At 50.9% G+C, this 141,201-nt stretch overlaps 3 protein-coding genes across 4 annotated transcripts; 2 read left to right on the top strand and 1 right to left on the bottom strand.

Moving 5' to 3' along the window:
* The first annotated feature begins 13,818 nt into the window (after positions 1 to 13,818).
* LOC122894691 (cytochrome c oxidase subunit NDUFA4-like) lies at positions 13,819 to 15,111 on the top strand. Its single transcript, XM_044232428.1, is given in 4 exon segments — positions 13,819 to 13,937; positions 14,641 to 14,786; positions 14,789 to 14,824; positions 15,035 to 15,111. Coding segments are annotated over 4 exon segments (378 nt in total).
* An 18,682-nt stretch (positions 15,112 to 33,793) lies between these two features.
* ZNF710 (zinc finger protein 710) lies at positions 33,794 to 99,306 on the top strand. Of its 2 annotated transcripts, none has more exons than XM_044229742.1 (5): positions 33,794 to 33,833; positions 87,525 to 89,016; positions 91,875 to 92,066; positions 92,575 to 92,749; positions 96,623 to 99,306. In XM_044229742.1, exons 2-5 carry the CDS (start codon positions 87,553 to 87,555, stop codon positions 96,787 to 96,789), a joined length of 1,998 nt encoding a protein of 665 aa, XP_044085677.1. In that variant the 5' UTR covers positions 33,794 to 33,833; positions 87,525 to 87,552; the 3' UTR covers positions 96,790 to 99,306. The 2 variants fall into 2 exon arrangements, with proteins under 2 accessions (XP_044085677.1, XP_044085680.1); XM_044229745.1 differs by lacking the exon at positions 33,794 to 33,833 and adding an exon at positions 63,299 to 63,407.
* A 1,274-nt stretch (positions 99,307 to 100,580) lies between these two features.
* Positions 100,581 to 118,776, bottom strand: IDH2 (isocitrate dehydrogenase (NADP(+)) 2). The gene is made up of 11 exons (XM_044230015.1): positions 118,596 to 118,776; positions 109,212 to 109,303; positions 107,988 to 108,153; positions 106,636 to 106,796; positions 106,396 to 106,539; positions 104,796 to 104,932; positions 104,460 to 104,611; positions 101,713 to 101,825; positions 101,463 to 101,560; positions 101,276 to 101,368; positions 100,581 to 100,897 (listed from the first exon to the last, which is right to left on the bottom strand). The coding sequence occupies exons 1-11, from the start codon at positions 118,708 to 118,710 to the stop codon at positions 100,813 to 100,815; spliced, it is 1,356 nt and encodes a 451-aa protein (XP_044085950.1). The 5' UTR covers positions 118,711 to 118,776; the 3' UTR covers positions 100,581 to 100,812.
* Between the last annotated feature and the right edge of the window lie 22,425 nt (positions 118,777 to 141,201).

Here is a 141,201-nt window from a genome sequence, read left to right on the forward strand (position 1 = left end):
AGTTGGAAGCACAAAAACAATAGAAAAAAAAAAGCGTGTGAAGTATGTCACCACATACCTAAAATGTAGAAGGGGCAGTGAGGAGTAAAAAATAGGTTCAAGCTTAAGTGACCATTAACTTAATAGAGACTCCTACATACAGAAGAGCTTATTTACAAATCTAACGATAACCACAAATCAAAAACTAGAAATAGATATGCAAAGAATAAAGAGAAAGGAATCCAAATATATCACTAAAGAAAGCCAGTAAACCATGAAAGAGCAAGAGAAGAAAGGATCAGAGAAAATCTACAAAAACAACCAAAAAGATAAGTAGGAAAATAGCAATAAAAACATATCTATCAATAATTGCTTTGAAGTAAATGGACTAAACATCCCAATCAAAAGACATAGAGAAATAAATAAATAAAATAAGACACAGGGTGACAGAGTGCATAAAAAAATAAGACCCAGCTATATACTGCCTACAAGAGACTTGTTTCAGACTGAAAGACACCTCCAGATTCAAAGTGAGGAGTTGGAGAAACATTTGTCATGCAAATAGATGTCAAAAGAAAGCTGGATTAGCAATACCAATGTAGAACAAAATAGACTTTAAAAGAAAGATTATAACAAGAGACAAGGAGGACACTGATAACAAAGAGGACAGTTCAACAAGAGAATATAGCAATTGTAAATACTTATGCACCCAACATGGGAGTACCCGAATACATGAACCCATTAATCACACACATAAAGGAACTAATTGATAGTATTATAATGATAGTAGGGGACTTTAACACCCCACTTATATCAAAGGACTAAATTCATCTAAACAGCAAATCAACAAGGAAACAGTGGCTTTGAAGGATACAGTGGACCAGATGGATTTAACAGATATATTCAGAACAGTCCATCTAAAATGGCAGAATACCCATTCTTTTCAAGTCCACGTGGTGCATTCTCTAGAACAGATCACATACTGGGCCACAAAACCAGTCTCAACAATTTCAAAAAATTGAAGTCATACTTTGTTTCTTTTCTGACCACAATGCTATGGAATTAGAAATCAACCACAACAAAACAAAACAAACAAACAAACAAATCCCTGGAGAGACCACAAATACAAGGAAGTTAAATAATATGCTATTAAATAATGAATGGGTCAATGGAGAAATCAAAAGTTACATAGAAACAAATAAAAATGAAAACAAAACTGTCCAGAAATCTTTGAGATATAGCAAGAGTGGTTCTAAAAGGGAATTTTTAAGAAGTAAGAAAAATCTCAAATAAACAACCTAACTATACACCTAAAGAAGCTTAAAAAAGAAGAACAAACAAAACACAACACCAGCAGAATGAAGGAAATAAAGATTAGAACAGAAGAAAATGATATAGAAAAGCCACTAGAAAAGATAAATGAACAAGAAGTTGGTTCTTTGAAAAGATCAACAAAATTGATAAATCTCTAGCCAGATTTATTGAGAGAGAGAGAGAGAGGACTCAAATGAATAAATTCAAAAATGAAAGAGGAGAAATAACCAACAGCACAGAAATAAAACAATTATAAAGGGATATTATTAAAATTATATGCAAACAAATTGGACAACCAAGTAGATATGGATAAATAAATCCCTAACTTTGTAAACTGGATCAAGAAGAAATAGAACATACAGTGGAAAAAAGACAGTCTCTTCAATAAATGGTGCTGGGAAAACTGGACAGCTATATGTAGAAGAATGAAACTCGACCATTCTCTTACACCATACACAAAGATAAACTCAAAATGGATAAAAGACCTCAACGTGAGACAGGAATCCATCAGAATCCTAGAGGAGAACATAGGCAGTAACCTCTTCGACATCAGCCACAGCAACTTCTTTCAAGATATGTCTCCAAAGGCAAAGGAAACAAAAGCGAAAATAAACTTTTGGGACTTCATCAAAACCAAAAGCTTCTGCACAGCAAAGGAAACAGTCAAAAAAACAAAGAGGCAACCCACGGAATGGGAGATGATATTTGCAAATGACAGTACAGAAAAAAGATTGAAATCCACGATCTATAATGAACTACTCAAACTCAACACACACGAAACAGGCAAACATATCAAAAAATGGGCAGAAGATATGAACAGACACTTCTCCAATGAAGACATACAAATGGCTATCAGACACATGAAAAAATGTTCATCATCATTAGCCCTCAGGAAGATTCAAATTAAAACCACATTGAGATATCACCTTACTCCAGTTAGAATGGCCAAAATTAACAAAACAGGAAACAACATGTGTTGGAGAGGATGTGGAGAAAGGGGAACCCTCTTCCACTGTTGGTGGGAATGCAAGTTGGTGCAGCCTCTTTGCAGAACAGTGTGGAGATTCCTCAAGAAATTAAAAATAGAGCTTCCCTATGACCCTGCAATCGCACTCCTGGATATTTACCCCAATGATACAGATGTCGTGAAAAGAAGGGCCGTCTGTACCCCAATGTTTATAGCAGCAATGGCTACGGTCACCAAACTGTGGAAAGAACCAAGATGCCCTTCAACGGACAAATGGATAAGGAAGTTGTGGTCCAGATACACTATGGAGTATGATGCCTCCATCAGAAAGGATGAATACCCAACTTTTGTAGCAACATGGACAGGACTGGAAGAGATTATGCTGAGTGAAATAAGTCAAGCAGAGAGAGTCAATGATCATATGGTTTCACTTATTTGTGGAGCATAACAAATATCATGGAGGACAAGGGGTGTTAGAGAGGAGAAGGGAGTTGGGGTAAATTGGAAGAGGAGGTGAATCACGAGAGACTATGGACTCTGAAAAACAATCTGAGGGGTTTGAAGTGGCAGGGGTGTGGGAGGTTGGGGTACCAGGTGGTGGATATTATAGAGGGCACGGATTGCATGGAACACTGGATGTGGTGAAAAAATAATGAATACGGTTTTTCTGAAAATAAATAAATTGAAAAAAATTTTTAAAAAAAGAAGAAGAAATAGAAAATTTCAATAGACTAACTATACCATCCATGATATTGAATCAGTACTCAAAAAACCCCAAAAAACAAAAGTCCAGGACCAAATGGATACACAAGCAAATTCTAACAAACATTTAAAGAGTTAATACCTGTTCTTCGCAAACTACTCCAAAAAATAAAAGAGGAAGGAAAGTTTTCAAATCTATTCTATGAGGCCAGCATTACCCTGACACCAGAATCAGATAAAGACATAACCAAAAAAGAGAACTACAGGCCAATATCTCTGATGAATATAGATGCAAAAATTCTCAACAATATATTAGCAAAACAAATCCAACAATTCACATAAAAAATCACTCACCACAAGAAGTAAGATTTAGGGGCGCCTGGGTGGCTCAGTGGGTTAAAGCCTCTGCCTTTGGCTCGGGTCGTGGTCCCAGGGTCCTGGGATCGAGCCCCGCGTTGGGCTCTCTGCTCAGCGGGGAACCTCCTTCCTCCTCTCTCTCTGCCTCTCTGCCTACTTGTGAGTTCTCTCTCTGTCAAATAAATAAATAAAATCTTTAAAAAAAAAAAAAAAGAAGTAAGATTTATTCCAAAGATGCAGGAGAGGTTCAACATTTGCAAATCAATCAACATAATACATCACATCAGCAAGAGAAAGGATATTTTTAAAAAAATGATCATTTCAGTAGATGCAGAAAAAGCATTTGACAAGATCCATTCCTGATAAAAACCCTCAACAAAATAGGTTTACAGGAAACATACCTCAACATAATAAAGGCTATATATGAAAAACCCACAACTAACATCACACTCATTGGTGAAAAACTGAAACTTTTCCCCTAAGTCAGGAAAAGACAAGAATGTCCACTCTCATCATGTTATTCAACCCAGTCCTGGAAGTTCTAGCAGTAGCAATCAGGCAAAAAAAGGGAATAAAAGGTCTCCAGACTGATAAGAAAGAAGTAAAACTTGTTATTTGTAGATGGTGTGATATTCTGTATAGAAAACCCTAAAGACTCCACCAAAAAAAAAACTGCACTAGAACTGATAAATGAATTCAGTAAGGTCACAAGATGCAAAATTAATATACAGAAATCTGTTGCATTTCTATGCACTAATAATGAAGTAGCAACAAGAGAAACTAAGAAAACAATCTCATTTACAACTGAACCCAAAATTATAAAATACCTAGGAATCAACTCAACTATGAAGGTGAAATACCTGTACTCCCAAACTATAAAACTTTGATGAACAAAATAAAAGAGGACACAAACGGGAAGATATTCTATGTTCATGGATTGGTAGAACCAATAATGTTAAAAATTTCTTTATTATCCAAAGCCCTTTACACATTTAATGTAATCCCCATCAAAATACCACCAGCCTTTTTCACAGAACTGGAACAAATAATCCTAAAACATGTAAGGAACCACAAAAGGCCCCAAATAGCTAAAATAATCTTGGAAAAGAAGAGCAAAACTGAAAGCATCACAATCCCAGATTTCAAGACACATTACAAAGCTGTAGTAATAAAAACAGTGTGGTACCTACAGGAAGATAGACACATAGATAAATAGAACATAATAGAGAGCCCAGAAATAAACCTACCCACGATTATATGGTTGATCAATCTTTGATAAAGAAGGCAAGAATATCCATTGAGAAAAAGACAGTCTCTTCAACAAATGGTGTTGGGAGGATGGACAGCTATAAGCAAAAGAATGAAAAAGGGCCACTTTCTTAGATCATTCACAAAAATAAACTCAAAAATTAATTAAAGCCCTATATATGAGACTTGGACCCATAAAAATCCTAGGAGATTGTACAGGCAGTAATTTCTCTGACAATAGCCATAGCAACATTTTTCTAGATATGTCTCCTAAGGCAACGGAACCATAAGCAAAAATAAACTATTGAGACTTCATCAAAATAAAAAGTTTCTGCACAGTTAAAGAAACAATCAACAGAACTAAAAGACAACCTACTGAATGGGAGGAGACATTTGCAACTGACATATCTAATAAGGGGTTAGTATACAAAATACATGAAGAATTTATATAACTCAACAGCAATAATAATAATAATGATAATCTGATTAAATAGGCAGAAGACGTGAGCAGACATTTCTCCAAAGAAGACATCCAGATGACCAACAGACACATGAAAAGATGCTCAATGTCACTCTTCATCAGGGAAATTCAAATCAAAACTGCAATGAGATATCATCTCACACCTCTCAGAATGGCTAAAATCAGCAACATGGGAAACAACAAATGTTGGCGAGGATGTTGAGAAAAAGGAGCCCTGTTGGTGGGAATGCAAACTGGTGGAGCCATTGTGGAAAACACTATGGAGATTCCTCAAAAAATTAAAAATAAAATTACCATATTATCCAGTAATTCCATCACTGGGTATTTACCCAAAGAATATGAAAACACTAATCTGAAAAAGATATATGCATCCTATGTTTGTTGTAGCATTTTTTTAAGATTTTATTTATTTATTTGACAGAGAGAGATCACAAGTAGGCAGAGAGGGAGGCAGAGAGAGAGAGGAGGAAGCAGGCTCCCTGCTGAGCAGAGAGCCTGATGCGGGACTCGATCCCACGACCCTGAGATCATGACCTGAGCCAAAGGCAGCGGCTTAACCCACTGAGCCACCCAGGCGCCCCTGTAGCATTTTTTATAATAGCCAAATAATGGAAGCAATCCAAGTGTCCATCAATAGATGAATGGATAAAGATGTGGTGTGTATAAGCAATGGAATATTATTCAGCCATAAAAATGAATGAAATCTTGCCATTTACAATGACATGGATGGATCTGGAGGGTATAACCCTCAGTGAAGTAAGTCAGAGAAAGACAAATAACATATTTCACTCGTAGGTGGAATTAAAGAAACAAAGAACAAAGGGAAAAGAGACAAACAAACAAACAGGCTGTTAAATACAAAGAATAAACTGGCCATCACCAGAGGGGAGGTGGGTGGGAGGGGTGGGTGAAACAGATGAAGGGGATTAAGAATACAGTTATGGAGAATGCAGAGTCAAGATGGCGAGGAGTAGCAGACTGAGACGACATCAGGTCGCAGTTCAGCTAGATAGTTATCAAACCATTCCGAACCTCTACAAACCCAACAGGAGATCAAAGAGAAGAAGAGCAGCAATTCCAGAAACAGAAAATTGACCACTTTCTGAAAGGTAGGACGTGTGGAGAAGTGAATCTGAAGCCAGGGGAAGATAGACTCTGCGGGGAGGGGCCGGTTCCCAGCAAGCGGCAGAGCAACAGAGTACAAAATCAGAACATTTAGAAGTCTGCTCCACTGATGGACGTGGCTCCAGAGGCTAAGTGGGGATGGAGCCCTCGCGGGGACAGCGTGGTCTCAGGTCCCGCGGGGTCACAGAAAGATGGGGGTGTCTGAGTGTGGCAGAGCTCGCAGGTATCAGAGCGGGGACACCAACTACAGAGACGGAGCTGAGGAGTGAACTCTCAGCTTGGGGTCACCTTAAACTGTGATCCGCGACACAGTTTTACCACTGCTCTTTGAGCAGGGACCCCACGAGATCCAGGGAGACTCACCTTCCTTCTCTGGGAGTCTGTGGCAGGAATCTGCTGGGTTTGGCGACTCCACACAGGGCCATGCTCCAGAGATAGGAACGCTCGGTCACAGGTCGGGTGAGCTCTGAGCACGGCCGGAGAGCAGGGAGATGGGAGGGATTGAGCGCTTTTCTCTGTGGCTGCACTGAGAAGTGGGGCCCCGGGCTCTCAGCTCCTCCAGGCGGAGATTGGGAGGCGCCATCTTTATTCCCGACCTCCGGAACTCTACGGAAAGCGCTCAGGGAACAAAAGCTCCAAAAGCGAACCAAGCACATGATTTAGCCCGGCCCCTGGCAAGGGCGGCTCAATTCGCCTCCGGCAAAGACATCTGAGAATCACGGCAACAGGTCCCTCTCCCAGAAGATCAGGAAGAAATCCAACCAAGACCAAGCTCACTGATCAAGGAGAGCAATTTTTTATTTTTTTTTTCTTATTCTAATTTTTTAAATTTTCCTCCTTCCCCCTTTAAGGTTTTTTAACTAGTTTATCTTAACAATACCTTTCTAAAAAAATTTTTTAAACCTTCATTATTATAGTCATATTTTATCCTTCATCATATCTAACTTTATTTTTTGTATACATACAGGGTTTTTTCTTCTAAAAATTTCTGGGATACAATTTCTTCTAATGGATTGAAATATACCTAAATCTAGCACATGGCTTTGTTCTAGTCTCCAGCCTGAGCACATTCTCTCCACTTTCTTTTTCTTTCTTTTTCCAACCAACTTATCTCATCAATTCCTTTTCTAGAAATTTTTAAAATTTTCATCTTTACAGTTGTATTCCATCCCTTCATTATGTTTACCCTTATATTTGTGTGTGTGTATATATATATTTTTTTTCTTTCTTTCTTTAAAATTTCAGGAGATTGTTTCTTCTAAGAGACCAAAATATACCCAAAATCAAGTGGGTGGTTCTGTTCTATTCACCAGTCTAATATATCTTTTCTGAAATTTTTTAAAATTTCTTTTTACCCCGTTATCTTCTTCCCCTGATTTGGGGTCTCTTCTGATTTGGTTAGCATACATTTTTCTGGGGTCTTTGCCACCATTTTAGTATTTTATTCTCTCCTTCACATTTTTTTATCTGGATAAAATGACAAGGTGGAAAAACTCACCACAAAAAAAAAAAAAAAAAAGAACAAGAGGCAGTACCAAAGGCTAGGGACCTAATCGATATGGAGATTGGTAATATGAAAGATCTAGAGTTCAGAATGATGATTCTCAAGGTGTTAGCTGAGCTTCAAAAAGGCATGGAAGATATTAGAGAAACCCTGTCTGGAGAAATAAAAGCTCTTTCTGGAGAAATAAAAGAACTAAAATCTAACCAAGTTGAAATTTAAAAAGCTATTAATGAGGTGCAATAAAAAATGAGGCGCTTCTGCTAGGATAAATGAGGCAGAAGAGAGAATTAGTGATATAGAAGACCAAACGACAGAGAATAAAGAAGCTGAGCAAAAGAGAGACAAGCAATTACTGGACCATGAGGGGAGAAATTGAGAGATAAGTGATACCATGAGATGAAACAATATTAGAATAATTGGGATTCCAGAAGAAGAAAAAGAGAGAGGAGGCAGAAGGTACATTGGAACTAATTATAGTAGAGAATTTCCCTAATATGGCAAAGGGAACAAGCACCAAAATCCAGGATGCACAGAGAACTTTCCTCAAAATCAATAAAAATAGGTCCACACCCCGTCATCTAATAGTAAAACTTACAAGTCTTAGTTACAAAGAGAAAATCCTGAAAGCAGCTCAGGACAAGAGCTATGTAACATACAATGGTATAAACGTTAGATTGGCAGCAGACCTATCCATAGAGACCTGGCAGGCCAGAAAGATACATGGCATGATATATTCAGAGCACTAAATGAGAAAAACATGTAGCCAAGAATACTATATCCAGCTAGACTATCATTGAAAATAGAATGAGAGATAGAAACCTTCCAGAACAAACAAAAACTAAAAGAATTTGTAAACACCAAACCAGCCCTATAGGAAATATTGAAAGGGATCCTCTAACCAAAGAGAGAGCCTAAAAGTAGTAGACCAGAAAGGAACAGAGACAATATACAGTAACAGTCACCCTACAGGCAATACAATGGCACTAAATTCATATCTTTCAATAGTTGCCCTGAGTGTAAATGGGCTAAAGGCCCCAATCAAAAGACACAGGATATCAGAATGGATTAAAAAAAAAGCAAAACCCATCAGTATTCTGTCCACAAGAAACTCATTTTGGACCCAAAGACACCTCCAGATTTCAAATGAGGAAGTGGAAAACAGTTTACCATGCTAATGGACATCAAAAGAAAGCTGGGGTGGTGATTCTTATGTCAGAAATTAGATCTTAAGCCAAAGACTATAATAAGAGATGAAGAAGGACACTAGATCATACTCAAAGGGTCGGTCCAACAAGAAGATCTAACAATTTTAAATATCTCTGCCCCTAACATGGGAGCAGTCAACTATATAAACCAATTAATAGCAAAATCAAAAAAACACATAGACAATAAAACAATAATAGTCGGAGACTTTAACACCCCCTCACTGAAATGGACAGATCATCCAAGCAAAACATCAACAAGGAAATAAAGGCCTTAAATGACACACCGGACCAGATAGACACCACAGATATATTCAGAACACAGATTCAGAACACTCCATCCCAAAGCAACAGAATACACCTTCTTCTCTAGTTCACATGGAACATCCTCCAGAATAGATCACATCCTGAGTCACAAATCAGGTCTCAACCTGTACCAAAAGATTGGAATAATTCCCTGCACACTGTCAGACCACAATACTCTGAAGCTAGAACTCAATCACAAGAGGAAAGTTGGAAAGAACTTAAATACATGAAGGCTAAGGAGCATCCTACTAAAGAATGAATGGGTCAACAAGGAAATTAAAGAAGAATTGCAAAAATTCATAGAAACGAATGGTAATGAAAACACAACTGTTCAAAATCTGTGGGACACAGCAAAGGCAGCCCTGAGAAGAAAGTATATAACAATACAAGCTTTTCTCAAGAAACAAGGAAGGTCTCAAGTATACAACCTAACTGTACCCCTACACCAAGGACCTGGAGAAGAATAGCCAAAAAAGCCTAAACCCAGCAGGAGAAGAGAAATAATAAAGATCAGAGCAGAAATCAATGAAATGGAAACCAAAAGAAGAGTAGAACAAATCAACAAAACTAGGAGCTGGTTCTTTGAAAGAATTCATAAGAGTGATAACCCCTGCCCAGACTTATCAAAAAGAAAAGAGAAAGGACTGAAATAAATAAAATCATGAATGAAAGAGGAGAGATCACAACCAACACCAAAGAAATACAATTATAAGAACATATTATGAGCAACTATATGCCAGCAAATTTGACAATCTGGATGAAATGGTTGCATTTCTACAGACATATAAGCTACCAAAACTGAACCAGGAAGAAACAGAAAACCTGAACAGACCCATAACCAGTAAGAAGATTGAAGCAGTCATCAAAAATCTCCAACAAACAAGAGCCCAGGGCCAGATGGTTTCCCAGGGAAATTCTACCAAACATTTAAAGAAGAATTAATATCTATTCTCCTGAAACTGTTCCAAAAAATAGAAATGGAAGGAAAACTTCCAAACTCATTTTATGAGGCCAGCATTAACTTGATCCCAAAACCAGACAAAGATTCCATCAAAAAGGAGAATTACAGACCAATATCCTTGATGAATACAGATGCAAAAATCCCCACCAAAATAATAGCCAATAGGATCCAACAGTACATTAAAAGGATTATTCACCACGACTAAGTGGGATTTATTCCAGAGCTGCAAGGTTGTTTCAACATCTGTAAATCAATCAATGTTATACAATACATTAATAAAAGAAAGAACAAGAACCATATGATACTCTCAATAGGTGCTGAAAAAGGATTTGACAAAGTGTAGCATCCTTTCTTGATCAAAACTCTTCAAAGTGTAGGGATAGAGGGTACATACCTCAATATCAACAAAGCCACCTATGAAAAACCCACAGTGAATATCATTTTCAATGAAGAAAAACTGAGAGCTTTTCTGCTAAGGTCAGGAACACAGCAGGGCTGTCCACTATCACCACTGCTATTCAACATAGTAGTAGAAGTCCTAGCCTTGGCAATCAGACAACAAAAAGAAATTAAAGGCATCCAAATTGGCAAAGAAGAAGTCAAACTATCACTCTTTGCAGATGATATGATACCCCTTTTGGGTCTGGGAAAACCCAAAAGACTCCACTCCAAATCTGCTAGAACTTGTACAGGAATTCAGTAAAGTGTCAGGATATGAAATCAATGCACAGAAATCAGTTGCACTCCTATACACCAATAAGAGAGAAGAAAGAGAAATTAAGGAGTTGATCCTATTTACAATTGCACCCAAAACCATAAGATACCTAGGAATAAATCTAACCAAAGAGGCAAAGAATCTGTACTCAGAAAACTATAAAGTACTCATGAAAGAGACTGAGGAAGACACAAAGAAATGGAAAAATGCTCCATGCTCATGGATTGGAAGAATAAATATTGTGAAAATGCCCATGCCACCTAAAGCAATCTACATGTGCTTTTTTTTTTAACCGTCCCCCCCACAATCTACAGGTTTAATGTAATCCCTATCAAAATACCATCAATTTTTTCAAAGAAATGGACAAATAATCCTAAAATTTATATAGAACCAGAAAAGACCCTGAAGAGCCAGAGGAATGCTGAAAAAGAAAATCATAGTTGGCCGCATCACAATTCCAGACTTCAAGCTCTATTACAAAGCTGTCATCATCAAGACAGTATGGTAGTGGTGCTAAAACAGATACATAGATCAATGGAACAGAATAGAGAACCCATAAATGGACCCTCAACTCTATGGTCAACTAATCTTCAACAAAGCAGGAAAGAATATCCAATGGAAAAAAAGACAGTCTCTTGAACAAGTGGTGCTGGGAAAATTGGATAGCCACATGCAGAAAGATGAAACTGGACCATTTCCTTACACCACACACAAAAATAGACTCAAAATGGATGCAAGACTTCAATGTGAGAAAGGAATCCACCAAAATCCTTGAGGAGAACACAGGCAGCAACCTCTTTGACCCCAGCCGCAGCAACTTCTTGCTAGACACGTCTCCAAAGGCAAGGGAAGCAAGAGGAAAAATGAACTATTGGGACTTCACCAAGATCAAAAGCTTTTGCACAGCAAAGGAAACAGTCATCAAAACCCAAAGACAACTGACAGAAGGGAGAAGATATTTGCAAATGACATATCAGATAAAGGGCTAATATCTAAAATCTATAAAGTACTTATCAAACTCAACACCCAAAGAACAAATAATCCAATCAAGAAATGGGCAGAAGACATGAACAGACATTTCTGCAAAGAAAGACATCCAGATGGCCAACAGACACATGAAAAAGTGCTCCACATCACTCAGCATCAGGGAAATACAAATCAAAACCACAATGAGATACCACCTCACACCAGTCAGAATGGCTAAAATTAACAAGTCAAGAAACGACGGCTGCTGGCAAGGATGTGGAGAAAGGGGAACCCTCCTACACATTGGAGGGAATGAAAGTTGGTGCAACCACTCTGGAAAACAGCATGGAGGTTCCTCAAAATGGAGCTACCCTATGATCCAGCAATCGCACTACTGGGTATTTACCCTAAAGATACAAACGTAGTGATCCAAAGGGGCACATGCACCCGAATGTTTGTAGCAGCAATGTCCACAATAGCCAAACTAGTGAAAGAACCTAGATGCTCATCAACAGATGAATGGATAAAGAATATGTGGTATATATACACAATGAAATACTATGAAGCCATCAGAAGAAATTAAATCTTGCCATTTGCAATGATGTGAATGGAACTAGAGGGTATTATGCTGAGCGAAATAAGTCAATCAGAGAAAGACAATTATCATATGCTCTCCCTGATATGAGGAATTTGAGAGACAAAGTGGGGGGGTTGGGGTAGGAAAGGAAAAGATGAAACAAGATGGGATCAGGAGGGAGACAAACCATAAGAGACTCTTAATCTCGCAAAACAAACTGAGGGTTGCCAGGAGGAGGGGGGTAGGGAGAGGGTGGTGGGGTTATGGACATTGGGGAGGGTATGTGCTACGGTGAGTGCTGTGAAGTGTGTAAGCCTGACGATTCACAGACCTGTACCCCTGGGGCAAATAATATATTATATGTTAATTTTTTAAAAATACAGTTATGGTGGGGCACCTGGGTGGCTCAGTCAGTTAGGCAGCAGACTCTCTGTTTCAGCTCAGGTCATGATCTCAGGGTCCTGGGATGGAGTCCCACATCAGGCTCCCTGCTGAGTGGGGAGCCTGGTTCTCCCTCTGCCCTTCCCCCTGTTCATGCTCTCTCTCTCTCTCTCTTGCTCTTTCTCAAATAAAGAGAGAAATTCTTTTTTAAAATGTGGTTCACAAATATGTATATGTATGTATGTATGTATATACACTATATGGTAGAACGTTATTCAGCCTTAATAAAGGAAGGAAATCCTGTCACATACTGAACACAGAAAAATCTTGAGGACATCATGCTAAGTGATAGAAGCCAGTCACAAAAAGACAAATAGTGCCTTATTCCACTTATACTGAGTATCTAAAGTAGTCAAATACATAGAGACAAAAGTTAACGAGTGCTTGCCAAGGGCTGAGGCAAACGGGAAATGGAGAGTTTTTGTTTAACATGTACAGTGCTGGTTTTGCAAGATAAAAAGGTTCAAAAGATGTGTTGCACAACAGTGTGAATATATTCAACACGACAGCACCGTTCCCTTAAAGATGGTTAAGGTGGTAAAGTTTATGTTATGTGCTTCTACCCCCAAAAGAAAACATTTTAAGCCATGTAAAAGAAAAACAGATTTTCTCGGGTGAGTCCCAGCTTTGCAAACTACTGGACCCAGGGGACCCTGCTCGGCTTCTGGAAAGAAGAGCAGCGTTCAACGGGGCTGTGAAAGACAGAGACGTCTTGACTGGGCAAAGCGGTGGGGGGGGGGGATGTTGTAAAGGAAGGAATTCCTTGAGACGCAGCATCACTATCGCCAAAAACATTCATCATGATGCCTACTGTGTGCTTACGTGTTCTCTCACCTAATCCACACACCAGCGACTCTATGCGGGACAGGGGGCACTACCAGACCCATTTTACAGAGAAGAAATCAGGTGGCAGTTTAGGGGGAGCGGGCGAGGGCACCAGTCTGCCTGCCCAAGGGGAATGGTGCACGGAGAGATGACGCAGAACGTCAGAGTTCTTGACTCCAGGCAGAGACATCACATGAAGCCGTGGACATGGGGAGTCATTGTAGGTCCTGGAGCGGAAGCACGCGATTCCAGCGGTGTCTTCAGCAGGTGAATCTGGAAGCAGTGTGTGGCTGTGCCTTGCGCTAGGTGGAAACTCAATCAGCGCCAAACGAGTGACAAATGCCTAACAAGCAGATGAGCACAGTTGGGGTGCAAAGTTGGGGGTCGCGTGCCCCAGTCTCTATCTCCCCCGCCCCCAACATTCCCGGGGCTTCTCCTCTGGAATGACTCATATCCCGTATCCCGGGGCGGTGCCTCTCCAGGTACCTGCTCTGCTCTGGCAGTGCGGGACCAGATGGGACCAGGCGTGGGGGCACCTCCCATCCCTGCGTGCGCCCTCTGCTGGAGGCGCCTGGCCTGGCACGTGTATGCCGGCCAATCTGGGCACGGAACCTCTCAGGCTTTCATTTTTTATTAGAATGATGGGATGTCTTTTGAAGCCTCGATGATATTAATGCCAGCCTAAGGTTTCAAAGAGGACAGTGTTCTTTGTCTCCTTGGCCTCTGGCCTCCAGACACTCCACCTTCACCTCCCCTGCGGAAAGGATTGAGTTCTCAAGCATTCTGGACTCCCTCCCCCATCTGTGCTCAGCACTGAGCCTCAGCACCCCAGCTCATGCTCAGGGGGGCCTAGCAGGCAGAACCCTGGAGCTCCTGGTGGGTGATGCTGGAGAATTCTAGAAATCGATCTAAAATTGAACACAAGGTGTAGGGACTTGCAGATTTGATCTGTTGTGCTTCTGGACGCAAGGCTCCTACCGTCACCATTGTTTCTCCAGATCCTTGGTCCAGCCAAGAAGCATCCAAGCTTGATCTCTCTCTTTGTATTTATTGGAGGGGAAGGTACTGGAGCAGTGTGCAGTGTCTTGCTCCTGGCCTTGTTCAATCCAGATGTCAGGATGAGAAAAATAACCCAGGACCCTAAAACACACTGGGTCCCCATGATCAATATGCTTTTCTTCTTAAGATTTTATTTATTTATTTGACAGAGAGAGAGAGAGATCACAAGTAGGCAGAGCAGCAGGTGTGGGGGGGCGGGGAGCAGGCTCCCTACTGAGCAGGGTGCCCAGAGTGGATCTCAGGATCCTGAGATCATGACCTGAGTCGAAGGCAGAGGTTTAACTCATTGAGCCAGTGCCACCCAGGTGCCCCTGATCAGTACAAGTTTTCCTTGGTGAATGTAGATTACAGCAAACTGCAGAAAGAAGGGCCAGACCTCTAAATGAAAGGTTTCACTCTATGGCTGCCTAGGAGGGAGGTCATGCCGAAGTCACCTGCATAATTTTCCTCTTTATCCAGGAAAGATTTCCTCTCTCAATACATGAAATCATGTTGGTGTATTGTGTCGGGGTTTACACTGCCAAAAAAAAAAAGCTCTGAAACTTGAAAAAACAAAAATAAAATTGGACACGGATGACCGTGATGGCAATAGACTCCTGCCGCAGCAGAGAGAGGTAATAACGTCTACGGCGATGGGACTCTTCTAGAAGGACCTCAGCCTCACGGAAGGAGCACTGTGATGGGCTCAAGCATGGGGCTGTGGGGTTTGCAAACCACCTTCAACAGCCGACTCCTGGAACCCTGCCTACTGGGCCTTCCTGGCATTCACGCAGCTCTCTGCAGATTCCTGAGGCCATGGCTCCAAGCCCTGGCTAATATCCCCTCTGACCGCGAGAGTCCCCGCTCTGCCATTCTAAGCCAATCAAGCAGTATTAAGTGAAGGAAGACAAGCACATTTGAAAATCAGACTCACCCTTGGAGGGTCGAGTGTTCATTTCCGAATTAACCCAGGCTGGATTCAGGGGTTTGGGAGTTTCTGATTTGTTTCTCCTCTTTGGGGGAATAAAACAAAACTCACAGAGATGGAAAAGGTGCCAGGAGCCATGCTAAGCACTTGACACACGTTTCTCTTTCTGTCTTCACAGTAACGCTGTCATGCCCATGAATAAAGGGAGACTGGAAAGTTCATAAAAAATCGGCCCAGTGTTTCCCAGCTGGAGGCCAGGTTTCAGGTTCGGGTCTGTCTGATGCCTAAGTACCGAGCCTTGCCTCCTGTGTAACCCCTCCGCCCACGCTGCGTTTAACAGCCACACCCACCCCAACCAATCCTCCAGCAAGAACCCAGCCCCAGCCAGATTCTGTGTTGCTGCCTTTCCCACCTGCTCCGGGTTTCCGGCCGGCTGCCAGAGGACAGCTAGCGTCTGCTGGAGCCTTGGGAACATATGTGACTTGCCTATTTGCAGGTACAGGTACAGGCACAAGCCCATCTTCCAGGGCATGAAACAGACATGGGAAACGTATGTTCGGGGCGCCTGGGTGGCTCAGTCTGTGAAGTGTTGGACTCTTGGATTTCGGATCAGGACATGATCTCAGAGTCGTATGTCGGGCTCAACACTGGGCATGGAGCCTGCTTAAGATTCTCTCCCTCTCTCTGTTTCTCCCCTGCTTAAAGAAAAAAAAAAAAGGAAGGAAGGAAGAAAAGAAAAAGGAAAAGCATGTTCAAAGTGTTGAATGTGCATTGGAAAATGGCACGCTCCAAACCATAGACTGTTTAGTCCATCTGGGCCCTTAAGAGGATTCTAGGGAATTTTAAAAGTGCATCCGCGTTCCGCATTTCAATCCCCACATCCATCCTGTGAAAGAGACAAGCGTCAATACCCTCATCTCACAGAGAGAGCATGAGGCTCAGAGAAGCTGTGACCCGTGCAAGGTCACACAGTTACGGAAGGCATCTCTGCCCGAGCCAAGGCGATGCGAGTTTCCGGAGGAGGACGCACAGGCTGGGCCCCAGCTCTCCAGCACCTGGGCCAGTGCTGCGGGCATCGGCTGGCAGGGAGCAGCAGTCTGCGGGAAGATCTCCAGACAGCGCCATCTCAGAGAGTTCTTCCTCCCTCACACGTGCTGTTTTTCTCATTATCCTTCCTCCTTTTGCTTCTCTTCCTTGTCTCTCACCGTAAATTACATCCCCTGTCTAAGGAATAATTAATTCCGCTTAAATAAAGATACCAGCGGCCTCGTTGCTGTGCTTACATAATTACGGACCATCACTGGGAGAGCCGGCCTCTGGACACACTGGAGCTGTACCCCGCTACTTACTGAGCTTTAAACAATGTGCCAGGCAGGTGCACGCCCTAGCTCATCGCCTCCTCACACGCTTCTGAGATAGGCTTCCACCTGCCCATTTGACAGATGGGGTAATGGAGGCTCAGAAAAGTCACTCATAGCTTATTCAAGGTCGTACAGCTCGTAAGTGATGGAGCCAGACTTGAACTTAAGCCATCCTTAAAGCTAAAGTTCATGTTCTTTGGCCCACGACTTCCGCTGAAGAGTAGCCAAGCCATAGCCACCGTCCACCTTCTCCATCTTTAAAACCTTCCCCATTAACAGCATGCTTCATTCAGCGAACTCAGGGGAGACCAGGCTTGGAGATACCTAATGATATTAAGAACCATGATATTAAGAACCCCTTCATCTATGGGCTGCTTACTGCAGGCGTGATGCTTTGCCCCACGAATGAGGTGGATACTGTTATCCCCATTTTACAGATGGGATAACTGAGGCTCAGTCACTTGCCGCAGCACACAGCTTGCAACCCGTGAGATGAGATTTTGGACCCAGATCTGGTTGATGCCTTTAACCGCATTTTTTCCCTCTTAACGGCCAGGTTTACTACTCTTCCAAAGATGGCATGAATTCTCTCTGCCTCCAGAGAAGCACAGGAGAGGCCAGTCTGGTCAGTTTGGATCAAGGGACTCAAAACACCCTGAGTTCACGTCTCCTTGGTTCTGCCTGCGGGCTGGCTGCCTTTCCCTGCAGGAGAACTGCTCCGGGCTTCCGGCCGGCTGCCAGAGGACAGCTAGTGTCTGCTGGAGCCCTGGGAACATATGTGACTTGCCTATTTGCAGGTACAGAGCAGACTGAAGCTCGGAATATTTAAAAACGGTTCCTTTTCTTGCAGCAAGACACGTCTGCACTGTTCATCCTGCAAAGAGAGGGAGAAGAGCGGTGTGCTGTGATCCACACTGGGGGATCGGGGAACCTGCCACGAGGGTCGCCAATGCAGAAGAGCTGACTGGACGTGAGAGAGCGAGGGAACCAATAAGGACCCTTTTGGTTACCAAGTGACCGAAAACCCAACCCCAACTGGTTTAAGCCAAGTGGATTTAGTGGTTTATAGGGCAAAAGCCCCCCGTGACAGTGGAGTTTCCCCTGAGCCTATCAGAGGACCAAAGACTTCTCAGCTCTGCTCTCCTCGATGTTGGCCCCACTTTCTGGTCATGGAAAGATGGCGGTCACAGCACTTACCCTCTCAGGGAAAGGGCAAGGCTAGTCCCACAAAACGAAGAGAGTTTCACTGGCTCTAGCGGGCCTGACTCAGCTCAGCACAGACACAGGGAAACGTGCTGTGTTGGTTGGCTGGGCCTGGGTAAAGATCACCTTTCGGTGAGGTCAACACCCACCCAGACTTGAACTTAGCGGAGGAGGGGTGGCGCCCTCCAAGCAGCATTGGGGAAAATCACAAGAAGCAGGAGGGAGGGGTGCGGGGAGGTTGCTGTTGGATGTCACAGAGAATGGCAGCGACAAAGAGGGTTGCTGGGAGGAAGGAAGGGAGGGAGGAAGAAAAGAAAGGAAAGCAAGGCTCCTTGGGGTGAGCAAATTCACAATCAGATCCACAATTTTGTGGTTCCAGAGATATGCCAAATAGCTTCCAGACAGATTATGCTCCAAAAAATCATTTGTAAATCAGTTTCGAACTCAGCACATTTTTACCCATGTGGGGAGAGGGGAGGGGGCATATTTTATTGTCAACTCCCCCAACTTGCCTAACACTGTAAAATACAGTCCACAATATAGTGGAAATGCTTGGCTATTTGCAATGAAAAATAGAAAGCAAAGCTTACAACAGTGGGTGATAAATAAAAAAGATTTTGGATCTGAAACCTTGTCATTATTTGCTGCGAGTGCTGATGCCTGAGAACAAGGACACTAATTAATGAGCGTGAGCTGGCAGATGGAGACTCCTGTAAGGATCTGAAGGGGGCTTCTCCACCTTCCAAGGACTCAGGAGGCTGGCAGCAGGGCTCCCTGTGAGGCTGAATTTCCCCTCACATGTTACGGTTTTCCTTTTTCTTGACGTAGGTACATCAAGGAGAACATTCGTCTGACATCTTTTTTAACAGGGATGTCTGGAAGATGCGGGTCTTTGCGATTGCACCATGATTTAGGCCATTTGGGGCCCAGGAGTGGAATCCAAAGGAAATGGTCCCATTACCTGTCCGGGTGGTGGTTCTGCAGCACCGGGGCAAGAGATGGTAAGGCGGGGGTGGGGGTGGGGTGCTGGGAGGGAGGAGACCTGGCTACAGGTGCTGGACCTGCAGAAGGATGACCCGGGCTTGTGGGAGGAAATAAACAAGAGAGGTGCTAGTCTTAGCCCCAGGGGCGTTCAAAGCCATGTGCCACGAGCCCTCAGGCTTTCCCCTCTCTGACCATCTAGAAGTATGGGGACAGCTCCCCAGCTGAGCCTACGCAGAGCACCATCCCACACCTGCCCATTGGCCCGGGAAGGTGATTCTCTGCTGCTTCCGTTTCCCCGAGAACAAGATTCCATCTCCTTTCCCATGTGCTCTCTCCACAGTGGCAACCATGTCACAGAATTTCTTTGCCTAAAATGCCAATCTGATCCCATCCTTTGCAACCCTCCAAAAACCTTTCAAGTTTGCCGGGGACCGACAGTAGCATTTCTTATAGCCTTCCGTGTGTGCCTTAGAGCCCTTATTCTTGGGTCAAATAAGTTTAAGAAACCCTGTATGGCATATACACGTAATGACAAAGTAAAGGCTCTGAGGAATCTTTCAGTAGAGGACCTGTTTTGATTTTTTCTCCATCAATCCTTTGCCCATTCTGGCACAGACAACCTCTTATGCATTGTCATTTAACAGACACACTTTGGAAATCATTGTCTTTTTTTTTTTTTAAAGATTTTATTTATTTATTTGACAGAGAGAGAGATCACAAGTAGGCAGAGAGGCAGGCAGAGGGGGTGGGGGAAGCAGGTTCCCCGCCAAGCAGAGAGCCCGATGTGGGGCTTGATCCCAGGACCCTGAGATCATGACCTGAGCCAAAGGCAGAGGCTTAACCCACTGAGTCACCCAGGCGCCCCCGGAAATCATTTTCTTAAAAGATAAAGCCCAGAAACCCTAACAAGGCATGGTGAGCAATGGGCAGGACACCTGGACGCTCCCTAAAGATCAGCACAGTGATGGCCATTCAGCCACCGGGAGCCCTTGGGTGAGTTTTCTAACTTCTCTGTTTCTCTTTCCTTATCTGCCACACAGCACATCTTCTCCAACACTTAGCTCAGTTTAATGAGCACATACTACATGCCGGGCATATTCTGAACAGTGTCTATGATAGAACTAGTTTGGTCCTCACAATAACCGAATGAGGTAAGGTTTTTATCTCCACTTAGCAGATGATGAAACTGACGCACTAAATGAACTTGTTGAAGGTGACCCAGCCAGCTGGAAGTGATGGTATCTACCTAACAGGGTTTCGAGAGCTGAAGGAAATAAATCACAGAGCATGGGATAGTGTAGCTGCTTAGTAAATAGGGCTTTTTATTTTGATTTATCTTAAGAGCAATAGAAGTCCATTAAAAGGGTTTAAGTTGGGCACCTGCCTGGCTCAGTCAGTTAAGCATCTGCCCTCAGCTCTGGTCATGATCCCAGGGTCCTGCTTCACCAGCTGAGCCACCCAGGTGCCCCTGGAGCTCTGTTCTTATCCTCAATGCACGGAAGTAAAAAAAGAGTTCAGGAAGGTTCACTTTCCTGGCATCAAGTAAGTGGTTGGTAGAGCTGGGATTTTGACCCAGGTTGTCCGGATCCAGAGGGATGAGCAGTCTGCAGTCGCACAGTGGACACACAGGGTCCACACATTGTCAGCAACACTAGGGAGCCAGACAGTGGAGCAGAAGGTCTCTGTGCCCAAGAGTTTTTCCACTCTGCTCCAAGAGTTTTAAGTAGGGAGCCCAACACACGGCTCCTTCAAGACACCAAAATCAAGACCTGAGCTTAGAACAAAAGTTGGATGCTTAACCGACTGAGCCACCCCGGGGTCCCCTGCTCTGTGAGCTTTAAAATCCCTTTGTTTTCATCTGTCCTGCCCACCTCATCTCCTGGTTTCCTCCCAGCTTCCTCCCTGGAAGCCCTAATGCCAACCTTTCCCCATGCTCTAGTGCTCAGGTGCCAGCAAAGGTCTCAGCTTTGTCTGAGCCTGGCCATCCTACTGGATCTCCTTCCGCCCACACTGGGTCCTGCCACAGAAAGGGCCGGAGGGCCCTGTCGGGGCAGGACAGGGCCACGCACTCCACAGGAGGGCAGCGCTGGCAAAATCTCCAGCTAGGAGCATTTAGGCAGGGACCCTCTTGGGCTTTGGGCTCCCCGAAGAGGGAGCCAGTCCTGGGGCCCAGAAGGGAAGTTGGAATCTGAACCCTCCGTGCCGGCTTCCACTTTGGATTTATTTAAATGACTGTGAGCACGAACATTTTCTTGTCGTTTTGTTTTCTGGTTATTTTCTCCTGAGTGACCTGACTTACGGTATCTTTTGATCATTTATCTGTTGGGATTTTACAGTTAAAAAGAAATCATTTATACCTGCTGTTTATATAATTTTTAAAGACAGCTTTTAAAATATTTAAAAATGTCTAACACTCTGCCTTTTTGTTTATGTCACCACTTTACCTTTTAAAATGGTGTAAGTGAACATGGGCATATTCTTGATGTAAAAAATGTAAAATCATACAATTCAAATAAAGCCTTAAACCCACTGAGCCACTGCCTTCGGCTCAGGTCATGATCTCAGGGTCTTAAGATGGAGCCCTGAGCTGGGCTCTGCGCTGGATATAGAGGCTGTTTACAAGCCTCTCTCTCCCTTGGTCCCTCCCTCCCCCCCAGCCTCGGCACACTCTCTCTCTCCTTTCTTTCCTAAAATAAACGACTAATTAATTAAAATAAGATGAAAAAAAAAAGGGACGCCTGGGTGGCTCAGTTGGTTGGACGACTGCCTTCGGCTCAGGGCGTGATCCTGGAGTCCCGGGATCGAGTCCCGCATCAGGCTCCCAGCTCCATGGGGAGTCTGCTTCGCTCTCTGACCTTCTCCTCGCTCATTCTCTCTCTCACTGTCTCTCTCTCTCAAATAAATAAAATAAAATCTTTAAAAAAAAAAATGAAAAAAATAAAATAACTGTATATCTTTGCCCTAATACGACACAATTTTAAATATTATCATTTTCTAGTATGTTTAAATATTATAATTTTGTAGTATGTTTTTTTTTTAAAGATTTTATTTATTTATTTGAGAGAGAGAGACAGTGAGAGAGAGCATGAGCGAGGAGAAGGTCAGAGAGCGAAGCAGACTCCCCATGGAGCTGGGAGCCTGATGTGGGACTCGATCCTGGGACTCCAGGATCACGCCCTGAGCCGAAGGCAGTCGTCCAACCAACTGAGCCACCCAGGCGTCCCTTTTTTTTTTTTTTTTTTTTTATAATTTTGTAGTATGTTTTATATATCAATCAGTTCCCTCTCTCCTTCCCCTTATTTTACGAAATTTTCTTTGAAATTGTTTATATTGCTAAATGAATTATATATATATATATATATATATATATATATATTTTTTTTTTGCAAAAGTCTGAAAAAGAGTCACATTTGGGTTTGCACTAAGCCATTAAATTCATTTCACCTTTCTACCTACACATTATTTAACCTTTACCCCAGGCATAGGATAGGTCACTCCTTATTCAAGTCTTCTGTTAGGGGGGAAAAAGGCAGTTTTCTTCTTTGAGAAAATGCTATATTTTGGTTTAGTTTCTAGAACATGGGGTTACTCATGCCCCATAACTTTCAAAGACGCCCCCCCCCAGTAAAACCCTCTGGACTGACAACTTTGCTCTCGATCTCTCCCTTAAATTCTTCCTCAATTCACTTATTCATTAAACCAGTATTTATTTCTAGAGTCCGCTGTGTGCCAGGTCTGTGCAGTAGGTATACAACAGCAAGCCAAGCGGTTTTCTTAGAATGATCTCAAAATAAAACATTTAATTAAAAAAACACAATTATGTCAAAACAAAAAGTTTAATTAAAAAAAAAAAACCAAATTTTCTCTTCTCAGGAAGCTCCTATTCCTGGGGGGAGAGAAGAAGGGAAACAAGGAAGCAATTAGACATATGTCATATCAGATGGTGTGAAGCGCTCCGGGGAAAATGGAAACACAGGGGGGTGGGAGTGTGGGGCTTTGGAAAGTTGGTTGGGGAAGTCTCTCTGTCCAGGGTGCTTTTGAGCAGAAACCGAAGGAGGCACTTTAGATTTTCTCCTTTTGATTCTGTCACACAGGGAAATTTTTCTATCTTCTTTTTCCCAGAAAATTGCCTTTTTCATGGGAGTTTTCAAAATTTGTCAGCAATGTCCCGTACTCGCTTTTCAGATTTTTATTTTAAAAGTCTCTCTGCTTCTGTTATTCCCACCATTTGGGCTTGTGTTTGTTTCTGCTTTCTTTTCTTCATTACGTTTGCTCATTGTATTATCTAGACCTTTGTTTTGCAAAAAGAACTGACTCAAAGGCACACGCATTAATTGGACTGTTTTCCATTGTCCTAATTTATTCTTTTCTGCTTTTTGCCTGATCTCTTCTTTCCTTATTATTATTTTTTTTAAGATTTTATTTATCTTTTGAGAGGGGAGAGTGTGCACGTACAAGCAGGCAGGGAGGGGCGGGGGAGAAGGAGAAGCAGGCTTCCCGCTGAGCAGGGAACTCCATGTAGGACTCGATCCCAGGATCCCAGGATCATGACTTGAGCAAAAGCAGATGCTTAACCCACGGAACCACGCAGGCATCCTTCCTTCCTTATCTTTATTTGGGGTTTTGTTTTCTGATATTTCTAAATTTATGTAGTGAATATTTTATTTAACTTCTTCTAGTTTTAATAGTAAAATCATCTTAAAAGCTAAACAAATTTTGGGGGCAACTGGGTGGCTCAGTCGGTTGAGGGTCTGACTCTTGATTTCGGTTCAGGTCATGATCTCAGGGTTGTGAGATGGAGCCCCTCATTGGGCTCTGTGCTCATGAGGCAGAGTCTGCTTGTCTCTCTCTCTCTGCTCCTCCCTCCACAAATCCCGTCAAATAAATAAATAAAGCTAAATAAATTTTTGAGTAGAGGGGCACCTGGGTGGCTCAGTGGGTTAAGCCTCTGCCATTGGCTCAGGTCGTGATCTCAGGGTCTTGGGAACGAGTCCCGCATGGAGCTCTCTGCTCAGCAGAAAGCCTGCTTCCCCCCTCTCTCTGCCTGCCTCTCTGCCTACTTATGATCTCTCTCTCTCTCTGTTAAATAAGTAAATAAAATCTTTCTTTTAATTTTTTTTATTTTTTTTAAGATTTTATTTATTTATTCAACAGGTAGAGATCACAGTAGGCAGAGAGGCAGGCAGAGAGAGAGAGGAGGAAGCAGGCTCCCCGCCGAGCAGAGAGCCCGATGTGGGGCTCCATCCCAGGACCCTGGGATCACGACCTGAGCCAAAGGCAGAGGCTTTAACCCACTGAGCCACCCAGGCGCCCCAGTAAATAAAATCTTTAAAAAAAATTTTTTTTTGAGTAGAACTTCTCACATACACCATTGATTTTCATAGATCTGGTTCATCTTTGGGTTATTTTCCAAATTAACTCTTTATCCTTTTCTCTTTTATCTAAAAGCAATTCTGGAGAATTTTGAAGAACCTATTGCCATTCATTTCTAGTTTCAGCATATTGTGAATGAGGGATGTGATCCATACGAGGTCTGTATTTCAAATTTACTGAGATTTTTCTTTATGGTCGAAAATTCCACTTTTAAAATTATTCTGTGGATCCTGGCAAATAGGTTGAGTCTAACTTACGGCCCCAGCCAACAGGCAAAATATCTTCAGGAGCCGGGGGGAAAGCGCAAAATGTGAGCAGGAAGTAAGCTTCAAAGGGGAAGTGATTTTGATAGCAAGAGGACAAAGAAGTGGCTTTTTTCTAGGTAACAACCGAAGGCCAGGCTCTGTGCAAGGCCCTTGGCATGTTATTGTCTCATTCAGCAGTGGGATAGGACAAGGCTTCGGACTGGGAAACTGCCGCATAAGGAACTTCCTAAAGTCTATTCCCCTGTTCAAAGCGTGTCCCCAGCTTGTTTCCCTGAGCTGATTCCCGCTTTTCTTTCAAGACTCATCTTAAACGTCACCACTTCTAAGAAAGTCTCCCCAAAGATAAGAGCTGGGTCTGCCTCTTCTGTTCTTCGTGTAAGTCATCACTAGTCCTACCCGTGTCACCCTTTGTTGCCTGGGAGACCCCTGAGGGCTGCGGGCACTTTGTGGGTTCTCAGTAAATGTTTGTTGATGAAGCAAAGATTAAAGGCAAAAGCAGGAGACCAAAAAGAGAATTCATGTTGACACAGCAAAGCCGGCACGCTATGGTCCCTACCCCTCCCCAGTCCCTGCCGAGCAGGTGATGCCTGGGGGGTTATAGGTAATCATACCGACATTAAAAGCTCGTCCCATTTGCCGAGTGCTTTGCTGTCTACACAGCATTCTGTTGCAGGCATAGTTATCTCGTCTGATCTCCAGGAACGCAGGTTGTCCTAAGCCCATTTTCTAGGCAGTGAAGCATTCCGAGACTGGGTCTGGCCAAGGTCACACAGCTGGCAAGCTGCCACAGCCAAGAGCTCCTCGACTCTATTTGTGGCCACGTTCAAACTTGAACTCGGGTCCCTCCTGACATTAAAGCCGACACACGCATACACACAAACACCCAGACACACACGCACACCTCGCTGCCTTGGTCAGGAGTATCAGTTCCTCCCCTGTCCTGCTCATCGTCAGGGCCTCACAATCGTGTCTTTCTTTTCCAGACAACGTGTTCAATTGATGCCTTAAAGGAAATGTGTGAGCGTGACCCCCGATGTTACATGCTGATTCTTTCATCCATTCTTATGGACAGTACACATTGGCTGAGGCCCTGTTAACGAACAGAGCGCCAAGCACTCGGCAGGCCTTGGACACTGTGACCCAGGTGTAGAACGAGGAGGACAACTTGGAAGGTCCTTCAGGGCAGCCCTGCCCACAGTCCACCCGCCACGTCCAGGCCTGCCTCCTCCTCCCCCAGCCTAGCAGTTTCCACCCCACGCCCTCTTTATCTCCCTTCATAAAAAGCCCCATTCTCCTTTTGCACAATACACTTTCACAACAGATAGTCTATTCAACCCAGAGCCCAAATCATCAGCAACCAAAACGCTGGTTCCTCTTTCCTCCTAGGTCCTCAAACATTTCCAAGGGAGGAGGTAGAATTACATTCTGCAGAATTCACTTGCTGTTTGCTTGACTGTTTTCTCCTACGGAGTAGAAGCTTCTTGAAGGCCTGGACTGGGTCTTTTTCGCCATTGACTATGGAGGGGGTAAGAAGCCTAGATCTTGCTCTCCAAATACCGGTCGTTGTTTAAAATAGTATCATCAACATAGAAAGTTGTCAAATACGCTAAGAGTCAAAGATGGAAATAAAAATCACCTATAATTCCCACAAACAGAAATAACTTTTTTAAAAGATTTTATTTATTTGCCAGAGAGAGAGAGAAAGAGAGGGCACAAGTCAGGGAGCAGCAGGCAGAGGTAGAGGAAGGTACTGGTACTGGGATCTGCTGAGCAAGGAGCCCAATGTGGGACTCGATCCCAGGACGTTGGGATCATGACCTGAGCCAAAGGCAGACACTTAACCCACTGAGCCGCTCAGGTGTCTCCAGGAATAACTCTTTTAAACTTGTATTTCCTTCCTAGTTTTTAATATGTGTTTTGGGGGATAAATAAATGTTATTTATTTACACATATTTATATTTATATTAAACTTATAATAACATTTATAATATTTAAATTTATATTGAATTTATATGTGTAAAACATATAAATATGTGTTTCGGGGGATAAATATGTATGCATACATAAAACTGTACTAAAATATAATTCTGACACAGATCCAATTTTGTATCTTGCTCCTGATGTTACAAACATTTCCCAGGTCATTAAATATTCTTCAAAAACATGGTTTTTAGAGGTGGCTCACCACGAGTCTTGGTTTCTGCTCAGGTCATGATCTCAGAGTCAAGGGATGGAGCCTGACATTGGGCTCCGTGCTTAGTGGGGAATCTGCTTGAGATTTTCTCCATCTCCCCCAACCCATGCTTTCTAAATTAATTAATTAATTAGTTAATCAATTAAACCTTTTTTAAAAAAACATGGTTTTAGCTATATAGTATTACATCAAATGTGCATGCCCTAACTTCTTTTAAAATTTCCTCATTGTTCAATATTTGGATTATTTCCTTCTCCTTTTTTTTGTTTGTAACTTTTGCCAACATGAGTAACGCTTTGATAAACATCCTTCACATGCATTTTTGTTCACCTTGCTGTCTATCAGACTTCTAGAATTGAAGTTGCTGAATCAGAGTAACTTTTTTTTTTTTTCAGAGTAACTTTTAAACTCTTGATCTCTAATATCAATCAATTTTCCAGGCTTCGTACTAATTAGCCCTCCCATAGCAATACCTGTCATCACTGTGGCTTTTACGTATTTTTTTTTTTAAGATTTTGTTTATTTATTTGACAGAGAGAAATCACAAGTAGACGGAGAGGTAGGCAGAGAGAGAAGGAAGCAGGCTTCCTGCCGAGCAGAGAGCCCGACGCGGGACTCGATCCCAGGACCCTGAGATCATGACCTGAGCCGAAGGCAGCAGCTCAACCCACTGAGCCACCCAGGCGCCCTACGTATTTGTTTTTAACTGTTTGGTGATCCTGGCAGTTTCCTGTTTATGGTCAGTGGCCGTGTTTCTTTGGGCATATTTTTATTCTTATATTTATGCAAATAAGGCCAGTTAAGTTACACGACGGGAATGAACTCATGCAAACATACACCCTGGGTCACAAGAAGGGGGTGGGGGGGCTGGATTATCTGATGTACCTGTCATTACTCCTGGAAAAAGAATCTGCAGATGTTAGACGTTCACCCCATCTAGCCATGCAGACTTTCGCTTTTCTTTGGGTTTGCTCTGGAAACCCTGGTTATTTCCAAATTGTGTTGCTATACTTCCGAGGATTTTGAGTCATTGCCCACCTTCTGTGGGACCCCGGTCCCCGCCCTAGTTCTCAGTGATTCTCTGCCATTTCTGGGTCTCCTGCCACTTAACCTGTCCTTCGGAGCCCCAGACATACCTCTGCTTTCCACGGCTCTTTTTAGTTCAACCCTGGGGTCTGACACCAGATTCCAGTAAGAGGTTAGATACTAAAAATCCAATATTAAATACTGCAAAGTGACCGGTCATACTTTTTAAAAAGTCAGTTTTAAAAGGTTTAGTTCTATCAATGAAAGAAACAGATTTTAGGGGCACCTGAGGGGTTCAGCTGGTTAAGCATCTGCCTTCGGTCCAGGTCATGATCTTGGGGTTCTGGGATTGAGCCCCAAATCAGGCTCCCTGCTCAGCTCATGCTCTCTCTTAAATAAGTAAATAACATCTTTTTATTCTTTTTTTAAATATTTTATTTATTTATTTGACAGAGATCACAAGTAGGCAGAGAGGCAGGCAGAGAGAGAGAGAGGAGGAGGAAGGCTCCCTGCTGAGCAGCGAGCCCAACACGGGGCTTGATCCCAGGACCCTGAGATCATGACCTGAGCTGAAGGCAGAGGCTTTAACCCACTGGGCCACCCAGGCGCCCCAGTAAATAACATCTTAAAAAAAAAACAAAAAAAACAAAAAAAAGACAAAGAAACAGATTTTAATATTCACCTGCTAATCTCCAAGCCGTTACTCTGGTGAACACATCCACTGAAACACTGGAAGAGCTGTGTTTCATCCCTTTTCTCAGTTTACAACATTCCTCAGATTTTCAGAGATGTTGATTACCAACGAACACTCTGGAAGGCCTGTGGCATGCGCATATCCTCCCTCAGGGAGACCGCAAGGGTGAGTACACCTCATAATAACAAACCTTCCTTCCCATTTTGGCTCTTTGGCGGGGAACCATGGCAGGCCCTGGAGATGCCGCCATTGGCTGCTTCTGCCTCACGACAGCAGCTTTCTCCCTCCCTAGTGTGAATCTGGAGGCTTCCTTCCTGGGCTGGGGCAGGTCAGGGGATTTGGCTCAATGGTACTGGTGTCTGACTGTGCGTCTAGGCCCTTGCTGGGAGCTCCTGACATTCACGGAGGTGTTACAATTTACGAAATGCAGCTTCATGAGGCCCCTGTCATACAAGACTGCTTTTACTCCTCCCAATTCCCCCCAGAAGGGGACACTCCTGAAGTGTAAAAGGTGTCAGAGAAGGATGTGGGTCACCTGTCCCGACCGTGGTCACAGGACCGGGGAGGTACATGGAGGGAACAGTTGCTCTAAAGAATAGGCAAAAACAGGGGCACCTGGGTGGCTCAGTGGGTTGAGCCTCTGCCTTTGGCTCAGGTTGTGATCTCGGGGTCCTGGGATCGAGTCCCGAGTTGGGCTCTCTGCTCAGCAGGGAGCCTATTTCTCCCTCTCTCTCTCTGCCTGCCTCTCTGCCTACTTGTGATCTCTCTCTCTCTCTGTGTCAAATAAATAAATAAATAGATCTTTTTATAAAAAAGGAATAGGAGAAAACGGACGTCCCGGAAAAGAATTCTCAAATGGGAACTCTGGCTTCCAAGTCTGGTTCAGCCACACCACAGCTGTGGCCTTGGAAGTTTGCTTTAACATCTCGGCGTGTCAGTGTCCTCCTATGTGAAATGACGACCAGAAGCCGACATCCAGCTGGCACTCGGGAGCCTGCACAAGTATGGTCATTGGAGCGGGTCCATGAAAGTGGAAAACTGGAAACATCCCACAATGCAACAATTCGTTTAAACAAATGAAGACACACGCACACCATGGAACGGTATCATCCGTGGGTGATGACGTGGATGTTCATACATCGGAAGGATATTTGTGGCCTATTACCAAGTAGAGAAGTTGTTGTAATTCAGTAGGCATAGCGCTATGTCATTTTTGTTAATTTTGTAAAAATAACATATTTACACGTATCATCATTCATCGCTTTAACAAGATTTACTGTGCACAGTTTCACTGGGATGTGCATTTACATGCGGGTATGTGGGTACAAATTGTCCAAGGATCTCCACCAAAATACAATGTCTCTACAGGGGGTTCTTTTTCTGTTGAGCTTAGCTGGTTTTTCAAATTCTTTCACAATGAACTTGTGTCATAAAGAAATAATAGAGATATAAAATGTTTACAATGCAGAAGCTGGAACACCAGGGTCTTCTTCCAACCAGGGGCATTTTGGTGGGGCCAAGTTCATCTGCTGGTTGCTTGGGGAATGAGGAACCCAAGCAAAGGCCTAAGAGGTTTGAAGGGATTTCATTTGAGCTCTGGAGGAGTCAATAATCTCTTTTTCTCCCTCTCTCCCCCTTGTTGTGAATGTCTTTGTCTACTTCTCTCCGCTGAGCAAACACACCCAGGTGCCTGCTCCAGGGCCCTCCTGGATTTTAGGATTCCTTATTTGTTCTTCGGGCAGGCCATATAAGTCCACTGATCAGGCAAGGCCTCTGGAACTCCGGTCTCTACATTCCAGTCATGTTCAGGAGATGATACCCTGGGCATCCTGATCAGACATAGGTGTTGCCCCAATCCCAGTCACCCACCGGGACAGGGGCCATCTTTGAAGGAACGCTTCTCCCCCAGGGAGCACATCACATTTCTGACACCGTGAGTCATTCTGGTTTCAACCCAGAATATAATGTCACTTCCAGGTTGTATGGGCACCTCCCTGTCAGTCATTCCCTGATTTATAATAACGAGTAAAAGTTACCATATATCGGCGTTTCTGTCCCAGATCCTGTGCTGGGCATGGGCTCGGGCAAGGCTCACAATAACTCTGTGAGGGGCTTTCATCCTCATTTTACAGATGAGAAAACTTGGGTCAACTTGCCCAGGGACACGCGGCAAGTAAGCCTGGGCCCTTCCAGGCCCAGTACAGGAGTGACCAAACTGAGTCTATCATTCACCGAGGCTGCTGTTACCCAAGTTCTTGAAGCTAGCAAGTGGAAGAAGTTAAAATGTGCTGTATCTCGCGCAGATACGGCCCCCCTCCCCGACTTACGCCCTAACACACTCCCCACTGGCCCCTCCCTGACTTGTGTGCCTGCCGGCCCTCACTCCCCACTCCCCCGTTCTACTCCACACTACAGCAAATACTTGTGGCAATTCCAAGAATCTGTAAGAATGTTCTCTTTTGCCCTGGGGCCTTTGGACAGGCTGTACCTTCCCACACATTTGCCTGGCACAGGCCTATTCATTGAGATGCCACCTCCTCCAGAAAGCCATCCCTGATCACCCCAGCCCGAGTACCCTTAGGGGCTTCCTTGGTTCATCCTGATGTATCACACAGCATCATGGTTGCCTGTCCTCTCGCCACTTTTCCTCCCCTGCAGGGCTGCGAAGCCTAAGGGAGGGCCACTCATGCCGATGGCGAGGTCCTCAGCAACCAGCACGGAGGTGGGCACAGAGGAGGGAGCCAGTAAGCATTTGTTAATTGAATGCTTGATTACCAGAGCTGTGTTCTGCTTTGTTTGGAGAACACAGCTTAGGTGCACTAAGTGGGATATAAAATGACAGCAATGTGGCTTCCTGTCTATCCTATTAAGAGGGCATAGTGGGCGAATGCTTTGGGGTCATCCTGGGCTCAGCACTCTGATGTGAAAACCACGGTGTCCTCCTTTGCTAAAGCAAAGAAGTCTCGGGCTCCTGTTTTCTCACTCCCAGGCAGAAACAAACCATGTTCTGAGTGACTGGAGTCACTGCTCACAACACCAGGAGCTGGTTTAGGGTGGGGCGAGGGGCAGTGGCCTTGGGGCTCCAGTCTCTAAAGGCCAGGGCCTCTGGGCTGGGGGGAGGGGTGAAGAGTAGCAGGTCCTGTCCCCGGGAGGCTGCAGTCACTGGGGGAGAGACAATGGGGCTCAGCATCTGCTCCTCGCTGGGAGAAGGGACCCTCCAGTGAAAAGCCAGGGAGAGCAGGGAAGTGTGGGAGGAATTGATGAGGAGAAGGGGTGGAGCCAAGGAGAAGCAGCCGGGAGGAAGGAAGGGAAGGGGAAGGAAGAGAGGAGGGAGGGGTGAGGATTCAGGCTTTCCTTCCTCTGGTTGACCTGGTCCTGGGCTGCAGCCGCTCTGGCATTGTTTCCTGCGGAAACCCTCGGGGCCCACGAAGACCTCATGTTTCTCCCCAGCCCCTGGCAGCAGCCCCCGTCCAAGGGTCAGGCATCCAGCAGGTGCTCAATACTTACTTGGGAAAATGAGAAACGTGGCCAAGTTTGCTCTGGGAACTTTTCCCTTGTCTTCTCCCCACTTCTCCGGAGAAGCTGAGGGCAGAGCAGGTCTTGGGAGCACGCCCAGGCGCCCCATGAATAATTGACCCTTCCTGGCGGCTGTACCCGGCTCAGTCCGAGGACTCGAGACCGGCCCAGCGTCTGAGTCAAGAAGCGGCTCCGAGTGGCGGGCGTGCCGGACGTTGGAGGCCGAGGGTCGGGCGCCTGCCCGGGAGCGGGGTCTGGGGGAGGCCAGGTTGTGCCAGAGGCCGCGGCCCCGCGGGGAGGCGCTGGGGCCTGACCCCCCCGCCCCCGCGCTGCGAACGGCCACGCCTCAGCGCCCCCCAGCCGTGCGCCCGGTCGGGGGTGGAGGGCCGAGGCCCAGGCCCAGGGATGGGAGAGCCCACGGGGGCCGATCCCTCCTCCGAGCGCCTCCTCGGAGCCCCTTCTCAGCCCGGTCCCGGCACTCGCAGCCCGCGCCGCTCCCTCGAGCCTGGCCGTCCAGGGCTCTGCAAACAGCTGTTTAAAGGCTCTTTTACAGTTCAGTGCTCTGCGGGGATGTTTGTTCCAAGCCCATCTGCCTACTTTAAAAATATATAAGTAAAGAACACACCCAGCTTTCCACCCCTGGCTGGGGAGGGGCGGACTCGGCGGCCCCCGCCCGCACTTCGGAAGGAACCGGCACCCAGCCGCCGCCGCTGCCCCCGCCCCCGCCCCCACCGACCCTCCTCTCGGGAGGACGCCCCGGGCTTCCCAGGGGGGAGGGGGCACGCAGCCCCCCGGCCCCCTTTGTGCGGGGCCGGGCCGGGCCCCCCATTTCCATGCGAGGTTCTGACGCTCCCCCTCTCCCCCGCTTCAGTTAATCTTTGTTCCCCTTTTCTGCTGAGAGGAGAAAAAAAAAAAAAGAGAGAAAGAAAGAAAAGGAGGAAAAAAGGCGTGACTTGATTTTCAAACGAAACTCCCACAGCAAACAAAACCCTTTTAGAGAAATAAGAAAGGAGGAAGAAGGAAGAAAAGAGGGAAGAAAAAAAAAAAGGAGAAAGAAAACCCTCCAGGCTTTCAATTTGAGTGGGAGAGTTGAACCGAAAGAAAGAGAAAGAAAGGAAGAAAAATCCTCTCTGCGGTAGAAAGAGAAAAGAAAACTTGGGCTGACAAGAGGGGGGTGCTGGGGGGGTGGAAGGAAGTGAGAAAACAAAAGAGAGATAAAAGGGCTGCTTTTCTGTCTCTCTTCCTCTGCGAGCTGGGTTAGGAGGAGCTGTTTTGCATCCCTTCACGTCAGCCCTGCCTCATTCCCTTCTTCCAGGGAGGGAGAGAGCGAGCAGGAGGGAGAGAGAGCGAGAGAGGAGAGGGAGAGAGAGGAGGGAGAGAGAGAGAGAGAGAGAGGGAGAGAGAGAGAAAGAGAGGAGCCGGAGGGAGGGCGGCAGGAGCAGGCGGCGGGCGCGCGTGGAGGCGGGCGGCGGGCGCGCAGCAGCAGCCCGGGCGGTGGGCAGCCAGGAGCCCCCGGCCCGGCCCCGGCCCCGGCCCCGGCCCGCCGAGGGCCCCAGCGCAGGAGCCGCGCCCGGAGCAGGGTGAGTGTCCCGCGCGGCCCCCCGGCCCCTGGCCCCGCAGCCCCGGGCGGCGCGCCGGCGGGGGCGCGGGGGGCGCGGGGGTGGGTCGAGGCGGCCGCGGCCGACCCGCCCCCCGCCTCTCCCCGGGGACGGCCGCGCGCAGGCCCGCGCCGCGCTGCAAACATGTCGTCTTTTCCTTTCACTTCCACATTCCCTCATGCCGGGGAGCTGGAGGGAGAGAGGGAGAGCCGGGGAAAGAGGGAGAGATGGCGTCTGGGGGGTGGGGGGGCGAGGAGGGGGAGGGGAGGGAGGGAGGGAGCGAGCGAAAGAGGGCGAGAGCGAGGAGAGCGCGCGAATGAGAGAGCGAGCGAGGAGAGAGAGAGGGAGAGAGAGAAGCAGAAATGAAAGGAAAGCGCCGCGGTGGCGGCGGCGGCGGCGGAGCGGGAGGCCGGGGAGGCGGCGGCGGCGGCTCCCGGGCCCGCACGTGGGTGTCCCGGCGCCCCGCGCGCTCCCCCCACACCCGGCCCGGGACTCAAAGTTTCACCCCCTCGCCGCGCCGCCCCGCCCCTGCGGCTGCCCACAAACTTTATTCTCCGGGTGGCGGGGGGGTGGGGTGGGGGGGCGGCTGCTGCGCGTCCCCGCCGTCCCGGGTGGGGGGCGGGGGAGGGCCGAGCGCGCCGCCGCGGAGGAGGTGGGGGATCCGGGGCGCCCCGGAGGGCAGCCGGCGGCCACACGCGGTGCGCTGCTGGAACCCGGCCGGGCCGGCGTCGGGGCGCCCCGGGCGGGGGACCTGTTGAAGGCGCTCGCCGGCTGGCGGGGTCCCCACGGCCTGCCCCTAGGCTCCCTAGTTTCACTTCCCCTTCCTCGTCGCCCCTCTCTGTCTCCTCGCGGTCATTTTCCTAATTGGACGGAGCTGTGGGGTGTGATCGGCGGCGTCAGATTAGGGGGCCGGGAGGCTGCGGGGTGGGCGCCGGGACCCGGGGACCGACGGGGCAGCCCCTGCAGGCGCGCGGATCCCACAGATCCGGCCGTGGTGCCACCGCCCCCCGAACTGCGGACTTGCTAACTAGTGCGTATCGGGTTTTTTTCCAACTTGCCTTTTAAGATGACTTTTATGGTCGCTGCAACTGCTTCCCTCCAGTCTGAGCTGTAGTTTGGGAAGATTTAAGAGCCCTGGGAGGTGCTGGCGTGGGTTTTAACTAACCCGAAACGGCCCTTAGTGTATCTCTAAGCTCAGCGTTGGTTGGGGCAAAGGCAGAGCCGTAGTCTGGGTGCGTTTTCACAGGGACACTGCGAGGTGCTCGTCCTTCCCTGTCTGAGCGGTCCGCGAATGACCATCCTGGTGGCCCACCTTTGAGCTGCAGGCTGAGCGCCCTAACTGTTAAGAACGCCCTGAGCGCCTTTATTTCTATGCAAAGTGGAAACTCCTAGCCGGTGTGGACCTGGAGAGGACGGAAACGGTTCCCGTGGGCGCCTGGGAAATTCACAAAAAATTCCCCCACAGGTGTGCAAAGCAGGACTTTGCACCCTTGGGGGTCACCCAGCCAACTTTGAAGCTACTCTTTGAGTTCTGCCTTCATACACGTGTAAGCAACAACAGTCAAAGTTCATTTCTCCCAAGTAGAAGGCCCTGGCCCTGCACCCCGATGTGCTTTTCTGGGTGAAGGGGGCCTTCAGAGTACCGGGTCTTATGGGAGAAGGGAAGAAAACCACCCCTAATTGTCATTAGACATAAAACATGTATTTTTAGTGTTTGTGATTAAGCCAGGGGCCTGTCCAGTTTTGGGGGGGGTGACCCAGTATGATCGTCCCTTTCTTGTTTATTTTATTTGTTTATTTATTTGACGGACAGAGATCACACGTAGGCAGAGAGGCAGGTGTGGGAGGGGGAAGCAGGCTCCCCCACCCAGCAGAGAGCCCAATGCGGGGCTCGATGCGGGGCTCGATCCCAGGACTCTGGGATCATGACCTGAGCCAAAGGTAGAGACTTTAACCCACTGAGCCACCCAGGCACCCCAGCTTTCTTGTTTATTTTAAAGGGAATATTGTTTTCTAGAATTTTCTTGATGCCTTTATCAACTGGCCCATGAGCCACATGTCACCCTGGGCCAGGCACCCGCCTGACCCTAATTGGTCACCTACAGCTCCAGCTGCATTCCCGTGCTCCAGACACCTGCAGGACCTGGCTTTCTCACTCGAGGGCAATGGGAGTAGAGCTGCTTTCTTTTGAGCTGGGGTTGGGGGGGGGGCATTTGGGTCACATTTCCTTTCCTGTGGTCTCTCCTGGTTGCCCACTTGTCTATGGAGGGAGATGCATTGAGTTGAAATGGGGATAGGCGCTCACTCTTCTCCAGGCAGATTCCTAGGTGAGTCCTTGTCCTGTGGTGTGTGGCCTGCAGGCCATTTGTTCCTTACTGGGGTCACTTCCATTCCAACCGGGCATTTCCTACCAGGGAGACTTATTTTAGGCTCGCCGTCTGGAGACAAGGAGACAGACAAGGTCTGGAGCCGTTCTCAAATTGAAGGAAGGGAGACTAATGGGACCACCGGAGATTTTGCATGACTTCTATTTTAGGTTTGCCTTGGGGCCCGGAGATATTTCTATCAGAGTCTGCTTAAAAAGTTCAAGTTTGAAGTTAGAAGGGAGTAAATAATGGAGAAGGCGGGTATGCCTCAGAGGGTCCTTGCTCACCACCGGGTCCCAGGCTTGTGTTGCTGAATAAAGGCATCTCTGCATCTGCTGAGTCTCCTGTTAATGATGATGGTTGATCTCAACCCTAAGACTTCAGAGCTGGGAGACACGTCAGAGATTTTCTAAGAGACACCAAGGCACAAGAAAAGCTCGATGCCCAGGGCCACACTCTGCGGGCAGAGTCAGCATTTGAATGTGAGCTTCTAGGGTCCCATGTCCAGTGCTCTTCAGCACAAGGCCATGGCCTCTCTTCCTGCGGGGTGTCCCGGATCAGGCTCTGTCCAAAGAGCATGGCTCTGAGAATAAGGAAACCATAGGTGTATGCTGCCTGCAGGGGACAGGTAGATGGAACGCCTTACTGTCCGGGTGTGTTGCCCATGTACCGTTCTGAAGGGTTTAACAGGCCAGCGGTGACTGCTGGGGGGAACTAGAAGCAAAGGCCCCCAGTTCCGTGGGGCAGCATTTCATCAACAGGATGTCTCCATGTCACAGTCAGCAGTTTGGGATCTGGCCTGCTTTCTTCATGCTTTGTACTCATGTACGATTTATTTAGGACTAATCTGCCGTGAAGAATGGGTGTAAGGAAGAATCAGAGGCCTGAACTGGTATCTGTTCATGGGTCAGATCTCCTCCTAGAACATCATCTCGTGAGGGTAGAAAGTCTGTGTTCATTGCTGAGTCCCTGTGCCCAGAGCAAAGCCTGGCACATGGTGGGCCCTCTGTAATACTTGGCGAATAAGTGTACTGGGCACTGGGAAAGAGACCTCCCTCCCAGAAGGAACCCACGAGTGACACACAGAGGCGGGGATGGGAAGGTGATTGATGGGACCTGCAGAGTTTTGCAGTGAGTCATGGCTTCAAACAAGCTCCAGACAGGTAAGGCAGGAGGAGCTGGGAAGAGTCGGTCCGGAATAGGTGGAGGCACTGGGTAGAGATTGTGCAAAACAACAGCGAGATCTCAAATTGCACTGCATAGACAGAAAACAGTAATAATCACGTATCTGAGGCCGGGCTTGTGCTCTGTGTGTATGTCATGTCCCTTCGTGTTCCCATTTGGCAGATGGGGAAACTAGAGCACAGAGGAGTTGAGTCACTTGTCCCAGGGCACAGAGCTGATAAACTTGAACCCCGGCTGTCTGGCTTCGGACTTTGCCTCCCTGGCAACGAGGTCAGGCATCTGTCCCCACACCAAGGAGCTGAGGCCTCAGAGCTTTGGGGTTCCTCAAAAGGGTGGCAGCAAGAGAACTCAAAAAGGAACATTTGGTCTGTAGAGTGAGGCTGGTCAGGGCGCGTGACCTCTGCTCCCACAGCCAGAGCCCACACTGTGCTCCAAGACCATTCACCCAAGGAAGACGCTAAGGGAATGCTTCTTTGAGAGGCCTAACTATCCCCCAAGCAGAATGGCTAGTACCAGATCCGGGACTGTTTTGCTCCTGATAAACATTTAGATGTTTTTCTTTTGAAGTATCCTTTTCAGCTTAAATTTTAGTTGGTATGTATTTAAAACTGCTGGGAATTCTAAAGCTAGAAGTATCATCTGTTGGCCTTTGAGGCCTCCAGAAGGTGTTTTCCATGGGTGTAAACTTTCCCTTTCTTTTTTTTTTTTTTTTAAGATTTTATTTATTTATTTGACAGAGAGAGTACAAGCAGGGTGAGGGACAGAGGGGAGAGGGAGAAGCAGGCTCCCCACTTAGCAGGGAGCCCAATGCGGGACTCAGTCCCAGGACCCTGGGATCATGACCTGAGCCAAAGGCAGTCGCTTAACCAACTGAGCCACCCAGGCGCCCCCAAACGTTCCCTTTCTACTCCAGGATTCTGGACCAGGGTCTCCTAGAGCACCAGGGCTCCCCTTTCATCGACAGTATGATTTACCAGTCTCTGTGCTGGGCCCGACCTCATGCAGCTTGTAGTCTCCCTGGGAGACAGACACTGAACTAATAATTATACAAATACTCTTTAATTACAGTTGTTATAAACGCTTCAAAGGGAAAATGGTACAGAGGCCGTGGGAGCCGATAATCAGGGAGGATGGAGGAGAAGGGAGCTTTCCTGAAGAAAGACCATTGAAACAGCCACGGGAAGGGTGGGCAAAGAGGCTTTTAGCCAGGGTGGGACAGTCCATTAACCTTGACATAAACCCTTTCTCCTCTAAGCATCAGCATCGCGGCCCAGGAGCCTGCCAGAAGTGCAGAAACTACATCTTTATGCAACTCACCTGCATGGTACAGTCTGAGACATGCCAAAGGAATCCAAGTACTGAGCCGGGAGCTTGTCAGCCGTGAATGAGTGGGGTGGCCACTGGGAAAGTTACTTCCCTGGTTAATGAGGGAATTAGATCATCTCATGAGTTCCTCCTGGCCTCTGTCATCTTTGGCTTTTGCTGGTTTGCACTCTTTCCAAGCTTATTAAGAACAAAGGCCCGGGTGTCTGTAGCTTCCACCTCTGCGGGGGCCTGGTGGGGGGTGGGAGGGCTCAGCAGGCACGGGTCCGAGCCATGGCCTGCCGTCAGTAGATGCTGCACAAGCGGCCCCACCATCGAGGGCTGTGGGGAAGGATCCGAATGATTCGCAGAGAGCATGTGCAGCTTTGTTGCACGCAGAGAGATGGTCTTAAGGTGACCCAGGGAGGATCTGGCCTGAATCGAGAGCAAAACGGGCAAGGGTCAGAAGGGCTTTGGGGAAGAAAGGTGTAACATTTCTGCTGAAAGCGGAACCTGAAACGGGGGAGTTGCTCAATAGCCCATTGCTTGTGAACATGAGACTTATAGCCTTGCCACAGAGTTTCGCGCCTGAGATCCCCACATCAGTGTAGAGAGGACCGGCGGGGGGAGAGGGGTGGCGAGGGGGTACTTGAGTTGCATGTGCACCTGTGCCGAGGGTAATGGGGGTGAGCGTGCGCTTTGCACCCAGAGCTCTCGCCAGCTTCCAAGGGGTCTGTGGCCTCCCCGAACTAGGGGCAAATGCCTTTCGTAACTCATCTCCCCAACTCTCTTAGGACACAGCACTTGCCAAGGACTGGGCCCCCTGGTAAGCACTTGCTGTATATCTGGTCATTTTAGGTTGAAGAGCTTTCAACCTAAATTGAGGTCAAGTGTCAGAAGCAGGCCTGGCACTGGACAGTCGGGCCCCAGCGCGTCCCTGCTCACAAAGCCTCTCGTCGTTAACGGGGCAGGTGGGACTAGGGGAGAACGCTTCTGGCTGAACAGAGGTGGAGGTTATGGAAGTCCCTACGGTTTCCGGTTAAGTGTCTCCCGGTTGCTCATGCGTAAAACAGAAAGGTTTTTCCCGAGGAAACAGGTTGCCTCGCACCAGGTTGCTGGGCTAGCCCGGGAGAGCCTGTGTCACTGTTGGGCCCAACTCATTTTTGTTTGCTCAGGAAAAAAAAGAAAGAAAGAAAGAAAGAAAAAGAAAGACAAATTCGAAAACAAGACGGCCAGGCTAAATTAAAGATTCTAGCTTTGGGCGGGAGGTGCTCGAAGACATGCACTGTCGAATAAGGGGTGAGTTGGTGGCAAGAGACTGGGGTAGATTGCAAAAGGGGGATTAAAAGATGTGAGAAGCCAAAGCAGGGCCAAAAACATATGTCGAATCAGCAGCTTCAAAAAGGTAAAATGACTGGTTCTTACTACTTACTAATGTAATGTGTGTAGCTCGAAGACCTGACCCTTCCCCCATCCCCAGCGCCTTACCCCCACGTACAGAAGCCTTTTGTTTTCTCTTTAATTCATTTCTGTGTTATGTGAATTTTTATCAGTGTGTATTATCTTTCTAATCTATATATTTATAAACGGAATAAAAGGACTAGTAGAAGTGGGTTGACCTGTGCGGGGGTTTTAATCCTGTCTTCTGCAACTGATATCGTAAAGGCGTTTCTGATATTAAATCTATACGCTCTATTGTGTGTATGTTTTGGAAGTACTGAGAAACGTGTTGGAAACGTGAGGATTTTCAGTGCCATCGGAAGCTGAGAGTAGGGGATCATGTTGTGGCCGGACTGCTTTCCCTTTCTTCCTTCCGGAGCCCCGGTGTGTAATACTTAAGGGGATCAAAATCAGGGAAGAATGATCACACAGAAAGCAGGAGTGGGTCCTCCTTCCAGATTTACACGGGAAGCTGTAACTTCTGTGATGACTCTTGGTGATGTGTGGTTTGTCTTCTGGGTCATGTTTGAACGCCATCCATGACCCCATCCCGTTTCCAGTGGGGCAGCGGTGGGATGGGCCTCCAGATAGGGAGGGCTCTCCCGTGTGCGTTCGGTAAAAAACAAGAGCCAAGCTTTGGTGGTGGTTTTGTGCACCATATCACAATGTCCTCACAAGGACCACATCCCCTCCGGCCTTCTGAAAAGCATCAGGTACCCTTTGGGGGCTGACGGGGCTGTTAGGCTAACACACACTCTCTGATGTTTGATCCTGGGGCCGCATCTCCCATCACCAGCCACAGACCACGAGTTCACTGTGGTCTTGCCATTACCTGAAAGCAGGTCAGCTCTGAAATTCAGAATTCTTCCCATCCCCTAACACCCCTGCCCACCCCTGCCCCAAGTTGGGACGTCAGTGCCTACCATCAGTCCCATCCCTACATCCCCTGTGTCCTGCCCCAGCTGCCTCCCTAGGCCTGTGCACCCCACATTCTCCTTTGGCCCTGCCTCTCTCCAATTCCCATATCACTCTCTCCCCCCAGGACTTCAGAGAAGAGTTCACCCTGTCTGTCCCTGCTTCCTCTCTCCCACTCTTCTCTCCAGCTCTGAAACAGGAGAGCATTTAACCCCCTACTCCTCCCTGCTCTTACAAAGGCCCCTGGCCCACCCCCCGGATCACACCTGGCAGCCTGTTTGAGGGCCTCTACTTACCTGACTTCTCTGTACCAGGTACTGTCATGGAGAGGGTTGGCTTATCACTCGGGGCTCTCTTCCTGCCTCTCTGATCCTACTGTTTTCTGCCATTCCCTCCTCTCCTGGCAACAGTTTGGTGCCTCTGCCATGGCTCTCTGCTGCTCGTTTGCCTTCCATGGCTGTGGTTTCAGACTCTTACCCTATGTCCCTGTCTTCTTGTGTCCTGTAAACAGTCCTGAGCTGGGTTAACATTGGTTTTAGTTTTAGATATGTATGAATTTCTTTCTGCCATCTTATTAGTTTGTGCTTTCTCTTTCTTCTGTTTCTGAGTCTTCATTCATTCTTTAACTTTTTAAAGACTTTATTTTTAAGTAATCACTACTTCCATCATGGGGCTCAAACCCACCACCCCAAGAACAAGCGTTGCACACCACTGACCGACTGAGCCAGCCAGGCGCCCCTGTTCATTTTTTCTAATTGATTAAAAGTTTTTTTTCTTTCTTTCTTCCCTTCACTTTGTTTTTTCCTCTCCTGTGTTGCAGGTTATACACTGTTTCTATTCTTTTAATGCATGCAGACTGTAGAAGGTATAAAATTAGTTGGTGTCTCTATCTTTTCTCAAATAATGCAACGACCTTGGAATGCTTTATGTAAAGTCACTGTTGTGACACATTCAGTTGTCACACAGGGGTTTAGATACATCTTGTTTCTCTCTTTTCAGTTCCACAAATGAGGCAATTACTTACTTTTTTGAAAGAGCGGGAGAGGGGAGGGCAGACGGAGGTGGAGAAGGAGACGGAGCAGACTCCACACCCACCCAGTGCAGAGCAGGACCTGGGGCTCAATCTCAAGACCCTGAGATCGTGACCGGAACTGAAATGAAGAGGGAGGCTTAACCGACTGAGCCACCCAGGCCCCCCGGGGAATTTATTTTTAATGTTCTGTGCAGTTAACCTTTGGTTTGATTTTCCACCTGTTTTCCATTTTGTTTACTTAGATTTCTCCTTGCATCTCAGACCTACTTTCTGAGATCAGAATCCCATGTGGTGAAGACCTTTAGTCATAAACTTTTCAGTTCCTGTTTGGCTAAAATCGTGTGTCATCCTTGTTGTTAACGCATTGTTTTAGTGGGTATAAAACATTAGCTTGGTAGCTATTTTCTCTGAGTATGTAAAGATAGTATTGCAGTCATGCCTGGGTGGTCCGCTCATGGGACTCGTGATTTTGGCTCTGGTCATCATTTCAGGGTCCTGAAATCTGGCTCCATGCTCAGTGCAGAGTCTGCTTGTCCCTCTCCCTCTCCCTCTGCTCTCCCCCTGCTTGTGCATGAGCACTCTCTCTCTCTAAAATAAATAAATAAAATCTTTTTAAAAATAAAGTAAATAAAGATAGTATTCCATTGTCTTCTGGCCGGTTGTTGATGTTAAGAAATTGGTAGCACAATTCTCAAGTATTATCTTCTGCCTGATTGTTGTTGATGGTGGTGGTGGGGTGTGTGTGTGTGTGTGTGTGTGCATGCGTGCATACACGTATGCACACTCATTTGTATGTTTTGTAGTTCATTATTATTTCCTTAGGAGTGGTTTTGAATCTCTTTGGCTAAGGATTCATTGGGTGAAACCAAAGATTGGTGACTTTTATCAGCTCTGAAGGATTTTTAGCAGTTACCTCTTGGAATGTTATCTTTCCATCATTAGCTCTCTCCGGTTTCTCTTTTGGGTACTCCAGTTAGATGTAAGGTAGATCTTACTCTGTCCTTTATGTTTCTTAACTTTCATTTCATTTTCAGTCTTTTGGATTTTTTGTAATGTTTTCTGGATAATATCTTACTTGTCTTTCAACTCACTAATTCTCTCTTTAGTTATCTCTAACCTTCTGGTTAACCCTTCCACAGAAGTATTGTTGGTATCAATATTGACTCACAAATTTTAATATATTTGCATGTTTCCATTGCAGTTACAATTTTTGATGCTCATCCTTTGAGTTTTTAATCTGGGTGATTATATTGTTTTATTTCTTTGTTTCTATTTTATCCTTTTCTGAGGACACGTGGTGGTTTGTGTTTTTTAATAATCTCTTACTCCTTACTTGTGTTAATTCCCCGTTTTATTAATCACATTAACTATACTTACTCTTGGATTCTGTATCCGATAATTCCAGTCCCTAAAATGTTTACAGGGACACTTCTGTCTTACGATGCTTCTGCTCATTCCCACTCTTGAGGGCTCGCTTCTTATGTGTTTCATGATTTTTGCTTTTGCTTTTAAGATTGATTTATTTATTTGAGTGAGAGAGAGAGCGAGCATGCATGAAGGAGGGAGAAGCTGAGGGAGAGGAAGGAGAATCCTCAAGCAGACTCCCCGCTGAGCACAGAGCCCAAGGCAGGCTCTGACCTGAGCCAAAATCAAGAGTCACATGCTTAACCAAGTGCTTAACAAGGTGTCCCTGTATGTTTCATGATTTTTTTTTAAAGATTTTATTCATTTACTTGAGAGAGAGAGACAGCACAAGTAGGGGAAATGTCAGGCAGAGGGAGAGGGAGAAGCAGGTTCCCTGTAGAGCAGAGAGCCTGTCGTGGGTCTCCATCCCAGGACCCTGGAATCGTGACCTGAGCCGAAGGCAGATGCTTAACCGACTGAGCCACCCAGGGGCCCCGTGGCTCATGATTTTTGACTGTGAGTTTATGTTTGTTGGAATTCTATCTGCGAGGATTATTTGAAATACGGAATGAGAGTTCTTTCTTCCACAGAGGATATGTGCTTTCTACCAGACACCTGAAGGCCCTTCAGATGGGTCCATTTATTTATAATTCTTAGTGTGCTGTCTCAAGGGCTTGGCAATGACCGCAGATCCTCAGAGGAACCTTTTTTTTTTTTGAAAGCCCACCCATAGCAACACGAAACCAGATTACTTCCTTCCTAATTATATATGACCAGACACCCTACTTTGTCTCATCGTTTCCCTATTGCCAAATAGTTTCTCTACATATTTGGACAAAGTCCTGGTCATGCCAGGCCCAATTAAAAACCATGTATCCTCGGAGCCATCCCTTGCAGAATCGACCTGCTCTCCCACTTCCGTTCGCCTCTGTTGCCTTACCCCTTAGTCTGTAGATGTGCGCGTTTAGACCCCATATTGGATTCTGAGTTTCTGGAAAGCTGGGAGCGGTGCCCTTTATTTCTGGAACCCCAGCACCTGGTGCACTGTTGGCCATCGTAGTTGCTTAATAGAGACCTATTCATTGAGCAGAATTTATGGCAAAATCAAGTCTTCTCTTCTTCTTGGATAGAATAAAAAAAAAAAAAATCCAAGCACAAACCTGCCCCGTAATCTTAGACGAGTCCAGTTTACTTTTTTGGATCTCTGTATCCTCAGCTGTAAAATGAAGGGATGCTTCTGAGATCTCCACTTGTTCTGAGATGCTGGGATTCAGCACAATTTGCATGATTGTCCGTCATGATAACATGGATCAAGTCTTGGCTCACAAATGGAATTGAGGGATGTGAGGGCCATGGAGAGAAGGAGCATGATTTGAAGCAGCTGGGCAGGATTTGAAGAGGAAAAAAGAGAAGGGACTCAGAGGCAAATTAAAGGTAATTTGATATGAATAAAGATGGCATTTTAAAATGTGTGACTTAAAATGACAATTTGATGGCTTTCTTTAAAAAATAAACAAACTAAGGGGCGCCTGGGTGGCTCAGTGGGTTAAGCCGCTGCCTTCGGCTCAGGTCATGATCCCAGGGTCCTGGGATCGAGTCCCGCATCGGGCTCTCTGCTGAGCGGAGAGCCTGCTTTCCTCTCTCTCTCTCTCTCTCTCTCTCTCTCTCTGCCTGCCTCTCTGCCTACTTGTGATCTCTGTCTGTCAAATAAATAAATAAAATATCTTTAAAAAATAAATAAATAAATAAAAAATAAACAAACTAAGGGCTCTGGGTAGCTCAGTGTGTTAAGCTTCTGCCTTCGGCTCAGGTTGTGATCTTAACGGTCCTGGGATCAAGCCCCGAATCGAGCTCTATGCTCAGCAGGGAGCCTGCTTCCCTCTCTCTCTCTCCCTACTTCTCTGCCTACTTGTGAGCTCTCTCTCTCTGTGTTAAATAAATAAATAAAATCTTCTTTTTTTTAAATGAACACACTATAACACAATAAATTTCAGATGGCTTAGAGATGGTAAATATAAAAAAATGAACCCAGGAGATACTATGGCTTAAAACCCAGAAGCCAGAAAAGAAAAGACTGACGTATTTGTACACAAGTAAGAAATTTCTGTGTGGCTAAAATCATCATAAATGGAATCAGAAGAGTCTCCTAGTTCTCAAAACTAGAGAACATTTTTGCAACAAAGGTCATAGAGTGGTTTCCTTAATATCTAAAGAGCTCCTACAAATCATTAGGAAAAAGAAGGTCAGCTCAACTTTTTTTTAATGTTTTATTTTATTTCATCTTTTTTTTTTTCAGGTAGCTCTAGGGTCAGCGTTGGGCTCGAACTCATGACCCAGAGATCCAGTCACATGCTCCACCAACAAAGCGAGGCGTCCCTCAACTCAATTTTTTTTTTAAAGATTTTATTTATTGGGGCGCCTGGGTGGCTCAGTGGGTTAAGGCCTCTGCCTTCAGCTCAGGTCATGATCCCAGGATCCTGGGATCAAGCCCCACATGAGGCTCTCTGCTCAGTGGGGAGCCTGCTTCTCCCCCTCTCTCTCTCTACCTGCCTCTCTGCCTACTTGTGATCTCTCTCTCTATCAAATAAATTAATAAAATCTTTAAAAAAAAAAAGATTTTATTTATTTGACAGACAGAGATCACAAGTAGGCAGTGGGGGGTGGGAGGGGGGGTAGGCTCCCCGCTGAGCAGAGAGCCCAGTGCTGGGCTCCATCCCAGGACCCTAGGGTCATGACCTGAGCTGAAGGCAGAGGCTTTAACCCACTGAGGCGCCCCTCAACTCAGTTTTTGAAAGAGGCTACAAACATGGACAGTTCACAGAAAAGGAAATAAAAATGGTTCTTAACCTTGTAAGACCATGCTCAACCCTCTGCTAATTAGGGAGATGCAAGTTAACTCTATTCTGGAGAAGTCCTAGTGGGAACAGATACTCCCGTCATTGTCTGTAGAGTGCATGTTGTACAGTGAGGATTTTGACAATATTTATTAAAATCCAGAGTGCACAAGCAGTTCCAGTTCTGGGAATTGCATAACATGCAAAACAAGCATTTTTCAAGACAGTTCATTACATCATTGATTGTAAAAGCAAGAAGCCCCCCCCCAAAAAAAAGAAAGAAAAGAAAAAGAAAATCTTAATGTCCACCAGGAGGGAACAGATAAATAAATTGTTCTATGATCATAAATGCAGTTCGTGCAGCTGTAAAAAAGAATGTGAACATTCCCTGTGTATCCGTGTGGTCCTGGTCACTGAGATATTTTCTTAAATGAGAGAGGACAGGACAGAATTGCCTGTCTGCAGTAGCTCTGCAAGGTTACTTTTCATACATCTCGAATTTTATGCCTTATGTGCATATCCTACCTAACCCCCCCAAAAAAAATTATTTTTAAAGAAGGAAGTTAAGGGGCACCTGGGTGGCTTAGTGGGTTAAGCCTCTGCCTTGGGCTCAGGTCATGATCTCAGGGTCCTGGGATCGAGCCCCACATCGGGCTCTCTGCTCAGCGGGGAGCCTGCTTCCCCCCACCTCTCTCTGCCTGCCTCTCTGCCTATTTGTGATCTCTGTCTGTCAAATAAATAAATAAAATCTTTAAAAAATGAAGTTAAGGTTTAAAAAAAAAAGGAGGAGGTTAAGGTGGAAAGAAGGAAGGATGGGAAGGAAAACGGCACCTCTGCTCTGCGTTTTCACACGGGGCATCTTAGTTACTCCCGTCACCTGTGAGGTTACCATTTTTATAGACAGAGAAACTGAAGCTTCAAGTCCGAAATGACATGCTCAAGTTCACAGAGAGAGCCCTGGAACCTGGCATTGAATCCAGTTACCACTCCAGAACCACTGGGCTCCTGTCTGTAGACAAGTATTTTTTTTTTTGTCTTGTTTTCCTCCCTTATTTTTAACTGACATCCCATTGGTTAAAGAGCAGTGGCTGTACCCCATGGCCAAAGGCCCACCCCTCCCAAGGGAGAGAGTGGAAAGTTCTGTCCCACCTCCCCCAGCTGGCTTGCTGGCTCTCAAATGCCTATGGGGCAGAGCTCAGGCAGTAGGTGGTGGAGACAGCCCCCAAGCCCAGCCAGCCACATCAGACACAATGAGGAGGATTAGGGATGGGCTTTGCAGCCCTACCTTTGAAGTTCCCAGCTTTTATCAGAGTGTCTGAACCTTAACATTATTTCAAGGGAGCTTTTATTACTGTCTGTGAACTGGCCTCAGGTAGGTACCAGCTGCTGCCAGGTGCTGAGGGAACACTTCCTGGTGCCTGAAGCCTGAAGCCGGGGCTTTCACTTTGTTAAATGGCGGAGAAGTTTTTAGGGCTAAAGGCACTTGGTACTTAGAAGATTCTGGAAGAATAATTTTCTGTTTCTATTTTTCTATCCAGAGGTGCAAGGGGATGGCATCCCTTTAATTAAAGGGAAGGAAAAGTGCTTGCTTGCCTTTTTTTTTTTTTCTTTTCTTTTTCTTTCCTTTTTTTTTTTTTTTTTTTTTTTTTTTGGTCTTCTATGCTGTTTTCAAAGTAGAGTATTGACAGCTTCTTTTTTGTCAAGGAGAAATGCTGTAGGAGAACAAAGCTAAAGGTGTTGGCCGTGTATAATACGAGGCTGTAATTTATAGGTACAGCTTCACCCGGGGGAAGAATTTGATGTCTTTAAGAGCTACAAAATCATCCAGCACCACCTGTCCTCGTGTGTGGCATCACATTTATTTTCTGAGCTGGAGTCATCATTTCTTAAGAAAGAGGCAGGGTCCTTTGGGGCCGCGGACTTATTAAGGGGGTAAGAAGTCTTTAGGGCCTGAGCCAGCATGTCCAACCCCTGTCGAGATGCTACTTGGTATCTTGACAAGGGATCCGCCCCAGTGGCCCACCTTCCTATCCTGTCCATTCGTGTTTGTCTGGCTGGTGGAAGGGCCCTGAACATCACAGAGCTGTCCCCGTGTAAAGTCTGTACCTAGCCGTTCACTGAGTGCATGAGTGGGTCGGAGGCACTCAGCAAACGTTCCTCAAATGAATACATTCTTTTTATTATTGGAGGTAGACTTTAAAGCTTTTGATCATAAAGAGCACTGGAGAAATTCAGATGTCTGCCATGATTCCTCCTTGGGTTTTCCTGACGCTTGAAATAATTAAGACCATCTTCTGCGGAACTGTTCCTTCCTTGCGCTCTGGGTCATCTCTGTTAGGCAAAGGCCAACTTCTATAAATCGTGTGCTGAGTACTCTTAATGCCCTCCCGAGTGTTCCAGTCCCAGTCCTCCTGGGTTCCAGAACCCAGTCCTCCTGGGTTCTAGCTCATTCTCCAGGAGAACTTCTGTATAACATCAGCTAAGTTCTTTTGTTTCGGTTACAGAGCTTGTCGGAATCTGTCCTCCAAACCCCAATTTTATTTTATCTTATTTTATTGTTATTGTTATTATTATTATATTTTAGAAACAGAGAGAGCATGTGTGCGAGCAGAGGGGAGGGGCAGAGGGAGAAGGAGAGAGAGAATCCCAAGCAGACTCCACTCCCAGAACAGAACCACGCCCTCTCCCTTTGCTTGGTCTCACGACCCTGAGATGGTGACCTGAGCTGAAATCAAGAGTTGGACCCTTAACCGACTGAGCCGTCCAGCCCCCCGCCAACCCCCCTCTTAGAGCTTTTATGCCTTTGTTGTAAAAATGATTCCCTAGGGTCCCCTGTGTGGCTCAGTTAAGCGTCTACTTTCAGCTCAGCTCACCATCCCAGGGTCCTGGGATCGAGCCCCGCATCTGGCTCCCTGCTCAGTGGAGAGCCTGCTTAAATCTTTTTTTTTTAATTATTTTTTTTAAAGATTTTTATTTATTTATTTGACAGGTAGAGATTACAAGTAGGCTGAGAGGCAGGCAGAGAGAGAGGAGGAAGCAGGCTCCCTGCTGAGCAGAGAACCCGAAGTTGGGTCCCAGGACTCTGGGATCATGACCTGAGCCGAAGGCAGAGGCTTTAACCCACTGAGCCACCCAGGCGCCCCTAAATAAATAAAATCTTAAAAAAAAAAATTTATTCCCTATCCAGGTAGGTTAACCCATCTGAGCTCAGGAACTGGCCTCCCCCACCACCCTTTTTGAATTTACTGTTTAAAGAGAAAGCTATTGTCCCGTCCTCCACAAAGGACAAAAGAAATGTTTGTTTTGCCTTTTTGCACCTTGGCCCCACTGCTTGCTCTGTTTCCCTCTCCCGGTGGCAATTATTTGAAAGACCTGGACAGAGAAGTTGGGTTCTGAGTATTCTGGGGGGGGTTGGCTGTCTGCTTATGACTCACACCCCGCCTGCACTCACTCCGACCTCCCAGAGATTTTAATTCCTCTTTGCTGGAAACTACCCCTTAGCTCTTGAAAACATTCTTAGGTGGTTTTAAGATGTCTGTTCAGTTTGGGGGGTTTTTTTTTGTTTGTTTGTTTTCCAAATCCAGTTCAGGTTTGAATGTCCAAGGAATGAACAGTCTCTTGGCTCTTGGATCTCTTCCTTTTGTTTTTTAGAAAATAGATTTTATTGATTTTTTTTCTTGTTACAAAGAGATTTATGATTTTTGCAGAAAATTTAGGAAACATAAACAGGCAAAAAGGTGAAAACAAAACCCTTCTCTAATTATTAATATTTCAGTATATTATATGCCTTTCCAGCCTATATTTTTTAATTAAAAAGAGATCATACCATGTGTACCTTCATGTTACTTTTTTCTTTCCTTTTTTTTTCCCTTCTGTAACAATTTACGATTAAAATTTTCATGGAGTTAAATCTCTTCCTCCAAGTCACTTTATTATTTTTTTTTTTTTTTAAGATTTTACTTATTTATTAGAGAGAGAGCACACACACGAGCCAAGGGGAGGGGCAGAGGGAGAGGGAGAACCAGACTCCCTGCCTGGCAGGGAGGCCTCCATGCGGCTCAATCCCCGGACCCCTGTTAACCAACGGAGCCACCCAGGCACCCCTGTTTTTTTTTCCCGTTTTAATTCCAGTAAACATACAGTGTTACATTAGTTTCAGGTGTGACATATAGGGACTCAGCTTCCGTACGCCTCCTGAGCTCATCGACCCTAGCTCACGTTAAAGGACCGCACAATAGGGGCGCCTGGGTGGCTCAGTGGGTTAAAGCCTCTGCCTTTGGCTCAGGTCATGATCTCAGGGTCCTGGGATGGAGCCCTGCATCGGGCTCTCTGCGCATCAGGGAGCCTGCTTCCTCCTCTCTGCCTGCCTCTCTGCCTACTTGTGATCTCTGTCAAATAAATAAAATCTTTAAAAAGGGGGGGGCTGCATAATATTCTTTCAAACAGAAGGACCACAATACAGTTAAGCAGCCTCCTTGCCTTTCCAGTATGTTCTCTCTTCCTGTCTTCTAAGGGACGTTGTTGGGTATTTTTGCCCACAGCCTTGATTATTCCTTGGGATCCGTTTCCAGAAGGGAATCCCTGGGCCGAGGACACGTTCTAAAGGCTCTTTTCTCATGGCTAAACAGCCCTCCAGGAAGGTTATACTGTTATTTTTCCTCCTTTTGGGTAAATCCAAAGGCCTTTTCTTTTAAGCCCCAGCTCGGTGTTCCTCAGACATCACTTTTCCAAACGCGGAGCACGTGCTGATGGAGAGTCGGTGTCGGGGCAGCGGCCTGAGCTGCGGATGAGGTAGGACATCCCGTGCTTGCCCCTGGGCTTGCTGGGGGACCTGAGGGCTAGCTCTGCTCAGATCGCCGGCAGCTGGGCAGGCCTTCGGCTCCCCAGGGAATCCTCCAGGTGCCCACCCTTAGAAGGCCCCGGACGGTCCTGGCTTCGAGGGTTCCAGAGTGGTGGGGAACTCTGACAGTCTCCTCCAAGAGGATGCCCGAACAGCCGACATCCCTCCCTGAGGCCAGAGACCAAGGCTGCTCCTCCGGACCTGGCTTGGGGTTTGGGGTTACAGGTCCTGGGGATTTTCTATGCAACTCCCCCTCCTCCCCGGGGGGAGGCGGGGAATGCGTCTGCCCAGACCTCCAGCCGCGCCAGCCTGACTCCGGCACCGCTGGGCTGGAGGAAGGCCTGATGGAATTACGGAGGAAGTAACATTTGCTCAGGCTAAATCGGGCCTTCCTGTTCCAGCTTCAGACTCGCTCTTCCTCCTTTTTGACTCTCTTCCTCCTGCGTGTGAGCCCGTTCTTTGGGGCAGTTTTGGTTGGCGTGGCCTCTGAAGACCTTCCCTGCTTCTTAGCTTCCCTCCTTCCTCTCCTGTGCCAGGGACACCCAGGCTGGTGCCCACCTTCCGGATCTGGCACATTCAAGCGTGTCACCACCGCTCCTTCCTGGCTCCCCACACCTGCTCTCCCAGGCCTGGTGGAAAGGCCACAGGGGTTCCTGGAGAGAGACCCTCTCCCTCCCATGCCAGCTGCTGCCCGTTGGGTTCCAAAAAACAACAACAACAACAAAAAAACACGCACAAAACCCAGCCCCCTGAGATGAGGGTCGGATGTTTCCGTTTCTATGAACCTGTGCTGGAAATGAGAGGCGCGGGCTGGGAGAGGGAGGCTGGAGGCTTCCCCTGGGTGGGCTTTGTTTAAAATTTAATATGCTCTTCCTTTCTCTCGATGCACCAGTGACGGCTTCAAGCTCCTTTGTCATTGGAGCCCCGTTATCTGTCTGGTGGATGAGATCTCCTATCTGCCGGGCCCTGCCTCTGGTCTCTGAATAGCCCATCACCATCCCACCCCCGCTCCCCCTCCCCATCCCACCCCACCCCCCACCCCCATTTGTGACGTGCCCTTAGATCCCATTCTGCTGCCGGACAGAAAATGAAACCTGTCACTTCGCTTCTCAGCCAATTAAGACCTGGGGAAGATGAGGATCCACTTTTAATGGTGTTGGACCCACCAAAGGCACAAGCTGTGGGTAACTTTAGTGTCCAGTTAGAGGGGGTGTGGAACCCCGCCCTTAGCCGTGGGGACCGTGCCGGGTCCCAGGGTGAGGGTGCCGGCTCAGGGTGGCCCGAGACAGGGTCATGTGTTTGCCTCCCGTGTGTGTTCTACCCGGGCACCGTCTTGGCTCTGGGGAGCTCTGCAGGACAGAAAGTGTTTTCACTATGGAAACAGGGAGCTGCTCTTTGCCACAAGCTCCCCACGAAAGTGGGCTCTGACAGAGGGGAGGACGTTACCTTAAGCCACAGGACTCGGGTTCACAGGAGCCATGGCTCTGCATCTTGGCTCACCATCTCCCAGCCCTGATGAGGCACAGCCTTCCCGACCAAGCCTTGGTTTCATGACCTGTAAAATGGGCTTATGAGCCTACTTTTTACAGCTGTGCTCTGTGCGGGATAGCACATGGAAATCGTTATTACCTGCGTAGTGCAGGGCCGTCAAGTCAGGGAAGAGCCATCCTGAGTTCTCTTCTCTCTTACGAATCTCCTTATTCTTCATCAGAGAAGCAAACATTTACCAGGCATCTACCATGTGCTCAGCTCTGTGGCATAAAGGGAAACGGCAGGGCCTTTGTGCCCAGTGAGCCCTCAGCCAGAAGGAATATTGGATTTGCAAACAAGAGCACGGGAAGTTGGGAACATGGTGGGGGTAGGAGTGTATGCAGAGAAGACTGCCTGGTGGAGGTGGTGTTTAGGGGAGTCTCAGCAGACAAGGGGAGCAGGAGCATCCCACTGGGTACTGGAACATGCCAAGGCAGAAAGAACCGGCACATTTGAAGACTCGGTGGTTTGGTAGAGATGGCAGGTAGGATGTGTAGGGGAGATGGTAGAACATGGGGCTGGAGGCAGGGGCTGGCCTAGGAATGTGTCCAAAGGCTTGGACTTAATTCAGAGGCTAGCCAGAGCTCCCATGGGCTCTGAGCAAAGGAGCAACATGACAGATCACTGGCATCAGTCAGGGGACTTGGGACTCGTGTTGTAGTTAAATCCATGTGGGTATGTCCCCGTGGAAACGTTGACCTGAGAGTCGAGAAAGCCCTCAGAGGAATAAGTGTAGCACTTCGGCTTGAATTCCTCCTCCTTTCCACTAGAATTTCAGCTTTGCACCCATTGTTCACAGATAATTTACGAAAGTGCATTTTCTATGCTTGATTGTATTTCTTAAAACTCACCAAGAAATAACCCCAAGTAAAATTTTTCCACCAGGGTGTGTTCCTAATACATATTTATGGTTACCAAATTGACTTGAGAATGTAGGAAGCGCTTTTGAAATGTTGCAGGAGCGCGTGAGATCTTCGCGCTGGATTTCCCCGAAGCCGGGCAAGAGAAAGAGAAGGCAGAAAAGATCCTGTGTTTGTTGAGCACCTGCTCCAGGCCCGGCACAGGGCTATACTCTCTGAATTCAATAACCCTGCAAGAAACAGCCTTCTGGACTCATTAGGGGCAGGGAAACAAGTTCATGCAGGCAGCCACTTCCCTAAGGCCTTGTGCCTGTAAGGGATGGTAGGGGGATTGGAACCCCGGTTTGAGAGTTCACACTCCATCCATTGAAACACTCTGCCCCTAGGGCACACCAGAACAGTGACCCGAGGTGGGCCAGGTGAGCCACTGGAGAGGCTTCTAGATAAAAATTAGACCGAAAATACAAGCTCACTCCCATTTTCCCTCTGAGCACTTCTGCTGGTTGACGGGCTGAGAACACGGCTCTCCTAGAGAGCCTTCTTCCAAAGGGTGATGGCTGGAAGTCCTTGGCTGCATTCTGATTTGGGTGTTTCAGTTGTCTGTGTAGACGCTACACAGATCAGACTGTGGGAACTTGGTGCCTGCAGGGAGAACGGGAGTTGTGGGGGGAGCCGCAGGAGCTTCTGGCACACCATGCCACTGGTGAGCTAGCTCCCTTCTGCATTTGCAAGGGCCCAGTGGGGGGTTTGGACAGAGTTGCTTCAAGTTCAAGTTCAACTCTAGCAGTTGGGCTGGGGTTGGAAATGTGGTTTTGGGGGGTGGGCCTTAGAGATCATGTAGGAAGGGAAAAAATAAAAGCCCACGTGGGTCTGTTGTAGTAGTTGGATTTTGCTGTTTTTTTTTCCTTCAAAGGACGAGTCTGCCATCCCGCTCGTGTGCGAGTGGGGACCGCGGAGGATGGGGGTGACTCCCCTGGGTGCCCCTGGGAATGAACGTCCTTCTCCAGAGGGGACTTCCAGCCCCAGAGTGACTGTGGGTCCCTCCCCAGGGCCACCGTCTTCAGGTGTCATTGCCATTGTCATTACAGTTCAAATCCCATCATTCCTCACCTTCGTTTGGTGACTTCCTTAACCGTGGCCAGGGGACAGTTTGCAAAAACACTCCGTCGTGGCAGAAGCCTTTCTCTAAGCAAAGCGTAGGCAAATGAGCATTCAGGGAAATCTTATTGTTAAGATAGTAAATCGTAAAAATTTTAAATTTAAAAATACAGGAAAGTGTCACGGTGTCAGAGTGGCTCTGTCGGTTGAGCGTCCGAATCTTGATCGCAGGCTCGTGAGTTTAAACCCTGTGTGGGGCTCCATGCTGCTTTAGAAAAAAAAAAAAGAAGAAGAAGAAGGGGAAGGAGGAGGGGGAGGGTGAGGAGAAGGAGAAGAAGAAGAAAATACTGGCAAGTAAAAATTTCCCATAATGGCCTCAAAGTAAAAAGTATCAACACTGTTCAGTGCCTTTATGTCTGTGGTCCCAGCCTTCTGCAGCACACATATGTAAACATACCGTATTTTAAACGTGGTTACAAGCACATTGAACTTTGTATCCTCTTTCTCTTTCATTTGACGTCACATTATGGCAAGCAAGAACTTTTGAAAAGCCTTGTGCTTTGCAAGGGAGCATATGCTTTGCAGACATTTCTGTCAGCCCAGTAACCAACTGTAAGAACTCACGTTCCACCCACAACAGAAATTGTGCCAGTCGGGGACTTCTTTGATCCACCGTGCAGTAAACGTAGCCAAAATAATTGTAAATTTAAACAGACTAAAACCAAAATGCAACCACTTGAAAAAATATAAAACCCTCTCCTTAATTGCTTTTTGGTCAAGGAAGAAATAAAGAATTTAGTGACAAATACTTAGAAAGCCTTGAAAACCAGAATGCCACATAACCAAACCTCTGGGAGACAGCCACGCTATTCTCATGGACTTAAATGCTTTTATTATGAAGAAGGGAGACAGAGAAAAAGAATAAACTGAGCATTAGCCTGAGATCTTAGGGGGGAAAAAGCATAAAAAACAGCCTCTAAGGAAAATGGGGAGGAAAAAAAAGAGTAAAGCCAGAAATAAATGAATTAGAAAACAGAAACACAGTAAAATTAGCAAATATGTCCAAGAGCTGATTCTGTTTTTAAACAAACAATAAAGTAGACTAACCTCGGGCAAATCTACTTGAGAAGTAGAAGAAAGAAGAGAAAAAAATAATAGGAACGAGAAAGGGAACCTCGCGATAGAGACATTTTAAGAAATACAAATGTAGGCACAATCGGCTTCGGTTTGAAAATCACAAGTAAATGAAGGCTCTTCTGAAAATATGTATGTTGTTAATTGAGGGGGAAAAAACCCAAACTTGTGATTGTTATCAAAGCACTGCCCCCTTTACCCAAAGAAGACACCAGTCCCAAGTATTTTGCTAGGTAATTATTTCAAATTTGATAATACTGATAACATTAAGCAAGTCCATGGCTTAGCACAAGATTGATGGAATGATCCAGTTCATTCTACAAAGCAAAATAAGCCTGATATTAACCATGGCACAGAGACCATATTAAAGAATGGAAATGTTATGTTGGAAATAGAATTCAATAATGTATTAAACAAGTCATCTACCATAACCCAGTGGGGGCAATTGTCAATATCAGGAAAGCTTTATATAGTAACTACGTCATGCTAATGGGTTAAAGAAGTAAAACCAAATTGATTCCAATATATGCAGGGGAAAATTGATTAAAATCGAACAACCATTTCTACCTAATCAATACACAAAAAAAGGAATGGAAGGGTGCATCTGTAGCGTGATGAAGAGTATCTGTTTCAAACCAATAGCCAATGTTGTAATTAACCATGAAACACTAGAAGCGTTCCTGTTGAAACCCATAATAAAGTAAGGAGGCCTGCCATCATATTCACTGTCTAACGTTGCTTTTAGAATCCCCAGTAATACTGAAACAGAAATACATACTAAAGAAAAAGTAAACGTTCCGTACATACAGTTTACTCTATACCAAATCTTGGGCTAGAGGTCCATTTCCAAGTTTAGAAATTAAAAAGTCATGGGGGCGCCTGAGTAGCTCAGTGGGTTGAAGCCTCTGGCTTCAGCTCAGGTCATGATCCCAGGGTCCTGGGATCAAGACCCGCATATGGGGCTCTCTGCTTGGCAGCAGGCCTGCTTCCCCCGCTCTCTCTGCCTGCCTCTAAGCCTGCTTGTGGTCTCTGTCTGTCAAATAAATAAAATTTTTAAAAAGGGGCTCCTGGGTGGCTCAGTGGGTTAAAGCCTCTGCCTTCGACTCAGATCATGATCCCAGGGTTCTGGAATCAAGCCCCACATCGGGCTCTCTGCTCAGCGGGGAGCCTGCTTCCCCCCCCCCTCTCTCTGCCTGCCTTTCTGCCTGCTTGTGATCTCTGTCTGTCAAATAAATAAATAAAATCTTAAAAAAAAAGTCATCATCAAAAAATCCAACAGATTTGACTACACTTAAAGAAAAAATTGTAACTGCTCTGTGAATTCTACAAAACATTTGAGAGCCTCGAGAAAAAGATTTTAAAATTAGATACCCTAAAGGGTTAGTATTTTGATTCTACTAGAATCATAGATATATTTGTTTTTAAAATTGAGTTTTAGGAATGCCTGAGTGGTGCAATTGGTTTAGCATCCGACTCTTGGTTTTGGCTCACATCCTGGTCCCAGAGTCGTGACATCGAGGCCCTTTTTGGGCTCTGCCCAGAACGGAGTCTGCTTAAGACTCTCTGCCTCTCCTTCTGCCCTCTCCCCCCACCAAATAAATAAATAAGTTTTGTTTTGTTTTGTTTTTTAATCAGGATTGAACCTTTAAGAGACAATGAACAGCCAATAAAATTAGCAAGTAAATACCTACCCACAGAAGTGCTGGATGGTAAGCTCTGTGAGGTCAGAGAACAGGTCGGTTCACTACATCAGGGATATTGTACTGAATATTACTTAGTGAACAAATAAATGAATTCAATGCAAGTTTTTAAAGTATTGCATGGTTTTTTACCTTTTAATTTTTTTTAAGATTTTATTTATTTATTTGACAGAGAACGCAAGTGGGCAGAGAGGCAGGCAGAGAGAAAGGAGGAAGCAGGCTCCCCGCTGAGCAGAGAGCCCAATGCGGGGCTCAATCCCAGGACCCTGAGATCATGACCCGAGTCGAAGGCAGAGGCTTAACCCACTGAGCCATCCAGGCACCCCTACCTTTTAATTTTAAAGCAGGAGTTTTCCCCAAGGTTTTATAATGAAAAATTGCAAATAGAAATGAAAGAACAGTACAGTAATAAATACTCATGCCCTCATGTTTAGTTGTTGCCATGATATCTGCTGCCATATTTGTTTCATCTGTACATGTATGTGGTTTATTTTTTTCCTGAACCATTTTGAAGTTGCAGAATATATACACTCCTGAATTACTTCGGTTTTGAATTCCAAATTTCCTGGAATTTAGCTATCTGTGTGGAGGATTACATCTTCCAAAGTGTGTCTCTGCAGATTGTCCCAGCCCTTAAGAAGGCGTTCAGGAGGGACACCTGGGTGGTTCAGTGGGTTAATAAGCCTTTGCCTTCGGTTCAGGTCATGATCTCAGGGTCCTGGGATAAAGCCCCGCATTGGGCTCTCTGCTCTGCAGGGAGCCTACCCCCTCGCCCCGCCTGCTTTTCTGCCTACATGTGATCTCTGTGTCAAAATAAATAAATAAATAAAGTCTTTTTTAAAAAAGGCGACATTCCAGAGTCACAGTGACAACCTTCTGGTATTTAAGAGAAATGAAAGTGCATAAAGAAAGTCAGGCCCTGTACTAATGGTCTCTAGCTTAATCCTCTTTCACAGCTGTATGAAGGAGGTGTTGTGCCAGTTTGGGGGACAGCTGAAGTTCAAAGAGGTTAAGTGACTTACCCAAGTGCACACAGTGGCGTTGTTCAACCCAGACTCATCTGACACCATCGAATCCTACATCCGCCTCTTCTCTTTACCTTCTCTCTTCATGAACACATGAAGGCGTTTTGTGGGCCGTATGGACAAACAGGAAGCAATCTGAGTGTCCTTGCGTGCGGTGTGGGCAGGCGGATGGTGGTCTGTGTGTTCGTGTGGATATGCTGTTTATGAACATAGACCAGTGATTAGGAACATACGACGTGGACGATTGCTTGGTCGCCCAGGTGAGGGGAAGGGAGCCCGACACGAGGTGGTAGGTGCCACCATCAACACCTCGTGAAAACCAAGAAGAAATACACGAGCAGCTGGGTTAGGGTGAGGAGTGTTAACTTTTTTTTTTTCTCTTCCATCCTTTTCAAACTCTTTGCAGTGGGTAGTTTTATTAATCTTATAATAGAATGTTTTAATCAGAAAGAGAAACTTGGGGGCGCCTGGGTGGCTCAGTGGGTTAAAGCCTCTGCCTTCGGCTCAGGTCGTGATCCCGGGGTCCTAGGATCGAGCCCTGCATTGGGATTTCTGCCCAGCAATGAGCCTGCTTCCCCCTTTTCTCTCTGCCTGCCTCTCTGCCTACTTGTGATCTCTGTTAAATAGGTAAATAAAATCTTAAAAAAAAAAATCATTAAAAAAAAAAGAAAGAGAAACTTGGGGGAACCTGGATGGCTCAGTGGGTTAAGCCTCTGCCTTCGACTCAGGTCATGATCTCAGGGTCCTGGGATCGAGCCCTGCATCCGGCTCTCTGCTCAGCAGGGAGCCTGCTTTCCCCTCCCCCTCTGCCTACCTCTCTGCCTGCTTGTGATCTCTCTCTCTGTCAAATAAATAAAATCTTAAAAAGAGGAAAACTTGTACCCACTTTACAGTTTTGTAAGCTCGCGGCAAGGGAGGGCTCTGCTCTGTTTCTTTACTGTTATTCTTGTATTTTCCGGTGCCCACCACCACGCTTGGCATGTTATGGACATAATAAGCGTGCTGGACGGGTGCCCACTGGGCAAGCTCTCAGGACCGGGGACGTGTTTGCAGAGAGTTTCCGCCAGCTGGTCTCCCCAGGAGCAGGCCCAGGCCAGGTGTGTGTCAGGGGGCGGCCTGTTTGCAGGGTGGTGAGCTCTCCTTGTCCAACCAGAAGGGGCCCCCACTAAGGCGGAGGGCCCATTTTGGCCATTCAGCTTCACCAGAGCATTTAATGCTAACATCCATGTGGAATAAACAAACTCCAGCCAGACAGAAGCAGATTCTCTGGCCTTCTCAGACTTTCAAAATTGAGAGTGCAGGTTCTAGGGACAGTTTCCGTTTGTTGAGTGCTCCCCGGAGGGCAGGCTAATAAACATGGTCTCAAAGCCGCCCTCTCATTTAGTTTTCACAACTACGTAAGCATCAGCAACTACATCAGCTCCACTTTACAGATCAGGAGACTGAGGCACAGAGGAACGAGGCCTGAATTCCAGGGCAGGTCTTGGTTTTGCCAAGAGCTTAACTTTCAGTGAATCGCAAGCACTTCTGGGTGTTAATTTCCTCGTTCGTGAACAACAGCCGCTGACGTTAGTTGAGTGTTTCCTACGTGCCAGGTTCAGCTGAGTGGAGAAGGGGAGGCCGCTCTTCTCAGCAAACAAATGGGATTTATGCCACTAGCGTCTCTACGCCAGGGGTTGACACAGCACTTGCCCTGTGCAGTAAGCCCAGCTTCTCTTGTTAGTTTGGGCTTGTTTTGCTTTCCCCAGGCCAAAGCTTCTGAGGAGCCCCGTGGTGCCCCGTTAACTCTGGGTTCTCACATACCCAGGCCATCTTCAGTAGCCGTGTCATTCATTATTCCCTGCTCAGGAGGGAATTATTAAAATGCAGTTTCCTTGGGAAGCCTGGGTGGCTCTGTCGGTTAAGCATCTGCCTTCGGCTCAGGTCAGGATCCCAGGGTCCTGGGATCAAGTCCCAAATCAGGCTCCTTGCTCAGTGGGGAGTCTGCTTCTCTCTTTTCCTCTGCTGCTCCCCTGCTCGTGCAAATAAATAAAGTCTTTTAAAAATATATAGAAATGCAGTTCCCTGCGTCCAGCCCCAAGTACACTGGATCCAGGCAGGACCGAAGAGATCGAACCTTAAAATAACGTCAGGTGGTTCCTAGCTGCCGGTCTTGTTGCAGACAACACGGGCCAACCCTCAACTGTTACAGTGGCCTTGTCCTTCTGAGATGAAACCTCCAGATGCTTGGGCTAGTATAAACCAGAGTCCATTTCCATCTGGAGGAACCCAGCAGAGCGATGAATGTGGCTAAGGATTGCAAATTTTGTATTCCAACTAAACACTTGTGAATTTCCCATTGACAGAACATTCTCCTCAAACCTTAGCTCTGTGGAGCTCAGCAGGCCGTGTGCAGTTGAATGTAAATCCCAAGAACACTTAAGAAACTTAAATGTATGTCCTTTTTTTCCTGTTTTAAGAGAGAGGAGAGGCAAGCAAGATGACCTTCAAAAGGGCAAATTTGAGGCTCTCTTCCCTAGCAGTGGAGTGTCCGCCTAAGAGGAAAGCTACACATCTACATTTAATTTCTTTTTAAGATTTTATGTATTTATTTGAGAGAGAGAGAGAGAGAGAGCACGAGCAAGAGAAGCAGACTTCTGGCTGAGCAGAGAGCCCCACGTGGGGCTCAGTCTCAGGACCCTGAGATCATGACATGAGCTGAAGGCAGACACTTAACGTCTGAGCCACGCAGGTGCCCCTACGTTTAATTTCTTAAATGTATAAGCACTGTCATACCTTCTTGGGCCAGAGCCACACGAAAGGATGGCTGTTCTGCACTGCGTCACCCAGCCCAGAGAAATTGAGAATAAGACTTAGCTGCGTACGGGGCGCCGCCTGCAAGGACAGCATCCGAGGGCATGACCAGCAGCTGCATCTCGAGCCCGGTGTGGACCGTGTGGGCATCATGTGCCTCCTGCCACGGTCGGGGTTGGGGGGAGCGGGCAGGAGCCACCCTTAGTTCTCGTTCTTCACGGGAGCCCACAGGCTGGTTCGTGCAGACGGGGGTCGGCTGCTACACCAGCTGGCCACTCCGTTGTGAGCCCTTCTGCGTGTCCCAAAGATTCAGGGAAAGCCTGGTCGGGCATCCTGGGGGAGAGATTTGTTGGCCCAGGGTCAGCGAGGGCCAGGTCCCTTGGAGGACTTGAAGGCCTGGCTTGGGAAATGCACACTAAGAGTTAGGACTTTGGCCCCCGGGGCCTTCCTTCTCCCCGACTTTTCTCAGAGTTTAGGAAATGGGCAGTGACAGTCCCTCCTGGAAGGGCTTCCGTGCGAGATAAAAATGAGATGACGCTGGGGGACTCTGCACTTGGGAAAGGGAGGGTTCTTGGTGCTGCTTTGTCTGTGTTGTTTGAAAGAAGTGGATTGCATTGTGGGTCTCCAGGAAGTTGCCGGCTGCCCTCCCTGTTTCTGAATTCCTGTGTGTGTGTGTGTGTGTGTGTGTGTGTGTGTGTGTGTATTTTCTGTGCCCCCGGTGGGGGGAAACAGTCATCAGTTTCCTGCTGATTAATCCAGTTCCTGGAGGGCCCTTCCCTGGTAGAGAGGGAGGCCTGGCCTCCTGCCTCACTGCCTCACTCTCCTGGCCCCTACCATGAGGCCCGCCTGCCCTCCGGTCCCCTACGGCCCAAGACGCCCTTTGCAGGCCTGGTGAGCCCGGCTTTGTTCTGGTGGGGCTTCCCGGCTTGCAGCTGCCTTGGACTTTGCCTGCAGGTGTGTTTCCTTTGCCCACCTGGCACCTGTGGGGACTTGGGCTTCTTCCAGTCGCCCCCAGGTTGGGGACAAGAGGTTTTGATCATCTGAACTATAGGCCCTTGGAAATGAGGCTGTTGGGGTCCTCTGCCCCTTCGGAGCAGGAGGCTGATGGCGGGGGCTCCAGAAAGGCACCAGACCCCAGGGTCTCCCTGCTGGTAGGAAGGAAATCTGGAGAGTATGCCTTTGGTTTTCAGAAGGAAAGTTCTGGCAGTGGGGAGAGGCCAGTGTGTTGGGATGAGGGGTCCCTGGCCTGCACCTTGGCCTTCGAGTGAAGGACGCGGAGAAAAGGAGGGCAGCACGGGACGGGGCTGAGCTGTCAGGCCTGTGCTCGCCGTGTGGGACTGGATCCGCCTGGTCAGTTCATTTCGAGACTTGGTGACCGCATGGTGGTCCCGTGAATGGTGCAGGGGCCGCACGTGAATCCATGGCCTTGTCCCCAAACCCTGTAGCTCTCTGGCTGCTGCGTGCCAGGCATGAGCTGAGCCTCCCTTCTCGGAGCCCTCAGCACCCACGGACATGGTGTCTCCGCTCTGCGCAGAGGAGCCCAGACGTCCCTGGATGGGGACACTCGGTGCCCATGAACTGCGGAAGGCGGGCCTCCAGGACTGGGTGGTGTACAGCCTGAGTTTGGGGCCTGAGGATCGCCTGTGCCTCCTCCATGGAGGGATGGGGTCACGACTGTCTTGTGCCCGTGTGGGGCGGACCCTCGGAGCTTCTGGAATGATGCCACCCCATCAGGCACGCACAGCTCTTCACACTTCATCTGAGGCCGGCCGGCTCTCAGCCAGCCTGGGAAGCCCCATCCTTGTTGATACGGGCTGGCTGAGTCAACACGGCCAGGATGCGTATTTGGTTAGCAAACACGGAGCCGCAGCCGGAGCCGGCCCACTGCCTTCCTCCTCCTGCCTTTCTAGCAAAAATGTCCTCTGCAAAGGTCAGCCAGGACCGGCTACATAATTTGCTGTTGCAAAATGAAAATGAGGGCCCCTGGTTTGAAAATGAGGAAGAATTTCAAGATAGCTAGAGCAGCGCACGGGAGAACCAAGCACAGACCCTCCTGAGCCTGGCGCCGTCGTGGTGGCCGGGGGACTGCACCCTGAGGTCAGTCCTGCCTGACGGATTTCTGAGGCTTCCGGGCTGGCCACATTGGGCTTCTTTTCGGAAGAACAGGGACTTGGGCTCCCCAGCTGTGAGTTCTGCGACGTGCTCTCCCCGCCCTGTCCCTGGGCAGCTCTTCCCAAGGGCTGGAGGGACTCCCACTTCTCCTTTTTCTCCTCCACCCTGTTTCCCCTTTCCTGGGTTAAACTCAGAAACGCCGGACCCTCCCTCCCATTCCTCCTCCTCCTTCCTTTCCTCCCCTCTTTCTGGGCCGTCCTCCCCCTCACTCCATCTCTGTTTCCCTCTTCCTACCCCATTGCTTTCATCTGGGGGGAAACCCTTCCCGTGTTTGCTGGGTGACATTTCCCAAACATTCATGCGGTGCTGTTTGATTTTAATACCCCTTTGAATGAGCAAGAATGCTCCTTGGATTTCCAGAGCCTCTCTCTGAAGTGGCTGAAGCCAGCACCTTCCCCCACCAAGGGATGTCCCTTCAGTGGCCTCTGGCTCCGTCCAGATGGTCTCTGCCCATTGGGAGCCTGGAATGAATTCTCATTGTTAGCATTTGTCACTCACCAGGTCCTGCCCACATTCAGCTGTCAGCCCTACTGGCCACAGTGGAAAGAAAGCCTGCTCTATTCTCCTTGTGATACTGCTCGTGCCCCAGTGATAAACCTGGCCATGGTTCCCAAAGACGGAAGTTTCCAGGCTTCCACGGAGGGCCAGGAGTGGGGGGTGGGGACAGTGGAGGAGTTAACAGATAAGCCCAGTGGACGCTGTCCCGGCCTGCCTGCACCGTGGCCACACTGTAAACAGAAGGACGTTCCGAGCAGCCACTGGGTCACCATGGTCCCTTGCCTAAAACCATCCTCTGGCTTCCTGATGCCTGAGAATGGCATCCAGATGCTCGTGTGCCTTCAGGGCCCTGTCCTCCCGGAGAGGCGGGCAGCACGGGGTTGCTGAAGGGACCTTTGAGCCCCACCTTTGGGGAGGGAGAGAGGGGAGAGGACCTGAGAGGGGCAGCAGGAAGGAGAGAAGGTCTGTCTCACCTCTGATCTGGTTCCTTAAGGGATAGTACTGCACCCCGGTGCACATTCCAATCACCCAGGGGCTTTGGAAATTACCAGAATCTCTGGGGATGGGCCCACTCTGGGTGTTTTCATTTGCTCCCCCGGGGCAGCAAGTCCGGGCATCCCCTGTGAGCACTTGCAGAAGATGGCCTCGGCGAGAACATACTAGCACTTTTCTCTCGTGACGATGGGAGGGCTGCTTTGCTCAATCAACCCTGAGTCTCTGGCCAGAATGAGCTAAGTGAGCACCAAGTAGGGACGGTTGGAGATCCCTGAGTCACCTGGCAGGGCCCATGTTCAGAAAGGGAAACTGAGGCCTCCTCTCCAGGGAACATCACCACTGGGTAGTGGAGCCTGGGGTTTCCAGCCTTCGCCAGCACCCGGCTAGCATGGGATGAGGGCTGAGCCAGTGTGTTCCAGCCCAAACGGGTTCCAGCGGGCACTTGGAGGTCCTATTAGAGTATCATGAGCACCGTGGTCCCCGCAATCTGGATCCTTTTCTCTGACCTTCAGACGTCGGGTACCCCTATCTGGGCTTCTGTCCTCCAAGAACTCCAGATCCAGGGGGCCAATGGGCCCAGGTATAAAGTATTGAAATCTGGGGATGCCTGGGTGGTTCAGTTCATTGGGCAGCTGCCTTCGGCTTGGGTCGTGGTCCTGGGGTCCTGGGATCGGGTCCCACGTCCGGCTCCTGGCTCGGCGGACGGCTTGCTTCTCCCTCCCACTCTTCCTGCTCTCCCCACTTATGCTCTCCCTCTCTGTTAAAGGAATAAATAAAATCTTAAAAAAATTATTAAAGTATTGAAATCTGGGCACACAGGAGATGGGCTTGAAGGAGAAGAGATGAGCTCCCCCCGGGGCTGGGGGCCGACCCGAGAGGAAGCCGTGCCCAGGTGCTGACTCCCCCTCGCACCCCCGCCCCCCGCACCTGGCAGCAGGGCGGGGCCCGCTGTGGCCAAGGCTGGTGGGGAGCAGCCTTGCCTGTGGAGTCCCGCGTGCCGTCCAGGGATTCCCCGTGTGTGCCATGCAGACGGATCGGGGAGTGTGACCCCCGTCCTCATCGAGTCGAGTCTGCGTTGGGCAGGTTGGGTAACAAACCAAAGATGGGCCCCAAAAGCACAAAGAACAAGTCACAATTCACCTGCAGGATCTATTTCTTCATCACTTTGTATTTTGAAAATGTCGAGCCTAACCCAAAAGCTAAGAACCTTCATCTAGGGTTCCCCAGTTAACATTTTTGCTACGTTTGCTTTATCTCGCTCTCTTTCAGATGGTTTTGCTGAATCATTTGAAAGTGAGTTCGGGGCAGCGTGATACTTCACCCCTCCGTACCTCGGCAGGTGTCTTTAGGACCGAGAACTTTCCCCTTGTAGCTGCAATGTCATCATCATGCCTAAAGAAATGACCGCTATCCAATAATATAATACATATAATCAGATGATCTTCCCCAGTTGTCCTCTGAACGCGTTTTTTAGATTCTTCTCCTGATCCAAACAGGCTCACGCGTTGCGTTTGGTTGTTACGTTTCTTTGGTTTCTTTTAGTCTAGAACAGTCCCCCCTGCTTTGTGTGCGTGTCCCGGTGCCTTTGAAGAGCCCAGGCAGGCTAGCTGTCTTGTAGAATGGATTCTGGCTTTGTCTTTGATTGCGTCCGTGCAAGTTAAGTTTGCGTGGTTTTGAAACTGTGCCCGATAATTGCTTCATTGTGTCCAAAAGAGTCTAAAGGCAGAGGGTACAGTTGAGAGTAACTCCTTTGTCCCCTGCCCTTGTGCGCGTCATGGGATGTCTCATCCAGCCGCCAGAGGAAGAGGCGGCCTTAGTGATATCACGTTATATTTATGAAATGTTTCAGCCAACTGGGAAGATTATTTCACTTGATCCACCCCAAGCCTGGCCCGATTGGGCAGGGGTTCTCTAGCCACTGCGTGGGTGGGGTTCTGAGAGATGGAGTTCATGCCCAGGTGCCCACGGCGGGCAGAGGTGGCCCGGAGCCCAGCCCTTCTGGCCCACGCTGGGGCTTCCCATGCGCCCTGCACTGAGCTGGCAGCTGGGAGACCGGGTACGGTACAGGGTCATGTCACCGAACCTCAGCCCTGGGCCCAGCCCCTGCATCCCCAAGTGCTAAACAGAGCCCTGGATGTACTCTCATAGGACCAAACCCGTCTGGACGGTTAGGAGCTCAGTGACTGAACTGATGGATGGAGGCACGAGAGCTGCCCGTCCCCGCCCTGACCGGTCCCACACTGTCACCTTCCTACTGGTCCTTCTCATCTGGGGTCTGCATCTGCCGGTCTGGGAAGCCAGACCCACAAGCTTGTTAGAGCTGAGGTCAGGGGCGCCTGGGTGGCTCAGTCCGTGAAGCGTCTACCTTCGGCTCAGGTCATGATCCCAGGGTCCTGGAATCGAGCCCCGCATCAGGCTTCCTGCTCAGCGGGGAGCCTGCTTCTCCCTTTGCCTCTGCCCGCTGCTCCCCCTGCTTGTGTGCTCTCTCTCTCTCTCCATGTCAAATAAATAAAATCTTTAAACAAACAAACAAACAAACTAAAAAGAACTGAGTCCAGAGGCTGCAAGGGAGGGGCGTTGTCCGTGGAGGGAAGGGTGAGTAACTGCTAAGACCCCTCTCGGAGGCATCCTCAGTCCGATCAATTTCCGGGCTTCCTGTGCTGGCTGGTCCCCTCCACCGGGCCCTGGTCTGGGGGGAAGTGAGGTTGCCAGAGAAGGGACTTCTGGACAAGGGAGGTGTTGGTATCACGTGTTTCAAGTTTAAAAGGCCTAGAAAAGACTGTAACATACAGCAGAGTGGCTGGTGGGAACAGTCAGTGTGGGCGTGTGTGTGTGTGTGTGTGCGCGCGCGCGTGTGCGTGTCAGAGCGTGAGGGAGCTTTGGACACGGTGGCCTCCAGGCTGAGCATCGGGGTTGGGGGTGGCGAGCTGGGGCTGGGGTGTGGCCAAGGGTCCCGGGGCTCAGGCTTTCTCTTCTAATTGCGTTACCTTGGGCAGGAGCCCACTGAATCATGCTCTTCTTTCTCGAAGAAATTTCTGTTCTCATAAATGTATAAGCATGGTGCCCTTTCTGTTTCTCGGCTGAGTACTCCAGACAGATCCCAGGTCGGCTGACAGTGCCAAGTCTTTTTTGCTTGTTTGCTCGCTTTTCGTTTTGTTTTTTTGTATCAAACTAATCCATATGCATCTTTTTTTAATGTCAGACAATAATACTAAAGGCCTGATCAGGAGGAAACGACAGGCCCCGCCCGCCTCGTTGGCCGCTCCAGCTTTCCAGACCCAGAAATGAATTCTCAGTTCCTTTCATTTCCCCTCTGTTATTCACCTCCACATTTTGAAACAATATGTTGATCCTACCACTTCTCCATTTAGCAATTTTGGATATTATCTGTCGCCTCCATACTCTTGTCCTTCCTGCTTAATATTATTCTATCACAATTTGGGACTAAATTCACAATGTTAATAACACAGGGTTCATCGTGGAGCCTAGTACTGAGCTACATTTCTTCTTTAAAAAGAGTTCATTATTTTTCTCAGCAGCTTAGTTTTCTGGGTCTATTTCTGATTTTTCCCAATTCACCAAAGGATCGAGAAAACATCTATCAGATGTTTTATCCGTAGTTCATTGATCAATTTCTTTTTTTTTTTTTTTCCCTAGACAATGGGATATCTTGCTGGTGAAATTCTTTAAAGCTTTCTCAAATGACAATCGAGTTCGTTTTAACGGATTACCTTAACTCCATGCCCCCTCCTCTGAAAAGGTTTCCCTGACCCCCTCCCCTCAGCCTCGCTCTCCCCCAGGCTGCCCTTCCTCGGGGCCCCCATGCCCCCCTCCCACAAGATTGTAATCACCTGTTTCCTTGCCTCTGCTCCCCCTACACCGTGAGTTGAGTTCTCGAGGGCAAGCCTTGTTCACCACATTCTCAAGGAATGCACAAGAGCCGGCTGGCACATAGCAGGCACTCAGTAAATAGTTGTGGGAATTTGCGTTTATTGGATTGAAAAGCAAGAGTAGTTACATGCTCCTGGTGGTGCAGAGAAATGTCCTACCCTGCGCTCCTTTGCATTTTCCATGTGCCTCATCTCTCGGCGTCCTTGTTGAGTTTGGAGGCCTTTCTGGGCCCGTTCCAACTTAACAGCCCTTCCCAGATGAAGCTAGCAAAAGCAGGGTTTCCTTTCCCAGCACGATGGTGCACCCCACCCCCACCCCCACTAGATTGGCCTCAAGCGTGTCGGGGGGCCTCCTATTGGTCCTTGTCACTTTCAAATCCCAGCCCACGCCACTGAGCTCGGCACAGACTGATTGCTCAATAGAGGAGCGAGGGGGAGACTCGCTCAATCAATCAATCAATAAACCAATCAGTCTTCCTGCACCCGGCCTCTCTGTTCCCAGGCATTTCTCATTATCCGGCGTCTGGGTGATCAGAAGGAAAAAGGAACCTCTGCATAAAGGTGACCCCATTTCGGGTTTCGTCATGACTCACTGAGTATTGAAAGACAAGGAGGGTGAGACCAGGAAAGACAAAGACAGAGGAACTGGGGGCATTCACCCGTGATCTCAGAGGGACGTCTTGGGAACCACTCCCGTCACTGGACGGAGGGCTGTGTGTGGGTAGGCAGGGGCCTATGTGCTGTGTTACCCAGAGCCTAGCATTGGGCTGAGCACATGGGAGATACTGGGTCCTGACCAACATCTGACTGCAGGGAGGAATGAGGGACGTGGGGTCCTTGGTGCACCCACATATCCCACAGTCTTTGGATCCTGGCTAACTCAGGAAAGTGCTGATCTGTGCGGAGGCCACAGAGGCCCCTCCCTTGTAAGCACAGTGATCCCACACCACATCTCACCCTCCCAGCCAGAGTCCCTGCCGAGGACCCCCCCCCCATTCCCAGAGCCACTAGAGTGTCATTCACTCCACAAGTACCATGTGCCTCCCGCTAGGCTTGCCCGCACAGCTCAGCCTCCCCGCTCAGACACTCCTCCTGGGCCCTCCCTCCTGGGCCCTCAGCTCTCAGCCAGAGCAGGACGACCACAAGGGCCAAGCCGCCCATGGGGACCAGGCCTCCCCGACAGCGTCACACCCTGAGACCCTCCCCACCTTGGCTCACCCAGGACCCTGAAATCAAGCAGCAGGCCGAGGGCCTGTGCCCCCGCTCCCCGAGAGGGAGCCCCGCTCTTGCGGGTGTAGTGAGTTTCGGGGTTGGGGGGATAAAGCCTTTCAAGCCGCCCTTTGATGCTTCTCTGATGGAACTGAATTTATTTTTTGTATTTTTAGGAATTAACTTGCAGTTCTCAGCCTCTTCCTCCCTCCCTTTCTCCCCCAGAAAGGGGAGAAGGAAAAATGAAGGAAAGGGTCTGCATTGTCACCGTGATTGGCATGAGTGTGAATGAGGGGGTCACCGCCTCGGCTGCTCCTTTTCAAGTGCCCCCCTCTCCCCTGCACCGTATTCACACAGCACACTCTTCCTTTCAAAGCTCCCGTCTTTCCCTCCCGCTTTGTCTCTCTGCTCTCCTTCCCTTCACGCTCTGCCTTTCATTCCGAGCCCTGCCCGGTCCCTCGGGGACCACTCTCCTCCCGCTCTCCTTCCCCCCTTCTTCCTCTTCTATTCAGTTCTTTTTGCCTCTTTCTTTCTTCTTTTTTCTTTTTCTTTTTGAATAGTGCTTCTGTTTTCAAGGGATGGAACGAACAGAGAAGTCGGTTTATTTGAGCGGGGAGAATGTGAATGTGTTCATTTTCCTCCGTTGCTCTAAATGTAACAGGGAAGAAAGAAAAAAAAGAAAAAAAAAAAAAAAAAGCCCGCCGTGTGGGACATGGTTTCCTCTAGGCTCCCACTTTGAGAGGGGAAGGGGGTTTGGAAAGGGGCTTCGTTAGACCAGAGGGAGCTGCGCACAGGCGGACCGTTCTCGCCGGGAAGGGCCGGTCCTGCCGCCTGCAGGATTCAGAGGTGGCCCTGGGGACCAGCTCCATCTCTGCCTGGCCCTAGGGGGGACTTTGATGTGAGGGTCAAGGTCCCAGGTGATGCAGACCCCCCCACCCACCCAAACCACCCTCCTCTGTGAGAACTTGGCTTTCCTTTAAGGGATCCGGCACGTGGGCTGAGCACGAGAAGGCCGGGTCTGCACACACTGCCTCGGTTGTGTGGCATGTGACCCCCATCCCCTGGGGGCAGCAGGTCCCGCATCACCTGGCCCTGGAGTCCCGCAGAGGGGACTGAAAACCTGGAACAGCCCAGAGGAGAATGCTGAGAGGGGCCAAAGGCTGCCGGGAGGAGGCGAGCCCTCTAGGGAGTTCGGAGGGATGGTTGGCAGAGGTTTGATGCCTAGGAAGTGCGGGGTGGGGACCAGAGGCTTCGATCTAGTGACATCAGTACAGAGGGGAGAGTCTGAGGAAGCCCCGGTAAGACAGGACAGCAGAGCCCACCGGGAGGAAGGAGCAGAGATGAAAGGAAGCCGTGAGTGGCCTGGAGCCTGGAGAACATGGCAGGGCTGCCTCCAGATCAGGGGGGAGGCCCAGATCAAAGCCTCTGCATTTAGAAGCACTCGCCTTGGATGACTGGTAGAGGGGACAGAGAACAGGGGTGCAAGCGGCGGTGGAGGACGTGGGGCCTGACCCCCTGCTCGGGGGGTAGCAAGAAGGCAAGAAATCGGGCACCTCCCGAGGCTGCAGCCGGGGTGTGGTGAAGGCCTCGAGCCTGAGGCCCGAGAGGGACGGGCTGTGAGTGGGTTACCTGAGGAGTGTGGGGGAGGCAGGCCTGCGGGACAGAGCGGCCAGGACTGGGGGTCCATTTCTTGCCCGTGGAGGGCTGGCTTCAGGCTACCGGTCTGGGAGACCCTCTGCCCCTCCTCAGAGCCCAGGAGGAATGTCTAGGTGACCTGCGGGGGATACCGGGAGCCCTGGTGTGAGGGACCCAGGTGATGTGGAATGAGATGCTGGCATAAGCCCCAAGGCCCAAGGGGAGGCCTGGGCTAGTGGGAGGCTGCCCAGGGCAAGCTCTGTGTCTCCCTCCTCTGCCACCCAGGCCCGCTGGCCCAGGGCAGGGGCTTCGTAAATATTCGCTGAGGCGTGAACGGGTGTGGGATGGTTCTAGCTCAGCACAAATCTGAGTGCAAGGTAGGATGGAAAGCCCCATACCCCTACGCCTTGAGGGCACCAAGTGTTGAGGGAAAGGAGCTGTCTCCTCCCCAAAGGAGACTGGGACAAGGTTCCAGCCATGTCTGTGGAGGAAGGTAGAAGGACAGGTCAGCACCAGACATGGAGGGTGGCCTGGCCAAGAATAGCTAGTGACCAAGCCAGAGAGCAGGACAGGTAGGGACAGAGAGCCAGCTCACCTGTGCCCACCGGGGTCCAGGTGGAGGAAGAGCATCGGGGAGGTAGCTCTGAACCACCACCCCTCCCCCAACACCCCAAAAGGTGATTTGTTCAGGAAAGATCCATGGACTGTGTCCTCACTCTGGGTCTGGGGAACGGGACGAAGTGGACTATGGGTTAAGGTAGCAGGAATTGGGGTTCCCCGGGGAAGTCTGGGATCTGGACTCCAGGGAAGGATGGAGCAGCCTGGGAAGCCGGCGTCGTCCCTGCGAGAGAGATCGGAGACCGGCGTCCGGCCAGAAGGCCGCCACTGCTCTTCCCGGCCCCACCTGCCTCTCAGGACACCTGCTGGCAAAACTGGAGGTTGCAAGTGTTAGGGGTGTGGGTGGCCGGCAGGTGTTTCCGGTTTGGGCCGGAACATCTCCTCACAGCCTGGGAAGGCGCCCACAGCCACCCTGGCCTGGAGATGAACAGGGAGCAGCTCCCGGCAGAGGAATGAGGGTCTGCGTCTGTGGAAAGGCTTTTGAGAGGCAGGCGTGTTTCCTGGGCCCCGGCCACCAGGGCTGCAGAGGAGCCGGGGTCAGCCCCCCTTCGAGGACTGGCATCAAGGGCTGCTGTGGCCCCAGCAGGGTGCCAAGTGCTAATAATAGCAGCCAGCAGGGGTGCCGGGTTCTTCTGTGGGCTCCTTCCGTTTTTCAGCGTGTGAGGCTGGGGCTGTCCATGCCACCGCACTTTGGGAGAGAGAAATAGTCGCACCTTTGGGCGTGAACAGGGGCAGGACTGAACTTAGGCCTTTGGAAACCAGTTTGGGCTCTAAACCGGCGCTTCTACTTTTAAAGCCACCCTTCTCTGGAATCCTTACAGACCAACACCTTACCAACCCTGCCCGGATGTCCTAGCAATTTCACGTTCCCCTAGAAGTTTCTAAACGCCATCCGCCTGGGGCACCTGGTGGCCCAGGAGGTTAAGTGTCCCAGTCTTCATTTCGGCTCAGGTCATGATCTCGGGATGGTGAGATCAAGCCCTGCTGTTCTGAATCTTTCCGTGCCTCAGTTTCCTAATGTGTAGGACAGGGGGTGATGGGACCGGTACCAACCACACAGACAGTGGTCAGTACTAGGTCAGGTGGTGCCCTTCGAGCTGGCACCGGCCGGCACTGTAGCTCCCAGGATAGCCGGAACCCTCATCCCTGCTGTGTAGAGCATGGATGGGCCCTGCCCACACCCGGGGCTGCCCGGAGGGAGGCCAGATTGGCCCCCGGCAGAGATGATCCCAGGCAGGGTGCCCTGGAGGGCTGTGCATGCCCCAGCGGGCGGGTTCCCTCCCCAGCGGGGCCTGGCTCTCCCGAGTCCCGAGTCCCGGAAGAGCTTGTGTTCATCCTGCACTTGGCACCCAGCTTGGGGGGTGTTTGGAGGAGGGGCTCTGCCCAGCCTCCCGGAGGCAGGCCCGTGCTGCAGTGCAGGGAAGAGAGTGACCCTTGTCCCCTGACCTGTGTGTGTGTCCCTGAATGTGGTTTTCTCATAAGAAGCTTCGTGGGCATTTTCCTTTCAGGGAATCCGGGTTCGGGGGGGGGGGTCTCATTCTCAGCGTCTTCCCTTCACCTTGTGACCATCAGGATTGTTTGCTGACGGTGGGCCATCCCAGCTCTGAGAGACTGAGCAGGTGCCCAGGGGTCCCAGAAATCAACTATTTGCGGGAGGAGAGTTGGGCTTTGTGATTTGTTTAGGAATTTGGTCTTTGGGGCTGCCTTGATGGGTTGTAATGTTTCTTTCTTTTCTTTTTTTTTTTTTTAAGATTTTTATTCATTTATTTGACAGAGATCACAAGTAGGCAGGGATGCTGAGCAGAGAGCCCGAAGCAGGGCTCGATCCCAGGACCCTGGGACCATGACCTGAGCCAAAGGCAGAGCTTTAACTCACCCCGGGTTGTAATGTTTCTGAAAAGAGACGATGTCTGGCACCTGTGAAGAGGGCTTCCACGTCTGGTAGGGAGAGGCCTTCCTGACTCTCCGAGGGCTCCGCTCTGGGCCCAGGCCCGAGGGTCGGGAATGCCAAGTCCCCAGACAAGCCAGGGGCTCCTTTGTGAGCTGAGAATGAAACTGGAACCTTGCATAAGGTCAGGTTCATTTCCAGCCTCTCTGTCCATATCCCTGATTTGGCTACTTTTCTCTCCTTCACGATAGGAGTGGTGAGAGCGTATTTTTCGTAGTATTAAAGACATGCCAGATATTCTAGGGTCTTAGGTGACACATATCGTGGGTGCACAAATATTGTAGTGGTGAAACAAACAAACAAAAAAAACCCGCCATTTACCAAACGCCAGCCCGAATGCTGAGTACTTTCACCCCGTGATCCTATTTAGTCTTCTCTACCCTTCTCTAGGGCGGGCAGCTTATCCCCATTTTACAGTTGAGCCAACTGAGGCTCTGCGAGGTGAAGCGAATCACCTAAGGCCATTCAGCCAGGCAGGCAGTGGCCCGGCTGACTCCACATCCCGTGGGATGGTGGGGAGGAAGCCTTCAAGCTGGACCACAGTCACCCCTGCTGAAGGCCAGATAGCTGTTCCCGTTTTATGATTGTCACCTCCACTAAAGTCATTTTGGTCCTTGGGTCCCCGAACCACATGCATTTGAAGTTTCGCGCCTGGGGATCCATGACCCAGAGCTCAAGGCTCTGCAGCTGAGGCCTCTGGAGCCCCTGAGTATCATCCTTTGTGATCTAGACTGAAGAGGGAACCAGGTAGCGCTCTGGGCTGAGTGCGCCACTCAAGCAGCACTTCTCCTCTGGGTCTGCGGATCCGCCTCCCTGCTGGGGACCTGCTCTCCAGGGCCCCTCCTGGCTCTCCCTCCCAGGACCCCCTACCTTCCCGGACTCCCCTCACCTCTCCTCCAGCCTGCAGATGAGGCCTGCCATGGCCCACCGAGCTCGCTCCCAGGACTGGGCAGACTCAGCAGCCCCCACCCGCGCTGGGATGCCCAACCCATGCACCCTGCCGGCCTCTTGCCTCTTCTGCACAGTCGCATGTGGCTTCCCTCCGCCCCCACATGCATTCCTCCCCGGCCAGCCTGCGGGGTCCGCGAGTGTGCGTGTGCACGCCGGCTCCCGCCCCTTGCGTGGGTCCCGTCCCTCGCTGCATGAAGGTGACTAAGAATGGATGGATTTGCACGTGGCTCCCGCTCGCTGCTGATTCCGGCCCGGGTGGCCGGCGTGCGTGTCTGACGTCTGCCTGTGTACGCTGTCAGCCGAAATGTTGGGCCAGCTGTCCCTCCCCACCCCCCGGGAGCTACATGGAGGCTTTCCGTGAATGAGAGGCATTTTCTACTCCTCTCCTGGCATAAATCCGTTCTCGAGTTGGGTGTGTGGGTGTGCAAAATAAATGTTGATTACGGCCTGGGCATCGGGAGACAGCCTTGCTGGGGGCTGACTCACACCGGCAGTGGTGGAGGGGAAGAATGGGAGGGCTCTGGGCCCAGGCCGCCCTCCTCCACCCTCATTCCCCAGCACCCTCTCCGCCCGAGGCTCTTCTGTTCTCCTTACTGTCCCTTGTCGACCCTCTGCCTCCAGCCAGGCAGACCCTCTTCCGTCCTGCATCTCTGGGGATGGGGGCTTCCTAGCCAGCCTCCCCCATCTCAAGGCTTCCCTGCCCCTCCGCCCGACATCCGTATACAGAGCAGCAGGGATCATACTCGCTGGGTTTAGTGGGCTCAGGGAAACCTCCTGACAGCTCTGGAAAAGGGGAACCTCGGTCCCCTGTTGCAGAAGAGACAGGCTCACACCAACGGCTGACTCTGCAGCCCGAGCCTCCGTGGCCTCCCGAAGTGCCACATGACAAGGAAGAATGTTCCTGACCCCCCAGGCTGAAATGGGGGGGGGCAACATTACTTTGTCCTTTTGTGGCACCCCCACAATTGCAGCCTCATTCATGCAGTCTTCTCTTCTGTTTTGTGGTTCTTAGTCTTGTCCTTCTAACCAAACTGTGAGGTCCCTGAGAGTGGGGATCTTGGGGTCCCACCAACAGCCCGCACCGGCCTGGCCCAGCAGAGTGGATGGTGATAGGAAGAAGACAAATGGGAGCTCCTAGAAACCTAGTCCTTCCTACGCTCCAGCGTTGTTACCAGACTCTACCTCCCTGATCTCCTCGCCCTTAAAAGCACTGGCCAAGAAGGAAACCCAAACTCCGCCTTTTTCTGGTGATCTGGTGGCTTCAGGGCAGGTCACTGGACTCCGCTGTGAAGTGGGTCCTGTTCTGAGGCTCCCACGCCTCCCAGACACGATCTCATCAGCTACAAGCCCGACCCGAAGGAGGAGCTTTACGGCAGGGCCTTGCCATATCCCTCCTCCCATTTTATGGATGGGAAAACCGAGTCCGAGGGAGGTTGAGGAAATTGCTCAAGGTCACACAGCTCATAAGTGGCAGAGACAGGGGGGCAGGCCGAGCCTGCCAGCCTGAGGGCCAGGTTCCCCGCTTCACTCGGGTCATCTGCAGAGCCAGGGGCTGTCCATCCCTACTCACCCATCCCTTTTTGCTGCTTCCTGTCTCTTCCTCCTCGACCTTGCTCCCGGGGTTCCTGAGGCGCTAAACTAGCCTCTTGGGGGAGAAGCAGAGCTGTTGTGTTATTCGTGCCTCTGTGGGCTCAGCAGGCCTCAGCCCGGGACCTGTTGTCTCCTGTGGCCAGGCCTTGCCAGCTGCACCCGACGGGGCGGGCCAAGCCCCTCTAGCAGAGCCTTTGAGTCCCGGGACTTAGGGAACCAATACCAGGCCCGAGACCCTGGCCCAGCAACGGGTCACAGCGTTCACAGAGGCTCACAGGCCTGTGGGGCACCCGAAGATCCACAGGCTTTTTCTTCTCCAGGTGACTTTGGTCTTAGAGGAGAGTAATACCATTTTCCACCGAGCTATCTATCCTCTCTGTCACTTTGAGACGCTAGGGCCACGGCGATAATCGGCTTCCTTGTCATTTCCGTGGTAAATCTCTTTGTTTCTCCTGTCATTTCTGATCACTCCAGATTGAACACAGAGATGCAGCAGGCAGGGTTGGGGGGATGCGGTTGGCTGGGCCGGAGTGGGGGGGCCTGACCCTCCCCTCCTGGGGACTCAGGCAGAAGGGACCTAACTGGGGAAGAACATGGTTGTAACCAGTGCAAAGCCCACCTTCACCTCTTACTGACGGTGTGATTTGGACAAGTGACCGCTTTTCCAAGCCTCGGTCTGCCCATCTGTGAAATGAAAATTAAGATTCCCGGCTCCATGGAATGGCCCGCATCACGTGCCCGGTCCGTCACAGAAGCTCGATAGATGATAGCTGGAGGGAAATGGGCCAGCCACCTTCTATCTGCCTTAGACTGGGGAGATGCAGAGCTGGTTAGCAGAGGGGGCGTGTCCTCTTCTCAGAGACAGGTTAGGATTTTGGTGAAGAGTGAATCTTGAGGAAGGAACGAATCCGCCATCCCGTCTGGAGCGGGAATGTATGTCGCCTGGTAGATTGGGCATCCCGCATGTGGGGCTGGGGCCGGCGGTGCAGGGCTGTGTGCACGTGGGCTTCTGTGGCCTCCCTCGGAGGAGGGATTCCGAACGTGGCTCATCCCATGCTCTAGTTCCTGCCCTTGCTGCATCCTGAGGGGACCTCCGGCGTCTCCCCCAGCTTAGGAGAGCAGGGTGCAGGCCCCTGGAGTGCCTGCCCCAGTGAGCCGTCACCCAGACACCTCCCAGGTATCCTCCCCGCCGTGCATCTGCGTCCTCCCCTCTACGGGTGAGGTCCGTGGGGAGCCTGCAGGGTGGCGGGCAGGGGGCCCCTTCTGGGGTGACTCTGCATCTGTGTCTCTAGGTTCTGGAGAAGCCGGGCTGGCGAAACGGGGGTTTCTTTTCCCTCCTTCCCTCCTTTTTCTTTTTTCTTAAGCAAGAGATAAATAAATATCGCCCTGAGATGATAAGAGAACATTGAAGGAGATAAAAAGCACAGCAAAAGGGAGTGAGAGACCAGAAGCAAAGGACAGAGGGGTAGGTGGACCATACCCCGCGCGGAGGGGAGAGATGAAAGAGGAAAGAGGAGATGGGAGCGCAGGACCAAGCGGCAGAGCAGAGGATGGGGTTGCCACGGAAACGGAGGGAGGGGAGGAATGGAGGGAGAGGAAGACAGGATGGAGAAGGCTGAGGTCCCCGCGAGGGCGGGGCTTGGTGAGGAAGAAGGGAAGCCATGAGGGGCTCCCACGGCTGACTCCGGCCCTGGTGGGGAAACTGAGGTCAGCGGGAGTAGAAGATGCAACTGGACACCTCATCCCTGCCCAGAGCTGGCCCGGGTCCTAGGGAGACCCAGCTGGAGTCAGCTGCACACAGTCCCCCCTTCCCTGCCCCCGACAGGGGCTGCCTCTCTCCAAGCCTCCGTTTCCATAACCGCACAACAGAAATGGTCCTCCCGACCCCAGAGGGCTTCCCGGAAGCCGAGAGATTGTGTGTGCTCATCACAGGGCCTGACGGAGTTCAAGCCCAATAAAATGCCCTGTCGTTCCACCGTCTGTGATTCTTATCTCTGTCCCATGAACTTATAAGCCCAAGTTTTGTTTGTTTTTCCCTGTGACATGAAGCTGGTGATCTTTGGGTCCAGCACGGGGTCGTTGTCTGGAGAGCAGATGTGCTTTTTGCTTCTGGAACTGGAAGAAAGACATGGAGTTTTCTGGAAACACGAGGCCTGCTGTCCCTTCTCCTGGGAACTGGTGCTGGTCGTGGAGTTCAAGGAGCGGAAGTCTAGGCTCAGGGGAGGAGCTGGTTCCACCTGGGGCTCAGCAAAGGGCTTCTTTTTTTTTTCTTTGCACTTGAATATGGGTCTTTGCGAAAGGACAGCCTTCGTTCTGGGTGCGCACTCTGCTGGGAAGGCACCGGGGGGTTGGGGGGGGCACACAGACATGCTCTTTGCTCTGGCCTTGTCAGGGTGAGCTAACCGCAGGGCCAGACAGCAAGCCAAGAGTTACATAAAGAGATACAGCATTAGGATTTTTAATAAGGTCCAGGAAGGGAAAGTATTACATGCCTAGCTTCTTAGAACGTGGGGGAGTCAGGCCTGACTGGGGGTCATGGGGAGAGTCAGGGACAGCTTCCTGAGGAAGGGCAGCCCCCTAGAAAGGCAAAGGATGAGGAAGAACATTCCATTCAGGGGGCACAGCGTATGAAAAGGCTGTGTGCGGGCAGGTCTGTTAAAGATGAAAAAAGCCCACGTTTCTGGGGTGATAAGTCAGGGATCGAGCAGCACGCCCCGAAGCTGTCACATGGGCAGAAACCAATCACGCAAGTTCGTCTAAGTCCTTGGTGGAGGTGTTTGCACTTGACCGCGGGAACAGGGCGCACTTGACACCCTGAGCAGGGTGGGGAGCTAGGACTGTTCTAGCACTGGAGGCCAAGGGCCATCTGTGAGGGCCAACTCTCGAGAGCTCAGGATCCTTCCTGCAGGTTGGTTGACTCCACTGCTGCCCGAGCCCACCGTGCCCACCCTCAAGGCCCTCAGACCGTGGAAACAGACACCCCAGGGGGAACCGGAGTGTGGAGTGACCACCATGTTTGTTGACGTGGTTAGACAGAAATGTAGCCAGAATCAAGAGCTCTCAGGTTCCTCTTTGAGGTGGGGGGAGGGCTCGGGGCCTTGGCTTCCCACATCTCCAAATGATGCTGGTGGACAGGAGGGTCCACAGAGTTCCTTCCAGCTCTGCCGATGAAGATTCCAAGGCCAGCCTCGAGGGTACACGGCCACAGTGTGCACGCCGAGGGCCTTCCGCAGGGCCACTGTCCCGCTGTGGCAGAACCGAGCTTTCTTCCTTTGTGGTGAAGAAACAGACGCATCTGCCCAGGGAGCCTGTGGGGCGTCAGGTGGGAGGGCGGGGGGCCCACGGCTTCTGGGGGCCTGGTGACTTCAGATCAGAGACACCGCATCATTGCCACACCGGCATCTCTGCAGGCGGCGTGACATTTGCTCCCCTAATTTCTGCCTCAGATGCCTGGGTCGTTTTTAGTCAGGCTCATTTCTATAAGGATCAGAGACCCTCTCGACCATCTCAGGACAAGGGGGCCCGACCCATCTCAAAAGCAGGGGTCGGGCCCATCCAGGGAACGGGGCTCCCCAGGCCCTCCCGAAGGTGCCTCAGTCCACCTCTGGCCAGGGCTCTGCTCCTCAGAGACCCAGGCACAGCCCCCAACCCTCCTCTCCCACTCCCCATGCCTCAGGCTCGCTCAGCTCTGCCCGCTCTTGACCTGGCCTGACTCCGTCTCACGGCGTGCCTGGGTGAATTCCCCGGACATCCCTGTAGTTGAGGGCGTGAGGCCTGATGCATAGCCAGGTTTCCAGAGAGGAGCCCGTCTGGCCCAAGTCCGTTTGGGGCATGGGGAGGAGCAGGCCAGGATCTGGGTCCAGCTCCCATGGGTACCGCCTGTGTGGGGTGACCCCGCACTGGGAGTGGGGCAGCTGCCCTTAGGGGAGGGAGAGGAAGGAGCCCACGTGGGGTGGGCTGTTACAGCCTCAAGAAGGTAGGTCCTCCTTTTTAATCCCAGTTACCTAACATGGGGTTACGTTAGTTTCAGGTGTGCACGATAGTGACTCAGCATTTCCATCCGTCACCCTGTGCGTATCACCTGTGCGCTTCTGAATCCCCAGCACCTGTTTCCCCCACGCCCCTCTCCTCCCCTCGGGTCACCAGCAGTGTTTTCACTAGAGTTACCTTGGTTTGTGTCTCTCTTTTTTTTCCCCTTTGCTTTGTTTTTCCTTTGTTTTGTTTCTTAAATTCCACCTATTAATAAAGTAGGATACTCTTAATTCACCCTCGAGGCCAGGTCACTGCGAGGGTGCCCGTCAGATCTTACTAATTAACTGGGAGAATCAGGATCAGCTGGGGAACTTTTGGAACGCTAGGATGCCCAGGGGCGCCTGGCTGGCTCAGTCGGAAGAGCGTGCGACACTTGATCTCGGGGTCATGAGTTCGAGCCCCCGCATTGGGTGTAGAGATTACTAAAAATAAATAAACTTAAAAAGAAAATATCTCAGAAAATTCCAGGCCCAGGCGCTGGTCCTCTTAATCAGTTGAGGCCTTTGGACCCTGTGAAGCCAGGATGTCTGCCCTCGGGACAGTTTGCGAGGTCACACAAATACAGGGAGCCCAAGGTTGTGCCTCTCACCACGGGGACTCCATCCCTTGTTTCCTTGGGTGCAGGCGTCACAGCGTCCTGGAGGAGGGGACCTTACACAGTGGCTGTCAGCTCTTCCCTCCCCCTTCCCCTAGCTTGGTGCCTCTCTCCCAGGACACTCCCCGGCGGGCCCGCTCTGCTCCCCTCCAGTCCCTGTCCTCTGGGTGGGCCGGCAGCTGGCGAAATGATCGTAAACATACAGTCATGAATCAGCGTGATTGTACCAAGTTCTCCAGAGAAGCAGCACCAGTAGGATATATATATACAAAGAGAGAGCGAGATTTATTTTAAGGAATTGGCTCACCGAATTGTGGGGGCTGGCAAGTCCGAAATCTGCAGAGCAGGCTGGCAACGCGGGCAGGATTTCCATGATTCGGTCTTCAGGCAGAATCCCTTCTTCTCTGGGAAACCTCGGCTGTTCTCTGGAGGCTTACCACTGATTGGATAAGAGCTGCCAACATTAAGGAGGGCAGTCTGCTTTACTTCGGGTCAGCTGATTGTAGATGTTAATCACATCCACAGCAGCGTTCACAGCAACATGTAGATTAGTGTTTGAGCAAACAGCGGGTGCCACGGCCCAGCCAAGTCTACAGGAATATTAACCTGAGGGCCTCAGGCTGTAGAAGAGGCCCTCGCCCTGCCCTCAGGCTAAGGAATGCTTCCTTGGAGGCAGTGCCTGCACTGCCCTAAAGGATGAGGGCTTATTCACTCAGGCCTGGCAGAGGAGTCAGCCTGTGCAAAGGCCCTGAGGTCGGAGACAGGCGTGTGTGTGTGTGTGTGTGTGTGTGTGTGTGTGTACATGTGAACACACGCACTACAGTCAGGAAGGCTTGGGAGGATCAGGTGTAGCTCAGCTGGCCATAGCACCGAGCAGCCCTCTAGGCCACGAGGACTTTACCCACAGGCCATGTGACTGAGGGTAGGCTCCAGGGCCTACAATCTATACTCTAGTCCTTGCCTCATGCTCTCACTGAATGACCCTGAGCCAGTCCCCTCCCTGAGCCTCATCTGTAAAAAGAAGTGGCTGGACACAGTGTACGTGTACATCAGGCCCTTGTGTGGTTTGTGGGTTGGTGACATGGTGCTGGTGGCCCAGCCACCCCGACTCCTGGAGGCAGGCTCAGCAAATCTGTCCCTAGAGAAAAGGGGAAGCTGAGGCAGACAGAGACTCCCACACTTCCCCCTTGGCTGCTGCGCCCCACCCCCACCCGTGCCCTCAGCTCGGGCCTTAGGCTGCTGCGTCCAGTGAAGGCCCCAGGCTGGCAGAAGTGAGACTGTGGCAAGGAGCCCCGAGGTTTGCACAAGACTCCAGCCCTGGCTTTTGCTTCCTCTTCCTTTCTGGGGATTCACGTTGAAGTCAGTGAGGAAGACAGCCCAGGACACAGACGGCAGTTTTGCTACAAGCTGAAGTCCAGGAGTGCTCACAGCCCAGGTCATACCTGTAACCACCTTTTTCCTTCCCTGGGCTCAGCTCCCTGTCCCCTCCACACCCAGGGGCAGAGGGCCCAGCGGCCCATACCCGCGCACAGGCGCAACCTCCCCCCCAGCACAGCTGGTGACAGGGGCAGAAAGGGGAGCCTGAACCCCATTCCAGACCAAGATGTGAGACCATCCTCTGCTCTCTACGGGGCCCTGAACTGTCTCCACTGGGCCTCAGGGCCTCAGTCCTGCCCCTACGCCACCCCAGTCATGCACTCCCCCTGCTCCCCATGCCCTCCCCTACCCTGCCAGATCCTGGTGCTTCCGCTGTAACTGAGTTCACTCAGGGCAGCTGCTTGAGTGTTCTCTGCTGTATCCCTACAACCAAGACCAGTGCCATCCCCTAGTGGGTACCCAGGAGCTCTGGCTGAGTTAGTGATTCAGTTGCCGAACTAGAAACATAGTGTCTCAGCCACCTGGTGCCTCAAGGCCAAGAAGAAGGGGCCGAGGGCCAGAACCTGCCTCCCAGCAGAAGCCTGGAGCCCCCTGCAGCCTGTGTGTGGGCACAGGTCTGGGCACCGTCTAGACCCTCGGCCTAGTCATCGCAGTGAGTGGATCACGCGCGCATGGGGACATCCCAAAGGCGGATCCTGTGCTGTCAGTTGGTTTTTGAGATGTCCTGGTGGTAGAATTTAGTCAAGGAATAACCTGCTGGTCATTTCCTTCCCGGGGACCCTGAGGCAGACCAGGCTCCAGTGCCTTCCTCCCGAGCTCTGCCCTGCCATCTGTGTTCTAGGGACACTGGCCACCCCGAGCTCCCCAGACCTCTCGGGCTCTCAGAGTGGGGGTGCGTGAAGGGGCTCTCACTGACAGGAAAGGCACCTTCTAGAACAATGGGGGTGGGTAACAGGTGCTACCCCATCTTGCAGAGGGGACCCTGGGGGACAGGCAGGTAGGCCAAGGATTAACCTGCCCTCAGTGTTCCGAGAAGCCACGTGTGCCCTTTTTACAAACAAGGAAACCAAGACCTTGTGTGGTCAGGTGACTCGTCCAGGGTCACACAGCAAGTCGCCCTTAACGCATTTGACGAGAATGTCGGTGTTGACAGGAACCCTTATAGTACAGCAGTAGCTGAAGTGACAGCGCTCTGGGGGCGGGGGTCGCTGTCCAGGCCTCCTACTGGGCCTCAGGGTGAGGCTTGGGGCCCTCCCCAGAGGGCTGGCCTGGGTGATGCCTGGCCCGGGGATGTAGGGCTGCTCCTCCTTCCCTCCCCTTCCTCTGCTTTCGTTTCTTGGCCTCTACAGCTCCCCATCCCCTCCCTCCTTCCCCCTCTTCCCCTCTCTTCCTTCCTTCTCCCTCTTTCTCTTCCCCCCTTCCCTTTTCTCCCTACTCTCTCCCCCTTCCCCCTCCCTCTCTCTCCCCTCTTCCCTTCTCCCCTTCTTCTTCCCTACCCCCTCCATGGCCTCTCATCCACCCCCCAGTCCCAGTGTTTAAGCTGCCACCAACCAGCTATTCTGTCTCCTCTCTTTTCCTGCCTTTGCCATGTCCTTTCTCTCCACGCTGGGAACCCAGGGTGCCCCGGCAGGAGGCTGAGCTGCAGCCTGCCCAGAAGAGAGCCCAGGAAGGTCTGAGCTCCCCTTTCTTGGGGTCACCATGGTGAGCTTTTATTCTGAGCGCCATATAAATTGGGGGGTGGGCTGGCCTTGTCCTGAGAGGGGAGGCCACAAGGGGGGCCGTGAGGAGGGAGCACCTGGCCCACAGGTGGTGCACACCTGGCAGGCTCTCCTCCAGGCCTGGGCAGTGTCGAACTAGGGCATAAAACAGAAGGGCTGTAGCCAGTGGGGGGTGGGGGGGTGCCCAAAAGAGGACCCAGAAGAGAGAAATAAGGACACCGGTTTGCAGAGTCCCCACCTTTGCACTCCTCGTTTCTGTGTCTGGTAGACAGAGCTCGCATGCACAATGCAGGTAAATTAGATTCCCTCTGTTTCTTTCTCCGAGCCTCTGTCTCAGCAAACAGAGCCCCTCTGAAACGTACACGCAGACGCAGGCGTGCACTCAGCCGGCCCTGTCGCCCCACTGAACATGCACTGATGGGGTGGGGGGGGGTGTTCTGCTCAGCCAAGTGGAAGTGCAGGGATCTGACGGGCCACGCAGGCACGGGCTGGTGCAGGGTTCCAGCAAGAAGTGCAGTCCGAGTAGAGGTGCCCTGGAGGGGTCCCCGGACCAGCTGGGCAGGGACAGCTCGGAGGCCTCCCACTTGCAGGTCACCTGGGCACCCCCATCTGAGCACCTGCTGGCTCCTCGGAACCTGGGGGTGACCCGGCATCACCTGGGAGCCAAGGCCGGGCTTAGAGCCGTGACACGACCTACCAGGTCGCACAGATTAAAGGCGCAGAGCTGGAGGCCTGGGGCCCTGATGGGGCCGGGCCGGAGAGCCCCCGGGCCTGCACGGCCCAGCTCTGCTGTGACTGAGGGGACACTCGAGCCTGTGACTGAGGCCCTGGGTTCCTGGGCTTCGTGGAGTGCATCTCGCCCCACCCCCCAGGGGCTTGTTTCAGGGTTGAATGGCTCAGTTAATGGGAGGGTAGCTCTTCTGCCCATCTTCAGGGTTAGTTGCTGGCACCCGTGTGCTTTTCCCCGCATGGGCACAAGCTCCTCTCGAGCGAGAAACCCGGGCAGGTCGCCTTTCACACCCAGGCTGAGGCTCCTGTCACAGAAACTCTGACTCAGCCTGCCTGCTCCCAGAGGCAGGGGACGCCTGCTCGGCCAGAGGCTGGTGTGATCCTTAGGAGTGGTCCCTTGCAGTCTTAAAGGGCACTCCTAGCAGGGACAATAAGCTGGAGGATGCCCCGCCCCACGGGGGACCACCTGTGCTCCCACGCCCTATTGGCTGCCAGAGGCCTGATGGTTTCTTCTCTTCGCAAGTGTTCCCTCGAGGTCGCCAGGAGGGAGGGTGCTGGCTTTGGGGCCGCAGAGAGGGACCGAACATCCACACTGCCCTACTCACCTCTTTCCCCCACCCCACGGGGAGACGCTGCTCCCCCGCCACACCCATGAAGAAGCAGGCTGGGGAGGCTGTGGGATGTGCCTGAGCAAGGAAAGGGCAAAATCCGGTTTTGAACTCCAGACCCAGGGCCAGGTCCCCAGCACTGGTTCCACAGCTGGCGGTCAGTGGCTCCCTCCCTGGCCCTGACTTCACGGGAGTCTAGAAAAAGTGCTGAGCGGGTTCTTTGCTCAAACCCACAGTCAGCATGAGGGCTGCTCCTGGGTGCTGTGTCAGACTGGTGGTCCGGGGGGGCGGGAGGCGACAGTGCTGCCCACCCCCATTCCATGCAGTGGGGCAGGGCTGAATGAGGTTTAGCCCTTCCGGCCTGTCCCCGATGGACCCTGAGCCCGAGTCAGGTTCCGTTCCACCTGACCCTCCCACGAGACCCTGACTTTAAGATTAATAGTTTAATCTTTAGTGTCCATTTCAAGGAAGCTAAATTCCTGTCTGGGGTGTTTTATTTTTAGCCGGCCTCAGGAAGGGGAAGCTCCATTGGCCTGTGGGGGGGGGCAGGGAGACAGGAGGCCCAGAGCCAGTTTCCTGAGGAAGGGCCGAAGCCCGCCATGCCCCTGACCCTGACCCTGGGACCAGAGCTGACCGGGCAGCCAGGAGCCACCCCAGCAATAATCTTTCCCCTCCCTAAGGAGCACTTCTGATGGGACTGCGCCGAGTGCAGTCAGGCTGAGTGTCCCAGGCCAGGGAGGAAGCCCTCCCACATCCGGGGCACACACAGCAGTCCTGGGGAGGCCTGGAGAGGGTGCCTGGGCCCGCGGGAGGGCCAGGGAGTCCCAGGAACAGGTGGAATTTGAGGGAAGCCTGGGAGGCTGGTGGGAGGAGCCGTGTGCAAAGGCCCGTTACCCAGAGTGCGCCCCCAGGAAGGCAGGGAGCCCGTGCACCAGGGTTTGGACCCCGACAGGTGAGAGCATTGGCTTTTTTAGAAGAACCGGGCGGGTCAGAGCGCGTGCCTGCGAACCTGAGGGCCGACTCTTGGTCTTTGTTTCAGACAGTGCTCTCAAACGTTGGCGTTAGCCACCATGGGGACTTCCGTCAGATCACATTTTGCGCGGAACGCCAGTGTACAAATCAGAGGAAAGGCCTACTTTTAATCGGCATAAATTTAGATATCTAAATGTGTAATACTTCGCTAATCCAGAACAATCCCCTGTTAGAGAGACGCAGTCGTGGAGCATCAGGCTTCACAGATAGGTGGTAACCCCGAGATCCACCTTGGCACCTGATTTATTTTTGTGTGTTACCTCATTTTTGCCATATATTTGTTTTCTTTTCCCCCACCTCAATATAGATAGAGATGGATCTCTATCTATATTGATATTTTTTTTAAAAAACCAAAACGGGGTGCCTGGGTGGCTCAGTGAAGTGTCTGCTTTCGGCTCAGGTCATGATCCCGGGGTCCTGGGATCAAGTCCCGCATCGGGGTCCCTGCTCAGTGGGGAGCCTGCTTCTCCCTCTCCCTCTGCTCCGCCGCCCACTTATTCTCTCTCTCTCTCTTTCTCAAATAAATGAGTAAATAATCTTAAAAACTAAAAACCACGACAGCTCATTCATATGGTCAAGCCCTTACTGATGGTCACGGTTGTTTAATGCCTCACTGTATGGTCTCAAGGTCTCTGTAAAATTCATTACCTTGGGGAACAAAGCCAGTGGGGCTACAAAATGTGCTGGGGGGAAGGCGTATATTACGTTTGAGGAAATGGGTTCTCTAAAATCGATTTTTGAAAGAGAGGAATCTTTATTTTTTTACCATTTCAAATCAGCTTTTTGGAGGAACTCTCTGGAAGGACGTTCTGGGGAACATAGTTTGAGATCCACTGTGGAAATGCCACCTTCCTGTTAACAGGTGGGGAGACTGAGGCCGGCGAGGGGGCACAGCTTATCTGGGATCCCACAGGGAGATGGAGATGATGGGCAGATCCACAGAGGGCGTCCCCATGATGACAAGGGTGTCCTGTTCCCAAGGCAGTGGGAGAAACACACCAGGGACAGACACAGCCCAAATTAGCCAAGTCTCTGCTGAACGTGTGTGTGTGTGTGTGTGTGTGTGTTGTGTGCAGCCTGGAGCCGGCTGTGTTGACGCTCCCTTCTCCTCCTGCAGCGATGCCCTCCTAGCCAGCCGCCACGGGATGGAGGGCTTCATGGACTCAGGGACACAGACGGATGCCGTGGTGGTGCTGTCCTTGGCTCAGGCCGCCGTGCTGGGCCTGGTCTCAGAAAATGAGCTCTTCGGAGCCACCATAAGCGCCGAAGCCTTCTACCCAGACCTGGGGCCCGAGCTGTCCGGGGCGGCCATGGGGGAGCCCGGGCCCCCCGGCCCCGACGTCTACCAGCTGGCCTGCAATGGGAGGGCCTTGGAGGAGCCGGTGGAAGAGGAGGTGCTGGAGGTGGAGGCCGCCTTCGAGAAGCACACCCGGCGGAAGACGCGGCCCCCTGTGCGGCTGGTGCCCAAGGTCAAGTTTGAGAAGGTGGAGGAGGAGGAGGAGCAGGAGGTCTATGAGGTGTCGGTGCCCGGTGACGACAAGGATGTGGGCCCTCCCGAGGCCCCTGCCGAGGTGGCCGGCGGTGGTGGTGAGGCCCTGGTGCAGAGCAGCGCCGTCAAGATGATCGACCTGAGCGCCTTCAGCCGCAAGCCCCGGACACTGCGCCACCTGCCCCGAGCCCCGCGGCCGGAGCTGGACGCCGCCGCCTACGACCCCCACTTCCCCGACCCGGCCCGGGACGGCTTCCCGGAGCCCGGCGTGGCGCTGCCCGGGCCGGAGCCCCTGCCGTCCTCCGAGTGCGGCTTCGAGGCGCCCCACCTGGCCCCACTGGGCGACCCCGAGGCCCCCGCCCTGGAGTCGCCGGAGCCCGTGAAGCCGGAGCAGGGCTTCGTGTGGCAGGAGGCCAGCGAGTTCGAGGCGGACGCGGCCGGCTCCACGGTGGAGCGCCACAAGAAGGCGCAGCTGGACCGGCTGGACATCAACGTGCAGATCGACGACTCGTACCTGGTGGAGGCGGGCGACCGGCAGAAGCGCTGGCAGTGCCGCATGTGCGAGAAGTCCTACACGTCCAAGTACAACCTGGTGACGCACATCCTGGGCCACAACGGCATCAAGCCGCACTCCTGCCCGCACTGCAGCAAGCTCTTCAAGCAGCCCAGCCACCTGCAGACGCACCTGCTGACGCACCAGGGCACCCGGCCCCACAAGTGCCAGGTGTGCCAGAAGGCCTTCACGCAGACCAGCCACCTCAAGCGCCACATGCTGCTGCACTCGGAGGTCAAGCCCTACAGCTGCCACTTCTGCGGCCGCGGCTTCGCCTACCCCAGCGAGCTCAAGGCGCACGAGGTGAAGCACGAGAGCGGCCGCTGCCACGTGTGCGTGGAGTGCGGCCTGGACTTCTCCACGCTGACGCAGCTCAAGCGCCACCTGGCCTCCCACCAGGGCCCCACCCTGTACCAGTGCCTCGAGTGCGACAAGTCCTTCCACTACCGCAGCCAGCTGCAGAACCACATGCTCAAGCACCAGAACGTGCGGCCCTTCGTGTGCACGGAGTGCGGCATGGAGTTCAGCCAGATCCACCACCTGAAGCAGCACTCCCTCACCCACAAGGTAGGGGGCCTGCGGGGGGGGGGGGTACCAAGCCACCTGCACTGGGGGGGGGCGGGTTTGCAGGGGGGAGGGGGGCGCTAGCCACTTGCCCTCCTGGGGCTGTTGGGGGAGGGGACCTAGCTGCCTGCCCTCCCCCGGGGGCTGCCCTGGTGCCTCTGCTCCTCCTCCCCACATCCTCCCCAGCACCTCTCCTTCCCCCCCAGGGGCCTGGCCCCAGGCCTGAGGCTCTTCCCTCTCCTCCTGCAGGCCTTGTCCAGTGCTCCCCAAAGTCCTGCTTCAGATCCCTTAGGGAGCTATAGAGACGGGAGGCAGATGAACCTGTCATGTTTATAATTACATATTCCTTCGGAGCCGTATTAGAAAAAAAACACAGTTGAAACTCAGGGCTTTTTTTTTTTTTTTTAACAGTAAAACTTAATTTTTTGAAGTTTTTGAATGAAATGTTGGAGAAGCCCCAGCAGGCCCCGGGGAACCCAGTTGGAGAACCTCCGAAGCAGCCTGCCCTCCCGGAGGGCGGAGGCCACAGGGCAGTGGACGAGACGGTCAGAAGTGGAGGTTTTCTTTGCTCCTTGTCATTACCGAACTGTGTCCAAACCTGTGGTTTCCCTTTAGGAAAAAGCTTAAATATATTTCATTTTAAAAGGGAACCGAAAGGAGGAAAAATATCTGTTATAGAAAAGGACACAAACCAGGCAGAGCGGTTTGTAGGGATGAAAGATGGAGCACACTGGCCTTGTCCACTGTGTCCTCGAGACATCACTGTGACCCACTGTCCGCCACCATCCTTTTCCTCCCCTCAGGCCACCCTGCCTTTCAGCCACTGTCACCCCTTCCCAGAGGGCCTTCTGTCCAGGCTGATGGAATGAGGCCTTTTGGGTCCCACAGCCTCGCTCGGCCCTCAGCCTGCACCATCGTTTCCACCATGAATCCAACCAACTTCACGTTTTGCAGCTCAACGTGCAAGAGCTCCCTTGTTCCATAATGGCAGCCGTAGGCCACTCGGGGTCCAGCCTGCGTCCTCACCTCTCCCAGTGGACGCCGCAGCGAGTGGTGGGGTTGGGGGGGTACCGCCTGCTAGCCCGTGACTCCCTCCTTCCCCACCCGGGGATTATCTTCCTCTAGAGCAGAGATGACTTGTAGGCTTTGACCGCTGCTCCGCAGTCAGTAGGGTATAGCTGCCCGGAGTGTGATGTTAAGAAGGAATCTGAAGCTGAGTCCAGGCTCGGCCATGAAAGTGGGACTGTGCGTCGAGTGAAACCAGACGACTGACTGACTTCATGTCTGCAGGGGCGAGGGTGGGAGCCATAAGCACACGGACCCTCTCTGTGCCATTTTTCTCCTCTACTAAAAAGCCCCACGAGTCTGCCAAGTGTTAAAAGAGAAATAATACCGTGAAGAAAAACGGAGAACAAAAATCAGAGGCCGGCAAGATGGAAAACGTGCCTGTCGTCAGTCTGGATTTGCACAGTGCGTGCATATAGGCACTTAGGGAGTCAGCGCCCCGAGGTGGGGCCCCCTGGTGGTCAGACACGTCTTCAGTGTGTCCCCCGAGTCCAGACACAGGACACACAGCCCCGTCTGCTGAAGGAGGTAGACACAGGCGCTGCCACCTTGTAATACAAAGCTCACGTAAGCAGTCTAGACAGCAGCTGTGACCCCACACACGTGTCTGTCCCACTGGGGGTCTACTGTGTGACTGGCTCAGCAGAGAGATCAGGTCCCCGCGTTTGTCCTGACTTTATTCCCCCCAACAATACGTCGGACCCCCTGTGCCCACAACACCCTGTCCCATTCTGGGGTCCCCTCCAGACCATGGACAAGCCTGTTACAGTCAAACCAGAGGCTTTGCCGCTGGAAGCATTGTCTCCCGGGGCAGGTGTTCCAAACTACTTCAATGATAAGAATCATCTCAGCGACCTGTTGAGACCAAAGATTTTCCTGGGCCTCCTGGCCCGGCCCCTCCAGGGAGGAATCTTCTAGAGGCTGTGTGAGCAACAAGGTGGTTGGTTCTTATCACCAGGGAAGCTTGGGAAACTCTCAAGGGGTCAACTAGATGGACTCCAGAGGTTTGAGAACTCTGCATTCAGACGGAAGTGTCATTTTTCTTTCTTTCTTTCTTTCTTTTTTTTTTTTTTAAGATTTTATTTATTTGACAGAGAGAGACACAGTGAGAGAGGGAACACAAGCAGAGGCTTAGGAGAGGGAGAAGCAGGCTTCCCGCTGAGAAGGGAGCCCGAAGCGGGGCTCAATCCCAGGACCCCAGGATCACGGACCCAAGCTGAGGGCAGACGCTTAACTGACTGAGCCACCCAGGCGCCCCTGAAGTGTCATTTTTTACCTAGTGTCCATACTTTCCATCAGATTCTCAAGGGGGGTCCGTGAACCAGAAGGACCACTGAGACAGAACACTGAGGGGAAAAACACATACATGTGCCCTTGACCTGAGGACAGTCCACCAAGCTGTGGCTGTCTCCTTGACCACAGATCCCAGGTGCCTGGCCTGATGCTTCCCAGTAGATGGTTCCTGGATGAACTAATGAATGAATGAATGAATGAACGAGTATACACATTTGCCTTAGGCAGATCTAGAGGTATACCTGACCAGGTGGGCAGGAGACAGCAGGTGTGTGGGTAGGAACCGGAAGGCTTTCTGGAGTCGGTGGCCCTGTCCCGACGTTCTTCCAGTAGCTTTCCACGAGTGGGACCCATCCAGAACACCCCCAGGAAGTTGGTTTCTGGAAGCCGTGCACACACTCAGACACTGTGCCCCTACCCCTGCGCACACCCACACTCTTCCAGAAGCTGTGCCCGTCATGTGGCCTGACCATCATCTCTATCCCCACCCCCACCCCCTCCAGGGCGTGAAGGAGTTCAAGTGTGAGGTGTGCGGCCGGGAGTTCACCCTGCAGGCAAACATGAAGCGACACATGCTGATCCACACCAGCGTCCGGCCCTACCAGTGCCACATCTGCTTCAAGACCTTCGTGCAGAAGCAGACCCTCAAGACCCACATGATTGTACACTCGCCTGTGAAGCCATTCAAATGCAAGGTATGGGGCTGTCGGGGTCCCTGGGCAAGACATCCCCAAGAGTGGCCCTGGGTGGGCATGACAGCGGCAGCTGGGACCTGCCCAGAGCTGACCAAGCAGGGGGAGCCCAGTTTGGGGTGAAAATGCTGAGGCTCAGGCTTGCGGGGGTGGGTCACTGTGGGTCATGGTATTCAGAGCCTGTATGCTGTTGAGGTTGTATTTTTTTGGAAGGTGGGGAGGGGGTGAAGGTCCCCGCACAGCCAAAGGGGAGAAGCCCAGGCATGGGACTCAGCGTGGCTGGAGACCCCAGCCCTTGGTTTCTGGTAACTCTGGCTCAGGTAGAGTGGAGCAGTGACCTTGGTTCTATGACTCTCAGGCCTCTAGGGTTGGTCACCTAGGAAAGGACAGAGTGAACACTGTCCATAGTGTTCATTGAATGGGATTCAAGCCCCAGCAGGGAGGTGGGAGCTGGGGGTGGGGGAGGGGCGGGCCCCCGGAAGGCTCCTGATGCCCAGTCGGCGTGTTGCAGGTGTGTGGCAAGTCCTTCAACCGCATGTACAACCTGCTGGGTCACATGCACCTGCACGCGGGCAGCAAGCCCTTCAAGTGCCCCTACTGCTCCAGCAAGTTTAACCTCAAGGGCAACCTGAGCCGGCACATGAAGGTCAAGCACGGTGTTATGGACATCGGCCTGGACAGCCAAGGTGGGTGGGCCACGCACAGTGGGCGGTGCCGGAGCGGTCCTATCACAGCTCACTCGGGAACCTCCTGTCCATTCAGGGGCGGGGGGAGGCTGGCCAGGCCTGAGACCTCACTGGGCTGGGCTGTGGGCTGGCGGGGAGGCGACCTAGAAGGTGGTGCTGGCGATGGGGCGTGTATGTATGCTTCAGAGGACTTCAGCGGGCTCACGTAAACTATGATAAATAAAAATACTAACCACCATTGATTGAGTGCTGACTGTGTGCCAGGCCTTTATTAACTCAGGGGCTCCACATGGGGAGGTCGGCTCTGCTAATCATACCCATCTTACAGATGCAGAAACGGAAGGACAGAGAAGTTAGGTACTCAGGGAGGATCACAACACCTGGGCGTGGGAGGAGGACAGACACTTGTATGGCTGTGACAGTGACATTTAAAAGAAACGGTTGACTGGGAAAGGAAATAACAAAAGGGGATAGGGCAGCCAGAGAGATGAGGGAAGCTGGGTGAGGTCCCAGTCCCAACTGCGGGAGGGTATGTGGACAGCCCCGGGGAGAGCTCTGAGCTTCCCAGCAGCCAAGGCAAAAAGTGTGACCACAATCCGTCACACTTTTCATGGTGCTTGCCAAAGACGATGTAGGCCACGCACTTAGAGGAGGAGCCTCATCTCTGCCGTCGGTAGCCGTTTCATAGGCTGGTGTTGTGACATCCCTAAGTGTGAGCGACAGCCTGTGCCCTCCACATTCATCAGTTGTGGAAGAACATTCGTCTCTCTGGCCTTATTGAGGGGAGAAGGGACTTGAGAGATTCTACTGGAAGAAAGAGCTGATAGCACTTTGGAAAGGCTCCCTGGGTGGTCTGGAGCTAGCTGACTGTCTGGCATGCCTTCTCAGACCACATAGCAGGGAACAATACGGGTGAGTTAACCTGCCTGGATGGGATTACTCGCTGGCAGTCAGTCAGAGGTTGGGGATGGCTGCGGGCACCCTAACTTGGTTTTGCAGCAGCTAACCAGGCCTGGGTTTTCTGGCAGAAACGGATGCCCTCAGTTTTCTATTCTTGTGAGCAAGGATATAACCCCAATAGCTGCACAGACGTGCTCTGTGCAGCCCCTTCCAACTCAGAGTGTGGTATGAGAACCAACAGTATCAGCATCGCCTGGGATGTTGCTGGAACTGCAGACTCAGCCCTCCCTCACACCTGCCGAATCAGAATCTGCATTTCAAAAAAGATCCCAGGGCAATCTGTCACACAGTAGAGTTTTAGAGAACTTGGGTTTGCATTGGAATCACCTGGAAATCTGTTAAAACAAACGCAGGGCTCCACCCCTGGAGCATCTGAATCTGTAGGTCTGGGGTAGGGTTGCAGAATTTGCATTTCCAGCAAGTTCTCAGGGGATACCAAAGCTGCCAATGAAGGACCTCACTTGGAGAACCTTTGATCTGGACTCTAAAGGTCTGATTCTCTAACTTGGCCGTGCATCGGAAGCACCTGGGGAATTTTTAAAATGCTGATGCCTGAGTCCCAACTCCAGAGAGTCTGAAGTAAGTGATCTGGCATATGGCCTGGAATCAGCACTTTAAAGCACTTTAGATAATTCTGTGTGTACTAGGTTCTGACTAGCCACAGTCTAGCAGACCCGCCATGTACCTAACCAACCAGGAGGGACCGGAGCAGAATTTGTCCTTTTGGAAACAGCTGTCCCTGCACACGTTGCCCCCAGGGGATGATGGAGGCACACACTCTTTCTGTCTGAGGTCAGTAACCAGGGATGCATAGGACTGTTTTCTTCCTGACTTCTCCAGATGACAGGCAGTACAGGAGTGATTGACACTGGAATGGCTGGGACCCAAGCCAGCCTGTCTCTCACATACAACCTTGGTCTAAAGAGCTCGGGCTTCACACTGATGCAGGAGAAAGGCAGTGTATATTCTAGAAGGAACCATCTAATAAACTGGAACTCTAATTTGGGAGATGGATCAATGTCCTTGTAAAAAGTGGTATGCTATTAGCTTGTTTTTAATGTTTAATCAAATGCATTATATGATGGTATGGCACTAGGATTTTCAGGAAGACACAGCCTAGTGTCTTCAAGATTTCAAACCGCTGACCCTGTTTTATAAAGTCAGGAAGACTCATGGTGGGTCAGATGCTCTGGGCATGCCTAGTAGACCTGCCACACTCAGACTGACGTAAGCAATAATGAAGTAGATTCACAAAGGACTCGAAATCCCGGCCGTCTTCAGAGTTGGCTGATTGAGCCCCTCAACAATGACACCAGGGTGAGGTTCTCTCTGTCTGTTCACAGCATTAGCTCTGATTAGCTCTGATTTTCCTCATGGTCACAAGATGGCTGCCATTGCTCTTCTTTCCCTTTGCACAACCAGTGGGAAAGTAAGAGACTCTTCCCTTTGCTCTGTGAAACTGATGAGAATTGTGTGAATTCAAAAAATTCACAAGCAGGCCTCTCCTCATGATTCACTGGCCTGAATTCATTCCTGAACCACTCGTTGGCAAGGGACAGAATTGCCCTTAGACCACTGGTTCTCAGCTGGGGATGAGTTTGCCCCCTGGAGACATTTGGCAAAGTGTAGAGACATTTTTTGGTTGCTGTACCTGCAGTGATGCTACCAGCATCTGGCTGATAGAGTCTAGGGAAACTGCTTGCCATCATACCATGCACATCCTAGCGCCCCCCGCAGCAAAGAATTCTGGCCCCAAATGTTAATAGTGCCAAAACCCTGCCTTAGACTTGTTAGGGCCACCCCCTTGACCGGGGTCTGTTTGTCCCCAAAACACATCACTTCTCCTAGGTGCACTGGGACTCAGCCACAGTCCTTGCCAGCCAGCTTCGCAGGGTCCCCAGATCATACCCCGGGCTTCCCTCCCTCCCTCTGATGGAAGGCAGCCCCGGGCCGCCCTGTGGAGCTTTCCATCTGGCTTTTGTTCTGACGCTAAGAACTTTTTTTTTTTTTTTTTAAGATTTTATTTATTTATCTGACAGAGAGAGATCACAAGTAGGCAGAGAGTCAGGCAGAGAGAGAGAGAGATGAGGAAGCAGGCTCCCTGCTGAGCAGAGAGCCCGACGCGGGACTCGATCCCAGGACCCTGAGATCATGACCTGAGCCGAAGGCAGCGGCTTAACCCACTGAGCCACCCAGGCGCCCAAGAACTTTATAGTAAGATTTCAAATTGACTAAATTACAAGAGGCCTCTTCGAGTTTTTGCCTCGTGCATCTCTTTTGACCTACCTTGGGTGTTTGTCCTTGAAGAGAAAGGGCCAGGGAGACCACTGGGCAGAGCCGGTTTAAAGCACTAAGGCTGGTAGGAAGCTAGAGGTTAGAAAGGGCTCTCTCCGGCCATTTGAGGCAGAGCAGCAGAGTGGATCAAAAAAAAAAAAACAACAACAACAGCTGGGTGCCCTTTGGCAAGTTGATTAACCTCTCTGAACTTCCTTTTGGCCTCCTCCATGGGATTGCTGTGCGTGTTCAGGAGACAGTGTTTGGAAAGTTCCAGGTATGCAGTAGGGGCTAAATGCGTGTATAAACATGATGTAGAGCCGCAGGCTTTCATGTGGCTAAGGGGACCAATGCAAAACACTGCAGAGGATGCGTAGGAGGGCAAACGAGAGTTCAAGGCCAAGCCTGCACTGCTCTCCCTTCCCCACACCTCCCTTCCCACCTTCAGCGCTCAGGTCTGGTGACACATCTGAGAAGCCTGGGGCTTCCTGGCACAGGAAGGAAGAGAAGCCGTGGAGAATCCTCTGGAAGCAATGACTAGGAAGCCCTTTCTTGACAAAGGCCCTCAGTGTCCGTGTAGAAGTGACTGGCTCTTCCCGGGAGGCGGCCTCCGGGCCTAACTGTGCTCCTGTCTTGCAGACCCCATGATGGAGCTGACGGGCACTGACCCCTCCGAGCTCGACAGCCAGCAGGAGATGGAGGACTTCGAGAACGCCTACGCCTACGCCGGTGTGGATAGCAGCGCCGAGGCCAGCGTCCTCACCGAACAGGCCATGAAGGAGATGGCCTACTACAACGTGCTATAGCACAAGCTGGGCCGTCCGGGGGGGGCGGGGAGGGCAGGGATGTGGGGGGAGACCCATGTGCTGCGGGCCACCCCTCCCGTAGCGGAGAAGCTACTGCCCCACTGTCCTAAGCCCTCCTCCCCTCCCACCGAGTCGTTTGCACCACTAGGGACTTGTAGACCAAATGGAGACTGTACTGGCCTCAGCTGTGACCCAGGCACAGGCCCCAGGCATCTGGGGAAGGAAGGAGAACACAGGGGGCCCAGCTCTGGGTCGCCCTGGCCTGCTGCTGTGGGAGAGTGGGAAAAATGCTGGCAGGGGCCATATGGGGCCAAGACACTAGGGCCCAGGTCCTCAGGTCTGTCCAGGCCCCACAGAGCTGGGGCAGCGGTGTGGGCGGGGCCTCCTGATAGCTCCTCAGGGGTCCTGGCACTGGAGGAAGACAGAACTTGAGCCTGGCCTTGTTTCCTTTCCCCACCAACTCCTGCCTCTAGGGATGTCTGAGCTCCTGGGCTGGTCAGCACTGCCCGCCCCACCCCCGCCCTATTCCCCCACCAGGCCCTGGGCTGGGAACCGCCCAGGCCCCAGAGCCCCCTTCCCCACCCCATCCGTCAACAGCCAGGCAGGACCCCCTGCCTTCTACCTCCTGGTGCCTCCCACGCTCTCCGGAGCCAGGCATGCATGCAGCCCGGTCCTGGCCTCAGGAAAGCGGGGTATAGCCCAGCCCCCAGCCGGTGTCCTCCCCAGCCAACACCCTGAAGGCCCCCACCTTCCAGCAGTTTGAAAGTGGGTGTCCCTAAAGTAGATTTCAGCAGTTGTCATCCAGTTCCTTGCTGAACGGGTCACTGCACCAGGGTCCCCCGACCTTGAGCAGAGCAGGGACGTGCCTTTGGCTGGGCACTTGCTAAGCAGACGGAGGCCCCTCGAATGAGGGGCAGGGGGCCGAGAGGGGCTGTCCTCAGAGGCGGCCCAGGACCACCTTGGGGGTGGCTGGGGTGCTGTATTATTGACAAGTATCCGTGTTGAGGAAGCAGGACAGCCAAGAGTCAACAGGTTCCCAAGAAGAGCCACTTAGTCAAAAAGAAAATGAAGACCATAGAGGGAAAAAAAATTTTTTTTGAGCAAATGGGGTATTTTGAAGGTAATTTATTTTGTTTTCCTTTCCACTTCTGTATAGCCTGTTCTTTTCTGATGGAGATCATTTTCTTTTTCCAAACGGAAGCTCCCTCGTGTGCTGTGCGTGCTTCGTGCCTGCCCAACCTCGAGCGGGCAGCTGGCGGGGCAGGGCTCAGGCGCAGAGGGGACGGGCTGCCGGCAGGGAGCCTCGGGGCCGGGGCAGGAGGCGGGAGGCCGAACCGGGCAGGCCCTTGGCCCCTGCCCGGCCCCTCCAGCCAGTGACTCGCACGGCACCAGTGGCGGGAGCCACTTGGTTCTGCTCAGCTGGCGGCTCGCTCCCTCGCTTGCCGGCTCTCCTGGCCTCTGTCCCCAGGCCAGCTCCCGCCCCGGGAACTGAAGACAGGCCGCCCGGGGCATGAAGTAGCACATTCAGGAACCGCTAGGGCACCCGGACTCCTGCCCGCTCGCCTCCCGAGGCCTCGGTGGGGAGGGGCAGGCGGGGCTGTCCCCAAAGGCGCGGAGGTGAAGCCACCAGCTTCAGCCCGGAAACCAGGAAAGGAGGGGTAACAGCCGGCGTGGACGGGAGGACCAGCCGGAAATGCAGCTGCCCCCAAAGCTGTATCCTTAGTGAAGGACCAAGCCAGGCTTCAGGGTGGCTGTGATCAGGACTGAGGGAGGACAAGGTGGCCTCGGGAGCAGGCAGCCAAGTGCCCCTTCCTTCTCTGCTAAACCTCCCGCTAAGAGGCAGCAGACAAGAGAGCTGGGGGCTCACGGGAGCCTTTCCCCTCCAGAACCCCGAGGCCCTTCCCCCGGCCCCCCAGGTGCCCGCCATGATGACCCTCAGGTGGCAGTGACCCCGTCACTGTAGAAGACATTTTCTCCTGCTGAGCAGAAGCCTCACCCCCTGCAAACTACCTCTTCCCACAATGTCTTTCTCCCCTGGTACCAAAAAGAACCCTGTACCTCCTCGTCCTCCTCCTCTTTCCTGCCAGTGCAGTGGCCTTGGTCATGGAAACCCAAGGGAGAAGGTCTGCCCCCAGGGTGGGGCTGTCCTTTCCTCCCCCAGCCCTGCCATCAGCACCGGCCCTCTGCGAGGTTCGATACTTGAACGCCCCCCTGCCCTGTGCCTTGGACCCGGGCAAAGCGAAGAGAAGAAAACAGCACAACTCACACACCGGAGCTGGGGGTGGTCTCGGCAAGGCTCCTGTTCTCACCCCTCCCTCGACCTTTCAAGAGAGGCACCTGCGCGGCCTCTTGGGTGACTTGGAAACTCCTGGACAAATTCCATCCTAACTTATTTTGACGTGTATACAAACCACCTGTTTAGAAATTCCACTTGTGCAAAGCCCTACTGTGTTTTTATGTTCCTGTTTAAAAGAGAAGTTTACTTAGCAATAATTATAAATAAATGAATATTCTTTAGCGAGGTGACTGTGAGTGCTTCTTCCCCTGGTTCTTGAGGACTCGGTCCTCCCTCCCCCACAAGGAGCCCACAACAAGGCTTCCCAAACCCCGCACAGCAGGGGGATCTCTCTCCAAGGAGGGGAGGAAACCCAGACCATCCTTTGCCTCATTGGGGATGGCCACCTGCAAGGGCCAGGTGCCTACTGGGAGCTGCTCCCAGAGCCCCCCAAGAGCCCAGGGCCCAGGCCCCAGAATTCCCACCACCTGCAGAGGAAAGCCACTTTCCCTCCGGTCCCACCAACGGGGCACCAGGACCGAAGCCAGCTCACGATGCCAGACTGCACTCGGAGGCTGCCAGCTCCTTGTGATGGGCATGAAAGGGCCGGAAACCTTGCGCTTTGCCCCAGGAGATGGGCCTCTGCGGAGCTAGCACACCAGCTTTCCTCCTACAGCCCCGGGAAGTTCCGTGGTATTGGCGAAGGGAGTAAGTAGTCCCTCGACCAGATGGAGGCCACCGGAGCGAGTGGGGGCTAAAGCCCATCTCCAGGCTCCCAAGGTCCCAACTGTCCAGTGTCAGGAGCCAGGAGAGTCCCCCCGAGACTGGGGAAATGGACTTAGGGTTGCCACATATATATTGTAGCAAGTGAAAGGGACCAGACACCAAGTCGAATGCAATCCCTGCATGAAAGCCAGCCCTTCCGACGGATCTCTCCAGCTTTACAGCAACTTGATAATCTTACCTTTCCGGTTTTGCCAAAGAACAGTGAAGATGAACCTGAGTCTGGGACCCAGTGGTCTAGACTGCGTGGGCACCCCCCCAGTCCGGGTCCGAGCCCCAAGCCCCAGGCAGTCGTGGAGGGGACGTAGGGGCAGCTGCTGTGTGTGGGATCCATTTTGAAGACCAAGAAAAGGCCACAGAAAGAGGTCGGGAGATGTTGAGGTTTGGACCAACAAAATAAAAAACCAAAATCTCACAGGAAGTGATGGCAATCCCAAAGCAGAGACAGAGAGGAGGGTACAGTAACAGGATTGTGCGAGGTCATTCCAGGGAGCCCACAGGCCTGCACGCCCCGAGTCCCAGCGGCTCGTCAGGTAGCTCTGAGGGAACTCAGGACGCTCATGCTGCTGCCTGTCCCCTCCCCTCCAGGTGGCCCTTGACAGATGGAGGCCCGGGACACAGGTCTGCAGGGTCCCAGTCTGTCCTGGGTACAACCTACCAGCCCTGGAGGCCCTCTGTCTCCGGGGCCCGGGCTGGGCGGCCTCCTTCCCCCGGGCACAAACACAGCAGCCGATTTTTGTGAAGAGCTGTTTTAGTAGCTAAATGTGGCACCGTGTGTTCCAAGGGCAATATAAATTACAGTATGCAAAACACACTGACGGGCTGAGGTAAAACACGCTGTTCCCTCACATCACCATGAGGCGAAACACAAAGATATTAAAAACATTTTGCTTATAAAAAATGTCCCCTAGAAAGGCGGGGGGGGGGTGTCACTCGGCGGCCAGCTCGGCCCAGCCCAGCCCCCACTAGTGGCCCAGAGCCTTGTCCAGGTTGTTCTTGATGGTGTCCAGGAAGTCGGAGGTGTTCAGGAAGTGCTCATTCAGCTTCACACTGCCGAGAGAACACGGTTCGAGTGAGGAACAGGTCCCGCCAGGCCTTCCGGGGCAGAGCTGGGGCTCAGGAACCTTGGGGGGGTGCTGCCCTCCCGGGGCCCACAGGAAGCAGCACACCCAGGCCGCCTGTCCGGCTGCCTAGAGCCCACCGCGGCCTGGAGTTGCGCAGGCGCTGTCCGGAAGGGGAGGGCAAAGCCCGAGCCACTAGGGATAGGGACAAACTCACGGGGCCTCAGGACGGCGGACCTGTCCCACCTCGGGCCCTTGGCAGCGAAGCCCATCCCAGAAGCAGCCTCCAAGAGGAGCCTCAGGCTTCTCACCACCCAGCCCTGAGGTCCCCGAAGGCCAGCCCCACCCTCTGCCACAGGCCACTCACTTGCTGAGGCCGTGGATGCAGCCCGCCAGGTCCTTGGTCATGGCTCCGCTCTCCACCGTCTGGACACACACTTTCTCCAGGGTCTGTGCAAACCTGCAGGCGGTGGGGCAGAGTGAGGCCCCAGCTTACAGAGCCCGGGCCGGGACCCTGCCCTGGGCCAGCCCAGGCCCCCTCCCGCTCCGCTCACCTGATGAGGTCCTGGTTCCCGTCCAGCTTCCCCCGGTGCTCCAGGCCACGAGTCCAGGCAAAGATGCTGGCAATGGGGTTCGTGCTGGTAGGCCGGCCCTGGGTGGGGGGAGGCAGGGGTCACAGAGGGCTCAGGAGCCAAAGCAGCTGACAAGGGGGCCGCCTGGATGCAGGTGCCTGCTCCCAGACTGACTAGCCAGCCCCAGCTTCCCTGGGGTAGAAGCGCGTGCGACCACAGTCTTCCCACTCACTTTCTGGTGCTCCCGGTAGTGGCGGGTGACCGTTCCATGAGCAGCCTCGGCCTCGATGGTCTTCCCGTCTGGGCAGACCAGCACAGACGTCATCAGGCCGAGGGAGCCAAAGCCTGTGGATGGGAAAGGCCCTCCTTTCAGTGCCAACACCACTCCGAAGACCACTGGGTTGAGCCCACCTGCCCTCCTGCTTGGGAGCTGCCTCTCAGCTCAGGACCCCCGACGGCGCCTGGGAGGAGGCCCCCGTTTCGGGCTTGTCTACCCTTGTCGTGGGTCTCCGGAGCCCCGCACAGGGCAGCGGGATGAACATCAGCCTGTGAACATCCATCTGTGTCCCCGCCACCAGATGTCCCCGAGCCTGTGGCCCCCAGGGCCCCAGACCCCAAGAGTTCCGTCCCCCCACCCCCTCCAGCCTGGCTCATAACCAAACAGCCCGTTCAAGCAGAGAGCAGACGACTGCATAACCATAACTTTTATCCACTGCTCTTTTAGGTGACTTGAAACTGGAGACTTATTTCCAAATCTCCCCAAATCCAGATGTCAACCGTTCCTATGGTCAAGGTCTCCTGGGGTTCAAAAGCACCCCGTGGCACCAAAATAAGAATTCTAAGTCCCAAGAATTAGAAAAAAGTGAAAAAAAATTTTTTTATTGGGGCGCCTAGGTGGCTCAGTGGGTTAAAGCCTCTGCCTTCAGCTCAGGTCATGGTCCCAGGGTCCTGGGATCGAGCCCCGCGTCGGGCTCTCTGCTTGGCAGGGAGCCTGCTTCCTCCTCTCTCTCTGCCTGCCTCTCTGCCTACTTGTGATCTCTGTCAAAAAATAAATAAGAGTGAATGCCAAAAACTTATTAAAAAAAATTTTTTTTATTAATTTTATTTGTCAGAGAGAGAGCTAGCGAGAATGCACGCACAAGCAGGGGGAGCGCCAGGCGGAGGGAGAAGCAGATTCCCTGCTGAGGAGGGAGCACAATGCAGGACTCCATCACGGACCCAGAGATCACATCCTGAGCTGAAGGCAGATGCTTAACTGACTGAGCGACCCAGGCGTCCCAAAAAAGTGAAAAACTTCTTTAAGAAAACAAGTTGTCTAAGGGGCACCTGGATGGATCAGTCAGTTAGGAGTCTGCCTTCGGCTCAGATCATGATCCTGGGGTCCTGGGATCGAGCCCCATGTTGGTCCCTCTGCTTATTGGGGAGCCTGCTTCTCCCTCTCCCCCTACTCAACCCCATGCCCATCCCACTTGTATTCTCTCACTTTCTCTCAAATAAATAAATTAGTAAAAAACTTTTTTAAGGGCGCCTGGGTGGCTCAGTGGGTTAAGCCGCTGCCTTCGGCTCAGGTCATGATCTCAGGGTCCTGGGATCGAGTCCCACATCGGGCTCTCTGCTCAGCAGGGGGCCTGCTTTCCTTCCTCTCTCTGCCTGCCTCTCTGCCTACTTGTCCTACTTGTGATTTCTCCCTGTCAAATAAATAAATAAAATCTTTAAAAAAAAAACTTTTTTAAGATTTTATTTATTGGACAGAGACAGCAAGAGAGAGAAAGCACAAGCTGGGGGAGAAGCAGAGGGAGAGGGAGAAACAGGCTCTCCACTGAGCAGGGCTTAACGACTGAGCACCCAGGTGCCCCAATAAATAAAATCTTTAAAAAAAAAAAAGGCGAGGTGGGGGCACCTGGGTGGCTCAATGAGTTAAACCTCTGCCTTCAGTTCAGGTCATGATCTCAGGGTTCTGGGATCGAGCCCCGTATAGGGCTCTCTGCTCAGCAGGGAGCCTGCTTCCTCCTCCCCCTCTGCCTGCCTCTCTCTTTGTGATCTCTCTCTCTCTGTCAAATAAATAAATAAATAAAATCTTTAAAAAAAAAAAAAAAGGAAAAGGGAATTAGTTGTCTAAGAATGTCTGGCTGGGGGGGAGGGTGTCTCTTCTCCGTGTTTACTGGACCCTCACACTCACCAATTCCTTATTACTTAAGGGTAACTTTCCTGCCTTTCTCTTGTCTGCTAAGTCTTTTCATCCTTCTGCACTTACTGAAATAATAAAGCCAAAGGTTTTTCTAAAACATCGGGCCCTAGGCTTTTTCATCACAACCTGGGTGGAGTTCACTTTCCTCCTTATCAGGAGCTAGACTTCAGCCCATCTCTTGAAACCCTGCTTCTCCCCCCTCTGTACTTCCCCCGCTGTCAACTCCCACAGCCTTTCCAGCTCTCCTTCCCAACAGGACCGGGCTAGTTCTCAGGCTACCTAGCTGACCGCCTCGTTCACACTCCTGCTGCAATCCAATTTGTCTCCTAAGACACTCTAGAGCTTGGGGCTTTGCCACCTTCCCCAATACTACTCTGCACCCAACAGATTTACTGTGCAAAATGAATTTTCTGTGCCGCAAAAAGCACCCGGTTGTGCTCAATCCCATTTTTCTCTCAGAGCCAACCCTAGCCCAAACCCGGAGCCACAGTCACCTGGCCTATGGACAGGGACAACCTCAAAGCTGACACACCTAGCCCTTTAGAACTTGAATTCCTATGTCCTCTCTTCTCTGTTAACAGTAGCCTTTGTAATGCACTAGTCCAAACCTAATTTGGGAAGCCTTCCTCCCTCAGATGTCAGAGAGTTTCTGCCCCCTGCTGTCCACGGGAAACCCTGCAACGAGCCAGCGGGCCACGCTAGAGAAGTTCTCTACGAAAAGGGTCTGAAAAATCCCGCAGCCAGAGAAGACCAACAACCCACCCCCTCGGGGAACGATGCTCCCAGCGTACCCTGCGCCAGGATGTCCGACTGCACATCTCCGTCATAGTTCTTGCAGGCCCACACGAAGCCGCCCGAAGACTTGAGGACCTGAGCCACCATGTCATCAATGAGCCGGTGCTCATACCAGATCTTATTCTTGTCGAAGTCAGTCTTGTAGTGCCTGGGAGCAAAAGGGCCTGTTGTGCGGAGAGGGCGGGAGGCTGACAGGTTGGGGCTCTCCCCCAAAGCTCAGAGCTGAACCAAATGCACCAGGACAGTGGCCCCCACCCCCGTAGGCTGGGCTAGGGGGACAGGCAAGAAAGGCTGTGGAACCCTTAGGGAGCAATAAAGCGAGAGGCTATTACTTCTCAAAGATCTCCTGGAAGATGTCCTTGAAGCGCCCGTCGTAGGCTTTCAGGATGGTGTTCTTGGTGCTCATGTAGAGCGGCCACTTCTTCTGGATGGCGTACTGGAAGCAGCTGTGTGCGAAACCCGAGATGGACTGCGGGGGGAGAGAGAGAGGTCCCTCGTGTGCTCCCCAGCCTGGGGACCGCCAGCCCTTTCTGGTCGCTGGGCACCAGGTCTGACCCCTGGAATGGCATCCCTTCCCTCCACACCACCCGCCCTGACACCCTGGAGGGAGCCGCAGCTGTTTCTACTGGCCCAGCAGCCTCCTCCCAACTTCTGGGAGAAAGCAGCCCCTCAAGTTTGCTTTGGGAAACTACCCTCCTTTCCCCAGTTCTTCGACCATATGGCTGGGGTGGGTCTCATTCCCCCATTCCCCCTCCCACCTGCCTGCCTCTAGAGTGTACCGGTGTCCGGGTTCATCCTCTCTGAGCCCTCCATGCCTGGCTCGGAGGTGGTCCTGGGACCAGGCCTGGCACTCTTGCCAGAACCATGAACAACAAGGCCCTTTTCTGACAGGGCAACGAAGCTGGCAGGGGATAAGCCTGGGGTTCCTTGTGGCCACTTCCTCACAGCCAGAGAATGAGGGCAACCGCGGAAGACATGAAAGCCAAGAGTTGGGGAAGGGAAAAATGTTTATCCAGTTGGCTAAACCAACCATGCTGCCAATTAACGTGCCCTCGGGAGGGGGTCGGAGAAGGAGCACAGGAGGTCGGGGTGCCAGGAGAAGGAGCACAGAAAGTTGGGGTGTCAGAAGAAGCACAGGAGGTCGGGGTGTCGGGAGAAGGAGCACAGGAGGTCGGGGGGTCGGAGAAGGAGCACAGGAGGTCGGGGTGTCGGGAGAAGGAGCACAGGAGGTCGGGGTGTCGGGAGAAGGAGCACAGGAGGTCGGGGGGTCGGAGAAGGAGCACAGGAGGTCGGGGGGTCGGAGAAGGAGCACAGGAGGTCGGGGGTCGGAGAAGGAGCACAGGAGGTCGGGGTGTCGGGAGAAGGAGCACAGGAGGTCGGGGTGTCGGAGAAGGAGCACAGGAGGTCGGGGGTCGGAGAAGGAGCACAGGAGGTCGGGGTGTCGGGAGAAGGAGCACAGGAGGTCGGGGTGTCGGGAGAAGGAGCACAGGAGGTCGAGGGGTCGGAGAAGGAGCACAGGAGGTCGGGGGGTCGGAGAAGGAGCACAGGAGGTCGGGGGTCGGAGAAGGAGCACAGGAGGTCGGGGTGTCGGGAGAAGGAGCACAGGAGTTCGGGGTGTTGGGAGAAGGAGCACAGGAGGTCGGGGTGTCGGGAGAAGGAGCACAGGAGGTCGGGGTGTCGGAGAAGGAGCACAGGAGGTCGGGGGTCGGAGAAGGAGCACAGAGAGTCAGGGAGCGGGCAGCTCGCCAATCAGGAGTCTTCCCGCCCACTCTGCCCCAGGCACACTGCGGGCTCCCCTGAACGTGTCCTGGTTGCATCTGCTCACAGGCCTCAGACCTGCCTCAGCCACGGACGCAGGGGGAGTGAGAACCCACAGTCTGCAGCATCCAGGCTCGGGGAGGGGCGCGCTCAGGAGCCGCCCGGGGGCCTCACCTCGTCGGTATTGTACATGCCCATCCCCACGCCGCCGCCGGGGAAGTTGTACACCTCCCACTCCTTCGTGCCACTGCCGTCCTTCGGGGAGAAGACGATCTTAAACGTGCCGGCCCGGTCCACCACAAAGTCCGTGGCCTTGTACTACGGAGACGAGAGCGCGGCTCAGGCCGGGGGGGGGGGGGTGGGTCCGGGTGAGGGTGCCCCGGCCAGGGCGAGCCCACCCTCGCCGGCACCCACCTGGTCGCCGTGGGCGTGCCTGCCGATGGTGATGGGCTTGGTCCAGCCCGGGACCAGGCGGGGGATGTTTTTGCAAATGATGGGTTCCCGGAAGACGGTCCCCCCGAGGATGTTCCGAATGGTCCCGTTGGGACTCTTCCACATCTTCTTCAGCTTGAACTCTGTGAGGACAGAGTCAAAGTGGCCCCGCTGCAGCCCCCACCTTCCAACCAAAATCCGAACCCTCAGCAAGAACGCAGCCAGACGGGAGCCCTGGAAGTCGGCCCGGGGCTGTCTGGGATTCGAATGTGCAGGCTGTGGGATCAGATTTCTTGGCTTCTGGGTCTAACTCCACCACCTCAAACTGTGAATTTTATGCAAGTGGCTTAACCTGAGCTGAAAAATGAAATGACTGCTAAAACACTTAGCCTTTGGGCAATTCAATAAACTTAGAAATGGCTAGCGTCTGCCGTTTTTCCCACATCACGCTCAGACGCGGCAGCACCTGGCCGCACTGCAGACGTGCCGTTCCAGCCACCGGGTCCAGCCCGCATTACTGAGAGGGTGACCCCCTACTTCCTCGTCCACAAAACAGGGATGCATAAATCCCAGGACTCCGGAGAAGTGAGAGAAAAACTGCAAAAAGAGCTTCACACGAAGATGATTCCAACAGCCTATGGTCAGGTTCCACCTGAAAGACAGGAGGCGCTCTGGGGCATTTGGAAATGGGCCTTGAATGCCTTCTCCCAGAGCCCTCACACTGCAGGACGTAGCAACAGAGAAAGAGTTCTGCAAACCCCCACGCCACTCTTTCTCAAATTTTCCAAACCTGGCCCCTCTGTCCACACAATGGTCCCTGAGTTCATGGAACCCTTGAAAGTGGATCCCAGAACCAGGGCCCAGCAGCCAGTCCAAGCCTAGTGAGGGCAGCTCTCTGAGACCCTTCCCCGGCCACAGGGCTGTGGTGCCAAGGCAGTGGAGAGATACAAGCCAGAGAGAGAGCCCTGAGGCTCTCAAGGACACATGCCTGACACAGAGCACTCTGCTGGACAGGGGTGGCCCCAGTGTCTACGTAAACCTGCCTGTGGAACAGTCTAGAAGGCCAGAGGGGCAGGCTGCCCAGAGAGTCTGTCCTTACTATAACAGCATCAGCATGAACTTCCTCCTCGCTGTCGCCAAGGTCCCCTAGCCCGGCCAGAGCCACACAGCACAGCACAAACCCCACCGGCCTGGGAGCACCACCCCGCCCCGCCTCATCTGCAGGAACCCCTAGGGCTCCCCTATCCCCCCGGCTGTCGCAGGGAGATCGGGCTCATGGCACAGCCATGGCACAGCCCCCACTGCCCCGCCCCACCCACTCCACACCCTCACACCTTCCACACGGGCCTCATCGGGGGTGATGGTGGCACACTTGACGGCCACACTGTACTTCTGGGTGGCCAACGCCGAGTCTATGGTGACCTGGTCGTTGGTCTGGTCACGGTGCGGGAGCCCCAGATCGAAATACTTGAGCTGGACGTCCACATGGGGTAGGATGAGCTAGGGACAGATGACCAGGGCAAGGCATCAGTGTGTGTGTGTCTCAGGAGCTTGTGAGGGCCATAGCACAGGACACCCCGGAAGGGCAGGGATGAGAGAAGGGGGCAGCATGGCGGGGGCGGGGGGGCGGGGGAGGATCAGCCATTCCTCAGAGGGGCCAGGCGGAAGCTGTCAGGATGCCAGGGTCTCTGGAAAGAGGCCAGCGGACCAGGCTGCAGCCCCTCAGAGGGCCCCGCCCCTAGCATGGCCCACCAACTCGAGATGAATCTAGATTTCTCCGTACAATGGGTTCCCTCTTCTTCCCCATTCAGAAGTGGCCATTCTCGGGGCGCCTGGGTGGCTCAGTGGGTTAAGCCGCTGCCTTCGGCTCAGGTCATGATCTCAGGGTCCTGGGATCGAGTCCCGCATCGGGCTCTCTGCTCAGCAGGGAGCCTGCTTCCCTCTCTCTCTCTCTGCCTGCCTCTCTGCCTACTTGTGATTTCTCTCTGTCAAATAAATAAATAAAATCTTTAAAAAAAAAAAAAAAAAAGAAGTGGCCATTCTCGACCTTTTTCTTATGGACACACACACAATACAGGACGGGGGTCTTTCCATGGACAACAAGCTCTCCAGGCAGATCCAGACCACGAGACCCTGGAGAAGCCCGGCAGCCACGGGGGGAGCCATCCGCCATGATGGCTCAGACCCACTGCGTCAGGACACACCGCAGCCCCGACCCCAGATAACGTCCCTGAACCGCTCAGGAAAGGTGAGCACGCCACCCTGCTCTTTCCACAGCCCATCGGACTGTGGGACATCAAGACGGACACCATACAGGATAGGCCTTGAGCGTGCACCCCCATTCTGGAAAACACGCGGGCTTCGGCACCGGCCCTGGCACAAGACAAATGGCCCCTGCCCGACGTCGTGAGAACCATGCATGGGGTGGACGTGACAGCAGGGTGGATGGAAGGATGGAAACGGGGCTGCGGCTGCCCACCAGGGTGGCAGGTGAGCCCCGGGGGCGGTCACAGGGATGAGGGGCCGTGCGGAGAGTCACCCGCTGTGGGAGGGGCTACCTTCTCCTTGATGAACTGCCAGATGATCCGGGTCATCTCGTCGCCGTCCATCTCCACCACCGGCTTCGCCACCTTGATCCTCTTGTCGGCATCTGGAACCAGGCACACACAGCGATCACAGCTCTAGGAGGCTCAAGGGGGAGCCCTTCTCCTACCTGGCCGGACTTGCCCTTCACCGAGGAGGGAGTAGTCTCAGCCAGGGCCCCGTTACCCACATTCCCTCCCCCTCTGCAGGAGCAGCTCCCCGGGCACCTGGGGGGCCTGGATTCCCCCGCCCAGGACGGCTGCCCAGAACTGGCCAGCAGGATGCCAGTCTGGCCCATCAGACCCTCTGCCCTGGGATCTGAAGGCAGCAGAGACCAACACAGAGCCTAACAGCCAGCTGGGGTCACCCCATCCAGCAGTAAGTCAGGGAGGGACACCTACGAGCCGCTGCCACCCCGTTCCGTTACACTGCTTGAAGACAACACATCCAGGACTCACACCTTTCGAAATCCATGGAAAGCATAGGCTTAGGGCAACTGGAACAGAACTCAGAATCCTTGAGCCAAGCTGGCTCAGGGAGGCCAGTCCTGTCAGAGAAGCATCTAAGATCCAGGGAGATGGTAGAGGACAAGAGAAGTGGGGGAAGGGGCCTCTTCAAGGAAAGTCTGACTCACGAGACAAATCAACAGTCTGAGCAGTGAATTCCAGAGAAAACTCAAGGAAACCGCCCACCCCCTTCAATCGGTGCAGGCTACCTGGAGGGAGAGCGCGATGAACCTTAGCCTGTAGCAGACAGAGAGGTAGCCTGTTCCAGCACGTCGCTCTGCCCACAGCCGGGGAAGAAGCAGGGCCTCCAGAGTCAGGCAAGCGGGTCTGTGTAAAACCTACAGTCGGGCCTCAGTCAGCAGAAAGCTCAGGCAGCAGGACAGCGGAGAGCGGGACTCTGTCCCCAGCCGCCGCCTCAGCCCTCACTCAGGGCCCACGGACTCTTACGTTGCACACAATCCTTACAGACACTGTTCTGGGTCTTCTGCCTCACCAGAGATTAGACAGCAAGACCCAAGAGGGGACCAGGACGTTCACTTAAAAACGTCAGAAGTGGGCGCCTGGGTGGCTCAGTGGGTTAAGCCGCTGCCTTCGGCTCAGGTCATGATCTCAGGGTCCTGGGATCGAGTCCCGCATCAGGCTCTCTGCTCAGCAGGAAGCCTGCTTCCTCTCTCTCTCTCTGCCTGCCTCTCCGTCTACTTGTGATTTCTCTCTGTCAAATAAATAAATAAAATCTTTTTTTAAATAAATAAATAAATAAATAAATAAAAACGTCAGAAGTGACCACTGCTGGGAGGCTGGCAAGGGAAAGAAATCTCTGAAAAGCAGGCCTGAGACTAAACAAGCAGGACCACCTACACACCTTTAAAACAGAAACGACCCAAACCCCACAACCGCAAGCCTATCACCGTCCGACAACACGCACCAGCGTGTGACTCATGCTGACATCCCCCGCCCACCAAGAAAAAGGTGAATTATGTGCAGCAAAAATGACTCACTTTCCAAAGATGTGCACAGATTTTTTTTAATCTAAAAATAATCTCCCAAGGATATGCAAACAGATTTTTTTTTTTTTAACCTAAAAAGAATGGGAGAGATTATTTAGGAAGAAAAATGAGACCCAGGGAGTGTGGCTTGTGTCAGAAGTCAGACTAGATCCCAGGTCTCTGGTTGAAGAGCAGCTCTGGACACCCTCGTGGGTCACATGCGGAGAAGCAGAGAGCAAACACAGACTCCAAACATTCCGTTCCCTAGAGAACAAGGCAGACGCAGCTGGCTGGCAGCGATCTACCACCCCTTCCAGGACTCGAAGGGGCCTCTGGACCCAAGTTAAAAAATACCTCCACCGTTCTTGGTTGAAAGCTGGAGTATAAAAGGGCTTTAGGACCTGCAGAAAGTCTACTGAGCTGTTGCACAGCCCGCTTAGTTTTTAAGAACATCTCTTATGAGTTAATGTCATGAGAGCGAATGAAGATTTTTTTTTTAACTGTACTGAATCTGCCATAATTATAATCCCAAAGGAGAATTCATCCGGGGCCAGTCCTAAAGGTTTCAGCCTCACCTGGGCTCAAGTTTTGGGTTTCAGACACAGCAACCTGTGGGCCGTGGACACCCTGCACCCAGGGCTCAATGTCAAGATCACACCGGGAAGCCCTCCCTGCTGTGCCGGCAGGTGTCAAATCCTCAGAGAACACAGGGCCCACTTATTTACAACCAGGTGTTAAGTACCTCTTCCTGAAACACTGAGAAAAACCTAACAGTGGCAGACCTCAAGGAGTGAGTATGTAAGGGGAAACCTACAGATGGAGAGAGGGGACAAGCAGGGGCTATTAACAGAGGCAGGAGTGGGGCCCTGCGGGGCTCAGCTGGTTAAGCGCCTGCCTTCGGCTTCAGTCATCTTCCCAGGGTCCTGAGATCGAGCCCCACATCGGGTTCCCTGCTCAGCCGAGACCCTGCTTCTCCCTCTCCCTGTGTCGGCCGCTCCCCTTGCTTGTGCTCTCTCACTTGCTCTGTCAAATAAATAAATAAAATCTTTAAGGGAAAAAAAAAGTCACAAGTAGAGCCTCCCTGAAGGCACACTTGCCAGAGATGGAAGCAGCCATGGAAGGCAAAGCAGCAGAGGCTTGGGGCGCCTGGGTGGCTCAGTCAGTGCAGCATGCAACTCCTGATCTCAAGGTTGTGAGTTCAAGCCCCACACTGGGCATGGAACCTACTTTAAAAAAATAAAATAAAAACCACCAACAATGGGGCACCTGCGTGGCTCAGTGGGTTAAAGCCTCTGCCTTCGGCTCAGGTCATGATCCCAGGGTCTTGGGATCAAGCCCCACGTTGGGCTCTCTACTCAGCAGGGAGCCTGCTTCCCTTCCTTTCTCTCTGCCTACCTGTGATCTCTGTCTGTCAAATAAATAAAATCTTAAAAAAAAAAAACCAACAATTACAAAATCATGAAAAATTTACAAAAAAAAAAAAAAAGACACTGCTCAGGCAGGGTTTCTAAAAATATATTAACTGGTGACCAAGGTTTTAAAGTCAGGTGATTTCAAACAACAATAACAACAAATAACCAATTAATAAATGGGCAAAGGACTTGAATAGGTATTTATTCAAAAATGATATATATATGGGGGGGCACCTGGGTGGCTCAGTGGGTTGAGCCTCTGCTTGGGTCATGATCCCAGGGTCCTCGGATCGAATCCCACATCAGGCTCTCTGCTCGATGGGGAACCTGCTTCTCCCTCTCTCTCTCTGCCTGCCTCTCTGCCTACTTGTGATCTCTCTCTGTGTCAAATAAATAAATAAAATGTTTTTAAAATGATATATAAATGGCCAATAAGCATATGAAAAGTCACCCCACAGCACTAATCATTAGGGAAATACAAATGAAAATCACAATGAGATACCACCTCACACCCACGAGAATGGCTACTATCAAAAAAACACAAACTAACTTAACAAACCTCCCCCAAACAGAAAACAACAGGTGCTGGTGAGGATGTGGAGAAACCAGAATCCTGTGTAAGATAGCTGGTGAGAATGGAAATGTTGCAGCCACTACAGAAAACAGTATGATGGTTCCTCAAAAAATTAAAGATAGAAAAAAAAATTAAGGATAGAATGGTCATATTGTCCAGGGGCCCCCGGGGGCTCAGTTGGTTAAGCATCCAACTCTTGATTTCAGCTCAGGTCATGATCTCAGGGTTGGGAAATGGAGTTGGGGGTGGGGGGGGTACTTGGGCTCTGCTCTGGGCGTGAAGCCTGCTTGGCATTCTCTCTCTCCCTTTCCCTCTGCCCGTCCCCCCTTAAAAAAAAGAAAGAAAGAAAGAAAGAAAAGAACTGCCACACTGTCTAGCAATCCCACTTCTAGATATATATCCAAAATAATTAAAAGCAGGGTCTTAAAGAGATATTTGTTGTATTCACAACAGCCAAGAGGCAGAAGCAACTCAAGTGTTTGTCAAGGAACGAATGGATGAACAAAATGTGACAGGAGCCTTGGAGAGAAGACGACTCTGGAAATAAATCCAGGAAGGTTAAGAGAAATGTCCCTCCAAACGTTAAACAATGTTCCTAATTCCAAGTTTCTCCAAGACTAGGGTCCCCACACTCAAATGTGAATGGACTTGCTCGGAAGCTAAAAAAGGCAGTGCTGCCAAGGTTTCTGACAGCGATGGATGGGATCTGGAGCTAAGTCAACAGCTTTTGCTGCTCAAGTTCTTTAGGTTCAAATTCCACAAAGTCCGTTTCCCCTGGGATGGCCGGCAGACTCAACATGTGGAATACTTACACAGACAGTCAGCACCGCTACATCCCAAACACTTTCAATCCAGCTGCGAGTAACATACGTAAGAGGAAACTTACTAGAAATTAGAAGCAGTAATAAATACGCAAGGAATTAATAACCATACTGCCTACGCTTTTCCCAATTCCTATACCTTACTCAGAAGGTCAACAAATTTCATATGGACTTTTTTTTTAAAGATTTTATTTGACAGAGATCACAAGCAGGCAGAGAGGTGGGCAGAGAGAGAGAGGAGGAAGCAGGCTCCCCGCTGAGCAGAGCTCAATGTGGGCCTCGATCCCAGAACCCTGGGATCGCGACCTAAGTGGAAGGCAGTGGACTATTTTTTAAATGAGTATATAGAGAATGGACTATTCAGCCGTAAAAATTAAGAAAATGCTGACACAAGCTATGACAGGGATAAACCTGGAGCACATTATGAGGACCGAAATAAGCTAGTTACTATATATTATTTATTTATTTATTTGTTTGTTTATTTTTACTTACAGGAGGTACCTAGAGTAGTCAAATTCATAGAAACAGAAAGTGGAACGGAGTGCCAGGAGCTGGGGGAAGGAGGGGGTGGGGCATTGTTGTTTAACGGGTACAGAGTTTCAGTTTTGCAAGATTACAGAGCTCTGGGGATTGGCTGTACAACAACAATGTGAAAATATTTAACACTAGTGAACTGCACTCTTAAAAGCGGTCAAGATGGAGATTGTTGTTGTGTAGTTGTTTACCATGATACAAAATAAGAAATAAGATTTTTTTAAGTTTTTAAAAATTTAAACTCGTGGGGAGTGGGAGGGAGGGACAACCCAGGAGATTTTACATAAAAATCCAGTCTCTTCTTCTTTTTTCTTTTTTTCTTTTTAAAGATTTTATTTATTTATTTGAGAGAAAGAGAGCACAAGCAGGGGGAGTGGCAGAGGGAGAGGGAGAAGCAGGCACTCCTCAGTGAGCAGGAGCCTGACCCGGCATTTCCAGGAACTCCTGGAATGTCACAAGCCAGAGGCAGATGCTCAACCCACTGAACCCCCCAGGCACCCCCCAGTCTCTTCCTGAAGCATGAGTTGCTTTCCCCACACAGAGCTGGCGCTCACCCACAGCTAGGATGGGCTGTGCAGGGGGCACAGCTTCTCCTTCATTCCAGGCCTATCACCTACTCTCCAAGGTCGTGTGCCCCAAGGCATCGGAGTTGGGAGACTTGGTGTGTGGTTCAGCCAATATGGCAGAGACACCCTAGCATCTGTCCCTCTCTGGGAGACAATGATGACAAGTAATCTGAAATCCAAGGAACAGAGCGCATGGGCCTCCCTGACAGCTTCCAAGGGCCAGCCTCCATGCACTACTGCACGCTATCCTCTCCGCCAGAGTGCGGGATGGAATTACAGCAGCCACAGGCAGCCCGGTAGGCCAGTTCTCCTCCCCATCTGGACCGCTAGCACCCAACACTAAGTAAGGATTTCAAAGCCTGTTCCCCAGGTTCAAGATTGGCCTGCCGCTCCAAACTCAAGGCTGAAGGTCTCTCTGTCCCGAGAGAGCCACCGGAAGAGTGAGTGCTTTACCACTTTCCCACCTTGGCTGCGGTCAGCAGAGAAGCTAAGATCTACAAAGGTGAGGGGCTCTTCCTTCAAAAGGCATCGGGAATCCAAGCCCTTCTCACCATCCCCCAGCGCTACTCCCCTCTTTTCTTTTCTCCAACTCCTGCCAGATTAGGACTACAAGCCTCCTACAAAGACCGTGCAGCCAGAGCACTCCTGTTTAATGTAAATCTTCTCAAAACCCTCCAAAACTTCCCCTTGCACTCCAAGTAAAGGTCAAAGCCCTCAGAAATGCAAGGCCCCCCACGAGGCCTGACCTAATCGGTCCCTAACCACCCGTCCTAACTCTGTGTCAGCCTCGGGCACTCCTCCCTCAAACAAAGGTGGTCCCCTCCAGCATGGCCTTGGCACCTGACAACCAAATGGCCTGTTGTTTGCTTCCTTCCCTTAGGACTTCATTCAAGGTCTTTTCCCGCCGTCCCATCCAAACTTTCTTGCACACCTGCCTGGCCGATTTGTTCCCCTCAGCTCGTGTTACTTTACACCACACTAGCCAACTTTGGCCTTGTTTTACTGACTGTCCCCGCATCAGAATTTGGGCTCCCCAAGGGCAGAAATCTTTGCCTCTTACCCCTGGCTCTATCCCCAGCACCGGGCACCGCGCAGGAGAACGCAGTAGTTGTTGAAGTCACAAATTGAAATGTCAGGTCACAGTCAATCTGGTCTGTCCTGCCTTTGCCTCCTGTTGGGATGAAATGCGCTCCGCCCCCCTCCCCTCCCGTCCCCTCCCCCAATCCTGGAATGCACAGCCACAGAGACTGGGGAATTCTCATCAGCAGACTGCACCAGACCATCACAAATACAGTTAAATGCTCTACCACTGAGCTATACCCCAGCCCCTAGACCATCACAAATGTACATGGATGCCATCTCTGCCAGGCAGTGGGTAACTTGCCCTGGAAAAGCTCACACTTTTACACTGTGTTAAAATGTGCAATCCACTGGCATTTTATATTCTTTTAAAGATTTTACTTATTTGAGAGAGATAGAGAGAGAATGAGTGGGGTGAAGGGCAGAGGGAGAAGGAGGTTCCCCACTGAGCTGGGAGCCCGATGCTAGGCTGGATCCCAGGACCCTGAGATCATGACCTGACCCAAAGGCAGGTGCCTAACGGACTGAGCCACCCAGGGGTCCCTGCACTGGCATTTTCAACATGCATTTCCATTAGTGTAAACTCCAGGACAGGTCACAGAGCCTGGCTTCCAGGAACCAGAGGGCAGTGTCCAGCACCTCATACCCTGAATGGAACCAGCGCAACAGGCTTCAACCTCCCAGGGAGGATATGAGGGCTGGCCCCAGGCCTTCTGGAGGATGTTCCTCTAAACCTGCCATGCTTAAACACTCCCACCCAAAATACCTCTGATGGGGCAGCAGTGGTCCTACCTGCTGTGGCTGAAACCAGCTTCAGCAGAGAACACATAATAACTCCACCAGTGGGGGTGCCTGGGTGTCCTAGTGGGTTGGATAATTGCCTTCAGCTCAGGAGTCTGGGGATCAAGTCCCACATCAGGTTCCCCGCTCAGCAGGGGGTCTGCTTCTCCCTCTGACCCTCCCCCCTCTCCTGTTCTCTCTCTCAAATAAATAAAACTTAACAAAACAATAATAAAATCCCTCCACTGGTGGGTCTGCAGAACTTTGAACAATGATGAAGTGACTCCCTGAAATCTAAGAGTGCAGGCAAGTCACCAAGGTCTGAAAAGTTGAGGTAGGGTGAGAAAATCAAGAAGTTCCCAGGTGAGGAGTGGAGGTAAGGCAGGCCAGACAACACCATTCTCCCCGTGAGTGCTTGGGCAGAGCCTACCCTCACTTCCCCCAAAGCCGAGAAAGCCAGCATATGGGAACCACCACCAGCAGTCGCTGGAGGCCTAGGAATTCCAAAACTAGAGCCATGCATGAATTACCGAGCAGCAAAGACACACGAGTGTTTTAGCAAAAAAAAATATATTCTTTCCTTGTCCTCGAGGGGAATGCCAAATCATTCTGTCTCCTGCAGCGTTGCCAGGTAACAAGCTAGCAGAAAGCCTAGTTGGAATCTCTTGTCCAACTCAAATACTACGTATTGGCCCCATTAATAAACCAACGGCTTGGGGACTTCTGGAAAGACCTATGACTAAAAAAGCTTTCTTTCTTACCATCAGTGCAGGGGAGAAATAGGAAGAACCGAAGAATGTCTTTAACTCCCACTCTATTTTGCTCAAGTTGGTACCATATGGGAAACTCCGTTTTGAGGCCTGTGGCCACTTGGAATCTTGAGAGTTGCAAGACGGACTACTTAGAGATAAATCTCAGAAATACAAAAGCAGAAATGCCCCTTTCTTCTTGGCAGGAGAAGGGGGGTGGGCCAGCGATTCCCCCCTCCCCTCCTCAATTCTGGTCAGCTGCTCCCACACTCGTTAAAGATTACCCTACCCTAACAGTAAGGCCAGGCTGCCTGGGCCCCACTCCCTCTTCCTCACTGCCCTGGCTCACTGGGAGGGGGCTGCAGGCCAGGTCGGGAAAGGGGTTTCTGTGGCAACAGGCAAGGGACAGGGCCAAGGGACCCACATTCTCCCTGCCTTTTGTAGCTGGCAATGGAGAGTCACAGTACTGGCCAATGCCCACATGCCACGGGGTTAGGGGTGGGGGGCAGCCGAGGCTGGTAATGGAGGTTCAGGCTAAATCCTGCTTATTCTGACCTGATTACTGTCTTCTCTCCTAAGCGGGACGTTAAGGGTGTCACAGAAGCAGTGAGGAACTATTCAGGAAAGTGGCATTTTTGATGCCGCTGCCCAACCGCCCAGTTGCCCAGGCGGGAGAGAGGAGCGAGCCAAGGAGCAGTGCAGGGGCGGACTGGCGAGAAAGGGCAGGTCGGGCAGCGGAGAGGCCCCGGGACGGAGACTTAAGTGAGACGGGAGCGGAGCGGGGTGGGGCGTGGGGGGTCACCAAACAATAGGGAAAATAAAAAGGACGCTCCTCCAGTTGTCGCGTGAAAGGCTCCAAAAATAGCGGCCGCGGGCCTGACAGTGAGGAGGGATTACCGAGCGCCCGGCTGCAAAGGAAGGGGAAGTGGATGCCTCCTCCCCGCCTTTGTCTGGGCCGGGCCCGCGCCGCGACCCTCGCTCTCACCGGAACACCGGGCCGGGTGCACCCGCCCCCTACTCGCTCGCCTGTCCCCCTCCTGGGGACGCTGGGCAGGCAGGGCGGCAAGATACCCTCCGGGCCCGGGACCCCGCCCGCGCAGGGCCGCAGGACCCGCCGCGCCAGGGCCACCAGTTGCCACCGTCCTTCAAGTCCCCACCCCTGCGCCTGGCGCGGCCAGAGAGCCGGGGGCCGGGGAGCGCGTCGCCGCCCCCCGCTCTTTGTGTGTGTGCCAAGCCCGCCGTCCCCAGCCCCGCGATTGTCCCGACTCGGGCTCCCAGGTCTCCGCCCGGGAGGCCGCCACGTCGCGGTGCCGGGCGCGCGCCCCGCCCGGACCCTCCTCGTGGCACTCACAGTGGCGCCGCGGCTGCTCCTGCAAGTTGGGGCCCGTCGGGGCTGCCGACGCCCAGGCCGGCCCGGAGCCGGAGGCTCTGCAGAGCGAGCGTACGACCCGCAGGTAGCCAGCCATCCCGCCAAGCAGGCCAGACGCGAGCGCCGGTGCTGCCCCCGGCTGCCTGGCTGCGTGCAGCCCAGTCCCGTCCGGCGCCCCGGCGCGGGCAGCGGCGGGGCGGGGCTGCCGGATGCCGCCACGCGATTGGGCCTCTTCGGGGAGGAGGCGGGGCCGGGGCCGGGCCGGGCCGGACTCCTCCGCCCCCCCCCAACCGCGCACGAGCCGGACCCCGCCCCAGCGCCCTGCGCGCGCTTCCCTTGGCGCCAAGGGGCTGCCGCGAGAGGCCGAGAGACCCACCGGGATCCGCGCGCTGGGGCGGGAGCCGAGGGCTTAGGGCCCCTGTCAACGGGGCTAAACCCCTCTCTCCGGGATGCCCTATTTAAACCTGGGTGTCCGTTGCTGACAAATCAGCTTAAACCCCCAAAGTGAGCAAACGCCTTGCGCCCTTCGCCCTTCGCGTCGGCTGGGCTGAAACTCCTTGGCGTGAACCAAGTGCGGGTTCCGCGTTCTTGGACCGAGGCCGCGGGCACGTCGGCTCTCCTCAAGTTCGCGCTCGCGGATACGCCGGTCCCGTCCACGAGTTGTGCAGACCGACTCGAGTCAAGAGCTGAAATCTCTCCTCTGCCTCTCACCAGAAGGTCAAGCTGCTAATCCTCGAAGTCCTTCAGCCCCGCCAGACTCTGTTTTCTCCCGTCCGAAATGGGAATTCCCACAGTGGCCGGGCTGCCAGGAGAGGTGGGTGACATAACGCAAGGAAAAGTGTTGGGGCACACCCTCGGCTCCACGGTTGTGGTCGGTGCTTATCACGATTTATCTGGAAGCGGTCAGGATCCACCCTAGCAAACAGCCCCATCTTTGCCTGTTGGCCTGCAGAAGACAATATGATTGGTTCTGTCACAGGCGACCCAAGTCTCATCGCCCCTGTTCTGGAAATGAGACACCAGCTGGGTCGGGTTTTATGTAGAAAAATCTGACCCCAGCCCCCACTTTCGCCGTCACACCAACTCCACATACTAGCAACCTCTTTTCTGCCTTGTGTCCCCAGCTCTCCCCTTCATTGCCTCACAGTCCGCATTGCCAGATGGGGCTGGGCCAAGAAAGCGACCTTGAATTACTGACTTCAACGCTTCCTTCTCCCTGTCCCAACCAGGCAGAACTACTGCTTTGGCCCTGAGATCCAGTAGACTGGATCCAAGGGGAGATTGATTTTGGACACCCCTCCCCGCCAAAGTCTGAGGTCTCAGTCAAAGGCCTGATCTTGGGCCAGCCTGTCCCAGAATGACTCATGATGCCTTTCACTCCGTTCCCAGTCCTCTTGTTCAAAACACAGTTGAAGACCTTGAGAGCCCCTGGTATTTGCCTTTTTGCCATCCTGGTATTATCAGGCACCTGGGCTTCTGTGTCCATACCTGTCAACAGAGAGCATGGACCCCCTGAAGATCCTTGTAGCCTAAACAGTAAGATTCGGTTATGGATGTCAGCTGCCCATACTACCGCTTCTGAAATGGCCATGAAGAAATTGCTGCCCACCCCGAGGCACTCATCTATTCCTTTGTGTGGCAGACTAGGGTGTCAGGAGCCCTAGTGAGAGGCAGACCTGAAGCCTCGGGGTGTTCCAGAGTCAAACCGTCACCTGCAGAGGGTGGGGGCCCATGTATCCTTTGCAAATCCAGCAGTAGCTCAGGACAGTGAGATGAGGTCTTCTGATTAAACCTCCTCTTGTACCCTGTGTGCCTGGGTTCCCACTCCATGTCAGCCCTCCCCATAAGGTGCCTGTTTGGTGACACAGCTCACATTTACTCAAAGAGGTTAGGACACACACTCAAAGTAACAGAGCTGGGAAGCACCAGAACCCTAGCTCATATCCATTTACCCGGCTCACAGTCTGTTACTCTTTTAAGAAGAAAGAGGGAGCAAGCAGAGTCCCTATTTACTGTACTTGTTTGGAATTCCTGGCAGTGCCAGCTACTGGACCTGAAAGCCATTTTACAGAAAGATGGTGTGTAAAGGAAAAATGCCCAGATCCTCCAGTGTAGGATCAGCAGAATCGGAAACTCCCACACTTCGATGTTTCTAATCAAACAAACGGCAATTAGTTACTGAATCGTGGTTTTCTGCAAGTTTAGTGTGGAGGCACCAGACTCAGTCTCTACCCCTGGGGAGCCAGACACACAGCTGTGCCATTCCCACAAACCGGGCACAGGAAGAAAGTGTCCCAAGAGGAGCTTAAGTGGGGAGCAAAGCACCAAACACAAAATTACTTCTGGTGGGGGAGACCCTGGTTGGTTTAGGGCAGGACTGCACATCAGGCTGGCTCTTAAGGATATTTACCACCTGGGAGGAGTTTGGACAGGCTGTCTGGGAGAGGGAAGGACTTGAACTTCCCCCGGTGGACCCTGTAGAGCACTAGGTGCACAGTGTGTTTGTTGGCAGGGGTAACATCTGGCAACAGCAGTGACAGGACGTTGGGGACCCGGGGATCAGTCCTGGGCCTCGGAGGTCCAAGTCCCTGAAGGAGGGCCGGGCCTCACCCAAGGTCCTGGCAGGACCCTCAAGACCGGAGGTGTTATAGAGATGGAATGGGCAGGAATCGCTGTGGGCAGGACTTGGGCTGGGGGAGGAGTCAGAGTGACTCAGACTTCCATCCCTGAGGCTGGAGGGATAGTCACGCCATTATTAGAATCAGAAAAGAGGAGAAGGCAGGGTATGTGGGGGTGGGGGGCGTGGGTGGGTATGTGTGTGTGTGTGTTGATAGCCTAGCTATTTATGGTCATTTCTTTTTCTTTCTTTCTTTTTTAAAGATTTTATTTATTTGACACAGAGAGAGATAGCAAGAGAGGGAACACAAGCAGGGCGAGTGGGAGAGGGAGAAGCAGGCTCCCCGCTGAGCAGCAGCCCGTTGTGAGGCTCCATGCCAGGACTCCAGCCAGGATCCTGACCTGAGCTGAAGGCGGGCGTGTAACGACTGAGCCACCCAGGTGCCCCTATTTGTGGTCATTTCTAAACTGATGTCCCGGGACGCCTGGGTGGCTCAGTTGGTTAAGCAGCTGCCTTTGGTTCAGGTCATGATCCCAGCGTCCTGGGATCGAGTCCCACTGCTTCTCTCTCTGCCTGCCTCTCTGCCTGCCTGTGCTCACTCTCTCTCCCTCTCTCTCTGACAAATAAATAAATAAAATCTTTAAAAAAAAAATAAAATTAAAAAAATAAACTGATGTCCCTGCCCGAAGTCTGTCCCTTCCCCTTCCTAGTCACACTGCCACAGGCCTGAAGCACAGCCCTGAGCAGTCACTCCCCAGCTAGCTCTGGGCAGTAGCTCTCCAGGCCCCATACAGTCAAGTCTGATGGCTTGTAACATTTACCGACCTTCACCTCCTCATCCCTCTCTCCTACTATTTCCTCTCCCTGAAAACTCTAAATTTAGCCATTCCTCCAAGTAGTCCCTGACTCTGAGCCTTCCTACAGCCCGTCCTTCCAGCAAGTCCCATACCCACCCCACCATCCCACCCCAAACTCCCCAACCCCCCACACCAGTCAAGCCCACCTTCTCAAGCCTGATCTGGTGTTGAGGGGCACACAGCATTCATACACACCTAAGTCATCATGCATGGTAAACAATCCCCCCCCCATAAAAGAGCACCATATACTACTTTATTTTTTTTTAAAGATTTTATTTATTTATTTGACAGAGATCACAAGTAGGCAGAGAGGCAGGCAGAGAGAGGGGGAAGCAGGCTCCCTGCTGAGCAGAGAGCCTGATGCGATCCCAGAACCCTGAGACCATGACCTGAACCAAAGGCAGAGGCTTCAACCCACTGAGCCACCCAGGCGCCTCACCGTATACTAATTTAATTTTAACTTTGCAAAGAAATTTGCGGACCGTAACAGGCGGGGTCCAGAAGCAAACTTGGAAGGTTTGATTTATTTATTTTTAAAGATTTATTTATTTATTTGACAGAGAGAAAGAGAACCCAAGCAGGGGGAGTGGGAGAAGGAGAAGCAGGGTGCGGGGACCTCAAGCCACTGGGGGTATCAGAGAGATGGATGTGTAAAGAGGCCATTTTAAAATTACCGTGGATGTGGTTGGAGGGAGTGTGGGCTAGTATCTCTCTGGAGGGTGACTGGGTAGCCTCCATCCTTTTATAAAATGCACATTCACGTTCATCCAGAAATTCCACTCTGAAGGACTGACACCATGGAAATACTCACCAGATTGTTCAGAGACATAAAAGAGCAAGGTATTCACTGCGACACTGTTTATACCAGGGGAAAATTAGGAACAACTTTATGTCCATTGTCAGTTATACTAAAATTGGGGTAGACTTATATTTGCTGATGTGAAAAATTGTAATGTGATACATTAAGTGAAAATAAAATGTTGCGGGGAGGGGCGCCTGGGTGGCTCAGTGGGTTAAGCCGCTGCCTTCGACTCGGGTCATGATCTCAGGGTCCTGGGATCGAGTCCCACATCGGGCTCTCTGCTCAGCAGGGAGCCTGCTTCCTCCTCTCTCTCTGCCTCTCTGCCTACTTGTGATCTCTCTCTGTCAAATAAATAAATAAAATCTTAAAAAAAAAAAAAATGTTGCGGGGATGCCTGGGTGGCTCCGTCCATTAAGTGGCTGCCTTCAAGCTCTGGTCACGATCCCAGGGTTCTGGGATCAATCCTGCATCATCAGGCTCCTTGCTCAGCGGGGAGCCTGCTTCTCTCTCTGCCTCTGCCTGCCACTCTGCTTGTGCTCTCTCTCTCTGACAAATAAATAAATAAATAGATCTTAAAAAAAAAAAATTAATTAAGTTTCAGAGAACTACCCTATCAATATATACATACATATGTGTGAAAATCACATATATGTGAAAAATTGAAACCACATAAACGGGGGGGAGGGGTGAGGGGAGACTCTCAGCTTCTACTATATACATTTCTGTGTTTGAATATTATATAATAAGCCCCTATTAGTTTTATAACCAGAAAAAGAACAATCAAGATGCAGTTTTTTTTTTTTAAGATTTTATTTATTTATTTATTTGACAGAGTTATCACAAGTAGGCAGAGAGAGAGGGGGAAGCAGGTTCCCTGCCAAGCAGAGAGCCCAATGCGGGGCTCGATCCAAGGACTCTGAGATCATGACCTGAGCCGAAGGCAGAGGCTTAACCCACTGAGCCACCCAGGCGTCCCAAGATGTAGAGTTTTTATTTTTTAAAACAAATCGCCCCAGTAAATGAGGTGTGGTACAGCAGGAGTACTCCAGGGGCTTCCCTTCCATCCCGGGGGACGTGAAGGGTTAAAGAGGCTGGGGGAGGAGAAGAGGAAGTGAGGTCAGGAAAGAAGGGTGAGGGGCCCCGCGGGCAAAGCTGGCTGCCCGGCGGCAGGCCACGCCCCTCCGCTGGAAGCCGCCGCCCCCCGCCTGCTGCCTCTGTGCCCCCTGGCGCAGGTCCGAGGAGCTCCGGACGAGCAAAGGTGATAACTTAATGTAAACTGAGGTGGAGAGGAGGAGAAGACGGTGCCACCTGGAGCAACAGTTCTCAAAGTGTGGTCCGCGGACCTGGAGGGGGAGGAGCGGCGGTATCCAGGAGGGCAAACCTGTGTTCGTGCTGATAGTCACGTGCCTTTCTGCCTGTGTTGTTGTTTGCACAGGTGGGGAAACAGCTGCACTTTACAGTGAATCTTGACACAGAGGCGCCTGGCTACAGGAGCAGTGATTTTATTGCCCACCACCTATCCCTTTTTGGCTGTTTTTTTTTTTTTTTTTTTTAAGATTTTATTTATTTATTTGTCATAGAGAGAGAAGCGAGAGCACAGGCAGGCAGAGTGGCGGCAGAGGGAGAAGCAGGCTCCCTGCCAAGCAAGGAGCCCAATGGGGGACTCGGGACTCGATCCCAGAACGCTGGGATCCTGACCTGACCCGAAGGCAGCCGCTTAACCAATTGAGCCACCCAGGCGTCCCCCCTTTTTGGCTTTTAAAAAAAGCAGTATGAAGGTATCTTTAATAAAGCAGTAAAAAGGGTGCCTGGGTGGCTCAACCTCGCTGGGGTCTCACCCAGTGTCAGAGACCAGGAAATGCAGAAAACCAAGTCCGGGCGGGCAGTGACGTGCCTGGATACCTGGAGCAGAAAAGCCACTTTGGCCTTGGTCCAGATTGACCCATGCAAGTTGGGGTGGCCCTGGTGTTTGCGGTGTTTACCATGCCCAGGTACACCCTTGGGGAAGGACCGTGGTGCAGGCCTGATGCAGGGGTGAGTCCCAGGACCCCCCAATGTATAACCCAAGAGCCTGGCCACATGGTCGGCCTGGATGGAGCAGCCCTGCAGCTCAGAGCCCTTTCCTGGAAAGCTGACACATGTGACATGGTCCAGAATTAGAAAACAAGAAACTACTTCTGGGTGGACATAATAACCACACGCAAAGACAAACTGGAAGAAAGGAAGAAAGATAAAGGCATTTGGTAAGAAGCAGTTATACTTGGATGTAAGACTTGCCGCCCCCTTGGCTGGCAGGGGATCCCTTGATGTCAGCGATGAAGAGGACTAGTGGATCCAGATTTTGACGGAAAAGGGCGACCTTAGATCTCCTCCTGCTTCAGGACGAAAACAACCCCGTGACAGTCACAAGACTGTTTGTGGGAGGACCAGTGCAGACCGCGTACCACCAGCTGACTGTTCTCATACTCAAGGACAATACAACAAATTTTTGGCACAGACGGCGTAGCATTGCTCTTGAAAGCTAATGTGCTTCTCGTAAAGATCCTAAACCTGTTAAGTGAGCAGAAAAGTGATCATTCGTTCTCTGTTTTTACATTGCTGCCTTGAAGCTAGGCTATCTGGCCTAAGATTATCTGATCAGAATGTGTCTTTTTGTTTCTTTGGGTTTTTTTTGTTTTGTTTTGTTTTGTTTTGTTTTAAATAAGATTTTATTTGACAGAGAACAGCGAGGGAGGAAATACAAGTGGGGGGAATAGGAGAGGGAGAAGCAGGCTTCCTGCGGAGCAGGAGCCTAGTGTGGGGCGTGAACCCAGGACCCTGGAATCATGACCCAAGCTGAAGGCAGACGCTTGCAGACGCTTAATGACTGAGCCACCCAGGCACCCCCAGAATATGTTTTAATGAAAGGAACTAGAAAGCTGATTTTTTAAAAATGTTTTATTTGTTTATTTGAGAGATCGTTAAGTAGCCAGAGTGACAGGCAGAGGCAGAGAGAGGGGGAAGCAGACTCCCCACTGAGCAGAGAGCCCGATGTGGGGCTCGATCCCAGGACCCTGGGATCACGACCTAAGCCGAAGGCAGAGGCTTAAACCACTGAGCCACCCAGGTGCCCCGATTAAGCTGATTTTTTACATGGAAGCAACTGTGTACATTTGGACAAATAACACATCACTTTCTCTAACTCAATCAAGATCAGGGTCTTAGGAGCGCCTGGATAGCTCAGTTAAGTGCCTACCTTCGGCTCAGGTCATGATCCCAGGATTCTGGGATGGAGCCCCGCGTTGGGCTCCCTGCTCAACCGGAAGCCTGCTTCTCCCGTTCCCTCTCCCCCACTTGTATTCCCCCTGTCGCTGTCTCTGCCGCAAATAAGTTTTTAAAAAAAGAAAAAACAGGTTTAGACAGACATTCAGCTTGAACTCAAATGAAAGTCTTACCTCCTGAAATGTAGCTTCTTAGATGTTCCATCTGGACATGATTCTTTTTGTCTCCAGACCCAAGCCCAGAGCTCCTAAACCCCTTGGAATTTCCTGAGTGATAGGAGTGTCCTTTGTTACTCATCAGGAGGGACAGAAGCTCCTTTGCTCAGGACCCACTGGACTTCCCTCTCTTCATCTCACTGTCCATCTAGATCCTTTATAAAATCCCTTAATGTAAGTTGGTCAATGTAAATCCACATTTCCCTCAGTTTTTTTAGCTCTTCCAGCAAACTAGGGGACCACAGGAGAGGGTCACAGGAATCCCTAATTTAGAGCCTGTTGATCCAAAGTTCAAGTGTCCCAGATCTGCACTTGGCATCAGTCTGGTGGAAGTGAGCCCTTATCCTGTGGGATCTGAGGTCTCCTCCAGGTGGATGGTGTCAGAATTAAGATAATTAAATTGCAGGACGTTTGGTCTGCTGGTGAGGGAGCAGAAGGCTAAGCTGATACTCCACAACCTCCCCTCACCCGCACTCTTGGGGGGACATGGGAGACATTCTTTTTTTTTTTTTTTTTTAAGATTTTATTTATTTGTCAGAGACAGGGAGAGAGAGGGAGCACAGGCAGACAGAATGGCAGGCAGAGGCAGAGAGAGAAGCAGGCTCCCTGCCAAGCAAGGAGCCCGATGTGGGACTCCATCCCAGGAGGCTGGGATCATGACCTGAGCCGACGGCAGCTGCTTAACCAACTGAGCCACCCAGGCGTCCCTTTTTTTTTTTTTTTTTTTAAAGATTTTTTTTTAATTTTTTTTATTTTTTATTTTATTTTATTTATTTGAGAGAGAGAGACAGTGAGAGAGAGCACAAGGGAGGAGAAGGTCAGAGGGAGAAGCAGACTCCCCATGGAGCTGGGAGCCTGATGTGGGACTCGATCCCGGGACTCCAGGATCACGCCCTGAGCCGAAGGCAGTCGTCCAACCAACTGAGCCACCCAGGCGTCCCTTTTTTAAAGATTTTATACGGGTGACATTCTTAAAGGATCTCCCAACATCTTCATGTTAATATCTTGCTATAGAGAAAAACAACCTTAGCTTGATACAGCCCCGCCTCCAGTATCCTGAGGATCTTCTTTAACATCCAAAAACCCTTTTGAAACCTCCCTTCTCCTGACTTCCTCCAACTTCCAAGTATATATTCAGCCCCTCCTGACAACCCCGGGGCGGCCGCTCTCACCCACCCGTCCTGTCCCCGTGCTTTAATAAAACCACCGTTTTGCTAAAGTCTCAAGATGTGGTGGTCTCCGGACTCCACCCCACCGAACCTCACCTACATTCCAAAGCCACCACCTCACTGCTAAGGACTGGAGAATTGCTCCAATTGGGAATTGGGAAGAAAGGAGAAAGGTGTGCTAATAGATAACACAAGTGTCTAGACAGGACACACTTTTTTTATCTCCAAATTGTAGCTCCCTGCTTGGCGGAGAGTCTGCTGCACTCTCTACCTCTGCCCCACCCCAAATACATCTTCAAAAACAAAAACAAAAACAAAAACCCCTCCTTTCTCTTTCTTTTCCCAAGTGGAGATCTGTGTGAAGCTGGATCTTCGTCTAACCTCAACCCATGCCCCCTCCAGCAACGGACTGAAGGCAGAAGCAGGTCGAAGAACCAGCTATTTCCACCAAGTCAGATAGGAAGAGATGGGCAAAAATGTGAACAACTCTCCCAACTAAGGTAGGATTCTTATTTTTAAAGATTTAAAAAAAAATAATCTCTAAAAAAAAAAAAGAATTTTTAAAAAAAGTAATCTCTACACCCAACGTGGTTCTCGAACTGAGAACCCCAATACCTCGAGTCACCTGGATATACAGCATTCTCTACCCAGCAAGTCAGGCACCCCCAACTGGGATTTTATATATATATATATATATATATTTTTTTTTTTTTAAAGATTTTATTTATTTATTTATTTGACAGAGAGAGAGAGAGAGAGATCACAAGTAGGCAGAGAGGCAGGCCGAAGAGAGAGGGGGAAGCAGGCTCCCCACTGAGCGGAGAGCCTAATGGGGGGCTTGGTTCCAGGATGCTGGGATCATGACCTGAGCTGAAGGCAGAGGCTTAACCCACTGAGCCACCCATGCACCCCTTTATATATTTTTTTGAACTATGTCTAATGCTGTGTCTTCTTTGGCACTTACTGACTACTGACTCTCCCTTTGTGGTCCAATATGTGGCTATATCTGTATGTTCCGTGTGTTTCTGAAAACAAAAAATAGGGCCCCTAACTCGAAGGTAGAGAGTTCTACGTCTGGCCTTGAGAACACACTTCTCCATTGTGTTCCTTGAACTTACATTCTTACAGATTTTTAGAGGTTCTGTTAGTTTCTGAGAGAAGTGTTAAGGACCCCCATGGTGGTGGGAGGGTGTTCTTTTTTTTTTTTTTTAAGATTTTATTTATTTATCAGAGAGAGTGGGAGAGCGAGCGAGCACAGGCAGACACAATGGCAGGCAGAGGCAGAGGGAGAAGCAGGCTCCCTGCTGAGCAAGGAGCCCGATGCGGGACTCGATCCCAGGACGCTGGGATCATGACCTGAGCCGAAGGCAGCTGCTTAACCAACCAACTGAGCCACCCAGGTGTCCCGAGGGTGTTCTTTTCTCTTTGCATTCCGTACATGGTAACATATGTTTTTGTTTTTGTTTTTTTTTAAGATTTTATTTATTTATTTGAGAGAGAAATCACAAGTAGATGGAGAGGCAGGCAGAGAGAGAGAGAGAGGGAAGCAGGCTCCCCGCTGAGCGGAGAGCCCGATGCAGGACTCGATCCCAGGACCCTGAGATCATGACCTGAGCCGAAGGCAGCGGCTTAACCCGCTGAGCCACCCAGGCGCCCCTAACGTATGTATTTTGAAGCTATGTTAAGTATAAGTTCATGCGTGGTCTATTTTTCTAGTGAATTACTCTTTTTATCATTAAATAACAATCATCCTCTGTCAAATAAGTAAATAAAATCTTTTAAAAAAATAAATAGCGGGGCGCCTGGGTGGCTCAGTGGGTTAAAGCCTCTGCCTTCGGCTCAGGTCATGATCTCAGGGTCCTGGGATCGAGTCCTGCATCGGGCTCTCTGCTCAGCGGGAAGCCTGCTTCCTCCTCTCTCTCTGCCTGCCTCTCTGCCTACTTGTGATCTGTCTGTCAAATAAATAAATAAATAAAAATCTTTTAAAAAAATAAAATAAAATAAAATAAATAAATAGCAATCATCCTTATACCTTATATTACTTTTTGCTTTAAGATTTATATTATATTGGGGGGACACCTGGGTGGCTCAGTGGGTTAAAGCCTCTGCCTTCGGCTCGGGTCATGATCCCAGGGTTGTGGGATCGGGCCCCCGTATCGGGCTCTCTGCTCAGCGGGGAGCCTGCTTCCCCCTCTTTCTTTCTCTGCCTGCCTCTCTGCCTACTTGTCATCTCTGTCAAATAAATAAATAAAATCTTTTTTAAAAAAAGATTTATATTATATTGGGCGCCTGGGTGGGTCAGTTGGTTAAGCAACAGCCTTCAGCTCAGGTCATGATCCTGGAGTCCCGGGATCGAATCCCACATTGCGCTCCCAGGTCCATGGGGAGTCTGCTTCTCACTCTGACCTTCTCTGCTCTCATGCTCTCTCTCTCTCTCTCAAATAAATACATAAATAAATCTTTAAAAAATATATTTATATTATATTATGTCGTGTTATGTTATATATTGCCACACCCAGCTTGACTTTGGATGGCCTTTGCTGCATATTTTTTCATGCCTTTTACACTCATCTTTTCTGTCACCAGTTTCTACATGTATCCTCATGCAGCCGAATCTTATTTTTGTAGTATACTTGAAAGTCCCGGTCTTACAAAAGGCACATTTAGACTGTTAACATTTATAGAGATTACTGAAGATGTTTTGCTTATTTATTTTTTTATAAAGATTTTATTTATTTATTTGACAGAGAGAGATCACAAGCAGGCAGAGAGGCAGGCAGAGAGAGAGAGGGGGGAAGCAGGATCCCTGCTGAGCAGAGAGCCCGACTCTGGGATCATGACCCGAGCCGAAGGCAGCAGGCTAACCCACTGAGCAAACCCGGCGCCCAGATGTTTTGCTTATTTCCATCACTTTGTTCCACATTTTCTGCTTGCCATGCCTTTCGTTTGCTTTTTTCCCCACATCCTTTTTAGTTTTCTGTTGGGTCAGTCAAGATTTCTTTACGCTCCCTGACCCCCTTTACTGGATTAGAAGTTATACATCTATTTCTACTCAGTTAGAAATTAAATTATTATTATTTTTTAAAAATACACTATTTATGGGGCACCTGGGTGGCTCAATGGGTTAAAGCCTCTGCCTTCAGCTCAGGTCATGATCCTAGGGTCCTGGGATTGAGCCCCACATCGGGCTCTCTGCTCAGCAGGGAGTCTGCTTCCTTTCCTCTCTCTTTGCCTGCCTCTCTGCCTACTTGTGATCTCTGTCTGTCAAATAAATAAATAAAATCTTAAAAAAAATAAAAATACTATTTATTTATTTGACAGAGAGAAGGAGAGAATACACAAGCAGGGGGAGAGGGAGAGGGAGAAGCAGTCTTCCTGCTGAGCAAAGAGCCAGGTGCGGGGCTTGATGTGAAGACCCTGGGATCATGACCTGAGCTGAACGCAGAGGCTTTAACCCACTGAGCCACCCAGGTGCCCAAGACTCATCACTTTCTTTATCACTCTTAGAAATGTGAAAAACTTAGATGATTCCTGCCCAGTTTCTCTCTCCTGCATTCCATGTTATTATCCCTTAGTATTCTAGTTCCAGGGGGTTTTCTGAGCTCTCTTTTCAAATAGATTCATCAGCACGTTTGGCCCATTTCTTAGCTCAGTGTGGTGTCTTGCATCCCACTCCCACTTCCTGGCTGAGGGTATCAGTGAAGGGGTCTTTCAGCAAAGGTCGTGAGTCATTAACATCCTCTGTCTCATGTTGTCCAACTGAATCCTCCCACCCCCCCCTTTTTTTTTTTTTACTTTTTGCTGGAGCATAATAAATGTATACACATGTACAGAAAAGTACACAAATTATTTTAAGATTTTTTTTCTTTTTTATTTGAGAGAGAGGGAACACAAGCAGGGAGAGTGGGAGATGGAGAAGCAGGCTCCCCACTGAACAGAGAGCCCAGTGCAGGGCTCGATTCCAGAACCCTGAGATCATGACCTGAGCTGAAGGCAGAGGCTTAACTGAGCCCCCAGGCACCCCTGCTGTCCTAAATTCTACTGAAATGACTGGTTTTGTCTATATTCATTTTGGGTGGAAATGGAATCAGGCAGCATGTATGCACAAGGTTGTGTCTTCTCAACATTCCATTTGTGAAGTTCATCCGTGCTTTCCCATAATGTGCTAAAATTTATTCGGTTGCTATACAAAATCCCATTTTATGAATCTGCCACAGTTTATATATCCATTCGACTCTTGATGGACATTTATTTTTTTCTGGTTTGAGGCTGTTATTAATGAGGCTTGTATGAATGTTCTAGCAGTTGTCTTTTGCTGAACGTATGTAGAAAATTCTGTTGGGTGACACTTAAAAGTGAGTTAGTGGTTCATAGGTTACTGCATAAGCATTCGGCTTTCATAGACACTGTCAAATGGCTTTTCCAAGTGATTGTCTAATTTATTTTCCACCAGCAATGTATGAGAGTTTCAGTTTCTCCATGTCTTTGCTAACGCTTGGTGGCGTTCTTCAGGGTATGGTTGTTCTCCTGAATGTGTACAGGTATCGCATGGCAGTTTCATTTTTTGTTTGTTTATTTATTTTTAAAACTTATTTTTTTTTAAGACTTTATTTATTTATTTGACAGACAGAGATCACAAGTAGGCAGAGAGGGAGGCAGAGATGGGGGGCGGGAAGCAGGCTCCCCGCTGAGCAGAGAGCCGTATGCAGGGCTTGATCTCAGAACCCCGAGATCATGACCTGAGCTGAAGGCAGAGGCTTAATCCACTGAGCCATCCAGGCGTCGCTGTTTTTTATTTTTTAAAGATTTATTTATTTATTTGAAGAGAGAAAGACTGAGTATGAGAGCAGGGTGAGGGGCAGAGGGAGAGAGAGAATCCCAAGCCGACTCCATGATGAGCACAGAGCCCAGACAGATGCTAGGGTCCTTCCCAGGATCGTGAGAACACGACCTGAGCTGAAATTCAGAGTCAGTGGGTTTAACCAACTGAGCCACCAGGTGCCCCTTCTGGCGGTTTTAAATTGCATTTGCCTGGAAACGGATGAGACTGAGCTCCTTTTCATGTGTTTAATATTTAATATTTTTTAAAAAGATTTTATTTATTTATTTGACAGAGATCACAAGTAGGCAGAGAGGCAGGCAGAGAGAGAGAGAGGAGGAAGCAGGCTCCCTGCTGAGCAGAGAGCCCGATGTGGGACTCGATCCTAGGACCCTGAGATCATGACCCCAGCCGAAGGCAGAGGCTCCAACCCACTGAGCCACCCAGGTGCCCCTAATATTTAATATTTGATTATTTTCTTTTATGAAGTGTCTGTTGCAAGTCTTGTGCTTATTTTTTTTCCATTGGATTCTTCCTGTTTCTGATTTGTAGGAGTTTGAACTGCATTCTGATATAGGTCCCCTTTTTGAACACATACACTGTAAAAGTTTTCTCCCATTCAGTGGCTTACCCTCTCATTCTCTTACTTACTTTTTTTTTTAAGATTTTATTTATTTATTTGAAAGAGAGAAATTCAGGGAGAGAGGGAACGCAATAGGCAGGGGAAGTGGGAGAGGGAGAAACAGAGTCTCTGCTGAGCAGAGAGCCTGATGCGGGGCTCTGTCCCAGGACCCTGGGGTCATGACCTGAGTTGAAGTCAGATGCTTAACTGACTGAGCCATCCAGGCACCCCTCTTCTTTTTTAAAGAATTTTATTTATTTAAAAAAAAATATTTTATTTATTTATTTGAGAGAGAGAGGGAGCCTGTGGGGGGGGGCGCAGAGGGAGACGCAGACTTCCTGCTGAGCAGGGAGCCCTACGTGGGGCTGGAACTCCGGACCCTGGGTTCGGATCATGACCAAAGCCGAAGTCAGGCTCTTTAGGCAACGGGGCCACCCAGGTGCCCAGGGCAACCCTCTTAATATGTCTTTCGATTGCATAGAAATTCTTAATTTTAAGTTGTCCCACTTTTTATGGTTATGCTTTGTTTCCTGCTTATTCAATCTTATCCTACCCTGAGACTATGAAGATATTCTCCTATAGAGTCTTCTAGAACCTTCTAGAACCTTTATTATTTCACCTTTTACTTTAATATCTTTAATTTACCTGGAACTGATTTTTGATGCACTGTATTTCAGATACGCTAAACTGAGAAAAACAACATGTACCCCAAATTTGTAAAATACAGTTATGTTTTAAACTCCATTTTTTGTGGGGTTTTTTGTTTTGTTTTGTTTTACTTCATACTTTATGGGCATTTTTCTTGGCCATTAGGTGTTCTTCTATAAGAGGTTTTGGTTTGTTTGTTTGTTTTTCTAGGGTTTTTTTTTTTCCTTTAAAGATTTTATTTATGTGGGGGCGCCTGGGTGGCTCAGTGGGTTAAGCCTCTGCCTTCCTCCCAGGTCATGATCTCAGGGTGGGATTGAGCTCTGCGTGGGGCTTTCTGCTCAGCGGGGAGCCTGCTTCCTGCTTCCTCCTCTCTCTCTGCCTGCCTCTCTGCCTCCTTGTGATCTCTCTCTCTCTCTGTCAAATAAATAAATAAAATCTTTTTTTTAATTTGAATTTATTTATTATGAATAAGTAAAATCTTTTTTTTTTTTTTAAAGTAAAATCTTTAAAGAAAAAAAAAAAGATTTTATTTATCTGGGCACCTGGGTGGCTCATTTGGTTGAATGACTGCCTTCAGCTCAGGTTAAAATCCTGAAGACCCAGGATCCAGTCCTGTGTCGGCAGAGTCTGCTTCTCCTTCTGACCCTCTCCCCTCGCATGCTCTTTCTGTCTTTCTCTCATTCTCTCTTTCTCACAAATAAATAAAATCTTCTAAAAAATTTATTTATCGGAGAGAAAGAGAGCACCCAAGTAGGGAGAGCTGCAGACAGAGGGAGAAGCAGGCTCCCTGCTGAGCAAGGATCCTGATGCAGGACTCGATCCCAGGACCCCAGGATCATGACCTGAGTCAAAAGCAGATGCTTAACTGACTGAGCCACCCAGGCATCCCGTTATGAAAGGTGTTTGCATGCCTCCCCCAACACAGGGGCTCTGGACTCAGGGCTGGTGAATATGCTGTCCTAGTCTCTTCCAAACTGTGTAACTTTCAACACGTTATTTAAATGCTGTGGGGTTTAGGGCATCTGGGTGGCTCAGGTGGTTAAGTGTTTGCCTTCAGCTCAGGTCGTGGTCCCACGACGCGGGGGTCGAGTCCCGCATTAGGATCCCTCTGCTCTGAGGGGAACCTGCTTCTACCTTTCCCTCTGCCTGCCACTCTGCCTACTTGTGCTCTCTATCTCTCTGTCATATAAATAAATAGTATCTTTTTTTTTTAATTAAAAATAAAAATAAAATAAATAAACTCCTCCAGGTTTTACCTTCCCCGGGGGTGTCCAGATCCTGACCCGAGGTGGGTGTGTAGTTCCTCAACTGCTAATTAATAATTGATTGGCTTCGAAGGACTGTGTCCACTGAAACGGTGGATCATTAACTCGAGAACTGCCTTACTTACTCCTGAAAGTCTCCTAAAGACCTGGGACTGGCCTCCTGTTGTCCGCAGTTTCACTGGTTGTGACCAGGGACGATCAAACCATCGGGAAACAAATGCGCTGTGGTAGTTGGAAACCAAAGCCAAAGGAATAGCCCCTGAGCCTCTGAAGCCGCATCCCTTGTCGGATCAGGGGATTAGTCCTTAGTGGCAGAGTTGAAGGTTCTAAGAGGATTCTATGCTGATCTTAGCCAGCGGCCTCAGGGGAGAGCTGATGGCTTCTCAGTGGCTCACTCTAGCATCAGTGAAATGGGCAGAGTCAAAGTTCAGCGCCCACCTCCCAGGGGTGTTGTCAAAGTGAATGGAGAACTCACTGAGGGAGGACACGGAGAGTGCTGGGGTCCGTAGTAGCCGCCAGTGTTCTCACCGCTGGTGGTATGGACCGGGGACAATTGCCCATCGGAGGCAGCAGACTCTGATCCAAGTGTGGTGGGGAAACCTGAAGACTGAGGTGCTTGTATATCTGGGGCAGATGCGGATTATTGGAACAGATGAGACGTGGCTAGGACCAAACTCCTGACCTGAGTTTGTCATGTGAGGTGCTGGTCAATGTCACGAACAGCTCCAGGAACGCGTGTGTGTGCGTGTGCGTGTGCGCATCCGTGTGTGTGCACGCTGATTTCCTGACCTAAACACTTCAGTCCCCGTCAGTTTCAAAATACTCACAGAAGATCACCGAACAGGGTTTATAGTGTTTCTCTTATATCCTGTTTCTATCATATGGATACAATAGATGTAGATATCCTCAAGGGAAGAGATAACTAGTAAAATAAATAAGCAATGAGTTTTGAGTTTTTAAAATATCATTTATTGGGGTGCCTGGGTGGCTCAGTGGGTTAAAGCCTCTGCCTTCGGCTCAGGTCATGATCCCATGGTCCCGGGATCGAGCCCCCCATTGGGCTCTCTGCTCACTGGGGAGCATGCTTCCCCCTCTCTGCCTGCTTGTGATGTGATCTCTGTCTGTCAAATAAATAAAATCTTTAAAATATCATTTATTTAATTATAGGCTTATATAACCTAATTTTTTTAAGTTTAGTTATTTATTTAAGTAATCCCTATGCCCAACATGGGGCTCGAACTCATGACCCGGAGATTCAGTCTCTCACTCCGCTGACTGAGCCAGCCAGGCACCCCTCTGTAATTTAATTTTTAATGTTGACTGTGTTTAATAACTGGCTTGCAGAATTTCTGAAAATGTCATAATTAACTCTCATTAACCTATGTAAACTGGCTTTGGCCATCAGTAATTTGGTCCTCAGGTGTTCCTTTGGAGCCCATAATCATGGACAAATCACATTCATGTTTGTAGTCCAGGACCTGGCACCACGGCAAGTGCTGAGGACAGGCTCAGTGAACGTTTTAAGGACCAGGGCTCGTTCCCCTGGGAACTGTGTTCCCTCCCCCACGACACAGTCCAGAAGGTGACCTTTCCCTTTCCTGGCTCTAGGCTATTTATCTTCCCAAGCCACCAACACCCTCCACCCCCACCCCCCCACCCCCACACTTCAGGACAGACTATCTCAGGAATGCCTAGGACAGACATGCAGGGCACCATGGCCAGCCATTTGCTGAACCACGTCAGGTGCTCCCAAGGTCGTCCAGACAGAAGGAGAGCCGCAGCCTGCTCCTTGGCTCCCAGCCCCATGACTGTGTTCATGGGTTAGGCATGCCCGTGACGGACAGATCCCACAAGTCCACTGTCCTCGAATGTTTCCAAGTCTGGATCCAAACTACCGTTGCTCATTGGGCTTCTCTTCTCTCCCTGGCATCTCCCTCTGCGAGTCACAGAGACAGTTGTGTGGTATTGATAGCTCCATGCCCTGGAAGCTGGCTCTAGAATTATCCCACTTAAGCCTCATAGCAACTCTGTGAAGTAGGTACTATTCTTGTGCCCTATCCTGTGCATGAGAAATCCAGGGTTGGGGTGTGTGCTGACCTCCCCACAGCGGTATGGGCAGGAACCCAGGATTTTTCCTTTTCTCTCAAGCATCTTCCTCGTATTGTGGTATCCTCGTCAGGTCCTGCATGGTTTTTTGGCATTCTTATTAGCATGCTGCTTACTACTAAGCGTCCTCGGGCATATAGTTGGTGGTAGAAGCCATGGGTCTGAAAAGATTGTTCGGGAGAGGGTGTGCCGTGGAATGGGGCAGCGGAGGGACCGCTGATGACCCGGGGCGATGCCCGCACCTCAGGGATCCCGAGGAAGAGAGGGCCCAGGAAGGCTGTCCCAGAAAGTGCGAGCTGTCCAGGAGATGGTTTGCAGTGGGGAGGCTACACATTGAATGAGTAGATGGACATCAAAGGTGTCCCCTGGACTGGGCGATCCTGAGACCGTCAGTGATCTTGTTAGGGGCCTTTTCTTAATTCCTTTACCAGAGGATGAGGGAGCCAGAGCAGGACAAGGAAGAACCCAACCACAGTGGGTTGAAGTAAGGCCAGGAGGTAGAAGACTGGGGTCCGGTGGTGTAGACCTCTCTCCGGGCGAGAATGCAGGAGGCACACGCTAGACAGAAGGAGGGCATTGGGGGTGTAGCTTTTCCTTGGTTGGTGTTTTATTTATTTTTTTTTTTAAGATTTTATTTATTTATTTGACAGAGAGAAACCACAAGTAGACGGAGAGGCAGGCAGAGAGAGAGAGAGGGAAGCAGGCTCCCCGCTGAGCAGAGAGCCCGATGCGGGACTCGATCCCAGAACCCTGAGATCATGACCTGAGCCGAAGGCAGCGGCTTAACCCACTGAGCCACCCAGGCGCCCCCCTTGGTTGGTGTTTTAAACTGGGAATATCCTTAGCAAATCTAGATTCTGAAGAAAAGGCTTTGGCAGAGGTGAGGATGAAGATGTCCATGACAGAGAATGATGGCAGTGTAGGGGGGGCAGCAGGAGCCATGCACTGCGGGGAGGGGAGGGAGGAGAGGGCTGTGCTGGGTGCAGCCTGGTGGCCTGTAATCCTTCTGATGAGTAGGAGAGTGAGGGGGGAGAAGAGTTGGGGGCACCCAGGGGAGTGGTGGGGCTTATAACTGGCGGTTTGGCGCTGTAAGGCTGTGACCGAAGACACACCCGAAGTAAGAGGTAAAGTGCGTGGGGGACAGTCCCCTAGCAGTCCTCCCTCTGGACTTCTCTGCAGAAGCTGGTTATGTCTATGGTCAGTAAGCTCATCAGGCTTGTTGGTCATCTCCTTTCTTAGTGCTTCCATCCCCAGGAGGTGACACTGTCTCGAGGTTCTAAGGACAGCTTCATCGTGGCTGTCCAGTGAGCAATGAGGGGTTTCTTTACACCATGGGAAGGTTCAAGAAGTCGGTGGTCTACAGCCTGGGAAAGAGCTCTCGTCAGACGCAGCATCAGCCAGCCCCTTGATCTTAGAGCTCCCAGCGCTCCGAGCTGTCAGGATTCAGTATTTGTGTTTTCAGCCACCCGGTCTGTGGTAATTTGCTCCAGTAGCCCGAGCTGTGACCCCGTGTGCAGAATGAGGAAGTGAGTTGTTTTGCCCCTAACAGGACAGGACTTCCAGCTCTGGGCCAGTGACTTTCCACTGGGTCGCAGGATGTACCCCAAGGTGCTGTGGTCTCCTAAGGTCTCCCCTTACTTGATCAAACAGAAAATACGTCCTTGGAATTGGCCTCCCTGGGCTTAGCCTAGATTTTTTGCAAGCACTGGCCCTTTTCCTCTGAAACAGATTCTCCTCTTCTATGATCTCTCTCTCTCTCTCTTTTTTTTTTTTTTAAAGATTTTATTTATTTATTTGTCACAGAGAGAGAGGCAAGAGCAAGCACAGGCAGACAGAGAGGCAGGCAGAGGCAGAGGGAGAAGCAGGCTCCCTGCCAAGCAAGGAGCCCGATGCGGGACTCGATCCCAGGACGCCGGGATCATGACCTGAGCCGAAGGCAGCCGCTTAACCAACTGAGCCACCCAGGCGTCCCTCTCTTTTTTTTTTTTTTAAGATTTTTATTTGTTTATTTGATGGATAGAGATCACAAGTAGGCAGAGAGGCAGGCTCCCCGCTGAACAGAGAGCCTGAAGCGAGGCTCGATCCCAGGACCCTGAGATCATGACCTGAGCCAAAGGCAGACACTTAATTAACTGAGCCTCCTAGGCATCCCCTTCTTCAGTCATTCAGATCTGACTTTGATGAAGAGGCAAATAGGTTTCCTCCCTGATCTATGGGTAGTGGCTGCCCAGGAGCCCATCTGGAAAGAGTTCTGTGATCGACTAGCCAGGTCTGCTAAGGGCAAGGCAGTGGGAGAGTTAATCCTGTCTGCTAAATATTTGCCCAAGCTGGTAAGAGGTGGGGTAGGTGGGAGACTGAAGGTTTAGCTTTGCAGAAAAGTTTGGGAAGGGAAGACACGAAAGATTCCATGCCAAGTCCATTCTGTGGCTCCCTGCTGAGCAGTCTGGCGCTGTAAGGCTGACTGAGAATACCTAGGTCTCTCAGGGGCGTCAAGGCAGGGGTCCTCCAGGAAGAGAAGGACAAACAGCAGCTCTGGTCATCCTACCCTCTGCAGACTCCAGGGCCAGTCTTGTTACCAAGATTTCTGCACAAGGCTTACTCTTGGCACCCAGGCCTGAGGAGACAGGGAGGCCAGGGGCCTGTCAAAATAGCCTGGCAGAGGGAAAGCTGAGTTTGTCTCCTTGCCAGAGACAGGCACAGGACGTCCCCAAGGCAGCCTGGTCCTTTGCTCTGGCTACAGACATACTCAGGTTCTGGGAGACCTTAAGCTTGTACAGTGGGGTCACCCAATGCAAGGCGCTCCTTTTAAGAAAAGAATACAAAATTAGGTACTGACCCTTGGAGGAGACCCTGTCAGAAAAGGATCTGTGTGGAGAAGAAAATAAAATAGAATGGAGGGACAGGGCACAAGGGAAAAGAGAATCTGCCCTAGACTGGGTAGGCCTTGAGCAACAAGGCCGATGACAAGGAGCCAGCCATGCGGAGATCAGGCTGAAGACCGTTATGAGCTGAAGGAACAGCAAGTGCAAAGCCCTGAGGTCGAAGCTGACTTGGGATGCCACTGGCCCAGAAATATCAGTGAGCCTGGAGTACAGTGAGTCAGGAGATCTGCAAAGGGAGTGAGTCCAGAGCAATGAGCAGGGTTCACACTGGGCCTTGAGGGCATGGGAAGGGTTACCATTTTTCCAGGATCTGTGGGAAGTCATTGAGGGCTTTTAAGGGAGGCTGACTGTGAAAAGAGCATTATGGTGGGAACAGAATGGCCTGCACAAACCTCAGAGAGGGAGTGGAGGTGGGGTGCGTCAACAGAACCCCGTCCTTCTAGGTCTGATGGTCAGGACAGTCATCAGGACGAAAGGGCATTCCTCCTGTTTCCTACAGGGCCTCCCAGCCTTGCTCAAGTTCACCCCGCAGAGCCCTTTGGGAACAAAAGGGCCGATGCATATCGGTACTGCTGGGCTTCATGTCTTCGGGCAGCTTCAGAAGTCCCAGGTCAAACCCATGGGATACAGACAACCTCAGGGTGCCCACAGCAGCCCGTAGGGACCCTAGGAATGAGCACTCTTGTTTCCACAATATCTAACAGGCACACACGGGGTGGAAAGGAAGGTGAGTGCCTTTCTGTGGTCTGTTCCTCCTCAGGCTGTGAGGTCCTGGGCCTCTGGAAGATTGGTCTCCAGTCTGATCTCCATGGGAACCGTGGCGGTACCCCAGCCTCTAGTGGGAAGCATGTGTTATGGGGTAGGGGTTGGGGAGAGGAAGGAGGAACTGTATTGCTGGAGGTGCCCAGTGAGTGGGTCTGCCCTGTGGAGAAGGGCAGAGGAAGACATGGATTAAGAGGGTCTTCAAGCCCAGGGAAAGGGAGCAGATGGGGGTCTACAGGGAATGAGCAGTGAGGATGGATGGAATGTGGTCCCTCCACCAGCTCCCCATCCCCCATCCCCCTATCTTCTGTGGAGTCTGAGGGAACTAAGGACCTTCCCAGGCCAGTCAACATGGTAGCCCAAGTTCAAGTCCCTGTCTGGGACTTGAGAGTGGGAAGATGGAAAGTTGAGAAGAGCTGGGGGTCTCCCGGCAGTGCCCGCTGGGAGAGAGTTCGAGTTTCAGCCCTGAGCTTGAGACATCAAAACAGAGGGCTTTGGGCCAAGTTGGGGAGGAGGGTTGGGCAGGAGGAAAGTGCTCACAGTTTAGGTAACAGAGACAGAGA

The sequence above is a fragment of the Neovison vison genome, chromosome 13 (genome assembly GCF_020171115.1).
Source record: "Neovison vison isolate M4711 chromosome 13, ASM_NN_V1, whole genome shotgun sequence".
NCBI classification, from domain to species: Eukaryota; Metazoa; Chordata; class Mammalia; order Carnivora; family Mustelidae; genus Neogale; species Neogale vison.

Excerpts from the sequence above, each read along its gene's own strand:
- ZNF710 (XM_044229742.1), top strand. The coding sequence starts at position 87,553 with ATGGAGGGCTTCATGGACTCAGGGACACAGACGGATGCCGTGGTGGTG. Across the intron at positions 92,067-92,574 it reads TGAAGCCATTCAAATGCAAG|GTGTGTGGCAAGTCCTTCAA; the intron begins GTATGGGGCTGT and ends GGCGTGTTGCAG. Across the intron at positions 92,750-96,622 it reads CATCGGCCTGGACAGCCAAG|ACCCCATGATGGAGCTGACG; the intron begins GTGGGTGGGCCA and ends CCTGTCTTGCAG.
- IDH2 (XM_044230015.1), bottom strand. The coding sequence starts at position 118,710 with ATGGCTGGCTACCTGCGGGTCGTACGCTCGCTCTGCAGAGCCTCCGGC. Across the intron at positions 101,826-104,459 it reads GTCGGACATCCTGGCGCAGG|GCTTTGGCTCCCTCGGCCTG; the intron begins GTACGCTGGGAG and ends TCCCATCCACAG. Across the intron at positions 100,898-101,275 it reads TGCATCCACGGCCTCAGCAA|TGTGAAGCTGAATGAGCACT; the intron begins GTGAGTGGCCTG and ends TTCTCTCGGCAG.